This window comes from Silene latifolia, chromosome 4, assembly GCF_048544455.1.
Source record: "Silene latifolia isolate original U9 population chromosome 4, ASM4854445v1, whole genome shotgun sequence".
Classification (NCBI taxonomy): Eukaryota; Viridiplantae; Streptophyta; class Magnoliopsida; order Caryophyllales; family Caryophyllaceae; genus Silene; species Silene latifolia.
Window position 1 is genome coordinate 9,675,076 of NC_133529.1, and position 144,179 is coordinate 9,819,254.

The following is a 144,179-nucleotide window of genomic DNA, read 5'->3' on the forward strand; positions in this document are numbered from 1 at the left end:
CACGTATTATAAGATGTGTATTTATGTGCTTAAATCTTTTAAGAAGATAATGTTGCTAATTTTGATTCTTACGAACTCTTGAGTTCTAATTTTTTATACTACACCATATCGATGACAATCGAATTTGGTCCATTTTGTTCCATTTAGTCTGATCCGGTCTGGTCCATTCGTTTTTATGGTCCGACCGAATATTAATATGATCTCATCCCTGGTCCACCTTTTAACCCTTATTTGATATTCAGTTTGGAGAATTTGGTTCGGTCTGATCCTGTTCCAGACCGATGAACACCCCTTGGCCAGAAGTCGTGTGGTGGCCGATTTGTGGAGAAACATTATGATGATAAGGTGTCAGTGGCCCCATTTCCCCATCAATATTACATGCAAAATCCTAAAGTGTGCTACGTATAATTCAACCACAAATTCTCATTGATGGCAGCCATATTTGGTCTTCAGCTGAAGACGGGCCAAATGTCGCCATTTTAACTACAAAATGTTACCATTTTAATGACAAACTATTATAGCTTTAAAAATTATTTACCTTAAAATGGTTACATTTTCATCTTAAATGGGTGACATTTTGCCCGTCTTCAGCTGAAGACCAAATATGTCTGCCATCAGCAAGACTTGCTGTAATTCAACTTACCTTTAATGACTTCTATATAGTCTATATTATATTTAGTGCTTCAAAAAGATAGAACATTGTGGTCTAAATTAATATTAAAGAAAGAAAACTGAAGAAGAGGATATTGATTGATTAATGGCGCGAGATTTAGATGGAGATGAAGAGAAAAGAGTTTGTGTGACGGGTGCTTCGGGTTATATTGCATCTTGGATCGTCAAGCTCTTGCTTCATCGCGGCTATGTTGTGCATGCCACTGTTCGATCACTCAGTATGGGTTTTCTCTCTCCTCTTTTTCGCAAAATTTTGTTGGTATTTCGACTTGTATATGTTCTTGTACAAAATCTCATTGAAGACGGTACGTATCCGTCACTTTGGAGTGACGGATACCAGTTCCTCTCACAAATGACCCAAATAGAGGAGAGAGGGAAGCACATGGGGGTGCCCCATCTTGTCCCCCTATCCGTTTTGTGAGTGGCATTACCCGTCACTTGCTCCGACCCGTCTTCAGCAAGACTAACTGATGTTCTTGTTTAAGATAAACAGATCCGTCACATTAATGAGAGACCATCTCTTTAAGAATTTGTGCATAACCTAATATGGGTAGATAATCTATTTAAGTAGGCTCGCAAGGATGGAGTCAAGTGGTTAAAACTTGGGTGAAATTCCCAGGACACCCAGGTTCAAGGCTCACCAAGAGTAAAATCTTGTGGAACATTCTTGGCCAGCCTAATAGACTTCGAGCATGTCAACCCCGGGCCGGGTGGCTTACCTGGTATACGTGGTCTGCAGGCTATCACGTATACCCGAGAATTTACCCAGTGCGTACCGAAGGTAGCAGCTGAGCGTTTCCTCGTTACAAAAAAAAAATCTATTTAAGTGGGGATTGTGAGACTTGTGATGGGAATAATAACATATTAAGGGTTCGCTTGGGATGGGATAATTGTTAGTTTGTTAGAGCAAGTCCAATGATATGGCTTAGGGACTTGTTTGCAATTTTTTAAAATTGCAAGCTAATAGCCAAACCATTGGAAATGTCCATATAGATTAGCTTTGTTTAAGTAACTAGTTTCATTAAGCTAATTGCTTAAATTTGTTTAAATGGACCTAGCACAAGGAAACAACCAATAAAAAGTTAGTATCTTAAAATGTGGGTCCAATCTGGCTAGTGAAAATTTAAGCTAAACCATTGGAATGCATTGTTAGATCAAAAATTTTGTAGCTTAAAATTTAATATGGCAAAGGTAAGCTAGTAGGAAACTAGGAACTAGCTTAGAGCATCCACAATGGTAAGCAACAACCCTACTAGCTTAACTCTCCACATCACATTTTTGAGCTAGAACACTTTTAAGCTACAAACTTCCCCAATGGTTAAGCTATAAGAGTTGTTGCTTAAATTGACTTATATACATTTATTTAATTGACACATATCTCTTTGTGGGTCAATTTGAGCTACTAGCTCCATGGAGCTAGTTGCTCAAACTAAGCTAGTTCATGTAAAGCTCTCCAATGGTTGAGCAACTAGTTTGAAACTTTTAGAAATTGCAAGCAAGTCCTTTTGTTTAACCATTGGAGATGCTCTTACCATTGGACTTGCTCTTACTAGTGTAATTAATATACCAAATTACCAACTAATTCAACTATAGTTTAAATGAAACTAAAAATAGAAGAAAGTGATGGTTGTTGGAGATAGAAAAGCCTCAAGTTATAGTATTTTTTGACTAAGTGAGGTTATTTGGCAAACTAATTACCGTTTTGGGGCTGATTTCAAACTATTTAGATCAATAGGTCCATGTCAGCGTTTTTATTTTTCCTAATTTTAGATAAAATCGTTAGTTAGATTAGAGGCTTTATTCTGTTTGGACAAAAGTTGTTGCAAGTTTGTAAACTCTTTTTCATTTGAACAAGCCGCTATGAAGATAAGCGGCTTTACTTTTTCCTTTTTTGTAATTATCATTTGGACAAAAAGTTGCAAGCCTTCAAGTTTGTGGACAACATTTCATTTGGCAAGCCGCTAAGTTCATAAGCGGCTTCACCATTTTTTCCCTTTTTCTAATTATAGAAACTATAGATGTGTAAATCAGTAAATGTAGTGTAATAAGGTAAAGCCGCTAGATTAATTGGCGGTTTACATAAAATCAGTGAAGAAAATATAATCGATGACGTTGACCCATTAGTCCCAAATAGTTTGAAACCAACACCAAAACACTAAATAATTTGTCAAAGAACCTTATTTATCCAAAAAAATCCAGGTTATAATCACCCTCATTCAAAGCAAATCTTTTTAATTGCAATGACAGATTGGTACGAGTAGAGTACACTGGGCCGGGCTGGGTTGTCACTTTGTGGCCCAGGCTCAGCACTAAAAATGAGTCGATTTGTTCTGGGCCTGGCTGGGCTCCATAATGTCTTGCCCGGGCCCGGCCCACACAGTGTTTTTATAGTGTTTTGCGGGCTAAGCCGGGCTGGACCGGAAATTTGGGCCAATGGCCCGACCCGAGTAGAGGGTCGGGTTGGGCTGGAAATTTTGGGCAATGGCCCAGCCCGGGTAGAGGGTCCACTGATGCGGGCTGGGCCGCACCTTTGAACAGCTCTAGGTACGAGAATTACCAAACTTTGTGGACATTATTGAGCGATAGAGTGGAGATGCATGAACATAAATTTGTAATGTGGGTTATGCAAATTGGGCTTTGGGTATGTTGTATGCAGATGATCCGGAAAAAACGGAGCACTTGCATGGATTGGACGGAGCAAAGGAAAGGCTTCACTTGTTTGAAGCCAACCTCTTGGAAGAAGGCTCCTTTGATTCAGCTGTTGATGGATGTTGTGGTGTATTCCACACTGCTTCTCCCGTTCTCTTAGAAACGTCAAACCCGCAGGTTAATTTTCCTTACACCTTTTCTTTTCTACTGAACTACGGAATATGTTACTCTAATTTTGAAGCAGTCTTATAAGCATTTTGGTTGTTGCTTTGAAATATACGAATATTTAAACAGGCGGATTTGATTGATCCAGCTGTGAATGGAACTCTGAATGTTCTTTCCTCGTGCGCAAAAGCTCCATCTGTCAACCGAGTCATTTTCACATCATCTACCGCAGCAGTTCTGCATACTGGTAGACCTGTATCCCTTGAAACAGTTATCGATGAAACTTGGTTTTCAACTCCTGAAGCCTGCAAAGGGTTTATAGGGGTATGTATGTTTGCAAAGAATTCGACTTTTATACCAAAATGGCCTGTTAACAACTTCCTGTATAACTATGAACTACTGAATTCACACTTCGTCCTGTATTCCTGTTTTGAGCGAGCCTTTTCTCATTCGCAGGACTCGTATGTTCTCTCAAAGACCTTGGCTGAGATTGCTGCTTGTAAATTCTGCGAAGAGAATGGCATTGACATGATCACCATCAACCCCGTAGTTGTCATAGGACCAATGTTGCAGCCCGTGATCAATTGGTCAAGCGACCTTTTGTTTAACTTGGTTAACGGTAAGAGTTATATAAAAGGTCCAAGTTTTGAATTAACTCTTACATTAATAAGCACTACAGAGGACTGATAAGGTAAGAAATTTTACGACACGAGAATTTGTTGTAAATACTAAGAGCCTGTTTCCTAAGCGACTACCAATTTAACTATGCTGTTAAATTATTTACAGGACAATCAGATACCTACTTAAATGCAACATTTGGATGGGTTCATGTGAAAGATGTTGCAGAAGCACACATTAGAGCCTTTGAGATCCCATCAGCTAATGGAAGGTACATCTTAAGCGAAACAGTGGCGCATTTTTCACAAATTGTCGATATCTTGCAAGAACTCTACCCAACTCTCAAACTTCCCCACAAGTAAGTTTGTGTTCTTGCAGTTGGATGATGACCTCATTAGCATCCCATTAATTTTGTTGTTAATTAATGTAGTATTTAATTTGAGATTTCTCGTTCGCAGATGCATGGACGATCAACCGTTTCAACCAACATACCAGATTTCTAAGGACAAAGCTAGAAGCCTAGGCATTGAGTACATTCCCCTAAGAGAGACTCTCAAAGAAGCAGTGGACTTCTTGATTGAGAAGAAGCTTATTAATGTGTAACCTAATTTCGCTATTGCATGGACATGTAAGATGTTTATACACGAGGACACGATTTTTATATTTTGACATAATAGGTGCCCGATATCAAAAATTATTCATGAGGCCTGAGGGCATCAGTTTACGGTTTACCCCATCACCTGTCAGTCCATCACCACCACCTTATCGTCTCAATTTCATTTTATTTCATTTTTTCTTAAAATTTTTCACAAGTTTGTTGATTTAGGAATAACTAAACTAAAAGTCAATTGGCCAAAGCTTACCTCGTTGGACCCGTAATCAAGAATAGACAAAGGAGTGACTATGAATTACTCCATCCGTTCCAATAATTATGGAAAATGAAAGGGCGCCACCCTCTCACATGGGGTGAGTGGGGACCCCTTTAATTAAGAATGCAGAGAGGGTGACGCCTTATATTGGTTTATCTTCGATTAATTTATCCCTTAGCTTGCAAAGAGCAAATAAAAAAGGCAAACAAATGATTCGGAGGTAGGAAGTACGTAACTACGTACCATCAATCCTCCCGTGGTGTTCCAGCTGTAACTGTATCCCGCACACCATTTTACTAAATCCTGCACACTTTTCCCTTATTCTCAGGAAATCCCTCCCATTTCTCACACCAACCTAGATAAAAAAAATGAAAAACCCAAAAAATAAACGCCTTTCATTCTCCCCTTCGTCCTCTACCAATTGCTCCATCATCAATTAAATCAAAAGAGTGATATTTGCAGCAACCTGCAACGCATCAAGATTTCATTTGTGAATTAAGGTTTTGCCATTTCAATTAATCCACCTAATAACAATCCATCTAGCCGACATACTATTTAATCAAATTTGCCAAGTCAGAAGTGAATTTAGGTCAGCAACTTGCGATTCATCGTATCACGGCTCACGGCTGCCATGAATTTGATGACCGACCGTACCCTCCGATCAATCTACTCCGGCCTGTTCGACGACCCCACAGACCACAACCACCCCTTCAAGAACACTACGTAAATATTAATCCAACATCAATCCAAACCCTAATTGTAAAAAGATCTTTTTGGAAAAACATTATTTAAAAGACTGTACTAATAAAATTGTTGATAAAACGGAGAAATACGTGTGGTATTTGCGGATTACGATCTATAATTGTCGAGATGAATTGGTTAGGCTTGTGAGAAAGAAGGGGGATAATTCTTTTTAAGTCTTTTTTTATGATAAAGGGTAGTTATGGAAAATTAGGGACAAATGTGTGGGATTAAGTAAAAGGATGTGCGGCATTTAGCAATTGCGATTATAATATGAGTTTTTCAAACATAATAACCCATATATGGTAAGATTAACAACATATTCTCCGTAGAATAATTGCTTCCGTCAATAGCGTTAGACATGTCATATAAATATCCGCACATATTAATGCAAAAGAAAGACAAACAATGTTTCCCAAAAAGCTCTTCTTCCTTACTTCATGTTTCTATCCCATAACAAGCTTCAAAAAATTAGGTAATTCTGTCATGTAAGCCTCTAAGGGCTTTAGTTCACACAATTTATCTTGTGATAATAACCTACTCTACGTACCTGTTAAGCTCAAGACTAATTAGCAATTAGCATAGATTTAATGAAACATTTAACTAGTCATTAGTTATTTCTGTTAGTTCCGTCACAAATTCCTGTTCAAGACGGGAGTATCACACTATCACTTGAATGGTCAAATAGCATAAATAAGCAAAAACCAACATTCCTAAATATTAGCAAAATATTTGTCCTATATAGCATCTAACTATCTATGCAAGCATCAAGTGGAATGTTATTCGTCTTGTCTAATGTTAAGACTAGGGGTGTTAACGAGCCGAGTCGAGTTCGAGCTATATATAATTGCTAATTTTTTGAGTTGTTTTTTCTTTCGATATTTTCAATAAGAAGGCTCGAAAGTTATAAGTAAAAATATTTGGCAAATCATACAAATTCGAGCCGCTCGCGAGTTTTTCGAGTCGAGCCAGCGCTTGCTCGGCTTGACTCGTCAAACTCTCGAGCCGAGCCCGAGCCCGAGCCAAAGTCGAGCTCGCATGAGTCGAGCTTTGACCGAGCCGATCTCGAGTTGTTCGCGAGCTGTCTCGTCTCATTAGTCTGAAGAGAAACTGATTGGAGGTAGTTGGTACTAGCTAATAAGTTGACAACCATAGAAACTATTGAAATGACTTAGCAAGTTTGAACGATCAAATTTGCACCACTTAGTAAAACTAATCGTTGCTTGGTGAAAGGATATTTTTAAAACTTAGGATATTTTTAAATATCTAAGTGTTAAAATGAGACTATAAATAACGCTAGTAAGATTATGTTGATCTCACAATTAAACTAAATTAACAACAATGAGCAACTACAATAACAGTTGTTACAAAACAGTAATGTTGATATTGTTATTACTAGTCACAATGTTAGTTGCAGTTTTGTCTGAAGACGACACGGTGTTTCTTAACTGCCTCGAGAAGCAACCGACCACGTACCCGACATCAGAAACTTCATACACCAAACACAACTCTTCATTCCAATCTGTCTTCAACGAGTTGGTTAGGAACCGCAGGTTCCTAAACCCCGTTTTCCAAAAACCGTTGGTCATTGTCACGGCTAAGGACGCGTCAGATGTCCAAGCTACGCTGTTCTGCTGCAAAAAGCATAACGTACAATTGAGGGTCCGAGGTGGTGGCCATGACATGGAGGGCACATCTTACATTGCCGGGGCCGGAGTGCCCTTTGTTATTCTTGATATGCTTAATATGCGGTCTATTAAAATTAACATTGAGGAAGAGATCGCGTCTATACAAGCAGGAGCTGTCCTGGGCGAGGTCTACTATGCCCTCGCCCAGAAGAGCCGCGTGCATGCCTTTCCTGGAGGGGTGTGCCCTACGGTAGGGGTCACCGGGCACTTTAGTGGAGGCGGGTATGGTAACTTGATGAGGGAATACGGACTATCCACTGACCATGTTGTGGATGCGGTCTTAGTCGATGTTGATGGAAAGGTTCTTAATAGAACATCTATGGGGGAGGATCGTTTTTGGGCCATTAGAGGAGGCGGGGCTGCCAGCTTCGGGATTGTCCTAGCATGGAAAGTAATGCTTGTTCGCGTTCCACCTTTAGTCACCGTCTTTCGGGTGACACGTACCCTTGAGCAAGGCGCGCCCGAGACCATGTATAGGTGGCAAGAAATAGCCCCAAATCTACCTAAAAAGATTTTCATACGAGTTCGAGTTACGGTACTCCCCAAAGCCGAGTTGAAATTTTCCTTCATTGGGCTATTTCTCGGATCGACTCAGGAACTTGTCGAGTTATTAGACGAGAAGTTCCCCGAATTGGGATTATCAACCAAGGATTGCAATGAAATGCCATGGGTGAATTCGACTCTTTTTTGGGCGGATGCTCCGGTTGAAACTCCAACCCAGTTTCTGATCAGTAGGCAAGACGAAAAAGTGTCTAGGAAGGTTAAATCAGATTTTGTTGTCGAACCAATACCAAAACAAGGAATTGAGAAAATATGCAAAACAATGTTAAACATGCAAGGATTAGTGATGGAATGGAACCCTTATGGTGGGAGGATGAGCGAGATCCCAGGGAACGAGATTGCGTATCCTCACCGTGCAGGTATTTTGTTCAAGATCGAATACGACTTCAAGTGGTACGAAACCGGGATTGATGTGGATAAGTACCATGTAGAACTGTCAAGGAGTTTTTACAAGTTTATGACACCTTATGTTTCTAAATCTCCAAGGATGGCTTATTTCAACTATAGAGATTTTGACATTGGTATCAATCATGGTAATAAACAAGATACAAATATTACCACTTCTTTTGGGATGAATTACTATGGTAACAATTTCATCAGGCTGATGAAGGTGAAAACAGAAACAGATCCTGCTAATTTTTTCAGATATGAGCAGAGTATTCCTCCTACTACTAGTCTCTCATAATAACAATGAATGTACGGTGGCTATCATAGCCAGCCAATGTATTCAGGAAGTCCTGTTTCAAATGTAAAGTTAAGGCTCGATATACGAATAAGAAACAAAATAATTTAATTAAAAGTTTTCTTTAATATAAAATTCTAACTATGGTCTGGTTGAGGTTGATAAACGTATAAGTTGTAACTCATTTCGTATTGGGTTTTGAATGCCTAGGAAAGTCGGGTTTTCCTCAAATATTCTATTCTATTTTCACTAATTGATGGATAAGATTTAATTTTGAGGAAAAAAAATGACGGTCTGGGATATAAAAAAAATGAGGTGGAGATTGAAGTGTACTAAAACCTCCGTTTTGACCTCAAACGAAATCTTGCTTATGAATAGAAAATGGATAGGTAATGGAGAGAAAAGAAATGAAGAGAGTCTAAAAACAAGGTGGTTGTGAGGCGAGAAGTCAACATGGACAAGTACGACGATTGTAAAGTAGTTTTGTGTACAGATATACAATCAATGAATGAATGAATCGAAGCATCACAGCCTTTTTTGGAAACACTTCCCAGAGCTCAGTAACAAAAAGATGCCGACTTCAGGGGATACACCTTTGATACAGAAATAAAGAACTGTGTATATTTCACCGTGGCAGACTTATTGAGGTGTTGAAAGTTATTGAGACCGTATTTCGAGGTGGAATCGGTCGCATTTATTACACTACAACTTATTCGGAGATCAATTCTCATACTGAGATTTAATCCTATGTCGCTACCTAACTACACGTACAAGTCTACAATAACAGAACTCACAAGGGTGGGTTTAATGGCAATTGCAACTCATACTTACCGACTCGTTATCAGGTGCACCATAAAAATAATTCACACAATAAACTTCCCAAAAGCACCTCCATTGCAAATTAAAAGGCCACCTAAGTTACCTCTGTCTCGTTGTCTCCATACTTCCGACAGGGTATTCTCATTGCTTAGAAGATTTAGATAATGATCGATGTCGACTCGAGGTCTTCTTGGTACTCGTGATAGAAGTTGAACTTTGCAGTCGTCTACCTCTGAAGTTTGTCTTGTTTCCCCGGTTTCCATGCAAATGATGTTAACATCTCCAGGGCTCCAACTCCCACGGCTACAAGATAATAGAGAATTTACCCCCTAATCTACTTGCTTACATACAACATATGAACAAAGCATTGTGGTGATGTATTGTTTCACACTATCGAGTAATTTCATACTCAAGGCGTAAAATCATAGTTTGAAGAGGCGCCGCGAGAAGCTAAAAGGCTGAAACAACAAGGTGTAAGACGCACGGTTTTGGACGCTAGGGGCACTATTTTTGGTAATAATTGTATTTTCCAAACAAAATTTTGGAAAACTATAATTCTTCTAAAATATTTTAAGGCTGGCTGGCAATAGCATGTAAAGGAGTAAAAGTTGGGAATTTTGGGGCAAAAATATGACATAACTAAAGATCTAGAAACAGAGGGTGTAGAAAGTGCGTAGAAGCGAGCCTCGTTAGCTGAGTTTTATATAAGTATATAACAAAAAAACATTTAAAATCGTAACATTATTGATTTTATTTTTTACTTTTTTTACACGTATTATTTTTTAGTATATTATTTACACATATTATAAGATGTGTATTTACGTGCTTAAATCTTTGAAGAAGATAATGCTGCTAATTTTGATTCTTACGTACTCTTGAGTTCTAATTTTTTTTACTACACCCTATCGATGACAATCGAATTTGGTCCATTTTGTTCCAATTGGTCCGATCTGGTCTGGTCCATGCGTTTTTATGGTCCGACCCAATATTAATATGATCCCGTCCCCGACTCCCCGGTCCACCTTTTAACCCTCATTTGATATTCAGTTTGGAGAATTTGGTCCGGTCCGATTCTGTTCCGGACCGATGAACACCCCTAGGTCAGAAGTCGTGTGGAGGCCGATTAGAAACATTATGATAAGGAGTAAACAATACAAGAAGGACCTCTGTTGTAACAGAAGCAAGAAAGAACAAATAAAACAATAAAGACAAAATGCACAGATTTACGTGGTTCACTAACGGTGTGTTAGCTACGTCCACAGGGCAGAAGGGAGAGAGTTTTATTGATATGTGAGGAGTTTTCAGATTACAGATTCAGACGGTATGATAAGCATAACTGCTAGGTAGAGGCTTAGAGAGTTTATATAATACTCTCTAAGACCTAATACAGAATGACCTAATAAAGGCCCAAGACAAACCTAGCCCAACAACAGATACGGATACCGTTCAAGTTATACGAAGCGGCGGTTAACAGAATCAAGGCACAAACCCAACAACCTCAATTGTGGAAAATAATACGGACCTCACTTATATTTGTGAGGCTTTAAGGACCTGGGTGTACTTTTTCCATCATCATGGTTAACAGCCGTTAACTTACAATTCCACAACCCGCCTATTAAGAAGTTTGGTGCATTTCATCATTTCATCTTCATTCAAATATTTAGCACACTGAATTTATTAACTTTGTTGGTAGGTTCTCTTTTTAATATATTTGGCTTTGTTTGACGACTTTTATAATTAATACTCCTTTGTCTCGATCATTTCTTTACGGCAGTGGTGGAGCTAGGATTTGAACCCAACGTAAGTGAAAAAATTCTGCAGGGACGAACGGGTTATGTATAAGGGAAACTCGGAATTTTTTTCGAAAATTTCAACTAACGCTTAATGATTTTCATTGGCCAGCGTAGGGGTGTTAATGAGACAAGACAACTCGCGAGCAACTCGAGATCGGCTCGGTCAAAGCTCGGTCAAAGCTCGGCTCGTGCAAGCTCGGCTCAGGCTCGGGATCAGCTCGAAAACTTAACGAGTCAAACCGAGCAAAGGCTGGCTCGACTCGAAAAGCTCGCGAGCGGCTCGAACTTGTGTGATTGCATAAGATATTGGTCATATTTTATAAAATATTTTATCATGATTATATTTTTGTATCACACGTATCAAATGTCTCGCTGATTTGCCAAACATTTTTACATATAACTTTCGAACCTTATTATTGAAAATATCGGAACAAAAAAATAGAAAAAAAAAAACAATTTTATATAGGCTCGATTTGGGCTCGAGCTCGCGTTAAAGCTCGCAAGCTTTATAACGAGCGCATTTTTTTCAAGCTCGGGTAAGCTCGAGATCGGCTCGAACTCGAGTTTTGGTTCTTGAGCACAAGCCGAGCAAGGCCAAGCTCGGGCTTGGCTCGACTCGTTAACACCCCTAGGCCAGCGGGGCGAGCGCCCTGCTAGCCCCCTAACTCCACCACTGTCTTTACCTATTTCATTTTAGGGTGTGTCAGACAATCGTTTACCTATCCATTATTTTTGAGAATGCTTTTGATGGATAATTTGATCTTACAGTCAATTTGATTCACTTGTCATCCAATAATTAACCTTCTCCTTTTTCTTTGGTCTTTGTCCCAAAACTGAGACATAATTTATAAAATAACTTTTTTTAAATAATACATAATTTTAGGGAGTACTATTTTTCAAATCTCATAAATATTTGTTAAGATTATAGAGGGGGAGATGGGTTCATAAGAGAGAATTGTATTATTGATGTTGTTGATATCAGTATAATGATCGGTATTTATAATACCTTACAAAAAACCCTAAGCCTTACACTACAAGAATTTTGTTCTCGGGCTACCAAAGTAGGCGACGGAAAAGACTGGTCGCGTAATTGGCGTCTGAAAAAAAAATCGGGCGACTGAGTTTCGTCGCCAATTTGGCGACTGCATTGGCGACTGACAAATTAGGAATAGCGACCGATTGGCGTCGCTAATTTGGCGACCAAAGTCGTATCCGTCGCCCTCCCAAATTACTTTATACCACCAGCTTTCCTTCCTCTCTCTCTCTTACTTTACCAAATCATAAAAAAAAAAAAAGAGCCGCAGAGACCCGACGCCGCTGCACCAACATCCACCGCCTCTGCCCTCAACGCCACCACCCCGTTCAACGCCACCCCACCACCCCGAGTTCACCCCGGCGACCACTAAGACCCCACCACCGACACACTTATTTCATTTGAAGGTATGTATTTTTGTTTATAATTTCAATTTCTTAGATTAATTTTAGTTTTGTTTTGTTTAATTTGTCATTTTAATTAGTTTATTTAGTATATTAGTGTTCTTAGTATGTTAATTTTAAGGTAGTTTTAGTTTGGTTAGTATAAATTAATTATAGTTTAGTTAGTATTAGTGTTGTTAGTATATGTTAATTGTAGTTAGTTTTTGATTTGTTTGTTGAATTTGTTCTTATAGTTAGTTATTTGGATGTTGTTATGATGTTAATTAGTTAGGGTTTGTATAAATTGATAATTAGGGTGAATAGGAATTGGGGATTTTTGTGAATTTGGTAATATTATTTGAATTAGGGTTGTAATTGACAATGTATTAGTGATTTTGATGATGTTAGTATACTTAATTGACAAAAGTTAGTCTAATGTTAGTATTGGTGAATTTACCAAATTAGTATAATGTTAGTATAATTTTGTATTTAATTATGTTTGTTGAAGGTGTTAAATTAGTATATATAATGTTAGTATGATATTACTTTAGTAAATTGGTAGTCTTGTTAAAAACTAAGAAGTGTAATGTTGTATGAGTTATATTGTTAAAAATTGTTGTTTGAAATATTTTTTAGATTAAAATGAAGAGATCGGAACGCAAATGGATGTACGAAGATAGGGTAGATAAGAGGAAACGTCCCACTGGTAGATTTGTTTTTTTGGTCTAAACCATCCGGTAATCCGAACCACATTGGGCCGACTAATCCGGATTTCGGGGCGTGTCCAAGGATTACGGTATTTAAACCCCTCCCAATCGCAGTTGTGGGGGATCGATCCGCAGACCTCCCTACCAAGCGCAGCCCCATGCTACCACTGCGCCAACCAACGATTGGTTCCCACTGGTAGATTTGTAAAGGGGGTTCTTGAGTTTATTGAGTTTGCTAAACAACAAGATGGATATGATTTGGTAGAAAATAAACTTAGGTGTCCTTGTAGTAAATGCAAAAACTTGAAATATTTTCATTACATTCAAGTAGAAGAACATCTTTATACAAATGGGTTTTCTCCAAATTATTATAATTGGATTTGTCATGGAGAACCATATTCTCCAATTACCGAGCAACCTCAAACCGAACAAAATGATAACCCATATAGAAATATAGTAGTTGATGCTTTGGAGTTCAATACTTTTAATAATGACAACCACGAGCCTATCATTGAACAAGAACCAAACCCACAAGCAAAATCCTTTTTTGAAATGTTAAAGGCTTCAGAAAAACCTTTATATGAAGGGAGTAGAATGACATTGTTACAAGCCGCCTCTAAGATAGTACCCTTAAAATGTGAGTTTAATATGCCATTTAATGTCGTTGATGCTATTGCGTCTTTGCTTGAGGACGCTATCCCCGACAATAACGTCATGACCCGAAGTTTCTATAATACCAAAAAAGTAGTTAAAGGCCTTGAGCTTCCGCATCAAAAGATTGATGCATGTCCTGAAGGATGTATGCTTTTTTGGGGAGATGATGCTTTGCTTGACAAGTGTAAGAAATGTCAAAGGGGTAGATATGAGACAAGTGAGGGAGATATTGTTTTGAAGGGAAAAGGCAAGAAGGTTAATAAGACGGGTCAAAAGAGTAAGAAACCAATATCAGAAAACCAATTAATTTATTTCCCTCTTGCTCCAAGACTTCAAAGAATGTATGCAACCAAAAACATTGCTGAACAAATGAGATGGCACAAAGAAAATCCTCGTACACCGGGGAGGATGTGTCATCCGAGTGATGGAGAGGAATGGAAGCGTTTTGATAACATTTACCCTGATTTTGCCGAGGAACCTCGCAATGTTCGACTTGGCCTATGTACGGATGGCTTTGCCCCTTTCACCCAATTTGGTAAACCTTACTCCTGTTGGCCCGTGATGATCACACCATACAACTTACCACCTTGGTTATGTTTGAAAAGGCAGTTTATCTTCTTGTCGTTAATTATTCCCGGGCCTAATAACCCAAAAGCCAATTTGGATGTTTATTTACAACCATTGATAGAGGAGTTGAAACATTTGTGGGAAGTTGGTGTGGAAACATATGATGTGTCCTTGAAGCAAAATTTTCAACTAAGAGCTTCACTTTTATGGACCATAAATGATTTTCCCGCCTACGGTATGCTATCTGGATGGTCTACCGCAGGACAAAAGGCATGCCCTTGTTGCATGGATAAGAGCAAAGCATTTTGGCTTCCTAATTCCAAAAAAATAAGTTGGTTTGATTGTCATAGAACCTTCTTATCGGATAGAGATCTAAATAGAAGGAACAAAAAAGCTTTTATTAAAGGTAAGGAGGTGCTTGATGATGCTCTAAGCAGCTACCAGGGGATGAGTTATGGGAGTTGATACGTGATTTGCCATCTTGTTGATGTAATCAAGAAGAAGAGTTTAAAGAGTTGAAGAAAAAGAAGAGCGGTTGATTTAAAAGAAGCATTTTCTGGGACCTTCCGTATTGGAATATATTGTTAATCAGGCACAACTTGGATGTAATGCACATAGAGAAGAATTTCTTTGAGCAACTCATTCATACGATTATGGATGTAGAAGGTAAATCCAAAGATACTATTGCTTCAAGAAAAGAGTTGAAGAGATTTTGTGATCGTCCCAAACTACACATTCGTAAGGATGGATCTAAGCCAAAAGCTATTTTTACTCTTGATAAAGCTCAAAGGAAGGCATTGTGTCAATGGTTAGGAAAGTTGAAGTTTCCTGATCGATATGCATCCGATTTCAAATGGCGACTACAGGCATCTGTCGCCAATTTGGCGACCAAAATGGCGACTACCCCCGTCGCAAACCTCCTGACTATTTTCTCAAATTTTTACACGATAGCGACCAAATTGGCGACTGGATCAAAAGCCGTCGCCAAAATGGCGACTGAACTTGCGACTGAAACTCGTCGCTAATTGGCGACTAACATGGAAACCGTCGCTATTTTTGCGACCAATAGTAGTCGCCATTTCCGTCGCTATTTTGGCGACTACTCCCTCATCCGTCGCCATTTTAGCGACTGAAATCCGTCGCCCGAGTGATTTTAGGCGACTAACAGTTGCGACCACCACTTGGCGACTGATTGTAGTCGCCCGAGCACTTTTAGCGACTATTTTCTGTCGCGTAAGTCAGTCGCCCGAGAGCAGATTTCTTGTAGTGTTACTTAAACCTAGAGACAGCCATCGTGACGTAACCGTCACTACTAAGCCCTAATGGGCCTAATATCCTAATACCCTCCCGTAATCGTAAAGGCAGTACATAGTACGAACTTTACGATTGGAGAAATACAAAGAAAAAATATAAAAAGAAAAAAAATGAAATCTTCAATTTTCATCCTCTTCGATCTTCATTAATCTTCTTCGTCTTCAAAGGTAGGTAAGAAACGAGTATAAGACTCGTTAAAATTTTTCGAACAAGAACGTTAAGTTTTTCGGACTTGTCGAATATGAGTTAATTTGCAGGAACCCTAATCGAACCTGACAAATATCAACAAAACGGAAAATTATCCGTCAATTTCAAGATCTGGAGAACGTTAATTTTTTCGGACTCCAAATAAATCAAGTACCACCTTAAACGAAGTAAAAGACGATTAATCAAATTTCAAAGGAAAAGAAAGAAATTTTTTCATTTGTTTTTGGATTTGTTGTAGCAATTCGGGGGATCTGCTAGGCAATCATTCGGGTATCAAAACAAGTAGTCTTGGAATCATTAGAAAGCTATTACTGCCGTAGACCCTTTTGGGATGCTTTGATTTAGTATCCTACCGGTGGGTGTGTAATTTTCCGGCCACCCACCGGTAAGAATGCGGAAACGGTGAGTACTCAAGAAAGAGGCTCTGATAACATGTTAAGATTATTGAGGGGGAGATGAGTTCATAAGAGAGAACTGTATTATTGATGTTGTTGATATCAGTATAATGATCGGTATTTATAATACCTTACAAGAAACTCTAAGCCTTACTTAAACCTAGAGACAGCCATCGTGACGTAGCCGTCACTACTAAGCCCTAATGAGCCTAATATCCTAATAATATTTACAGTGAACCTAATTTTATATATATACATTATACCATGTGAAGAGGGGAGGGATATATAAATTGAGAAAAATAGGGTCAATGTGGATTATTTGAGATCATACAAGGTAAAATGGGAAAATTATCTTCAGGGCAAATTAATGTTTTAGACGACCTTTTTCGTCTGAAATAAGATAAATAAATATGTAACCATTTTACGATAAAATATAAATATTTTATGAATAAATGCTATCATTAGTTCTTTTTTTGTTAAAAAGGACAACTTTAATCATAATATTTTCATTAAATAATTATTTTTATTATAAGATGTTGGACTTTTGTCGTCTTATCACTTGCAGATCAGGTCAAACTTGGCCACATCCAACATTATCATCTTGTCCGCTTGGCTAAATATTGTTTGATACGATTAAAAGGTTGATATTTATGGGTATATCACCGCAAAAATCGGACCTAGTTGAATAATACTCAAATCATCCATTGTAGATGTACTTGTCATTCCTTCAATACTGTTGGAAATTTTATGCTCAGCGCAGAAAAGGACAAGGAGCAGTTTTTTTCAACTAGGGAATAATACACTCAGGTCTTTAAAGCTCCACAATTATAATAGAAGTCCTTAAAACTATTATTCCCCATAATTTAAGTCCTTGTTGTGTTGTTTACTCTTATGATAAGGTGCCCCATTTCCCCATCAATATAATATTTTATTACATGCAAAATCCTAAAGTGTGCTACGTATAATTCAACTTTCTTTTAATGTAACAATACTATATAGTCTATATTATATTTATTAGTGCTTCAAAAAGATAGAACATTGTGGTCTAAATTTAATAGGTACGATTTAAAACTGAAGAAGAGGATATTGATTGATTAATGGCGCGAGTTATAGACGGAGACGAAGAGAAAAGAGTTTGTGTGACCGGTGCTTCGGGTTATATCGCATCTTGGATCGTCAAGCTTTTGCTTCATCGCGGCTATGTTGTGCATGCCACTGTTTGATCACTCAGTATGGTTTTTCTCTCCTCTCTTTTTCGCAAAATTTTGTTGGTATTTCGACTTGTATATGTTCTTGTTTAAGATAAACGGATTTGTCATATTTAGTGGAAGACCGTCTCTTTAAGAATTTGTGCATAACCTAATATGGGTAGATAATCTATTTAAGTGGGGATTGTGAGACTTGTGATGGGATGGGATAATTGTTAGTTTGTTACTAGTGTAATTAATATACCAAATTACCAACTAATCCAACTATAGCTTAAATGAAACTAAAAATAGAAGAAAATGAGGTTATTTGGCAAATTAATTAGCGTTTTGGGCTGATTTCAAACTATTTAGGACCAATGGGTTCACGTGAGCGTTTTTATTTTATTTTTTCCCGATCCCCCTACTACTAAGAGAATAAAAATTCTTTTAGTTTTCCCTCTAAAAAGCATCTAGCTAAATAAGGTAATAAATAAAATTTTCTTTCATAACATTATTATCTTTTCAATGAATATATTCTTATAATTAAACTCTAATTTTTTAAATAAATTCATAATTATGATTTTTCATTAAAATAAAATAAAATTGATATTAAACTATGAAGTATAAGTTGCTAAATTTTTCAATAATGCAATAATTATTACTGTAGAGAATAACTTAACACATGCTTACTATTAGCTTCGTGACAAAAAAACATTCACTAAAAAAAATTCACAACTTAAATAATTTTTTTTATTAGTTTTCCATTTCATTTTTTTTTTGTTTCATATCAAAATACAATTGAGTGAACTGGTAAATATTAATGAGGTGCAAATTTAAAAAGTATATAAATCCGAGAAAAAGGATTGTACATCAGATGTACTACATCGTACTTATTGACTTTTTTAGTTTTTGTGTATTTTTTCGAGTATTATAGAGTTTATAAATTACATTTTAGTTTTATGATGTCAAAAATCAAACTTTTTTGAGTTTATATGTAATTTTTTTGAGTTATAATGTAACTTTTTGAGATTAAAGTTTAAGTAAATAAACTCAAAAACTTTATAATAAAATTCAAAAATTTTAGATTAAAACTCAAAAACTTTATCTTAATGCTTAAAAACTATAACATCTGATGTATTACATCAAATGTATAATCCACTTACTGATATAAATCCTCCTATATACTAAGATAATACAACTTCTCTAAAGTTTTCCTCCAAAGTGCTCAAACTTATATATGGAAACAAATTAGATTTTCATTTATTAAAACTAATTTTCCATTTAAAATAATCTATACATAAAAACTGCATCTCCTATTATTAACTTCGTGACTAAAAAAGAATTTTTTAAAAATAATTTAATGTAGTTAAAATATTTTCATAAAAAACACATTTCATGGGAATTATTCAATTCTTTTGTTTAATTTTAATATTAGTTATTTTTTATAAAAATTTGTGAGATATAAATCTAAAATCTATAACTAATACACTAAAAATTAAAAGGCCTATATTTACCGCGCATTTGCGCGGGATCTACACTAGTTTTAGATAAAACCGCTAGTTAGATTAGCGGTTTTGCTCTGTTTAGACAAGTTTGTAAACTCTTTTTCATTTGAACAAGCCGCTATGAAGATTCGGAGTTTTGCCAAACCGAACCGTATGCGAACCGAATTAAATTAGAAGTTCGGTGAACCGAACCGCGAATAAACACCCCTACCTTTGATACAGAAATAAAGAACTGTGTATATTTCAAGTACTTTGTACAACAAACAGTTTCCAAAATCATTAGTTTTTTTTGTTAAAAACGACAACTTTAATCATAATATTTTATTATTAATAGTTATTTTTATTATAAAATTTTGAACTTTTGTCGTCTTATCACTTGCGGATCAGGTCAAACTTGGCCACATCCAAGATTATCATCTTGTCCGCTTGGCTAAATATTGTTTGATACGGTTAAAAGGTTGATATTTATGGGTATATCACCGCAAAAATCGGACCAAGTTGAATAATACTCAAATCATCCATTGTAGATGTACTTGTCATTCCTTCAATACTGTTGGAAATTTTATGCTCAGCGCGAAAAAGGACAAGGAGCAGTTTTTTTCAACTAGGGAATAAATGAATAATACACTCAGGTCCTTAAAGGTCCACAATTATAATAGAGGTCCTTAAAGCTATTATTCCCCATAATTTAGGTCCTTGTTGTATTGTTTACTCTTATGATAAGGTGTCAGTCAGTCAGTGGCCCCATTTCCCCATCAATATAATATTTTATTACATGCAAAATCCTAAAGTGTGCTACGTAGTACGTATAATTCAACTTTCTTTTTAATGTAACAATACTATATAGTCTATATTATATTTATTAGTGCTTCAAAAAGATAGACATTGTGGTCTAAATTTAATAGGTACGATTTAAAACAGAAGAAGAGGATATTGATTGATTAATGGCGCGAGTTTTAGACGGAGACGAAGAGAAAAGAGTTTGTGTGACCGGTGCTTCGGGTTATATCGCATCTTGGATCGTCAAGCTTTTGCTTCATCGCGGCTATGTTGTGCATGCCACTGTTCGATCACTCAGTATGGTTTTTCTCTCCTCTCTTTTTCGCAAAATTTTGTTGGTATTTCGACTTGTATATGTTCTTGTTTAAGATAAACGGATCTGTCATATTAGCGGAAGACCGTCTCTTTAAGAATTTGTGCATAACCTAATATGGGTAGATAATCTATTTAAGTGGGGATTGTGAGACTTGTGATGGGATGGGATAATTGTTAGTTTGTTACTAGTGTAAATGAAACTAAAAATAGAAGAAAGTTAGATTAGCGGAAATATTGTTATAAATATGTGCGCTTAGGGTACATGATAATAATCTAATTAGAGTTAAAACTCATATTTACCATAATTAGTGTAATAATCTTGAAAATCTTTCCCTATTTAGCTTATTATCATGTGCCCTAAGGGCACATGTTAGAAAAACCCAATTAATATACCAAATTACCAACTAATCCGACTATAGCTTAAATGAAACTAAAAATAGAAGAAAGTTAGATTAGCGGTTTTGGGCTGATTTGTTAGTTTAATTGTTAGTTTAATTGGTAGTTTTGGGCTGATTTCAAACTATTTAGGACCAATGGGTCCACGTGAGCGTTTTTATTTTATTTTTTCCTGATTTTAGATAAAACCGCTAGTTAGATTAGCGGTTTTACTCTGTTTAGACAAGTTTGTAAACTCTTTTTCATTTGAACAAGCCGCTATGAAGATAAGTTGCTTCACTTTTTCCTTTTTTTGTAATTATCATTTGGACAAAAAGCCGCAAGCCTGCAAGTTTGTGGACAACATTTCATTTGCCAAGCCGCTAAGTTCATAAGCGGCTTCACCATTTTTTCCCTTTTTCTAATTATAGAAACTATAGATGTGTAAGTATAGTACATATAAAGTTATTTCATACGGTTGAGACGATGTTGCTCAGGTCTTTATGATTTGGTTCATATCTTCCAAACCTAGGTAAACTATATGGTGGGAATTGTGTTGAGTTTATGGATTCAAGTACCTAAGAGGGGGAGGGGGTGAATTAGGTACTATTTAAAATTTTTAACTACAACTTTATTGATTAAAGTGAGTTCCAAGAACAAAAGAGAAGAGAGAATACTTCGAGTAATATTGCAAGATTAAACGACTATTAGAATGAATGTTTGCTGAAGTATGAAAGTAACAACTGTTCTGACTGTAGCTATTTGTCTCAGTTTATGGAATACGGACTGCAGACCAAATGTGACAGTATGATGAACTGTTACTTCGAAGGTTAAGCAAAGCAAAACAAACAAACAAAATAAATTGCAGCGGAAATAAAGTAAGACAATGGAACACGATATTTTTGAATTGGTTCGGCAAGAAACTCAAGTGCCTACGTCCAATCTACTTTTTATTGCTTTCTTTTAGTGATCTACTCCGACAACTAAAAGACCCGTACAATAAAAGACACCAAGCTACTCCGGTTGTAAAGCTAGTCCAAGAACTACTCCGTTCTTATGACAAGCCAACTCGCAACCTACTCCGGTTGCCAAGAGTTAAAGACTACTCCGTCCTAAACTCTACTAACACACTTAGAATGTTATAGGATCAAGTTTCCACTAACATATTCTTAGCAAAGAATAGAGATGGACAACTTTTACAAGATCAACAATTCATAAGCAAGAGAGTTTAGTATAATAAAGTAACAGTAGCCACGACTGTAACAACTTGAAGACTCTTAAAAGATTTGCAAATGACACACGGTTTTAAAGCTTTGAAAAACAATTTTGCAAACTTGAAAATAATTTCAGAAAGAAATCTTAAGATTTTATGAGGGAGATGGCTCGCCTTTTATAGAGAGAATGGGTGAGGAGGTTGCTAGGGTTTTGAAGGGTCAAAGACCACACATGTGAAGAGCATTAGCAACCACCCAAAACTTGCACCAAAGAAGGCTCATTTGCAAAGGCAAAAATAGATAAGAGTGTTTGAAACATATCCATAAAATCTCATGCAAATTCAGAAAACAAAGAAGAAAAACAAGTCACATGATGACAAGTTTACACAAATATGGCAAAAAGCAATTCTTGTTTTCCAAAAGACCAAGGGGTTGAATTTGCACAAAGAGGAAACATTTTGAAATTAATAATTATTCAAACCACTCTTTATTGAAGACCAACTCCTAATAAAATCTGAAGTTTTATCTTTGAAAAATAAGAGACACGTGAAAAGATTTTTTGAAAGATAAAAAGGCTTCAAGTGTTACGAGTTGTGGGAACAATCCAAGCAGCTGTTTACTAATAAAAGTAACAGTCGTCTTGACTGTTTCTATTACTCTAAGATACTCTACTTTCTCACTTGTACATTAGATGACACTAAGACTCAATACAATGGGATGATTAACAACTTCAACACTTCTTAATCCATGCTTGAATTAATCATTAATCCTGAAAAGGTAAACTAAGATAACACAAATCAAATGGGCATGTCATCATCAATCATAAGGAACCCAACAAATTGCGATTGGAATTAATATAACTTTTGTAATTGGGAGACTATACTAGACAAGTTCATAAAGAGAAAAAGAAAGCTAATGCTAAAATCAGGACTTCAGATAAACTTAATGTTATGCATCGATATAAATATGTAATATGGGTTATGCAAATTGGGCATCGGGTATGCAGATGATCCTAAAAAAACGGAGCACTTGCGTGAATTGGACGGAGCAAAGGAAAGGCTTCAGTTGTTTGAAGCCAACCTCTTGGAAGAAGGCTCCTTTGATTTAGCTATTGATGGATGTTGTGGTGTATTCCATACTGCTTCTCCTGTTCTCTTAGAAACGTCAAATCCGCAGGTTAATCTTCCTTTTAAATCTTTCTTTTCTAATGAACTACGGAGTATGTCACTCTAAGTTCAACTGATACTGAAATGTACGAATAATTGAACAGGCGGATTTGATTGATCCGACTTTGAAGGGAACTCTGAATGTTCTTTCCTCGTGCGCAAAAGCTCCATCTGTCAAACGTATGATTTTCACTTCTTCTGCTGCTACAGTTTTCCATACTGGTAGACCTGTAACCTCTGAAACACTAGTTGACGAAACATGGTTTTCAACTCCTGAAGCCTGCAAAGGATTTATAGGGGTATGTATGTTTCCTGTTTATTCTGAGCGAGTGTTTTCTCTGCGTGAACTTAGAACCTAAACTTTGTCTCATTCGCAGGAGTCATATGTGCTCTCAAAGACCTTGGCTGAAATTGTTGCTTTGAAATTCTGCGAAGAGAATGGTATTGACATGATCACTATCAACCCTGTAGTTGTCATAGGACCAATGTTGCAGCCAGTGATCAATTGGTCAAGCGACGTTTTGTTTAACTTAGTTAACGGTAAGAGTTTTATTAAAGGTGCGAGTTTTGAATTAACTCTTACATTAATAAGCATAAGTGACTGCATTATATTAATTCATGTTGTTAAATTATTTACAGGACAATCAGACACTTATTTAAATGCAACAGTTGGATGGGTTCATGTCAAAGACGTTGCAGAAGCACACATTAAAGCCTTTGAGATCCCATCAGCTAACGGAAGGTACATCATGTGCGAAACAGTGGCGCATTTTTCACAAATTGTCGATATCTTGAAAGAACTCTACCCAAATCTCAAACTTCCCCACAAGTAAGTTTGTGTTCTTGCAGTTGGATGATGACCTCATTAGCATCCCATTAATTTTGTTGTTAATTAATGTAATAAATGTTGCGATTTCTCATTCGCAGATGTGCAGAGGATCAGTCTTTTCCGCCAACCTACCAGATTTCTAAGGACAAAGTTAGAAGCCTAAGTATTGAGTACATTCCCCTAAGAGAGACTCTTAAAGAAGCAGTGGACTTCTTGATTGAGAAGAAGCTTATTACTCCGTAGTGTATGATAATAAGCTTGAATTAATGTAATGCAGTCACTTATGCTTATTGCATGGACATGTAAGCAGGAGGACACGACTTTTATATTTTGACATAATAGGTGCCCGATCTCTAAAATTATTCATAAGGCCTGAGGGCATGAGTTTACGGTTTACCTCATCACCCGTCAGTCTGTCATCACCTCCTTATCGTCTCAATTTCATTTTATGTGATTTTTTCTTAAATTTTTTCTCACAGATTGTTGATCTACGAATAACTAAACTAAAAGTCAATTGGTCAAACTTAGCTCGTTGGACCCGTAATCAAGAATAGACAAAGGAGTAACTATGAATTACTCCATCCGTTCCAATTATTGGTTTATCTTCGATTAATTTATCTCTTAGCTTACAAAGCGCAAATAAAAAAGGCAAACAAATGATTCGGACGTAGGAAGTACGTGACTACGTACCATCAATCCTGCTGTGGTGTTTCAGTAATGGTATCCCGCACACCATTTTACTAAATCCCGCACATTTTTCCCTTATTCTGAGGATATCCCTCTCATTCTCACACCCACCAAGATAAAAAAAAAATAAAAAACCCAAAAAATAAACGCCTCTCATTCTCCCCTTCGTCCCCTACCAATTGCCCCATCATCAATTAAATCAAAAGAGTGATATTTGCAGCAACCTGCAACGCATCAAGATTTCATTTGTGAATTAAGGTTTTGCCATTTCAATTAATCCACCTAATAACAATCCATCTAGCCGACATACTATTTAATCAAATTTGCCAAGGCAGAAGTGAATTTAGGTCAGCAACTTGCGACTCATCGTATCACGGCTCACGGCTGCCACGAATTTGATGACCGATCATACTCTCCGATCAATCTACTCCGGCCTGTTCAACGACCCCAGCCACAACCACCCCTTCAAAAACACTACGTTAATATTAATCCAACATCAATCCAAACCCTAATTGTAAAAAGACCTTTTTTTATAATTGTCGAGTTGTTAATGAATTGGTTAGGCTTGTGAGAAAGAATGGGATAATTCTTTTTAGGTTTTTTTATGATAAAGGGTAGTTATGGAAAATTAGGGACAAATGTGTGGGATTAAGTAAAAGAATGTGCGGGATTTAGCAATTGCTTCCGTCAGGTGTCAATAGCATTAGACGGGGGCGGATCTAGCCTTTGGGCTATATGGTCTATAGCCCTATATGAATTTGGGGATAAATAAAATTTGCTTTCAAATTTTGCAAGAAATTAATGTAGCACAAATAGTTGGAGGCTTGCTATAAGGTCTACTTAATGAGTAGTAAACGACGGGGGTTCAATCCTCATTCCCAAAAACTTTTTTTAAGTTAATGATACTTTTTTAGTTTTTGGTTTTTCCAAGGTTAATCTATTAAATTCGTTAAAAAAAGGAAATATGTACGTGTGTGTTTCTTAATCAAAATTACTCCGTCTTATTCTTGTGTCCTCCAGAAGAACCGTTGTCCTTACACCCAAGTCTTTATAATATTCCATTGGTGGATTACTTTTAAGTGTAAGGAGGATGGTCCTCCTAGAGGACACAAGAATTTTTTTTTATTGAAATATTTCCGTAAAAACAAACCATTCTCGTGAAATCAAAAGGACCTATAATTATTTAAATATTCTACCTGCATACAAATTCAACATATTGTCATTTTCGACTTAGAAGTTATAAATATAGGTTCCACACGATTTTGAACCTAGAAATTTTTTTGTTTCTACAATCTCAAAATCTAACCCGGCATAACTTCAAATCCTGGCTCCGCCCCTGGTACTTAGACCTGTAATATAATGCAAAAGAAAGACAAGCAAGGTTTCCCAAAAAACTCTTCTTCGTTACTTCATGTTTCTATCCCATAACAAGCTTCAAAAAATTAGGTAATTCTGTCTTGTAAGCCCGCAAGGGCTTTAGTTCACACAATTTATCGTGTGATTAATAACCTACTCCACCTGTTAAGCTCAAGACTTAGCAATTAGCATAGATTTAGTCATTATTTATTTTATTTATTTCTGTTAGTTCGGTCACAAATACTTGTTTAAGACGGGAGTATAACTTGAATGCTCAAATAGCATAAATAAGCAAAAACCAACATGCCTAAATATTAGCAAAATATTTGTCCTATTTAGCATCTATCTATGCAACTATCAAGTGGAATGTTATTTGTCCTATTTTAATGTTAAGACTAGGGTGTTAACGAGCAGAGCTGAGCCCGAGCTATATATAATTGCTAATTTTTTGAGTTTTTTTTTTCTTTCGATATTTTCAATGAGAAGGCTCGAAAGTTATATGTAAAAATATTTGGCAAATCACACAAATTTGAGCCGCTCAGGAGCTTTCCGAGTCGAGCCAGCGCTTGCTCGACTTGACTCGTTAAACTCTCGAACCAAGCCCGAGTCGAGCTCGCATGAGCCGAGCTTTGATCGAGCCGATCTCGAGTTGTTCGCGAGCTGTCTCGTCTCATTAGTCTTCAGAGAAACTAATTGGAGCTAGTTGGTACTAGCTAATAAGTTAACAACCATAGAAACTATTGAAATGAATTGGCATGTTTGAACGATCAAATTTGCACCACTTAGTAAAACTAATCGTTGCTTGGTGAAAGGATATTTTAAAACTTAGGATATTTTTAAATATCTAAGTGTTAAAATGAGACTATAAATAACGCTAGTAAGATTATGTTGATCTCAGAATTAAACTAAATTAACAAACAATGAGCAACTACAACAGTTCTTACAAAACAGTTAGATATTTTCAGGTACAAGAAATGTTGATATTGTTATTACTAGGCACAATGTTAGTTGCAGTTGTGTCTGAAGACGACACGGTGTTTCTTAACTGCCTCGAGAAGCAACCGACCACGTACCCGACATCAGAAACTTCATACACCAAACACAACTCTTCATTCCAATCTGTCTTCAACGAGTTGGTTAGAAACCGCAGGTTCCTAAACCCCGTTTTCCAAAAACCGTTGGTCATTGTCACGGCTAAGGACGCGTCAGATGTCCAAGCTACGCTGTTCTGCTGCAAAAAGCATAACGTACAATTAAGGGTCCGAGGTGGTGGCCATGACATGGAGGGCACATCTTACATTGCCGGGGCCGGAGTGCCCTTTGTTATTCTTGACATGCTCAATATGCGGTCCATTAAAATTAACATTGAGGAAGAGACCGCGTCTATACAAGCAGGGGCTGTCCTGGGGGAGGTCTACTATGCCCTCACCCAGAAGAGCCGTGTGCATGCCTTTCCTGGAGGGGTGTGCCCTACGGTAGGGGTCACCGGGCACTTTAGTGGAGGCGGGTATGGTAACTTGATGAGGGAATACGGACTATCCACTGACCATGTTGTGGATGCGCTCTTAGTCGATGTTGATGGAAAGGTTCTTAATAGAACAACGATGGGCGAGGATCGTTTTTGGGCCATTAGAGGAGGCGGGGCAGCCAGCTTCGGGAAAGTAATGCTTGTTCGCGTTCCACCTTTAGTCACCGTCTTTCGGGTGACACGTTCCCTTGAGCAAGGTGCGTCCGAGACCATGTATAGGTGGCAAGAAATAGCCCCAAATCTACCTTAAAAGATTTTCATAAGAGTCCGAGTTACGGTACTCCCCAAAGCCGAGTTGAAATTTTCCTTCATTGGGCTATTTCTCGGATCGACTAAGGAACTTGTCGAGTTATTAGACGAGAAGTTCCCCGAATTGGGATTATCAACCAAGGATTGCAATGAAATGCCATGGGTGAATTCGACTCTATTTTGGGCGGATGCTCCGGTTGAAACTCCAACCGGGTTCCTGATCAGTAGGCAAGACGAAAAAGTGTCTAGGAAGGTTAAATCAGATTTTGTTGTCGAACCAATTCCAAAACAAGGAATCGAGAAAATATGCAAAGCAATGTTAAACATGCAAGGATTAGTGATGGAATGGAACCCTTATGGCGGGAGGATGAGCGAGATCCCAGGGAACGAGATTGCGTATCCTCACCGTGTAGGTATTTTGTTCAAGATCGAATACGACTTCAAGTGGTACGAAACCGGGATTGAAGTGGATAAGTACCATGTAGAACTGTCAAGGAGTTTTTACAAGTTTATGACACCCTATGTTTCTAAATCTCCAAGGATGGCTTATTTCAACTATAGAGATTTTGACATTGGTATCAATCATGGTAATAAACAAGATACAAATCTTACCACTTCTTTTGAGATGAATTACTACGGTAACAATTTCATCAGGCTGATGAAGGTGAAAACGGAAACAGATCCTGCTAATTTTTTCAGATATGAGCAGAGTATTCCTCCTACTACTACTCTCTCATAATAACAATGAATGTACTGTGACTATCATGGCCGGCCAATGTATTCAGGAGGCTCTGTTTCAAATGTAAAGTTGAGGCTCGATAAACGAATAAGAAACAAAATAATTTAATTAAAAAATTTCTTTAATATAAGATTCTAACTGTGACTATTGACCGAGTGGGTCTGGTTGAGGTTGATAAACGTATAAGTTATAACTCATTTCGTATTGGGTTTTGAATGCCTAGAAAAGTTGGTTTTTCCCCAAATATTCTATTTTCACTAATTGTTGGATAAGATTTAATTTTGAGAAAAAAATGACGATCTAGGATATAAAAAAAATTGAGGTGAAGATTGAAGTGTACTAAAACCTCTGTTTTGACCTCAAATGAAACCTTGCTCATGAATAGAAAATGGATAGGTAATGAAGAGAAAGAAATGGACAGTCTAAAAATAAGGTGGTGGTGAGGCGAGAATTTTTTTGGTAATAATTGTATTTTCCAAACAAAATTTTGAAAAACTATAATTCTTCTAAAATATTTTAAGGCTGGCTAGCAATAGCATGTTTTTTTCACAAAAGTAATAGTTAATCGTTGAGTCTAATAAGTTAAAATTAATAAATATAAATAATTTAATTTAATTTAACCTAAGTTCATTTATGAACCGCTAAAGGATTTATTTTTCGAAACCCTATCGCTAAACTAAGGTCCGTGGACGAGAAATCCAAAAATACAAAAAGGAAATAAAAAAATTCTCGAACTCCAGGAAATGGTTGAAGTAGTTGAATAGGAGGATCACTATGACTATAGCCGTTGGTAAATTTACCAAAGATGAAAAAGATTTGTTTGATATGAAGTTTATCTAAAACTAATCAACACAAAGTCTATATTATTTACATTCATTTGTCATTATATAAAAGTATATTAATAAAAAATTAAATAAGATATTCACAAATTATTACAAAGTTTGATATCTATTTTTGGAGGAGTATTAAAAGATAAAGAAAGTTAGTTGCTGTTAATTTGCAAATCGAAATATAATATTATGACAAATGAGTAAATGTTTTGAAAAACTTTATTGTGCGATTGTTTTACAATTTAAAGTAAAATGGTACCACGAGTAAAAAATAAATTTGAATGAGGCTTGAAGGTAAATTAGATACACTTATTATAAAAACATGTATAAGGTTAAGATTCAATTCAAGCAACGATTAACATTAAAAAAAAAGTCATAAAAAACACAAAAAAGGATAAGAGTAGTTTTTCCCCTAACATATTGAAGACCGTCTCTCTCAAGCTTTTCTTCTAACAAATTTACATGCATAAAAAATGGTACTATTCAATTATATAGAGTAAACTAATTATTGTTAATGTTATATACTCACTCCTATTCATTTTAACTCTCCCCTTTCAAAAGGGCACGCAAATTAAGGGTAAGATTATTTTATTGTAAAGTATTGTGATGGTGTAAGGTAATTGGAGAGAGGGAAGGTATTATTGTGGGGTAGATGATTAAAATAAGTATTGTTGCGGAGTAAGGTGATTAAAATAAGATACAGTATGAGTATTGTGGGGTATTGTTTTGGGTAAGATGATTAAAATAAGTATAAAACTTTAATAAATAAGGAAAGTGGGAGAGTTATACGAATAGATGAAAAAAGAAAGGGGAAGAGTTAAAATGAATAGGAGGGAGTATATTTTTTTTTTTGTGTGTAAATTGAGCACATCATCACTATAATTTAGGGAGAGATAAGAATTGGGGAAGGGTAAGACATATTTGTCATGCATAATACGATGCTTTAACCACCTTTGGGCAAAAATATAAAAATAAATGAAAAAAAAATTTAAACCTAAAAGGGGGTCAAGTACTTCCCAAATCTTCTATAGTTCTCTACCGCATTAATATTCTCATGAAGTTTATGACATTTATTTCATATTAATAAAAAAATGATTATACTGCTTCGTACAATTTGTGATTTATAACTTTTAGCTAACTTATTTGAACTTGCTTAATTTTATATATTTTAAGTGAAGAATATCTATAAAATACTATTAAAAGGCATCCTAAAAAATGTCAACTAGACAAAGCCACGTAGGATGTGGAAAAGCCACATAGACATTCACATTGCCACCTTGGTTAAGATTGACATACGCCTGCCCATCCATTCTCCACGCAGACATTTCTACTATATAGTTAAAAGGCTACTTATACCATTTAATTTTATTCCACATGTCATTTTTAGATTGGTTAATATTAATTAATTTTAATTTATATTGCTTACTTGATTAATGACAATTGACAACATAACATTAACTTATAAAATTAACATTTTAATTGAATGTTTTGTAATAAAACATGTTAATGAATTGATTATAGTTTTTCATTATTTTTTTTTTAATTTATTTTCATATGATGAAATATTGGGTTGAAAATGTTATATATTTTTTTTTTTGGTAAAAAATTAAACTTAACTTTCCTGAAATTGTACCACGTAAAATTTACACCTACATCTATTTATTTAAGATCGTTATACAAACCCTTTTAATTAAAAATAAAATAATTGTAAAGTTTAATAATATTCTTAAAAGTAAAGGTATGACATTTTATTTCAACCACTATTTAAGATCAATAATAATAATAATAATAATAGTAATTTTCATTAATATTTTTTCCTATTTGTTTTACCTCTTCAGCTCCTCGCTAATGAATTATGTTATTTAATAATACTCATAACTCAAAAATAAATGAAAAGGCAAATTAAAAGATGGGAATCAATAGTTTATAATGACTATTAAACCTACAATAGTTTCCATTCACTAATCCTCCATTTAATAACTATTACTCCTGAACTTCAAAATTACAAACTATATTTCATGGTTGAATTAAAAAATTCCAAAAAAAAAAAGATGTAACTTACCAAAATTCACATCAAAATTTCTTAATTTACAATTAAAATTCCCATTTTACAATAAAAAAAATGTTAGTGAATACATTAACGTTTTTCATAGTAATATAGCTTATAAAAGTTATTTCATTTATTTATTTATTTAAAACTACACAAACTTGAAAAGAAAAACACATGTGTAGCTTAATAATATTCTTAAACGTAAAATTATGGCATTTTATATTCAACCATTATTTAAGTTCAACCCATGATAATTTTCATATAAGTCCAATGATTTTCTTAAGGACATCGTCGAATTTTCTCACAAATCTCTTCTAATTCCCTACTATAGCCTAACAGTTACTCCATTTAACTCTCACACTAATTTTGCAATAATTCCTACCATCATAAAGATTATATAAAGAAACCCATTATATACAACCCTTTGAATGCTTTTGTTTTTTCCTAATTAATATTTATGTCATTTAAAGTTTGTGAACACTAATTTTAGTGTACATCATTTAACTTCCAAATTAGCATTATTTAGCCTCTCCTATTTAAGATCGTCTCATTTTTTTTCCTCAAAACAATCATTTGGGTGGTAAAAATTTGCAGTATTTTCTTTAACTTGAATTTGGAATGACGAATTACTAATTTGTGTATTGTTTTTTGTTGTACTTTTGTTTTGGAATGACGAATTACTCTTGATGCCATGCACACTCCACAGGTAAATTCACTTTTTATACAACTAACAACTTCAATATTTCAATTTGGTTTTAAAGTTTTCTAATTCGTACATAATCAAATTCTAAAATTTATTAATTTTTATTAGATGATGATCAAAATTAAAGAATATGAATATGTATCAATGATGAAATAAATTCCGATTTCATTTCATATTCACAAAAAAAAATCAACTATCTAAATTTTTAATTTCCTAGAGATAACCCGTGATTTTCACGGGTAATAAAACTAGTTAATTATAAATATGATAAAGATAAAGTTTGATCTTTAATTTTCTTAGAGATAAAAAAAACTCTGTTTTTATTTTCTTATAATATATTAATTAAATGTCATAATGTAAAACAGGAAATTACACCACAATCTACTATTTCAGTATGTCGATGATCAACACTCAAAATAGCACATTTGTTATTTAAATAGTGTAAAAACTCTCAAAATGCTAAAAAAAATGTTCAATCTGTCGTTATGAAACAAAACCTAAGTTTTTGCATTTTTTTCTCATGTTCAACTTAATCTTTACAGGATGTAAAAATCATGAAGTCAGAAAGTAGCGGTTAGTTTTATTCTATTAGTTAGATGGACTTTTCAAGAGAGAGATAAAAGCTTTGCATTTTAGACCGTTTTATGTGTGAAGCGAAGGGATTAAGTAGTGGGCTAAAGGTTGTTTCGAGTGGGAATGAGGTTGATTGCGACGAGTTGGTTGACTAAAGTTTTTCCTTACTAGATCTAGAAAAGGGATAATAATTATGAGATAATAAAATTTGAAGAAAAAAGGACAATAAAAATGAGATGGAGGTAGTAAGATTTATATATGCAAAATTAAATAAATAGCAAATTTCGTGTATATATATAATATTCAAACTTATTCAGTTTACAAACATAGTACCCAAACACTTTGTTTGAGTATTTGGAATGGAGGTAGGGGAGGGGATGAGAAAAAGACTAGGAAAGGAAATGAGAGAGATAAGAGGGAAGATTATTTCTTAAACTTTTCTTTGTTGAAGGATAAATAAATTGTCTTCGATAAGGGAGACGAGGATCCATATATATCATCTAGAGTAAAGATTGGTGTTTTATGGAGGTGAATGTGATTTATGACTTCTTAGATGTAAAACGTAGCAGAAAGGTAGTGATAGTGGTAGTGGATTGTAGGTTGTAGGTTGTTTCAAGTAGTAAGAACTAATCACAGTGGCTGATGTTTTATTTTGCGGGTAAATTAGTGGGGTGGAGGGAGGGTGCATTTGTGCAAGGGTGATGAGTTTCACGAGGATAATGATAATAAATAAGGTTATTTATCAGCAAAATATCACTTGCATTAAAACATATTGGTAACATGTATAATAACAAGAAACCTCAAAAGATCATACTGATAAACTTAATCTTGACCCCATTAATCCAAATTAAATTAAAATATTAATTCTAACAACATTGTCGAGAGCAAGGGTTAGTTTTCATTGGATTGTGGATTTTTCTAGAAGTTGGGGTTTTGTTTTTCACTTGGTTGGATAAATTTGAGAGAAGTTTCAAAGACAAGGATCGATCTTTCAACGGATGAGATTGTTTTAGATCATGTATGTGAATAGGGAAGAAAAATAGGGGTCTGCGTGAAGGATTTTGTCTCAAATGAGAAGATGGGGGGCAAGACTATTGTTATAGGGGGGTGTCATAAGTAGCGCCAGCCATGTTGTATTGCGTTGGAATTTGGTTCACATTCAAAGGTACGTCTATAGTTTGACCGGGAGATATAACATTTAACTACTTGTAAATGTTTTTACGTAACTACCATTTGACCCAACAATGATTATTGTTTTCCTTGACCAATTGAAAAAAAAACAGGTATTAATGAACAAAATTTAAAAACTCTCAGTCCCAAGTATCATATATATAAACTTCATATTGGTTTTATTTTCTTAAAAAAACAATATTGTCGAGAGCAAGGGTTAGTTTACATTGGATGCTGGATTTTTCTAGAAGTAGGCCGGGGTTTAGTTTTTCACTTGGTTGGATAAATTTGAGATAAGTTTCGGAGACAAGGATCGATCGTTAAGGTATGAGATTGTTTTAGATCATGTGTGTGAATAGGGAGGAAAAATAGGGGTTTGCGTGAAAGATTTTGTTTCAAATGAGAAGATGTGGGCCAAGACTATTGCTATATGGGGGCATAAGCAGCCCTAGCCATGTAGTATTGCGTCAGAATTTGGTTCACATTCAAACGTACTTCTATAGTTTGACCGGGAGATATAACATTTTAACTACCTCTAAATGTTTTTACATAATTACAATTTGATCCAGCAATGATTAAATTATGGTTGTTATTCGAAAGAAGGAGATTTGTTGCATCATTTGAGTTGATTATGCAGAGTAGATATTATTGTTTTTCTTGACCAATTGAAAAACAAACAGGTATTAATGAACAAATTCTATAAACTATCAGTCCAAGTATCATATATATAAACTTCATATTGGTTTTATTTTCCTAAAAAAAAAGTATTTTATTAATCAAACACTCTTTTATTCTTATGTCAATATTATGTTAACGAGAATTATTTGTTGGTCATGCGGCATACATAAAATCTTAGACATGAACGATGTACTATATGTTTATATTCCATTTTATTGTGACATTTATCACACATTATTTTAATATTCGTGCAACGCACGGGCAAGAAAACTAGTAGCATGTAAAGGAGTAAAAGTTGGGAATAATGGGACAAAAAAATGACATGATAACTAAAGATCTAGAAACAGAGGGTGTAGAAAGTGCGTAGAAGCGAGCCTCGTTAGCTGAGTTTTATATAAGTATATAACAAAAAAAACATTTAAAATCGTAACATTATTGATTTTATTTTTTACTTTTTTTATACGTATTATTTTTTAGTATATTATTTACACATATTATAAGATGTGTATTTATGTACTTAAATCTTTTAAGAAGATAATGTTGCTAATTTTGATTCTTACGAACTCTCGAGTTCTAATTTTTTATACTACACCCTATCGATGACAATCGAATTTGGTCCATTTTGTTCCATTTGGTCCGATCTGGTCTGGTCCATGCGTTTTTATGGTCCGACCCAATATTAATATGATCCCGTCCCCGACTCCCGGGTTCACCTTTTAACCCTCATTTGATATTCAGTTTGGAGAATTTGGTCCGGTCCGATTCTGTTCTGGACCGATGAACACCCCTAGAAGTCGTGTGGTGGCCGATTAGAAACATTATGATAAGGAGTAAACAATACAAGAAGGACCTCAATTGTGGAAAATAATACGGACCTCACTTATATTTGTGAGGCTTTAAGGACCTGGGTGTACTTTTTCCATCATGGTTAACGGCCGTTAACTTACAATTCCACAACCCGCCTATTAAGAAGTTTGGTGCATTCATCATTTCATCTTCATTCAAATATTTAGCACACTGAATTTATTAACTTTGTTGGTAGGTTCTCTTTTTAATATATTTGGCTTTGTTTGACGACTTTTATAATTAATATTCCTTTGTCTCGATCATTTCTTTACGGCAGTGGCGGAGCTAGGATTTGAACCCAACGCGAGTGAAAAAATTCTGCAGGGACGAACGGGTTATGGTATAATGGAAACTCGGAATTTTTTTCGAAAATTTCAACTAACACTTAATGATTTCCATTGGTCAGCGGGGCGAGCACCCTGCTAGCCCCCCTAGCTCCACCACTGTCTTTACCTATTTTTTTGGTCTTTGTCCCAAAACTAAGCCCTAAATTAATGTTTTAGACGACCTTTTTCGTCTGAAATAAGATAAATAAATATGTGACCATTTTACGATAAAATATAAATATTTTATGAATAAATGCTATCATTAGTTCTTTTTTGTTAAAAACGACAACTTTAATCATAATATTTTATCATTAAATAATTATTTTTATTATAAGATGTTGGACTTTTGTCGTGTTATCACTTGCGGATCAGGTCAAACTTGGCCACATCCAAGATTATCATCTTGTCCGCTTGGCTAAATATTGTTTGATACGGTTAAAAGGTTGATATTTATGGGTATATCACCGCAAAAATCGGACCAAGTTGAATAATACTCAAATCATCCATTGTAGATGTACTTGTCATTCCTTCAATACTGTTGGAAATTTTATGCTCAGCGCGAAAAAGGACAAGGAGCAGTTTTTTTCAACTAGGGAATAAATGAATAATACACTCAGGTCCTTAAAGGTCCACAATTATAATAGAGGTCCTTAAAGCTATTATTCCCCATAATTTAGGTCCTTGTTGTATTGTTTACTCTTATGATAAGGTGTCAGTCAGTCAGTGGCCCCATTTCCCCATCAATATAATATTTTATTACATGCAAAATCCTAAAGTGTGCTACGTAGTACGTATAATTCAACTTTCTTTTTAATGTAACAATACTATATAGTCTATATTATATTTATTAGTGCTTCAAAAAGATAGACATTGTGGTCTAAATTTAATAGGTACGATTTAAAACAGAAGAAGAGGATATTGATTGATTAATGGCGCGAGTTTTAGACGGAGACGAAGAGAAAAGAGTTTGCGTGACCGGTGCTTCGGGTTATATTGCATCTTGGATCGTCAAGCTTTTGCTTCATCGCGGCTATGTTGTGCATGCCACTGTTCGATCGCTCAGTATGGTTTTTCTCTCCTCTCTTTTTCGCAAAATTTTGTTGGTATTTTGACTTGTATATGTTCTTGTTTAAGATAAACGGATCTGTCATATTAGTGGAAGACCGTCTCTTTAAGAATTTGTGCATAACCTAATATGGGTAGATAATCTATTTAAGTGGGGATTGTGAGACTTGTGATGGGATGGGATAATTGTTAGTTTGTTACTAGTGTAAATGAAACTAAAAATAGAAGAAAGTTAGATTAGCGGAAATATTGTTGTAAATATGTGCCCTTAGGGGCTTAGGGCACATGATAATAATCTAATTAGGAAAATATTGTTGTAAATATTTCATGATAAATTAGAGTTGAAACTCATATTTATCATAATTAGTGTAATAATCTTGAAAATATTTCCCTATTTAGCTTATTATCATGTGCCCTAAGGGCACATGTTAGAAAAACCCAATCAATCAATCAATCAATACATATATATAAAGCAGAAACTTTTCGAGCGATATTAGAGACTCCAAATTTTTTAGAAATCCTAACAAGAGTAGATTTTGAAAAAAAAAGTTAAATAAATAAAATTATCCTAATAAAAGTAGATTTATTAGTATTTAAAACAGATTTTAATAATATTATTCTAATATAAGTAGATCAAATATATTTTAATAAAATTATCCTAATATAAATAGATTAAAATTATCAAATAGATAATACAAATTCATAATAGTTCAAGTTATCGCATTTATTTTCTCCCAGTTATGGCTTCATACATTTTTAGTTTGTATTCTCGCATCAAAATTCAAGAAGTTGGCGGATAAAAGACAAATTATTTATTAAAGTATTATGTTAAGATCATGTAGTGTAATCTTACGTAATTACACGAAGTATAAATTACGATTTCTTCAAAATGTAATCACTAAATAATCATTGGAGTGTATGGAAATCATAAGCATAAATGCCTCCATATACATTCAAGTTATCAATACATAAAACATTTTACTAATATGTATATGTTACTCTTTTTGTTTAACTAATTGACTTTCTATAAGAATGTGGAGATCATTAGATGGAGGAATGAAATTAAACCGAGAAAAACTGAAGTAGATTTTGGGGAATTAAACAACTCAAAGCTTTTGTGTAACAATGGAACAACTCATAGTGTTATTCATATGATGAATTGATGATCGGTTTTAGACTCACACATTAGTAGTATCACTTAATTTCATCATAGTATCACTTAATTTCATCAACTACAAAATTTCATATATACCACCAGCATATATCCAAGTAATCTAAACATTACGAAATAGTAGGTACTACACAAAATACACTATGTAACTAATTATATGGTATATTAATGTCAATACACCTTATTCATATACTATATCTTAGATTTCATTATAAAAATCAAACTGAAACCTAAAAAACGAGCTTAAAAGACGATAACTGAAAATTCGGAACCGGTCGGTTATTTGATTAGATAAAAACTGCCTTTTAAACTAACCGAAAGATAGCTTTTTTTGATAATATGGCATAAAAGGACATAGTAGTGATGGGGCATATTCTGCACCCGCTGACCGAGTCAACACATTGAGCAAGGTAAAGGATCAAAAGACAGCAAGTCAACATGTTAAACCGCCTAACCGACGCAGCCTGTCGGCCGATCACTTGGGTCTCGGCCAGACAGCTAGCCAGCCGGGACACACATCCGCGTACTCACATCCAAGACCCCTCGGCATGGAGTCAACAGGGCCCGTCGGCCTGCCATGGGTCCCTCGGCCGAGGGTAGATCAGTCTTTCCACCTGCTAGCCACTTGGCCACTTGGCCACTATGTGACAAAAGGTGAAAGTCTATAAATACTCCTCAACCCTCATTGAGGAAAGGATCCGAAATATAACCTAAACACCTCATAATCTGGTAATATCTTCCTTATCTCTCTGCAATATATACTTCGCCAAGTAACACTAAAACTTAATCCCTTTAAGTTTACTGACTTGAGCGTCGGAGTGAGTACGCTCGGCCAAAGCTGAGCCCTCAGTTTGTTCATTGTTTCAGAAGAGGCCAAAAGGAGGATTCAATCAAAGACGTCATTCTGCAAGCCACGAGTGGTAGCAAATAACTGCTTCGGAATTACACCCGGAACAATTGGAGCCGTCTGTGGGGAGAGATACTAGAAGCTAGTGTAACACCCCCGTACACCAGAACGCCTTACCAAGGACCATTCCAGTGTATGACGGTGTCACCATCTCGGTTTCCCGAGGAGGTAGATCAAATTAGACAATATAAGAACAATATTATATCATTAGGACATCTATTACATTACCATTCTATTCAAGGTTCCAAAGATACAATACAATTACAACACTTGTGATTCTACATCTCTAGATTAATAGCGTGATGACTCGATCCCTCCAATCCCAGCAGCAGTAATCAACAACACCTGCTAAACCAACTGCTCACCATCCCCGAATGGATCACCGCAGATACCACAAACAACACGGGGTCAGTACTGGCTAATCAAATATAAGATAAAACAGTAAAGTAAATAGCTGATCATCCACCATCCCAACACACCACCTCGTATACACACCGACTACACACGGAGTGTGTAGTCCTGCCAGATTACCCATCGCAACAGGTAATCCTCGCCGCCAGTGGGTGACCGCAGCCCATCCCCACCTAGTCCAGCTCCTCACGAGCGACTAACAATCCCTGTCCCTTAATGTGCACATCCCCTCCCGTGGCGGGTTCCACGGAGGGCGAACTAGGGTGTGAAGCCACTCCCGCAAGTGACTCCACCACAATCTCAATCACAACATCACAGCTGTCACACGACAACGTCAATATTACCACAACCACTATACTCCGATGATCAGCGGGTAGCCATGATTCACAATACAATCATAAAATTCAATTCAATTAACAGTAGACTGAGCAGGGAGACCCTACCTCATAGCAAAGCATGAAAGGACTCCATCTATAGCCACGCACGACTCCGTTAAGCACCCTAACAAAGATAACCGTATCCTATTATACGACTACACTCAAAGAAATCATACAAGAGAACACAAAGCAGAACTTACCTAACCTTGCACATCGGTGACCACCTAGACAACCACCACCCACGTCCCTCTTGTTCCGCGAATCCCGATATTCCCATGGTAGGGATTTAGGCTAGCTTCCTTAAGGTATGAAACTATGGAGTGATAGAGGAGGGAGATGGTTTAGGGTTAGAGAAGGAGAAACTGTCGAGGAAATGAGAAAATAGAAATGAATCTCGCGAACACGCATTTATAATAACACGTCATCAGCAGCCATACTCGGTCGAGTATAGGAATACTCGGCCGAGTAGACTCCACTCGGTCGAGTATTGGTGGTACTCGGCCGAGTGGCCTCCGCTAGGTCGAGTGACTGACTTATACGCCCCCTTATTACCAGTCTGAACCCTCACCCAATCATCCCTAAGGTCTGTTTGGTCAACAAGATCGGTCAACAGCGTTCCTACAATTCCCGAGTATTACAATCTTCCCCCCTTAAAAGAACTTCGTCCCCGAAGTTCAGCCCGCACGACACTCCCGCAAAAGACTTTACGTACCATGACCCTAAACAACTTCACAAAGGTACACAAATTCACACTATCCATACATTACCATGAACCACCTTACTCAACAACAATCGCTTATCACAGCTACCTTTCCCAACAATAACCCATTCTCAAAACAGTATGCACCCATATACTCACATGAGTATGCAATTGCGACACTTACACAACGTAAGGAAACCATACACAAATGTAAACTACCACATTCCGCACACTTATATTAAATATACAAATGCAACGCGATACTCCATTGTAGAGCAACACTCACATTATAGAGAGTAACTAAGTATACAATCACCACTTTCCAAACACGCGATATATAAGTACACAATCACCACCTTCCGGACACGCACACCATTGATCATCATTTGACTCGAATCTTTATATTACTTGACACCCGTGCACCATATAATTTTCATATTAATTGAATACACATAGATGCGGCTTAAAGAAACATAATTGTAATTTAGTAACTCCGAATGTGAACGCCTAACATACATAAAATTCCCAATATTTCATAAAATTAAATACTTACTCATAAATAAAATACATATTTCACAATTAAAATACTTATCATAAAACTTGAGTTGGGGCATCCATGTATAGTGTAACCTTTATATTACTCGAATACAACATAGCTATCACTTCAAGGGAACATGAACATACATACATGAAATTCCAAAATCATAGATATAACTAAACACATGTTTAATATACATGAAATACTTAATTCCGCGACATTACTCTTCCCCTCTTAAAGGAACTTCGTCCCCGAAGTTCACTATTAACCAAGGCTAACACGCACCTCTGACGGTGACATTACTCGTAGACCCTTGTAGTATACCCCAGATTATGACACTACATACTCTTGACTCCTAAGGGCCAAAACATTACAGCAACCTAACAACGTATGACACGGTCCGTATAATTAATGAGAAATGACAGTGTGACGCGAAAATCGTTGAGGTAATTATCACTGTAACCAAACATATCTCCATATAAAACTTATTACAACCACTACGCTGGTTGCGTAAGGTGTTACCTTTCACATAATTTCAATGTCGTAACACAAAACATTCTCACTCACGTATCCATGGTATAACTATCATTCACCTATGAGGATTATTATGGTATAAAATAACGTGATAAGACATGAACCACTCCCCTATACTGTTATCATATAAACTTCACCAGTGCCTTCTGTTACCTCGACATTCGGCCGAGTATGAGGGCTATTCGGTCGAGTGAGCAAAACTCGGTCGAGTATATTTGTTTACTCGGCCGAGTGAGCTCTACTCGGTCGAGTACGGCGTATACTCGGCCGAGTTTTCATATCCAGAGAGCGTTTTAAAGATTTTACATTGTGTAGTTACCGTCAACCTGCATCACACTCCTTACAGTAATATAAAACACATCCAAATCCCAACATACATACTATTTAACATGTCTCCGCACGATAATTAATTAGCTAACAGCCTTATGGCCAAATACAGTCGTCCAACGAGAAGTACCAAATACTGAAAGCAACGTCTAAAGAAGAGGCAATAAATCCGACACAACAAAACAAGTCCATCACCACTAAATAAGTCTAACATCCAAGAAATCAACTAAATCAGTCTAACATCTAAGATCCGCAACGAGGACCCTCCTCCATGTCATCACCGCCACCTGCTCCAGAGGTACCTGCACCTGAACTCCCTGCACCTGGAAAACTCGCCGCCGAGTAGTCCCCTCCCGGTGATCACGGAGTTGGCTCCCCACGGTCCCGCGAGGTAGCCGAACTCGGTCTCCTCCGGAGGTCTCGAAACTCGGGTCCACCCCGAATCGTGGAACACTCCCGTATCCACTCCCGGTCCTCTCCACCATACAAAGCCGTGCCAAATCGGTCCGATGCCCCGATTAAGGGTCATCTCATGAAGGTTGCGGAGCACCAAAGTAGAAGAGATCCGCTCAGCCAGCTCATGAGGCTGCATCCTAGGGTCATGCACCGTAGGGTACGGCGAGAACTGGTAGGATTGGTAAGGGTAAGAGTCGGGAACAGAGTAAGAGGGCTCGGACACAACTGGGTCTACCCTAGGCTGCCTAACTCCACGACGCTCCCTAGGTGGGGGAGGTGCCTGCTGCTGCCCCTCAGGCGCGGTGACAGGCTCCGGTAAGTCCAGAAGGATCCGCGGGTCAATCAGGTAAGTCTGGGGCTCAGGCCTAGGAATACCACAAGGCTCCCACTCGGCCAAATGGTCAACAACAGGGAGACGAGCTGGGTCCGGAAGCACCATCCACATAGTCCCTCTCACCCTCCAAGCATACGACCCATCATCCAACTTCCTCAACCATCGGTTCTGACGCCAATACTGGGCGTCCATGGTAGGTACAACCTCAACATACTCATTCCCCTCAGGAGGTGGGGCCTCAAAGTCGGCCAATCGTTGAGCCAGGCGGGTCACTATGGCCCCGCAAGCAAGAAATCGGGTCTCAGACTGTGCCATGCGCTCCAGACTAGAGCACACTATACCAGGGGCACTGTAGTAAAAGGGTTTCCGACGGTGGAGGTTAAGGTAGGACACAAGAAGCATGACCTCGTGAGAGTTGAGTTTACTCACGTCCTCTCTCGAGTAAAGTAGACAGGTCAACATCCTTAGAAACATACGAAGGGAGACGTGCTGAATATCATTAATCAACATGGCACTAACGGTAGGGGCGGGTCTGCCAGTCAAATAAGGTAGGTACTGAGGTGCGCCACTGTTCTTGGCCACGTCACTAAGGTAGTCATCCTCCTCAGCCTCTAAACCTAAATGGTCAGCCAACTCATCCATGGTAAGCTCATGGTCCCTATTCATGAGACGAAAAGAGACGGTCTTTCCCTTCTTATCATACACAAAAGAACTCAAAAACTCTAGGGTCAAGTGAGGGTATGATTTCTTTCTCAAGTGATACAACCCCTCCATGCCCAAAATCTTGAAAATGTGAATTATGTCCTCCTTAATCCCCAGAGTCTCAAGAATACTAGGGTTGACACAACGGGTGGGGCGAAAAGGGCGACGCATAAGAGCCACGAAAGCCTTACGCTGATCAAAGTTAGCGAAAATTACTGGTGGATGAGCCGCCACCGGCGGTACAACCGGTTCGTTGCTACCCTGCCCAACCTCGAGTTGGACCTCCGCGCGAGATCTCTTGTTGGGTAAACCTCTAGTTTTCACCATACTGCAAGAAAAACATTTTCAACAAAGGATTGACACTTGAAAGTTCTGAACACAAAAGACGGACTGTTCTACTTGTATATCGATTTTGGAATAAGCTTTGGAAGATAAACTATCAGAAATCACCATGTATTTTACAATTCACCTAGTTTTAAGTTTTCAAATTGCTTCAAAACAGGAAATATTCATCAACAATTAAGAAGAATTTCGTTTATTTTACCCTAGAATTCAGAAAGTGAATTTTACCTCATGAAATCAACCAACCAAAGATGTACACAAGTTCTATATGTGTTCACATTCGAAAATCGAATAGTTTAGGACAAGGTTCAGATTGTTTTTAGCAGGAAATCGAAATATAGCATGTTGATACACAAAATCTTTGAAAACAATAAAGGAATTGAGTTTAAATCTTACCTTAAACTGAGTTAGAGCAACTAAGGACAAGTGTAGCACCAAGATTTTACCCAAAAGCTTGAGAGAAGAGGAGTATGGAGTTTTAGAGAGAAGAAAAGATGAAGATGGGAGGCGGAAATAAGAAAGAAAGGCACGAATTTAGGGTTTTTGTATAACCCGCAATTGGCCCGCTACAGCAACACTCGGTCGAGTGTTGGGAATACTCGGCCGAGTGTTTACTACTCGGTCGAGTGCTTACGATACTCGGCCGAGTGTGCAATACTCGGTCGAGTACCATTCTTACTCGGTCGAGTTTTGAAGTCCAGAATGGATTATTATTCCAACAAAATGGGCACTTGGTTATGTAACCTGACACTCGGCCGAGTTTGGTCTACTCGGTCGAATACTCGTATCTACTCTATCTAATCTTCGAAATCAGGAAGGGGTCGTAAGTTTTCACTGTTCCTGCAAAACCAAATAACATCGTTTGGAGTTCCGGGACTCCGGCTCGTCACGATTAAAGTTGATTCCTACCACGTAAACACACAACAACACGTATATCTGCACATTCATCTCCAAACAATCATTGCTTTCACTTTATCCTTCACTATTTCAAGAAACTACTTTACTGTACTCATAAAGCACATGTCACAATCTAATTACGATAATTACCAGGTTTAGTTCTATATCACATCATTTCCACTTCTGCTAATCACCAAACATACAACTTATTCACATTTGTAGTGCAATAATGCCACACCTACACGTCCCAAATGCAACAAATTGATTAAGTTGTCATTGATCACACATTGCAATAATTCCATATTCACTTCCACTTTTCTACACATTTAACTAACACATATCACTCTAGTAATAGATACACACACAATGGATGCACACAACACGCAACACTTAGCAACTCTCGACTCACACTAGCTACCCTTTTCCCGTGTCTGGCTTAAGTCCGATGGGGCCATGATTTTGAAATGAGGGCGCCTACTCACCCAAAATCTAGCATCGGCTGGGGCTCCCAACGTACATACACCAGGTTCATTTTAAGTGACACCCTATGTTCATTATTTTGCTTAGTTCAGGTTCCAAAATCGTCGGCTCTGATACCACTTTGTAACACCCCCGTACACCAGAACGCCTTACCAAGGACCATTCCAGTGTATGACGGTGTCACCATCTCGGTTTCCCGAGGAGGTAGATCAAATTAGACAATATAAGAACAATATGATATCATTAGGACATCTATTACATTACCATTCTATTCAAGGTTCCAAAGATACAATACAATTACAACACTTGTGATTCTACATCTCTAGATTAATAGCGTGATGACTCGATCCCTCCAATCCCAGCAGCAGTAATCAACAACACCTGCTAAACCAACTGCTCACCATCCCCGAATGGATCACCGCAGATACCACAAACAACACGGGGTCAGTACTGGCTAATCAAATATAAGATAAAACAGTAAAGTAAATAGCTGATCATCCACCATCCCAACACACCACCTCGTATACACACCGACTACACACGGAGTGTGTAGTCCTGCCAGATTACCCATCGCAACAGGTAATCCTCGCCGCCAGTGGGTGACCGCAGCCCATCCCCACCTAGTCCAGCTCCTCACGAGCGACTAACAATCCCTGTCCCTTAATGTGCACATCCCCTCCCGTGGCGGGTTCCACGGAGGGCGAACTAGGGTGTGAAGCCACTCCCGCAAGTGACTCCACCACAATCTCAATCACAACATCACAGCTGTCACACGACAACGTCAATATTACCACAACCACTATACTCCGATGATCAGCGGGTAGCCATGATTCACAATACAATCATAAAATTCAATTCAATTAACAGTAGACTGAGCAGGGAGACCCTACCTCATAGCAAAGCATGAAAGGACTCCATCTATAGCCACGCACGACTCCGTTAAGCACCCTAACAAAGATAACCGTATCCTATTATACGACTACACTCAAAGAAATCATACAAGAGAACACAAAGCAGAACTTACCTAACCTTGCACATCGGTGACCACCTAGACAACCACCACCCACGTCCCTCTTGTTCCGCGAATCCCGATATTCCCATGGTAGGGATTTAGGCTAGCTTCCTTAAGGTATGAAACTATGGAGTGATAGAGGAGGGAGATGGTTTAGGGTTAGAGAAGGAGAAACTGTCGAGGAAATGAGAAAATAGAAATGAATCTCGCGAACACGCATTTATAATAACACGTCATCAGCAGCCATACTCGGTCGAGTATAGGAATACTCGGCCGAGTAGACTCCACTCGGTCGAGTATTGGTGGTACTCGGCCGAGTGGCCTCCGCTAGGTCGAGTGACTGACTTATACGCCCCCTTATTACCAGTCTGAACCCTCACCCAATCATCCCTAAGGTCTGTTTGGTCAACAAGATCGGTCAACAGCGTTCCTACAATTCCCGAGTATTACAGCTAGTCACATTCATTCCCAAACAAAAAAAAAACACAAAACAAAACCCACCCAACAAGCTAAGAAGATGTCAAAACAGCCAGAAGTAATTGTGACTGACGAAACCGAATTCCACCAAGATGATACCGTCCACAATTCTGGGATTGGGCAGTCCCCCACCGGCCGAGTAATTCAACCGGCATACGGGATGCCAATAATACCTGATACACCGCTGCCCGCCGACCAAGTCACTATCATGGGACATGTGGTTGATGCAGCTAAACTAAAGCTACTCCTGGACCTAATGGGTAGCACGTCGACTCACACTGTCACAACGACAAGAGCGGCGGCACCCCCACAGGAGACCAGGGCCCGGAAAGTGACCCCGAGAAACTTGAACGGAGCATTGGAGGAAGCTGACCATGTCAAGACGCCGGGGGAGCCCAGAGTGCCAGTGGTAGACCTGAGTCCTTCCCGCACTCGCGGGAGGACAGCGTCGCCGCAGCACCAACGAGGCCTGCCCCAGAGGAGTGAAAGAAGTCCGACTCACTAGAGTCGGAGAAGAAGTCCGACTCACCAGAGTCGGAGAAGAAGTCCGACTCACCAGAGTCGGAGAATAAGCCCTTCCCGCCACGGGGAGAGGAGCCGGACTAAGGATGCGAGAAGCAGATCGCCGCGTGTCATTCGACACGTGGTCAGACAGCCCCTCAGCGCCTATGTCCTAGAGGTCCCGGTGCCGACCAAACTAAAGTTGCCGCCCATATCATACAAAGGAGAAAGCGACCCAACCGACCATGCCGAGGCTTTCGAGTCTTACATGTCGGTATAGGAGCAGCCTGATGAGGTTTGGTGCCGAGTCTTCCCAACGACCCTGCATGGGATGGCACAAAGTTGGTACAAGGGGCTACCCAATGGGTCGATATACTGTTATGGCGACCTAAGGGACATATTTTTGGCCCAGTATTCTTGCAATAAGAGAAGGGCCGTCGAGACATCGGATCTCCTGACTATCAAAAAGGAGGGAAGCGAGTCTCTCCGAAGTTATGTGAAGAGGTTCGACGCCAAGGTTCAGCAGATTCGTGAGCCGAGCAATGAATCGCGCCTTCGCAGACCGATGAAAGACCTCCCAAGAGGGGACTTAAAAAACGAGCTCATCAAGTGCGGAGGCTTGAACCTAGACTCCGCCAGGAAGATGGCCGACCAAGCCATAAAGGTGGAGGACTATCATAAAACCTGGGTAGGCCACAGCGAGGCCGGGCACTCAGAGAGTAAGAGCCGCCGGGAGGACAACCTGGATGAAAGACGCCGTGACAATAATAGGTCACGGTCTGACAAGTCCGCCAGGAAACAGAACTCGGCGGGCGCCGGGGGGAGTTCGGGACCGTACTACCAAAAGCGGTACAATGGTCACACCCCCCTGGTCGTATCTGCTGCCGAGGTCTTCGCCCTGAGCAAGAACGAGGGTCAGAAGTGGGAAAGGCCTCCCAAGGCGAGAGGGGACGGTGACACGAGCCAGTACTGTGAGTACCACGGCCACACCGGTCAATTAATCGACAACCGCCGCATCGAAGAATGTCATTGAAGAGCGATCCGGAAGGGGAGCCTCAAGCAAATATGTTGCCGGGAGGCCAAAAGACTAATACCGGCGGCTCAAATAAAAAATCTGTCTTTGAACGGATAGGAGTAATCCATGTTGTCATCGGGGGCAACGAGAACGGTGGGTCCGCTCATGGGCACAAACGGCACCTGAACGAGCTATATCAGGCCATCAACTTTATGCCCAAAACAGCGATCCCCGCTTCCAACATCCCCGATATGACTATTGGGAAGAAGGACTACGAGGGAGTCATCGCCCGCACAATGACCCACTTGTAGTCCACTTGGACATAGCCAACCACCTGGTCAAGAGGTGCACGATTGACACAGCGCCTACACGAACATCATGTTCGGGGAGTGCTTTCTCAATCTCGATCGAAGGTTGAGGACTTGAGCCCCCGCACCAATCCGTTTGTACGATTTTTCCGGCCGCCTGGTACCCCCGGGGTCAATCGGCTGCCGGTGATGTTCGGCGAGGGGAATGCGGCTAAGAATGTCCTATATGAGTTCGTGGTCATCGACGGCTCGTCCGCCTACAACGTTCTCATAGGCCGAGTCACTCTGAGCAAGGCCGATGCAGTAATGTCCATCCGGGCCCTGACACTGATGTATGTCTCGGACCGGGGGGAAGCGCATAAGCTCGTCTCAAAGGACGAAAAAGATGAAGTAGTCAACGTCCGGATATCCGCGGAGGGTGCAACATGCAATCCCTCAAAGTGGCGAAGAAGTCGAAGAAGGGGAAAAGCCCATCCTTACAACAGGAGGGCGACCTCATGGATGCCATTGTCGGCATGGTCGAAGGAGCCGAGACCGAAGAAGTGGAAATTTGACCCGGGCGCACCGTGAATCGCGGTGTCAACCTCGGGAGCCAAAATTCGGGCCGCTCTCCTAGACCGCCGAGGAAGAACAAAGACGTCTTCGCTTACTCGAAGCCGAGATGCGGGCGTGAGCCGGAGGTAATTGTTCACAAGTGAACGTACTCTCCACCGCTCGCCTGTCAAGCGTAAGATGAGGAACTCCTCACCGAGAAAGATGAGGCCATTAAAGCCGAGGTAGATAAATTACTAGCGGCGGGCTTTATCATGCCTTGTACTTATCCTGAGTGGTTAGCTAATGTTGTAATGGTGAAGAAATCATCGGGGGCGTGGAGAATGTGTGTAGATTTTACAAATCTTAATAAAGCGTGCCCCAAAGATTGCTATCCCTTGCCTCGAATAGATAGTTTAATCGACGCCACGGCAGGCTACACTATGCTGAGCCCGCCGGACGCCTTCTCGGGTATCGCAGGTATTCATGGCCGAAGAAGACATGCCTAAATGCGCATTCATCACCGGTAACGGCACATACATGTATAAAATGATGCCGTTCGGTTTGAAGAACGCCGGCGCAACTTACACAAGACTGGTGGACAAAGTGTTCCAAAATAAAAAAGGGCGAAACATTGAGGCTTACGTCGACGATGCTATTGTAAAAAGCAAGTCTGACAGCGAGCACTTAGCCGATTTACACGAGACATTTTGTTCGCTAAGGAAATACAAGATGAAACTTAACCCAATGAAATGCAACTTCGGTGTCCGGGCAGGTAAGTTCCTCGGCGTACTTGTCGGCGCCAGGGGAATTGATGCCAATCCAGAGAAAGTCCAAGCAATATTGGACCTGCCGGAGCCGAGGAATCGAAAAGAGGTTATGATGTTGACCGGGAGGATGGCGGCACTCGCCCGTTTTATCTCTCGGTCAGCCGACAAGAGCACCCCATTCTTCAAAGTGTTAAAGGGGAATAAAGACTTCAGCTGGGGGGAGGAACAGAGCACGCCTTTCGTGCAATCGAAAGCTCATCTTCAAACTCTCCCAACCCCGTCCAGTGCCGATGTTGGGGAGACGCTATATCTATACATAGAAGCATTACCTCGGCCACGGTGGTGCCGTGATTATCGAGAAGAAGACAAACAAAGAACACCCAATCTACTTTGTCACCATACATTGTTGCCCGCCGAAAGAAATTACCCATCGATTGAAAAAGCGACTTTCTTTGTCGTCGTTGCCGCAAGGAAACTGAAACCTTACTTCGACGCACATCCCGTGACGGTCTTAACCGACCAACCATTGGAGAAAGCATTGGAAAAATTTGAGCAATCCGGCAGGCTCATCAAATGGGCGGTAGAGCAATCCGGCTTCGGCATTCAATACAAGCCGAGGCCCTCGATAAAGGGACAGGCACTTGCAGACTTCCTGGCCGAGTGCACATATCAAGAAGAACCAAACCCCGGAGTATGGGAGGTATACACCGACGGGTCCTTCACGACGAATAGCTCAGGAGCCGGCATCCTTATCATCAGCCCAAACGGGGACGAGTTCGAGTACGCCTTAAAATTTACCTTCTCGGCCTCAAACAACGAATCCGAATACGAGGCGGTGATAACTGGAGTCGAGTTAGCTAGAGCTGCCGGTGCGGAACACATCATTTTGAAAACAGATTCACTTTTAGTGGCTAATCAAATCAGAGGAGAGTACGAGACTCTAGACGACGGGATGGTAAGATACCTGGAAAGGGTAAAAGCTGACACTTCAAAATTGAAATCTTTTCAGATACAATGCATCCCCAGGTCTGAGAACAACCGGGCCGACGCTCTCTCAAAGCTTGTCAGTTCAACCATCAAGAATGTCAGCCGAACCGTGCTAGTGGATATCAGGAATGCTAAAAGCATCACTGACACACTCTGCATGGTGGGCGACATAGAGGCCGAAACGACGTGGATGACTCCAATAATGAAGTATAAACTGACAAGTGAGTTACCGGAGGATCGCAGTCTCTCGCAGAAGATAAAGAGGATCGCAGCAAGGTACTTGGTGTTTGAAGGAGAATTATACAAGAGGTCCGTGATAAGGCCACTCTTGAAATGTGTCGGCCCAGCCAACGCGGAGCTAATACTGACAGAAATTCACGAAGGCCGAGAATTTTGGAGTGACACAATAATGAACTGGTTGGAAGAACTTGGTATCAAATTTGCATACTCCTCCGTCTGCCACCCACAGAGCAACGGACGGGGCGGAGGCCAATAAAACAATCCTCAACGGTTTGAAGAAGAAAGTTGAAGACCTAAAGGGAAGATGAGCCGATGAACTACCCGGCGTCCTGTGGTCCCTTCGAACCACGGAGAAAGAAGCAACGGGGTACAGTCCATTCCACTTAGTCTACGGGTCCGAAGCGAGCCCCGCTAATTGAAGCGGTGCCATGACATTCGAACGACCACCTTTAACCCGGTTGAAAATGAGGAAGGTCCGAGAACCTCCTAGACATGGTCGAAGAAAGCCGAGATACAAAGACGCCTCAACTTGGCAAAGATATCAAAACCGAATGAGAAGAGCCTACAACCGAAGAGTCCACAAAAGGGACTTAAAAGTAGGGGATCTAGTCCTAAGAAAGTCGGCCGCCACCAACAAAGGAAACATTCATGGTAAATTGACGGCCAACTGGGAGGGTCCCTACAAAGTGGTTGAAGAAATGAGGCCGGGTACGCACGGGCGACGGACATGGAGGGTGTGCCTTTGATGAGCCATTGGAACACCGACAATCTCGTGAAATACTTTGTATAGCGGCGGAGGTGTCCAAAACAATTGTTGGCACCCCAACGCGTGTTTATATCTAATGAAGAATCATCCAAGTTTTCCATCAAAGTGTTTATCCCCTCCGTAGTCATATCGAGGTAGACGCCACGGCCCAAGCCGGGCAGTCACCCCAAGAAGTAGACGCCACGACTAGATCACTACCAACGCAGCTTGATACTCGCGAAAAACGACCAACATGCCTTAGGAACGTATAAGTACGCATTGAGACGCATTCTAGCCGCCTCGCCAACCGAAGGCCTCGGCAGAGGAAGCGATCAATATGTCTACAGATACGAACGCTGTCGAGCCGTAACCTCTAGCCGCCTCGCCAACCGAAGGCCTGGCAGGGGACACAACGGTCGATACGCTAACATGTTCTGGCGGCCGAGAAGCGCAACGGACGCCTCGGCCAGACCGAGAGTGAAAGAGGAAGCGACCAACATGCCAACATGCCAACATGTTTAAAAAAACGTTAAAAACACGGTTGAGATACGCATTCTAACCGCTCGGCCAGCCGAAGGTAAAAACGAAAAAGCGCTCAATTAATAACGTAAGAAGACAAGTGAAGGATTGTGATCAAAGCCCTGGCCAAGCCGAGGGCCAATAAACAAGCTTTATTGAAAATGATTACAAGTAAGGAGAATACGACGACTACCGTCCCCATAGGGATAAGCCAAAACACAACCTACCAAAGTTTTACAAAAACAAGGAAAAGAAGAACAAAAGGTTACAGACATATCATTTGAAGCGCCAAAAGATGGCAGGGAGGAAAGGCTTAATAATTGGCCCCGAACCGCCGAAACTATCGAGATGCGCGGTGAACCCGGTGACGACCGCCCGTCTCCCTATGCTCTGTTGCGCTCGCCATCGGCGACGTCGCAAAAGATCATCTTTGATAGGCGACCAGAAACCGTCTCGGCGGCTTCGGCCTCGGCGGCTTCAAATGCCTAGCCCTCTCAGCCTCCTCCTTGGCCGCTTTCGCCTTTTCAGCATGGGCCGCCTTCTCCGCGGCCTCCTCCTCCTCCTTCTTCACCCTTGCCTCCTCCGCAGCCTTCTCCTCCGCGGCCTTCGCCTTAGCATCGAGCTTATCATCAAACAGGTCGTCGAATTTTTGCCACGGAAAGGAGCCATCAAGAAAGAGCTCCCCTATCACTTCCCTGGCGGCTTCTTCGGCCAGGTCCCGGTATTGGGCGCACATGTTAGGAAGAATGACGCTTTGGAGCTTCTCAATGTCCAACTCCCTCTGGGCGATGATAGCCTTCATATTCCGAAGCACCTTCCCCTGTGCCTTAAACATGGACTTCCATTCGTCCCTTTTCTTACCAGTGAAGTCGACGACGGCCTGAAGCTTGTCACGCTCCTCCAGCAGCTTAGCGGCTTCAGCCCCCGCAGCCTCAGCCTTGGCTCTCTCAAAGAAGGATCGCCTTTTCAAAGATCCTCCCTAAGTTTTTGCTCAGCAAGGACCGCCTTTTCAGCCTCAGCCTTGGCCCTCTCAGCTTCCTTCTTCGCAGCAGCGACCTCAAGCTTGAGCCGCTCAAGCTTGAGCCGCTCAAGCTGTGGGGCAACTTCAGCCATGACCTTTTCCTGCTCCATAATATGAGCACCGGCCACATCAGCCCACTTCGCCAGTATCCTGGACAAACTTATGCCCTCCGACCTAATCTGGGCGGGGGTAGGCTTCGGGAAGGAAGAGACGACGGTGGCACCTTTACCACCCGTCTGCATAGGTCGCTTCTCAGCACGCCGTTCAGTAGGACCGGTAGACGGCGGCGGTTGATCTACAAAAAATTCAATCAAAGCATCCGTGTCAACATTCATGGACATACCAGAGAGCCTGTCATCAGGAACGCCTAATGAACCGGCTAAGTCTGAGCCACAGGATAGATCTGTACCAGGCTTGGCCTTCTTGGCCGGAGGACCCATTTCTTTGCCGGCCTCGGTAGCAACAGCAGCAGCAGCAGCAGCGACAGCAACAGTCTCTTTTCTCTTGCGTAAGAGAGGAGATTCCACCGCCAAGGTTACCTCCTCCTCGGTAATATCGACGATCTCCACAGTCTCCTTTTGGACTGCGGGGATTGGAGGTGGAACTGAAGTTGACGCCGTCGCCACCGAAGACATTGTTTTTCGCTTCCGGCGCGGAATGTTACCGGCAACCTTCGCCTGTGCCCCCGTGGTATCTAGGGCCTTCAACTGCTGGTCCATGAGGTCGTTTAGCGACGGTCTGCGATCACGTGTATCGACCTTCGGATGCATCTCAACAACGTTCTTATGTTTGTCAAGTCCCATCTTCTTGAGGATTTCCTCGCATGATCCGGCCAAAACGGTCAGAAAAACGAAGCAAGAGTTAAACAAAAGAAATAAAACAAAGTTCAAAAACAGAAACATCAAAAGCAGAGATGGGCCTCACACCGACCCCACTCACCCTGTTCGAGGGCCGGTATGAGGCCGACGTGGCAGAGCGGCTCATCTTGAAGAATGATCTGCGTCGGGGGTATCCATCCCTTCGGCGACCCATCCTTATCAGTCTCGAACAACGACATTGCCCGCCGTTCGTCCGCATTAAGAGGGACCTTCAAGACGTCCATCTTAAGCTTCTGCCGGGAGACATATTTCTCACGCTCCCCTTTGCTCTCGCACCGCAAATTGACTTGGTGCTGGAAGGACCGAGGCAGCGGATAATCCCCTGGAACCTCAACATACACCCACCGTGACTTCCAGCCCTTGCAGGAAGTAAGCTTGGGGACGGTGATATAACCTGGCTCGGTCTGTATACTATACCACCCCCTGCCACCTTGGACATTCAGTCGAAGGTGATGAAGCCGGTGGAATAGGTTCACCGTTGGGGCCTCCCCCTTAAACTGGCACAGCCACACAAAGCCAACAATCGTCCTGATCGCCAACGGATGCTGCGCCATGACAAAACGACGTTCATTGCTTTAATTATGGCAGCAACATATGTATTGAGAGGAAACCGGAGCCCATACTCCAGGTGTCTCATGTATACGCCGATACAACCCGGGGGAGGGCAACAGACGGCCTGACCCTCTCTAGGAATAACAATCTTATACTCCCTGCCGAAGGAGAAGTGATGTTCGAAAAAGTCAGGACCAGAGCAACTGGCGAACTTGTTGGTCCAAGCACGATCAGGGCCAATCTTACAGGCGTCGCCGTGATCCAGGAGATGCGGCCTCTCCTCATCGGAATGAGTCCTTTCCTCATCATCACCGTCATCATCACCATCATCATCATCGGAGAAATCCTCCAAATACTGATCATCCACCTCAGGGGAAGGAGACCTAGGGCCCCCAGACCTTATCGGGACGGCGGCCAGTGCCACCTCTTCATCAAGGCGCGACGGGGAACCCCCGGCGCAGGATTACTAGGTCCGGCATCAGCAGAAGACATGTTCACAACAAAAACTTAACAATTAAAAGTTGGAAAATTTGTTTGTTTACCTTGGGAAGAGTGTTACGCCGAGTAACGCTTCGAAGACTAGAGGGAAGTTTCGTCAAAGAAAACTAAGCGAGAAGAAGAAAATTTTTTGAGAAAATGAATTTGGAAGGCCAAATTCAGGGGCTAACTCTCCTATTTATAGGGCAAAGCCCACTCAAACCGACCAATCAGGGCAAAGCCCATGGAGCGTCAACCAATCAACACCGAGACACGTGTCAAGCATGCAGCCACGGAATGTTAATCGTCACAACAGTTACCAATCTTCTTTGACACGCTACTTGGCGAAATGCCAATCGACGTATCTTCTTCAACACGCTCCTTGTTATCTACTTGCCAAACGGCCAGCTGATCAACCAAGCTTGGCAGCATCGGCCGGGGGCAATCAAAACATCCGGCACTCTCAACCTTGGACCCGCCGGCCAGCGACACCTTCTTTTCCACATTTGATGTCCATTACACATCCATGTGGAGGGTTGATATGGTACGGCCTGAACAGAAGCAAGCCGAGGAAGAAGAAGCCGGAGAAGAAATTTCAACTTGCGCAGAATACGCTCAACACTCATCGAAGGTCCATACCACGGCATAGACTACGCTGGGGGCAAATTGATGGGGCATATTCTGCACCCGCTGACCGAGTCAACACATTGAGCAAGGTCAAGGATCAAAAGATAGCAAGTCAACATGTTAGACCGCCTAACCGACGCAGCCTGTCGGCCGATCACTTGGGTCTCGGCCAGGCAGCTAGCCAGCCGGGACACACATCCGCGTACTCACATCCAAGACCCCTCGGCATGGAGTCAACAGGGCCCGCCGGCCTGCCATGGGTCCCTCGGCCGAGGGTAGATCAGTCTTTCCACCTGCTAGCCACTTGGCCACTTGGCCACTACGTGACAAAAGGTGAAAGTCTATAAATACTCCTCAACCCTCATTGAGGAAAGGATCCGAAATATAACCTAAACACCTCATAATCTGGTAATATCTTCCTTATCTCTCTGCAATATATACTTCGTCAAGTAACACACAACTTAATCTCTTTAAGTTTACTGACTTGAGCGTCGGAATGAGTACGCTCGGCCAAAGCCGAGCCCTCAGTTTGTTCATTGTTTCAGGAGAGGCCAAAAGGAGGATTCAATCAAAGACGTCATTCTGCAAGCCACGAGTGGTAGCAAATAACTGCTTCGGAATTACACCCGGAACAGTAAGTACTCCATATTTAATATTATAAATTGAAGTATTAAAAAAAATAGGTAGCTTATTTCTCACATGCTTCGCTTATTTTAGTAAATAATTTATCCACCAAATAATTACAACAAAAAAGATAAATGAAATTTGGTCAGATAAATTTAAGCTTATTTTTTTTCGAAACAAAGCCTAAATATGAGATTTTTAATTTCATGATCTCTTGACCTTCATAATATAACTACAAGACTCATAAAGGTCTGTCTCCGTTATTAAGGATTCATTTTGGTGAGTTGCACTATGTTTACAGAGAGAGCGTTTTTTATTGAATTAAAAATCAGTTGTGCTTGCGACAAAGAAAAATAAAGTACATATTATAACTAAATCACTTGATATTATAAGTACTATTAAATATCAAATTTTTACGGTCACTAATAATTCATCAATCAACTATAACAACGATGAATTTTTTTTCATCAATGATTCAACATAGTTAAACTTTTTTGTTAACTTAAATTAAAAATATATTTTTACAGATAATTCCAATAGGAGCCCCGTGCAGCGCACGGGCATTCCAACTAGTTAATATACCAAATTACCAACTAATCCGACTATAGCTTAAATGAAACTAAAAATAGAAGAAAGTTAGATTAGCGGTTTTGGGCTGATTTGTTAGTTTAATTGTTAGTTTAACTAGTATAGCAACCCGTGCTACAGCACGGTAATTTTATAAAGGTTAATTTTAGAGATTTAGTGAACTAATAGTATTTTAATAAATTGAATATGAATTTAATTTAATGTAAATTTACTTTATATACAAAACGTAACCATAAGAAATATTCCATATATGGGGCATAATGATTGACGGCAATATTACTATTAATTGTGTAGAATATTGTAGTAGAAATATTCCATATATGGGTTGACTAAAATATTTTGAGTACAATGTATTAGAAGGGAATATTCCGTATGGGGGAAAAGATGAGCGGGAATAACACAGATGTGTTATTCTTTTAGTTTATAGGGGATTGTTAGTTTTGGGCTGATTTCAAACTATTTAGGACCAATGGGTCCACGTGAGCGTTTTTATTTTATTTTTTCCGCTAGTTAGATTAGCGGTTTTACTCTGTTTAGACAAGTTTGTAAACTCTTTTTCATTTGAACAAGCCGCTATGAAGATAAGCGGCTTCACTTTTTCCTTTTTTTGTAATAATCATCATATATTTCTTTAATGTAATAGCCAATCTTGGTGACATGACATCTCAAATTTGAAGTTCAGTCTGACGTGTCAGCTTATTAGAGTAACTACAAAATAATCTTTTAATTTTGTTTCAATGGAAAGGAAAAAAAAAACAATAGAATATGCCATATGAATATATGGAATATTCCATTTCCATTTCTCATATTATTTTCTAATGCTAAAATTATGGAGATTCTTTCCAAAATGCAAAACTAATCCTGGATTTTTAAGTACTTTTTTCTAGGAAATTGTTTTTTTTTTTTTTTACAAATGTTGGAATCATGGAAATAAGTGAGATTATGGCAACACAATTATCTTTTCCATTTTCATATTCGTAGTATAATAGTTTACCCTAAAATAATAAGTGAGTTTTGCGCCCTAAAATACCGCTCAATTAGTTCTCAATAAATTTGCCCAAAAAAAAACATTATATATTTCCTATGTCACTTAAAACTCCAATCAAGTCCGTCTTTTGGTTGTTTTTTTTTCTATGCATTTTGTTTTGCCTTAAGATTGATAACAAGAATTTGTGATTTATTTTCAAATTCGGGCTTCTTTTTCTTAGATTAATTATTAATTTTTTTTTTTTTACTTATTGGAATAGAAAATATTAGTTATTACTAGCTCATATATATTATGTACAGAGTATTTCTTTATATGTTTATATGTATCTCTTTAGTAAATTAAAATAAATTTAAGTTTTTAACCCAACTTTTGGACTTTTAATTGAGTAAGTCTTCCAACACACGGTAAGACCATTTTACCTATTTTAAACAATGCAACTATGTATAATTAAATATGTTCACAAATTATGAATGAAAAAATTGGTGAAACTTATTATAAAAATAATAATTAAATTAACGTGTAAGTTTGGCGGCAATCAAAATATTCTCAAAAGGACTACAAAAACGTGTAAAATGATACGAAAGAGTGGTTTCTCACTAATTTAGCGAGCCATTGCAACTTTTTCTGTACGAGATTCACGTCAAAGTCAAGTGTTTAGGTTAAACTTTTAGTATATGGAAGTACATGAGTTACAGTTTCACATAGAGCATGTTTGGCCTCAATTTTCAAAAATGAGTTTTTGTTTGCCAAGCTAAATTTTTCAAAAGTGAAATTGCTGATTCTATTTTTATAGGCAAAAAATATGGATTTTTAGCTTTTGGGAATTTTTTGTTTAACTTTTAAAAAATGATGTGTTTGGCCAAAAAGTGTTTTTGAATCCAAAAACACTTTTACAAGTTAGGCCAAACACACAGATAAACTAGATTGAAGTTAAACTAAACTCTTAATATGGAGTTGAATATTTTCACCCTGTGAAATAATATTTCATTGATTAAGTCTGGAATTCTGGATCATGCTAGCGGGCACAACATTTTATAACCAAGATTATAGTTATAATTAAAATTAAATAAAAAATTATTTTATCTTAATTATTATTAGCTATTGATTTACAATTGTAAAAATAGACCCGTGAATTTCACGGGTTTAAAACTAGTTTGGACAAAAAACTGCAAGCCTGCAAGTTTGTGGACAACATTTCATTTGACAAGCCGCTAAGTTCACGAGCGGCTTCACCATTTTTTCCCTTTTTCTAATTATAGAAACTATAGATGTGTAAATATAGTGCATATAAAGTTATTTCATACGTTTGAGACGATGTTGCTCAAGTCTTTATGATTTGGTTCATATCTTCCAAACCTAGGTAAACTATATGGTGGGAATTGCGATTGGAATTAATATAACTTTTGTAATTGGGAGCCTATACTAGACAAGTTCATAAAGAGAAAAAGAAAGCTAATGCTAAAATCAGGACTTCAGGTTAACTTAATGTTATTCATGGACAATAATATGTAATGTGGGTTATGCAAAATGGGCTTTGGGTATGCAGATGATCCGAAAAAAACGGAGCACTTGCGTGGATTGGACGGAGCAAAGGAAAGGCTTAACTTATTTGAAGCCAACCTCTTGGAAGAAGGCTCCTTTGATTCAGCTGTTGATGGATGTTGTGGTGTATTCCATACTGCTTCTCCTGTTCTCTTCGAAACTTCAAACCCGCAGGTTAATTTTCCTTACACCCCTTCTTTTCTAATGAACTACGGAATATGTCACTCTAATTTCAAAGTGGTCTTATAAGCCATTTTGGTTGTTGCTTTGAAATATACGAATATTTAAACAGGCGGATTTGATTGATCCAGCTGTGAATGGAACTCTGAATGTTCTTTCCTCGTGCGCAAAAGCTCCATCTGTCAAACGTGTGATTTTCACTTCTTCTGCTGCTACAGTTTTCCATACTGGTAGACCTGTAACCTCTGAAACACTAGTTGACGAAACATGGTTTTCAACTCCTGAAGCCTGCAAAGGATTTATAGGGGTATGTATGTTTCCTGTTTATTCTGAGCGAGCCTTTTCTCTGCGTGAACTTAGAACCTTGAACTTTACCTCATTCGCAGGACACGTATACTCTCTCAAAGACCTTGGCTGAAATTGCTGCTTGGAAATTCTGCGAAGAGAATGGTATTGACATGATCACCATCAACCCCGTAGCTGTCATAGGACCAATGTTGCAGCCAGTAATCAATTGGTCAAGCGACGTTTTGTTTAACTTAGTTAACGGTAAGAGTTTTATTAAAGGTGCGAGTTTTGAATTAACTCTTACATTAATATGCATAAGTGACTGCATTACATTAATTCATGTTGTTAAAATATTTACAGGGAAATCAGACACTTATTTAAATGCAACATTTGGATGGGTTCATGTCAAAGATGTTGCAGAAGCACACATTAAAGCCTTTGAGATCCCATCAGCTAACGGAAGGTACATCTTGTGCGAAACAGTGGCGCATTTTTCACAAATTGTCGATATCTTGCAAGAACTCTACCCAAATCTCAAACTTCCCCACAAGTAAGTTTGCGTTCTTGCAGTTGGATGACCTCATTAGCATCCCATTAATTTTGTTGTTAATTAATGTAGTAATAAATGTTGCGATTTCTCATTCGCAGATGTGCAGAGGATCAGTCTTTTCCTCCAACCTACCAGATTTCTAAGGACAAAGTTAGAAGCCTAGGCATTGAGTGCATTCCTCTAAGAGTGGCTCTCAAAGAAGCAGTGGACTTCTTGATTGAGAAGAAGCTTATTACTAGTATATAATAAGCTTTGGCCTTCGGCTGAAAGAGGCATGGAATACTTGAGTGAACGTAATAGTGTCGTGTTGATATTATCAAGATACTTCGTATGGGAGAAAATGTTATGCCATAACTGTTACACCTAATTTCGTATAGCTATTGCATGGACACGTAAGATGTTTATACATGAGGACACGACTTTTATATTTTGACATACATAAATTCTTATTTCAGACCGCCATATCCGTCTAAAATGGTCAGACGAATACCATTTTCTCTCACAAAAAACCCATTTAGGGTGTGAGTGGGAAAGCACATGGGGGTGTCCCACCACCCATGTACTTCTCACTTGTGAGACGTCTTATTACGGTCTGAAATTATCCGGTCTGAAGCACGACGGACTGTTTGACATAATAGGTGCCCGATCTCAAAAATTATTCATGAGGCCCAAGGGCATGAGTTTAGGGTTTACCCCATCACCTGTCAGTCCATCACCACCTCCTTATCGTCTCAATTTCAAATTGTTATCTATGAATAACTAAATTAAAAGTCAATTGGCCAAACTTACTCGTTGGACCCGTAATCAAGAATAGACAAATGAGTGACCCGCAAAGAGCAAATAAAAAAGGCAAACAAATGATTCGGATGTAGGAAGTACGTAACTACGTACCATCAATCCTGCTATGGTGTTCCAGTAACTGTATCCCGCACACCATTTTACTAAATCCCGCACATTTTTTCCCTTATTCTGAGGAAATCCCTCCCATTTCTCACACCCACCAAAATAAAAAATGAAAAACCCAAAAAATAAACGCCTCTCATTCTCCCCTTCGTCCCCTACCAATTGCTCCATCATCAATTAAATCAAAAGAGTTTGATATTTGCAGAAACCTGCAACGCATCAAGATTTCATTTGTGAATTAAGGTTTTGCCATTTCAATTAATCCACCTAATGACAATCCATCTAGCCTACATACTATGTAATCAAATTTACCAAGTCAGACGTGAATTTAGGTCAGCAACTTGCGACTCATCGTATCACGGCTCATGGCTGCCACGAATTTGATGACCGATCATACTCTCCGATCAATCTACTCCGGCCTGTTCAACGACCCCAGCCACAACCACCCCTTCAAGAACACTACGTTAATATTAATCCAACATTAATCCAAACCCTAATTGTAAAAAGACCTTTTTGAAAAAAACATTATTTAAAAGACTGTACTAATAAAATTGTTGATAAAACGGAAAAATACGTGTGGTATTTGCGAATTACGTTCTATAATTGTCGAGTTGTTTATGAATTGGTTAGTTTGTGAGAATGAAGGGTGATAATTCTTTTTGTTATACACGTACTGTAAAGAGAATAAGAAAAATCTTATCTGGAGAAACGGATGGTTGTGACGTGACGAGAAGCCACTGTCCTAAAGTCAAAAATGCCCCGTACTACACACGGCCTCAGTAGCACTTGACCCCCAGGATTAACACAACCGCTGCAACTTTGGTGTAGGCAAAGAGGCAGATGAGAGCAGCCAAGAACGTTGCCAATAATAACCTCAGGGAAATATTTTTTAAGATAAAGATTGAACAGTATAAGAAAGAGAGAAGAGATAATTTTTCTGATGCTCAAACTGAGAATGAAAGGCTGTTTATATAGGGGAGAAAAGTGCATAAGATTTTCCGAAATTTGTACAGAAACTATAAAACTTAAGAATTACCAAAAATCAGTCTGGTAGACTGTAGCAGTCAATTTCGTAGACTGTTCCAATCAGTCTTGGGAATTGAGCCTTTGAAAACCGAAAAAATAATGTTCCAAAAAAATTAAAAGGAGCTGATAGCTCGCACCGCAGGTGCTCTACCCAGAGCCCCGTGCCCGTGCCTGTGCCCGAGTTCGAGCCCGGCCCGGCGTGGCGAGGCGCGCGCGCGCGTGTGTGGCCCAGCCCGAACTTGTCAACCTCCACAAAAGGTCTAATCACAAGTTCAAACAAGAAGGTAGAGAAGAACATTATAAACCCATCAAACTTGTTTCATTTTTCCAATGTGGGACAAGAGAAAAAAACTTTAGCTAGTTTTTTCAAAGTAAGGCAAAGGACTTTTTGAGCCATTATTCAAACAATCCCCCACAATGGCGATAAAAAGAAAGAAGAAGAAAAAAAATAAGATTGAGGTAATACAAGCAACGGGGATTTAACGTTTAGACGTTGGTGTCTTGTGGACTTTAACCAACATCCAGTGTCATACAAATTTTCTCAGACCGCCACTTTGGTGGACTAAGCCTTTAACCAGTACATGGAGTTGGTAAGAGAATTTTTGCGCACTTGCTAATCCCAAATCAGGGCTAGAACTCGCATAATCCATGAACTCATCATGAACTTTAAGATTTTAAGAACAAATGTTACTTGAGCTTGTCAAGTGCCCCTCACATAGTTCCTGGTTATTTTGATGAATGCCTCAAAAAAGTTCAAAACCTGAAGAACCTTTTTAGGGTTAGGGCGAGAACCCCCACATTCACATAGGTGAGTTCATCAGGTTTGTCGCAAACCATCCATAAGGACTATGAACTCATTAAGAGCTAATGCTCAACCTTCCACAGTGATAATATATCCGTGAGTACAGTAAATGTACATATAAAATAATACCACATCACTTTATTAAATAGGAATGGTAGTAGTATTACATTTCGAGTTCCTTGTGACTTAGTTTGACCCGTTGAACTTAGATGAACTAAGACGGGTATCCATCACAATTCACCCCTTTACAGGTTTTAAACCCATTCCTAGTGCCGACTCCAAAGACTAATTTTTTTACAATGGCCTTTGGTGAGAGGATCCGCAATATTCCTCTCTGAACGTACGTATTCCAATGAAATCACATTGTCTCTGATCAGGTTTCTCACAATTCCATGTCTTAGACGAATATGCCTTTTCTTTCCATTGTAGGCTTGATTGTTGGCTACTCCTATAGCAGCTTGTGAATCACAGTGCATGGATATCTTGTGAGTCGGTTTCCCCCACAACGGAATATCCGCCAAAAGACTTCTTAGCCATTCAAACTTCTCTCTCCCGCCAAAGCTAAAGCAATAAATTCAGATTCCATGGTAGATTTAGCAAGACATGTTTGTTTACATGACTTCCATGATATGGCTCCAGATGCTAGAGTAAAAATATAACCGCTAGTAGAGTGAATCTCATCATTTCCCGACACCCAATTAGCATCACAATACCCTTCTAGGACACTAGGTGTCCTAGAATAGTGTAGACCCCAATCCATGGTACCTTTCAAATATCTCAATAAACGAATCAAGGCATTCCAGTGGTCCTTACCAGGATTATGAGTATATCGACTCAATCTACTAACGGTATATGCGATGTCAGGTCTAGTGCAATTCATCAAAAACATAACACTACCAATGATTTTAGCATATTCCTCTTGAGATACACTATTACCTGGATTTTTACACAAATGGACACCTGAATCGTAAGGAGTATGAAGAGGCGTGCTATCAAATTGATTGAACCTTCTTAGAATCTTCTCAACGTAATGAGACTGACTCAAACACATACCTGTAGGAGTCCTTGTGACCTTGATCCCAAGAATTATATCAGCCTCTCCCAAATCTTTCATGTCCAACCGGGAATGTAAGAAATTTTTGGTAATGTTGACAACATCCATATTTGTACCAAAAATAAGCATGTCATCCACATACAAACATATAATTACGCAATCATTCCCGTTATGCTTAGAATATACACAAGCATCGTAATCGTTAACCATAAATCCATCGATGTTATTGTTTTATGAAATTTGTCATACCATTGTTTTGGTGCTTGTTTTAAACCATACAAAGATCGAATTAGTTTACACACTTTGTCTTCCTGTCCGGGAACTACACATCCCTCAGGTTGACTCATGTAAATTTCCTCATGTAAGTCACCATTTAAAAAGGCAGTTTTAACATCCATTTGATGGACGAAAAGATTATGGATAGATGCAAGTGCAATCAAAGCTCTAATGGTAGCCACTTTTGTAACAGGTGAGTAAGTATCAAAGAAATCAATACCTTTTGTTTGACGGTTTCCACAAACTACCAACCTGGCTTTATATTTATCGATCGAACCGTCAGATTTCATTTTCTTTTTGAACACCCATTTGTTGCTCAAAGGTTTGCAACCTCTCGGCAAATCATCGTAATCCGGTATTGTTACTCATGATGGAATCAATCTCGCTATTAATGGCCTCTAACCAGAAGGTAGAATCGATAGATTTCATGGCTTCCTTGTAATTTCTGGGGTCTTCTTCGAGTACATAAGCACATACCTCGTGTTCACTCAAAGGTCCATGTTGTACGAGCCATGTAGTAGCGAAATTCGGTCCAAAACTCGTCGGAGTTCTCACGCGTTTACCTCTTCTAGGCTCAAAGCATTTTTATCCGCAATGTCGAATTACCCAAAGATACAAGAGAGGGAGATGCGATAGACACATGTGATAAATTCACTTTCATAGGAAAAATATGCTCAAAAAATTCAACATCCCTAGACTCTTTAATTGGACCAAAACCAGATGAGTCTTTTAAGACAAAACGATAACGGCGCATTTTTGCAAAGACGACCAATAAAAATTCCATCCGTGGTCTTAGGTCCGATTTTAGTCCTTTGAATATTTGGGATCCCAATTTTCCCTAAACACCCCCACACTTTGAGATAATTCAGATTAGGTACATAGCCTTTCCATAATTCATAAGGGGTCTTACCAGTTTTCTTGTGAGGCACGCGATTTAGGACATGACACGCATATAAAATAGCTTCACCCCAAAAATTATTAGGCATACCTGAAGGCGATCAAGCATGGCGTTCATCATATTTTTAAGTGATCGGTTTTCCTTTCGGCGACGCCATTTTGTTGGGATGAAAAAGGAGCGGTATACTCATGGATAATGCCGTTAAGCTCACAATATTTTTTCAGAGGATTACCTTCATATTCTCCGCCTCCGTCGATCCGACTCTTTTAATTTTCCGGTCTAACCGATTTTCAACTTGAGTTTTAAATATCACAAATTTATCCTCGGCTTCATCTTTGGAGCTTAGCAAATAAACTCTAGTATATCTAGAAAAATCATCGACAAAGGTAATATAGTAATGCTTACCTCCTCTACTCATGATGGACTTGAAATCACCCAAGTCAGAGTGAATTAGCTCAAGGAGAGAGCTAGAGCGGTCAACACATTTGTTGAAGGTTGTTTTTGCATGTTTTGCCTCAACACATACCTCACACTTGTCAAAACTGGTGCTACTGAACTGAGGAATTATATTTTGCTGTTTCAATCTTTTAATCGATGCGACATTCAAATGACCAAGTCTAGCATGCCACAAAGAAACAAACTCAGCAATATAAACAGAAGCAGAATTATTATTAATAGTTTCAAGATCTAATACAAACAAACCGCTATTACAAAAGCCTTTTCCAATAAAATTTCCATTTTTTGTAAGCACAAGTTTATCAGATTCGAAAGTCAGCTTGATCCCAGCTTTGTTGAGTAAGGCATCCGAGATCAGATTCCTCCGAATATCAGGAACATGTAAAACATTGTTTAATTCAATGGTTTTGCCTGAAGTTAATTTAAGAAAGATCTTACCCTTTCCTAGGACTTTCACGGTGCTAGAATTTCCCATAAAAACACATTCACCTGTGGATACGGCAAGGTAGTCTTTGAACATCTCTTTACTGGAGCATATGTGTCGGGTTGCTCCAGTATCAACAACCCATTCAGATATGTTGCTTACCAGATTAATCTCAGATACGACAGCGGCAATGATATCGTCAGATTCAACCAGATGTGCTTGAGATTTAACAAATTTACGCTTACCATTTGGTGAAAAACCTTGTGGACAATATTTTGATGAGTGACCTGGCTTCCCACAAGTATAACAATCGCCTTTAAATTCCCTTTTGGATTCTCTTTTAAAATTTGCGTTATTTCTTGTTCCGTGAACTTGATTAGAACCCTTTGAGAAATGCTTTGAATTTTTAGAAAAATTCTTTTTGGTTTCAACCAAGTTTGCGTTTGAAGAGGAGGGTTCGAAAACATATTTTCCTTTTGTTTGAATACGGTTTTGCTCCTCAACTTTGATATGAGAAATAAGTTCCAAAAGAGTAAAATCTTTTTGCTTATGTTTCATGCTAGAGACATAGTTTTGCCAAGAAGGAGGTAACTTGTCAAGTAAACAGTTTGCTTGAAAAATCTCACAGATATTCATACCTTCAAAGAGTGATTTCCGCGCACAAGTTTTCGTACTCATGAACTTGATCCGAACAGTGAATTGTCACCATTTTGAAACTCAACCAACGGCTACAAACATATTTTTTAGTTCCAAAATCATCCGATCCATACTTAGTTTGTAAAGCTTCCCGCATTTCTTTTTTTGTTTTATACTTACCATAAATCGTATATAAAGCGGGACTCATGTAATGCGAAGCATTCCTCTCAGGTTTTGTTGTCTTCTACATAATCCCTCCCGGAATTTTCAAGGGACATTACCATAAGTGTATAGTCTACTTTAATTTGACCAAGGAAGAATTCGATTCTATCAGACCACATTCTATAGTTTTTCCCGTTGAAAAGCTCGAATTTAGACATGTCAGGAATGATAGGTGAAGGTGCAGAAAAAGACGCAACAGAGATTGGAATTCCTCCCGTCATATTGTAGTGCGAGTAAAAAAAAAATTTTTTTTTTTTAATTTTTGACTTTAGATTGTTATACACGTACTGTAAAGAGAATAAGAAAAATCTTATCTGGAGAAACGGATGGTTGTGACGTGACGAGAAGCCACTGTCCTAAAGTCAAAAATGCCCCGTACTACACACGGCCTCAGTAGCACTTGACCCCCAGGATTAACACAACCGCTGCAACTTTGGTGTAGGCAAAGAGGCAGATGAGAGCAGCCAAGAACGTTGCCAATAATAACCTCAGGGAAATATTTTTTAAGATAAAGATAGAACAGTATAAGAAAGAGAGAAGAGATAATTTTTCTGATGCTCAAACTGAGAATGAAAGGCTGTTTATATAGGGGAGAAAAGTGCATATGATTTTCCGAAATTTGTACAGAAACTATAAAACTTAAGAATTACCAAAAATCAGTCTGGTAGACTGTAGCAGTCAATTCCGTAGACTGTTCCAATCAGTCTTGGGAATTGAGCCTTTGAAAACCAAAAAAATAATGTTCCAAAAAAATTAAAAGGAGCTGATAGCTCGCACCGCAGGTGCTCTACCCAGATGCCCGTGCCCGTGCCCGAACCCGGCCCGGCGTGGCGTGGCGAGGCGCGCGCGCGCGCGCGTGTGGCCCAGCCCGAACTTGTCAACCTCCACAAAAGGTCTAATCACAAGTTCAAACAAGAAGGTAGAGAAGAACATTATAAACCCATCAAACTTGTTTCATTTTTCCAATGTGGGACAAGAGAAAAAAACTTTAGCTAGTTTTTTCAAAGTAAGGCAAAGGACTTTTTGAGCCATTATTCCAACACTTTTTAGGTTTTTTTTTTTTATGATAAAGGGTAGTTATGAAAAATTAGGGACAAATGTGTGGGATTAAGTAAAAGGATGTGTGGGATTAAGTTATGAAAAATTGCGATTATAATATGAGTTTTTCTAACATGTGCCCTTAGGGCACACATTAATAACTCATATACGGTAAAATTAACAACATATTCTCCGTAGAATAATTGCTTCTGTCAATAGCGTTAGACCTGTAATAATGCAAAAGAAAGACAAACAATGTTTCCCAAAAAATTCTTCTTCGTTACTTTCATGTTTCTATCCCATAACAAGCTTCAAAAAATTAGGTAATTCTGTCTTGTAAGCCTCTAAGGGCTTTAGTTCACACAATTTATCGTGTGATTAATAACCTACTCTACGTACCACCTGTTAAGCTCAAGACTTAGCAATTAGCATAGATTTAATGAAACATTTAACTAGTCATTATTTATTTCTGTTAGTTCCGTCACAAATTTTTGTTTAAGACGGGAGTATCACTTGAATGCTCAAATAGCATAAATAAGCAAAAACCAACATGCCTAAATATTAGCAAAATATTTGTCCTATTTAGCATCTAACTATCTATGCAACCATCAAGTGGAATGTTATTTGTCTTGTTTAATGTTAAGACTAGGGGTGTTAACGAGTCGAGCCGAGTCCGAGCTATATATAATTGCTAATTTTTTGAGTTTTTTTTTTCTTTCGATATTTTCAATGATAAGGCTCGAAAGTTATACGTAAAAATATTTGGCAAATCATACAAATTCGAGCCGCTCGAGAGCTTTTCGAGTCGAGTCAGCGCTTCCTCGGCTTGACACGTTAAACTCTCGAGCCGAGCCCGAGCCCAAGTCAAGCTTGCATGAGCCGATCTTTGACCGAGCCGATCTCGAGTTGTTCGCGAGCTAACTCGTCTCATTAGTCTTAAGAGAAACTAATTGGAGGTAGTTGGTACTAGTTAATAAGTTGACAACCATAGAAACTATTGAAATGACTTTGCATGTTTGAACGATCAAATTTGCGCCACTTAGTAAAACTAATCGTTGCTTGGTGAAAGGATATTTTAAAATACTTAGGATATTTTTAAATATCTAAGTGTTAAAATGAGACTATAAATAACACTAGTAAGATTATATATGTTGATCTCAGAATTAAACTAAATTAACAAACAATGAGCAACTACAACAGTTCCTACAAAACAGTTAGATACTTTCAGGTACAAGAAATGTTGATATTGTTATTACTAGGCACAATCTTAGTTGGAGTTGTGTCTGAAGACGACACGGTGTTTCTTAACTGCCTCGAGAAACAACCGACCTTGTACCCGACATCAGAAACTTCATACACCAAACACAACTCTTCATTCCAATCTGTCTTCAACGAGTTGGTTAGGAACCGCAGGTTCCTAAACCCCGTTTTCCAAAAACCGTTGGTCATTGTCACGGCCAAGGACGCGTCAGATGTCCAAGCTACGCTTGTCTGCTGCAAAAGGCATAACGTACAATTGAGGGTCCGAGGTGGTGGCCATGACATGGAAGGCACATCTTACATTGCCAACGGAGTGCCTTTTGTTATTCTTGACATGCTCAATATGAGGTCTATTAAAATTAACATTGAGGAAGAGACCGCGTCTATACAAGCAGGGGCTCTTCTGGGCGAGGTCTACTATGCCCTCGCCCAGAAGAGCCGCGTGCATGCCTTTCCTGGAGGGGTGTGCCCTACGGTAGGGGTCACCGGGCACTTTAGTGGAGGCGGGTATGGTAACTTGATGAGGGAATACGGACTATCCACTGACCATGTTGTGGATGCGCTCTTAGTCGATGTTGATGGAAAGGTTCTTAATAGAACATCGATGGGGGAGGATCGTTTTTGGGCCATTAGAGGAGGCGGGGCAGCCAGCTTCGGGATTGTCCTAGCATGGAAAGTAATGCTTGTTCGCGTTCCACCTTTAGTCACCGTCTTTCGGGTGACACGTTCCCTTGAGCAAGGCGCGTCCGAGACCATGTATAGGTGGCAAGAAATAGCCCCAAATCTACCTAAAAAGATTTTCATAAGAGTCCGAGTTACGGTACTCCCCAAAGCCGAGTTGAAATTTTCCTTCATTGGGCTATTTCTGGGATCGACTCAGGAACTTGTCGAGTTATTAGACGAGAAGTTCCCCGAATTGGGATTATCAACCAAGGATTGCAATGAAATGCCATGGGTGAATTCGACTCTATTTTGGGCGGATGCTCCGGTTGAAACTCCAACCCAGTTTCTGATCAGTAGGCAAGACGAAAAAGTGTCTAGGAAGGTTAAATCAGATTTTGTTGTCGAACCAATTCCAAAACAAGGAATCGAGAAAATATGCAAAGCAATGTTAAACATGCAAGGATTAGTGATGGAATGGAACCCTTATGGCGGGAGGATGAGCGAGATCCCAGGGAACGAGATTGCGTATCCTCACCATGCAGGTATTTTGTTCAAGATCGAATACGACTTCAAGTGGTACGAAACCGGGATTGAAGTGGATAAGTACCATGTAGAACTGTCAAGGAGTTTTTACAAGTTTATGACACCCTATGTTTCCAAATCTCCAAGGATGGCTTTGTTCCGGGTGTAATTCCGGAGCAGGATTTGTTACCACGTAAGCTTGTAGAATGATGACTTTGCTTGACTCTTCCTTTCGGCCTCTCCTGAAACAATGAACAAACTGAGGGCTCGGCTTGGTACCGAGCGAACTCACTCCGACGCTCAAGTCAGTAAACTTAAATAGATTAAGTTGTGTGTTACTTGGCAAAGTATATTGTAGAGAGATAAGGGAGTTTATACCAGATTTATAGTGAGCATTAGGGTGAATTGTGGATTATTGGATAGTTTTCGGATCCTTTTCTCAATGAGGATTGAGGAGTATTTATAGACTTTCACCTTTTGTCACGTAGTGGCCAAGTGGCAGATCAGGTGGAAAGACTGTTCTACCCTCGGCCGAGGGACCCATGGCAGGCCGGCTGGCCTTGTTGACTCCATGCCGAGGGGTCTTGGATATGAGTACGCGGATATGTCTCCCGGCTGGCCGGTTGCCTAGCCGAGACCCAAGTGACAGGCCGACAGTCGTCGGTTAATTTTGTCTAATACGTTGACTTGCTGTGGATGTCTTTGACCTTGCTCAATATGTTGACTCGGTCAGCGGGTGCAGAATATGCCCCATCAATTTGCCCCCAGCGTAGTCTATGCCGTGGTATGGACCTTCGATGAGTGTTGAGCGTATTCTGCGCAAGTTGAATTTCTTCCCCGACTTCTTCTTCTCCGGCTTGGTTCTGCTCAGGCCGTATCGTATCCCCCCTCCACATGGATGTGTAATGGACATCAAATGTGGAAACGAAAATGGCGCTGGCTGAGACCGAGGTTGAGAGTGCCGTGTGCTTTTGATTGCCCCCGGCCGGTGCTGCCAAGCTTGGTTGATCAGCTGGCCGTTAGCAAGTAGATACCAAGGAGCGTGTTTGAAGAAGATACGTCGATTGGCATTCTGTCAAGGAGCGTGTTGAAGAAGATACGTCGATTGGCATTCTGTGGCTGCATGCTTGACACGTGGCTCGGCATTGATTGGTTGACGTTTCATGGGCTTTGCCCTGATTGGTCCGTTTCATGGGCTTTGCTCTATAAATAGAGCAGTTAGCCCCTGATTTTGGCCACCAAAAATTCATTTTCTCAAAAAAAATTTCCCTCTCTTAGTTTTCTTCGAAGAAACTTCTCTCTAGTCTTCAAAGCGTTACTCGGCGTAACACTTTTCCAAGGTAAACAAACAAATTTTCCAACTTTTATTTGTCAAGTTTTTGTTGTCATTATGTCTTCTGCTGATGCCGGACCCAGTACTTCTGTGCCGGGGGGCGAACCGTTGCATCCTGATGAAGAGGAGGCACTGATTGCCACCCCGATAGGGTTTGGGGGTCCTAAGTCGCCTTCTCCTGAGGTTGATCCCAAATTTTTGGAGGGTTTTGAGGATAATGATGATGATGAGGCGACCCCTTCTGCCGTAAGGAGGCCGCTTATTTCGTTTCACGGTGATGCCTGCTCGATCAGTCCTGATCGTGCCTGGACGAATAAGTTCGCTAGCTGCTCCGGTTCTGAATTTTTTGAACACCATTACTCCTTCGGCAGGGGTTATAGAATTGTTATCCCTGAGGAGGGTCAGGCCGTCTGTTGCCCTCCCGAGGGTTGTATCGGCGTATACATCAGACACCTGGAGTATGGGCTCCGGTTTCCTCTGAATGAATACGTTGCTGCCATTATTAAAGCCATGAATGTCGCCGTGGCCCAACTGCATCCGTTGGCCATCAGGACGATTGTTGGTTTTGTATGGTTGTGTCTTTTCAAAGGGGAGGCCCCAACGGTGAACCTCTTTCGCCGGCTTCACCACCTTCGACAGAACGTCCTAGGTGGCACGGGGTGGTATAGCATACAGACTGAGCCGGGTTATATCACCGTCTCTAAGCTTACTTCTTGCAAGGACTGGAAGGGGCGGTGGGTATACGTTGAGGTTCCGGAAGACTACTCGCTGCCCCGGTCCTTTCAGCACCGCGTCAATTTACGGTGTGAGAACCAAGGGGAGCATGACAAATACGTCTCCCGGAGTAAGCTTAAGATGGACGCCAGCAGGGTCTATCTTAATGAGGACGAAACGCGGGCAATGGCCCTGTTTGAGGCTGAGAAGGATGGGACGCCGAAGGGATGGATGCCCCCGACGTAGATCGTTCTTCAGGATGAGCTGCTCTGCCACGTCGGCCTCATACCGGCCCTCGAACAGGGTGAGTGGGGTCGGTGTGAGGCCCATCTTTGCTTTTTATGTTTCTGTATTTGAACCTTGTTTTATTTCTTTTGCTTAATTCCTGCTTCGTTTCTTTTGCAGACCGATTTGGCCCGGAACTGTCTGTCTCCGTCCTCGAGAGGTTGGGTCTTGACGAGAACAGGAGAGTTGTTGAGCCGCATCCTAAAGCCGGACCACGTGATCGCAGACCGGCTCCTCACGAACTTATGGAGCAGCATATGAAAGCACTGGATGTGACGGCGGCTCAGGCGCGGATTGCCGGTAACGTGCCGCGCCGGAAATCAAAGACAACGTCTACGGCGGCAACGGCATCAACCCCAGCTCAATCTGCAATCCCCGTTGTCCAAAAGGAGCAGGTGGTGGTGGTCGTCGATGTTGAAGAGGAGGACACCGTTGCGGAGGGTCCTCCTCTTTCAAATAAGAGAAAAGAGGCAGCGTCTGCTGCTGCCGCTGTTACCGAGGCCGTTAAAGAAAAGGGTCCTCCAACCAAGAAGGCCAAGGCTGGTACGGATCTAACCTATGGCTCAGATTTAGCTGGTTCATTAGGCATTCCTGATGACAGGCTTTCCGACATGTCAATGAATGTTGACATGGATGCTTTGTCCGAATTTTTTGTAGATCAACCGCTGCCGGCTATCCCTCTCACTGAACGGCAACTGGGGAAGCGGCCTGTGCAGACGGGCAATCAAAATGTCACCGTCGACTCCTCATCCCTGAAGGTTACCCCCGCTCAGATTGCGGCGGAGGGTGCAAGGTTGTCCCGGAAGCTGGCGAAGTGGACTGAAATAGCCGGCGCTCACATTATGGAGCAAGAAAAGCTCATGGCTGAGGCAGCTCCTGCGCTTGAACGGCTTAGGCTCGATCTTGCCGCTGCTGAGAAGGAGGCCGAGAGGTCGAGGGTGGATTCCCAGGCCGCCAAGAAGGATCTCCTCGCTGAGCGAAAGCTTAGGGAGGACGCTGAAAAGGCGGTCCTAGCCGTGAGAGCCAAGGTTGAGGCTGCGTTGGCTGAGGCCGCTAAGCTGCGGGAGGAGAAGGACAAGCTTGATGGCGGCTACAAGCTCATGGTTGAGCAGAGGGGAAGATGGAAGGACCTGCACGACACCGAGGTGAAGGAGCATAAGAACACAAAGGCTGTCCTTGCTCAGAGGGAGAAGGACATTGAGACGCTCCAAACCGTCATCATCCCTAACATGTGTGCTCGCACAGGGGACCAGCCGAGGATGCTACCAGGGATGTAATTAAAGAGCTCTTTCCTGAAGGCTCCTTCCCGTGGCAAAAATTTGACCAGCTGCTTGATGAGAAGGCGGTTGCTGCGGAGGCAAAGGCTACGGAGGAGGCAGAGGCGAAGAAGACCGCTGAGGAGGCTGCGGCCAAGGCGGCCCATGCCGAAAAGGTGAAGGCGGCCAGGGAGGAAGCTGAGAGGGCGAAGCTGCCAAGTCGGCTTCTGGGCCGCCCACTGGTGGTGATGCTACTACTGCTGCCGGTGGCGAGCAAAAACAGGCATAGGGAGACGGGCGGTCGTCACCAGATTCACCCGCCCTTGGATAGCTTCAGCTGTTCGGGGGCCAACTATTGAGCCTTTCCTCCCTGCCATCCTTTTGGCGCTTCAAATGATATGTCTGTAACCTTTTGTTGTACTTTTTTGTTTTTTGTAAAACTTTGGTAGGTTGTGTTAAGGCTATCCCTATGGGGACGGCCGTCATCTTCGTTTTGTATCACCTGTAAATATGTCAATAAGAGTTTGTTTATTTTGCCTCCGGCTTGGCCGAGGTCTTTATCTTATTCTCATCTGAGTTGTCTCCTTACGTTTTTAACATTTTGAGTGCTTTCTCGTTTTTTTTTCTTCGGCCTGGCCGAGGCAGTTAGAATATGCATCTCAATTGTACTTAAACGTTTTTAAACATGTTGGCATGTTGGTCGCTTCCTCCTTCACTCTCGGTCTGGCCGAGGCGTCAGATTTGCGCTTCCCAACCGCCGTTGTAAACATGCTCTTGAACATGTTGGCATGTCGGTCGCTTCCTCCTTCACTCCCGGTCTTAGCCGAGGCGTCAGATTTGCGCTTCCCAACCGCCGTTGTGAACATGTTAGCGTATCGATCGTTGTGTCCCCGTCACTCCCGGCTTTGGCCGAGGCAATCGGGGTTACGGCTCGACAGCGTTCGTATCTATAGACTATATTGATCGCTTCCTCGTTCACTCTCGGTCTGGCCGAGGCGTCAGATTTGCGTCTCAACTGTACTTATACGTTCTTAAGCATATTGGTCGCTTTCGCGAGTATCAACTGCTGTTGGCAGATCGCGTTTCCCTCGTCACTCCCGGCTTTGGCCGAGGCAGTCGAGTTTACGTTTTGACTGCTTTCCGTATCTAGACATATTGATCGCTTCCTCTGCCACTCCCGGTTTAGCCGGGGCGGTCAGATTTGCGTTTCTCAACAGTGCTCATACGCTCTTCTTCTTGGGTAGTGACTGCCCGGCTTTGGCCGCGGCGTCTACTTTGGTAGGACTATGGAGGGGGACTCTTCATTTTGATGGAAAACTTGGAACACTTTTCATTAGATATAATCATGCGTTGGGGTGCCCACAACGGTCTCGGACACCTCCGCCGCTATATGAAGTATTTTCTAAGGTTGTCTGTGTTCCAGTGGCTCATTAGAGGCACTCCCTACATGTCTATCAGCCGGTATGTCCCCGGCCTCATTTCTTCAACCACTTTGTAGGGTCCTTCCCAGTTGGCCGTCATTTTACCATGGATGTTTCCTTTGTTGGTTGCGGCTGACTTTCTTAGGACTAGATCTCCTACTCTTAAGTCTCTTTTGTGGACCCTACGGTTGTATGCTCTTCTCATTCGGTTTTGATATACTGCCAAGTTAAGCCGTGCCGTGTCTCGGCTTTCTTCGACCAGGTCTAGGGAGGCTTTCAGGCCTTTCTCATTTTCGACTGGGTTAAAGGTTTGCGTTCTGAATGTCGGCACCGTTGCCTCAATTGGCAGGACGGCCTCAGACCCATAGACTAGGTGAAATGGACTGTACCCTGTTGCTTCTTTTTCCGTGGTTCGAAGTGACCACAGGACGCCGGGTAGTTCATCAGCCCACCTCCCTTTTAGATCTTCAACCTTCTTTTTCAATCCGTTCAATGTTGTTTTATTAGCTGCCTCTGCCTGCCCGTTGCTCTGAGGGTGGCAGACGGAGGAGTATGTGAATTTGATACCGAGCTCTTCCAGCCAGTTCATCACCATGTCACTCCAAAACTCTCGGCCGTGGTCAAATACCATGACTTGGGGTAACCCAAAACGAGTTATGATGTTCTCCCAGATTACCTTTCTTACGGCCGCCGTGGTCTTGGCAGGTACCGCGACAGCTTCGACCCATTTGGTGAAGTAGTCAACGGCGACGATTAGGTACTTCCTTCCTCCGGAGGCCGTCGGAAATAGCCCTAATAAATCCATCCCCCACTGTGCAAACGGTAGGGGGCTAAGTACTGGTTGCAAGTCTCGGGAAGGTGCGTGTATCACCGGAGCATGTATCTGACAATTCTTGCACTTTTTGGTCTTAGCTCTGGAATCCTCAAGTATGGTAGGCCAGAAGTAGCCGGCTCGGAGAGCTTTGTGGGCTAGCGTTCTTGCCCCCATGTGATGTCCACAGATGCCTTCGTGAATTTCTGTCAGTATGAGCTCCGCGTCGGCTGGGCCGACACATTTTAAAAGTGGTCTTATTACGGACCTTCTATACAATTCTCCTTCAAATACCAAGTACCTTGCGGCGATCCTTTTTATCTTCTGAGAGAGACTGCGGTCCTCCGGTAACTCTTTTGTTAGTTTGTATTTCATTATCGGAGTCATCCACGTCGTCTCGGCTTCGGTGTCGCCCACCATGCCGACGGTCTCAGTGATGATTTTAGCATTCCTGATATCCACCAGCACGGTTCGGCTGACATTCTTGATGGTTGAACTCGGCAAGTTTTGAGAGAGTGTCGGCTCGGTTGTTCTCGGACACTGGGATGCATTGGATTTGGAAAGATTTCAATTTTGCGATGTCGCTTTTACCCTTTCCGGGTATCTTACCATCCCATCGTCTCGAGCCTCATACTCTCCTCTGATTTGGTTAGTCACCAATAGTGAGTCTGTCTTCAACACAATGTGTTCCGCCCCGGCAGCTCTAGCTAGCTCGACTCCAGTTATCACCGCCTCGTATTCGGATTCATTGTTTGAGGCCGAGAAGGTAAATTTCAAGGCATACTCAAACTCGTCCCCGTTTGGGCTGATGATAAGGATGCCGGCTCCTGAGCTGTTCGTCGTGGAGGACCCGTCGGTGTATACTTCCCACACTCCGGGATTTGGTTCTTCTTGATATGTGCACTCGGCCAGGAAGTCTGCAAGTGTCTGCCCCTTTATCGAGGGCCTCGGCTTGTATTGAATGCCGAAGCCGGATAACTCTACTGCCCATTTGATGAGCCTGCCGGATTTTTCGAATTTTTCCAATGCTTTCTCCAATGGCTGGTCGGTTAGGACCGTCACGGGGGGTGTGTCGAAGTAAGGTTTGATTTCCTTGCGGCAACGACGGCAAAGAAAGGTCGCTTTTTCGATCGTGGGTAATTTCTTTCGGCCAGCGATGTATGGCTGATAAAGTAGATTGGGTTTTTTGCTTGTCTTCTTCTCGACGATTAAGATCGACCGTGGCCGAGGTAATCTGCTATGTATAGATATAGCGTCTCCCCAAAGATCGGCCGACGGGAGGTCGGGAGAGTTTGAAGATGAGCTTTGGTTGCCTCGAAAGCCGTGCTCTGTTCCTCCCCAGTGAAGTCTTTATTCCCCTTCAACACTTTGAAGAATGGGGTGCTCTTGTCGGCTGACCGAGAGATGAAACGGGCAAGAACCGCCATCCTCCCGGTCAACATCATAACCTCTTTTCGGTTCCTCGGCTCCGGTAGGTCCAGTATTGCTTGGACTTTCTCTGGATTGGCATCAATTCCCCTGGCGCTGACAAGCACGCCGAGGAACTTACCTGCCCGGACACCGAAGTTGCATTTCATTGGGTTAAGTTTCATCTTGTATTTCCTTAGTGAACAAAATGTTTCGCTCAAGTCGCCAAGTGCTCATTTGTCGGACTTGCTTTTTACAATAGCATCGTCGACGTAAGCCTCGATGTTTCGCCCTTTTTGATCTTGAAACACTTTGTCCACCAGCCTAGTGTAAGTTGCGCCAGCGTTTTTCAAACCGAACGGCATCATTTTATACATGTATGTGCCGTGTATGGTGATGAATGCGCACTTAGACATGTCTTCTTCGGCCATGAATACCTGATGGTACCCTGAGAAGGCGTCTAACAGGCTTAGCATAGTGTAGCCTGCCGTTGCGTCAATTAAGCTATCTATTCGAGGCAAGGGATAGCAATCTTTAGGGCATGCTTTATTAAGATTTGTAAAATTAACACACTTCCTCCACCCCCCTGATGACTTCTTCACCATTACAACATTTGCTAGCCACTCAGGGTAAGTACAAGGCATGATAAAGCCTGCCTCTAACAATTTGTCTACCTCGGCCTTGATGGCCTCATCTTTCTCGGCCGAGGAGTTCCTTATCTTCTGCTTGACAGGGCGAGCGGTGGAGAGCACGTTCAGCTTGTGAACGATCACCTATCGGCTCACGCCTGGCATCTCGGCGGCTGAGTACGCGAAGACGTCTTTGTTCTTCCTCGCAGTCTAGGAGATCGGCTACGAATTTTGGCTCCAGGCCGACACCGACAGTTACGGTGCGTCCTGGGTCAATTTCCACTTGCTCGGTCTTGGCTCCTTCGACCATGCCGACGGTGTTCATCGGATCACCCTCTTGTTGTAAGGATGGGCTCTTCCCTTTCTCTGATTTCTTCGCCACTTTGAGGGATTGCATGTTACACCCTCTGGCAGATATTTGGACATTGACAATTTCGTCTCTCTCGTCCTTTGAGACGAGCTTTTGTGCCTCCCCCCGGTCCGAGACATACATCAATGTCAGGGCCCGGATGGACATTACAAAGATCGGCCTCGCTCAAAGTAACCGGCCTATCGAACATTGTAGGCGGACGAACCATCAATGACCACGAACTCGGATAAAACATTCTTGGCCGCATCCGCTTTGGCGAACATCACCGGCAACCTGATTGACCCCAGGGTACAAGGCCGGCCCCAGAAGTCTGTATAGTGGGTTGGTGCGGGGGCTCGGGTCCTCAATCTTGCCGAGATTGAGGAAGCATTCCCTGAACATGATGTTCGTGTAGGCGCCTGTATCAATTAGGCACCTCTTAACCAAGTGGTTGGCTATGTCCAGGTGGACCACCAGCGGGTCGCTGTGCGGGGCTACGACTCCTTCGTAGTCTTTCTTTCCGATGGTTATATCAGGGACGGCGGAAGCGGGGATCGCTTCGATGGTTACATGTCGGTATGGGAGCAGCCTGATGAGGTGTGGTGCCGCGTCTTCCCAACAACCCTGCATGGGATGGCCCAGAGTTGGTACAAGGGGCTACCTAATGGTTCGGTATACTGCTACGCCGACCTAAGGGATAACTTCGTAGCCCAGTACGCCTGCAACAAGAGAAGGGCCGTGGAGACATCGAATCTCCTCACTATCCGACAGGGGGAGGACGAGTCTCTACGGAGCTATGTGAAGAGGTTCGACGCAAAAGCTCAGCAGATCCGAGAGTCAGACACCGAATCGGCGGCCTTCGACCGATGAAAGGCCTCCCGAAAGGCGAGCTCAAAAATGAGCTGATCAAGTGCGAGGACCTCAACCTCGACTCCGCCAGAAAGATGGCCGACCGAGCCGTGAAGGTGGAGGATTACCACAAGACCTGGGTAGGCCACAGTGAAGCTGGGCACCCAGAAAGGAGGAGCCACGGAGAATGTCGATGAAGGTCGCCGTGACATGAATCGGTCACTACCGAGAGATTTAACAGAAGCGAGAACTCGGCGGGCGCCGGGGAGTTCGGGACCATACACCCGAAGCGGTACAACGGTCTCACCCCCTGGTCAAATCTCGGCCGAGGTCTTTGCCCTGAGCAAGAATGAATGGCAGAAGTGGGCAAGACCCCCCAAGACGAGGGGGGAAGGCGACGCAAGCCAATTTTGCGATTACCACGGCATAGACTACGTTGGGGGCAAATTGATGGGGCATATTCTGCACCCGCTGACCGAGTCAACATATTGAGCAAGGTCAAAGATATCCACAGCAAGTCAACGTATCAGACAGCCTAACCGAACCAGCCTATCGGCCTGTCACTTGGGTCTCGGCTAGGCAACGAACCAGCCAGGAGACATTACCGCGTACTCACATCCAAGTCCCCTCGGCATGGGGTCAACCAGGCCAGCCGGCCTGCCATGGGTCCCTCGGCCGAGGGTAGATCAGTCTTTCCACCTGCTCTGCCACTTGGCCACTACGTGACAAAAGGTGAAAGTCTATAAATACTCCTCAATCCTCATTTAGAAAAGGATCCGAAAACTTTGAAGAATGCTTCTACTTCCTCGAAGATGTTTTCCATTCTTTGTGTATCTTGCTTTATTCTTTATCTCTTGGTGCTTATCCTTCTTCTATACTCTCTTCTGTTTTGTTTGAAAGCTACTCTTGTACCCCTAACTTGTCCTTTGATCCTTGCTAATCCTCCTTTAACGCCTTTTCGATAGTTCTCTTTCTTTTGTGAGATGTTAATTTTGGTTGGATAATTTAGCTTTGTGGAGTTTGTTTGTGGTTGACCCATAACTCTTGGTTTGGAGAAGTTGTGATGTTGGAAGGACTTAGGTAGTGTGGTGAGACATACTTAGTTATTCTTATACCTAGTTCTTTGGTAAAGTGAGTATAATTGATCGATGGAATTATGTGTGTTAAGTGTGAGTTGCCTATGATACTAAGACTATGGAACTTGGCCTTGTTGTTTATACTTGGAATTTGAGGATTTGGTAACTTGAGTTTTGTTGCTTGGGTTTTGACATGGAGTAGAGTTTATGATGAGAGTTTGGAAGGAAACACCTTTAGGACGTTGTTAGACATTGATGATGAAAGTGTTACTTGGAAATTTGTGTTAAGCTCGAGGTTAGCATAGTCGGTATACTTTGTGAGTATTGCGATGGTTACATAGAAACCTTGTTAGGTGAGAGTTGCAGCTAGTTTTGAAATCACATTTGGGTATCCACTTTGCGGTAATGAGGATTAGTCACCAGAGTTTGAGATGTGATTATAAGTTGGGATCGATAGATATTGAACTGAGATGAGTTAGATGTTTTGATAGTGGTCTCGTAGATTAGAGAATGTCACCGTTTAGGCTTAGGGTTTCAAGAGTATAACAAGATCTCTTTGGGATGATAGAATGTACAAAAGAATTTTTGAATTTGGATTTCTGATTGATGGTTTACCATATTGAGAAACTCGTAGTTGACACTAGTTGGATATGAGTATAGCTTTGTTGGAAACCTTAACTTTGACCTTGTGGAAGTTGTTTGTAGATGGTCCGATATAGCTACTAAAATGTGAGGATAGAGCCTCCTTATGGCCGGTCCATCAAACCGGTCCCGTTTAGGTTATGAGAGTAATTCTCCTTACGTGGTATGTCATGTCAAAACGCACAAGTATGGTGCTCATTCCTTACCGTAGAAGTGTAGATGTGCATATTGAGACAATTTTGTTCAATAAGTAACCTCACAATAGCCATATAAGCTTTTGTTATGCCCTTGAGTCAATTGTTTCCTTTTGTTAACCCATTTTGAGCCTAAGCCATATCGTTTCTATTGCCAACAAAACAACTACATCCCATAAACAACTCACCTTGGTTGAGTAGTTCGTCATTGTGGTTCTTTTGTGGAGTATATTTGGGTTGAAATTTTGACTTATCTTGAGGTGTATGATCGAAATGCCACATGAGTGAAATGCAACTTTGGCTACTTTTGTCTAATAAGCGGTGAACAAGTCGTGAAAAATGCAAGAAAGAAAATCAAATAGAAAAGGAAAAAAATGAAGAAGAAAAACAAATAGAACAAGAGAAAAATGAAATGAAAAAAAAAAGAAAAGAAAAGAAAAGAATGTATATTTTTGTGCCAAATAAAGGGTTGATAATTTGCAAATCGAGTTTTGCTTTGAAGAGGATTGAATAGTTTTTGGAAATGACAATCTTGTCATGTTTTGTGAAGGAATTCATTTGCATGGGTTGAGTTTAGTGGATTGGTTAGATGTGACGACTACTTAACCGATAGCCTCACATGTCTTAAAACGGTGCTTGCACCAACCCCTTTTCACCTAACCCAAGCCCCATTACAACCCGGTTGTCTCATGCATGTGCATCATTTGTCATTTCTCTTGCGGATATTGGATGGAGTACCATATTAGATTGCGGGCATGCTTCGCAAGTCGAGTTAGGAGAGTGATTTTGGTTACTTTTTGTCACAAAAATCACCCCGTTCTTTTACTTGAGTGACTAGTGAACCCCGTGAGAGTCGGACTTTGGTCTCCTTTTGGTCAAAGGTTTGATATGGAGTCGAATATTGCGTGTGTCGTGTCATTCTTGGGAGTATAGCGAAGTACTTCCCCTTTCCCGCCTAGAATTTGTTTCTAAGGCACCCCGTGTTGTCAATGTTGGTTACTTGAGCTAGAATTAGGGAGCCGACAACTTGGTAAGACCCGGAGACGACATCCTCCACTAATGACTCTCTTTATTCGATTTTTGAAAGAAAAATTTGGCCGCTTAGATGAGGAAAGCGGTTTGACTTTTTGTGATGCATCTTATATGTTGATTCGTGCTTAAATGATGATTGCATCAAAATTTTCCGCAATCCCCCACTTGCCTTGCATCGGAATGCATACCTCATTGTATTTCAATGTGAGTTGAAGGGACGGAGAAGGCCCGTTAACTGCCTCTCATCGGATATTAGTAGTTTAGCTAGTCCTTTTATATTACGGGTCTTAGTTTACTTAATGAGCTTACTCGAGGACGAGTAAGGGATAAGTGTGGGGAGATTTGATCACACATTATTATACTTATTTTAATCCCACATTTTATCTTTTATTTGGTTTAATTAATAACTCGAGCTAGATTTATTCACCCGTTTTAGTATTAAAAATAATTGTTCCGGGTGTAATTCCAGAGCAAGTATAGTTACCACCCGTGGCTTGTTGAATGATGTCTTGAGTTGGATTCTCCTTTGGTCTTAATCGTTCCTCTCGGCCTCTCCTGCAACAATGAACGAACTGAGGGCTTGGCTTTGTGCCAAGCGTACTCACTCCGACGCTCAAGTCAGTAAACTTAAGGGGTAAGTTGTTACTTGGCTGAATGTATATTGTAGAGAGATAAGGAAGATATTACCAGATGAATAGTGTATTTAGGTTTAGTTGTGGATTTGTTGGATCCTTTCCTCAATGAAGGTTGAGGAGTATTTATAGGCTTTCACCTTTTGTCACGTAGTGGCCAAGTGGCCAAGTGGCTAGCAGGTGGAAAGACTGATCTACCCCTCGGCCGAGGGACCTATGGCAGGCCGGCGGGCCCTGTTGGCTCACCGCCGAGGGGTCTTGGGTGTGAGTACGCGGGTATGTGCCCCGGCTGGCAAGTTGCCATGCCGAGACCCAGGCTGACAGGCCGATGGGCTGCATCGGCTAGGCTGCATAAGGCGTTGACTTGCTGTGGATATCTTTGACCTTGCTTAATATGTTGACTTGGTCAGCGGTGCAGAATATGCCCCATCAATTTGCCCCCAGCGTAGTCTATGCCGTGGTATGGGCTCCGATGTATGCTTGAGCGTATATTCTGCGTAAGTAATTTGCGGACAATTTTCTGCATCGGCTTCTTCTGCGGCGGCTTCTTTTACCTCGGCCTGGTCTTTCTTAGGCCTTACCATATCCCCCCTCCACATGGATGTGTAAAGGGCATCCGATGTGGAAAAGGAAGTGACGCTGGCCGAGACCAGGATTGAGTGTGCCGGTTGTTTTTGATTGCCCCGGCCATCTTTTAGCTTGGTTGACCATGTGGCGGCGGAGAACAGATGCTTGGGAATTTGTTGAGGAAGGTGAATAGGCAAGGAGATATGAATAGGCGTGTTGAAGACGCTTGTTTTGTTGCATTGATTGACGTCTAATCGTTGCAACGATTGACATTCCGTGATTGCATGTCCGACACGTGTCCGCACGCCGATTGGTTGACGCTTCATGGGTCTGTTTCGATTGGTCCTTCTTTATGGGCTTTTCCCTATAAATAGGGCAGTTATCCCGTGAAATTGGCCACCAATTTCATTCTCCAAAATTTTCCTCTCTAAACTTTCAAGGGTTTCATTGTCTTCTAATTTTCAGAGTTGTTACTCCGGCGGGTGTTTTTCTTCAAGGTAAACAAACTTTCCAACTTCTTAACTCTGTAAGTTATTATTGTAAACATGTCTTCTGCTGATGCCGGGCCTAGCAAACCGACGCGGGGGGGTTCCCCGTCGCGCCTTGATGAGGAGGAGAAGTTGGACGCCCTCCTGATAAGGCCTGGGGGCCCTAGGTCTCCTTCTCCTGAAGTCGATCCTCGAATTTTGGAGGAATGGGAGGATGACTCTGATGTCGATGATGACGCAGACGATTTTGGTGATGATGCTGAAGAGGCTCGTCCCAAAGAGGTGAGGCGGTACGTTATGGATCACGGTGACGTCTGCAAGGTATGCGTTGACCGAGCTTGGACCCATAAGTTGGCCAGTTGTTCTGGTGAGAAATTTTTCGAGGGTCATTTCTTCTTTGGCAGGGGATACAAGATTGTTATCCCTGAGGAGGGCCAGGCCGTCTGTTGCCCTCCGCCGGGCCATACCGGCGTATACATGCGACACTTGGAGTACGGGCTCCGGTTTCCGCTGAATGAGTACGTCATGGCCATCATAAAAGCTATGAACGTCGCTGTGGCCCAACTGCATCCGTTGGCCATGAGGACGATAGTCGGCTTTGTGTGGCTTTGTCTCTTCAAGGGGGAGGCCCCGACGGTAAATTTATTCCGCCGGCTTCATTATCTCCAGCCGTCAATCTCTCGCCGCGTCGGTTGGTACAAAGTGCGCACACGGAGAAAGGTTATGTCTCTGTTGACAAACTTACTTCTTGCAAAGACTGGAGAAATCGGTGGGTGTATGTTAAGGTGCCGGATGACTATCCGCTGCCCCTCTCCTTTCAGCACCAAGTGAATTTGCGGTGTGAGACTAAGGTGGAGCATGACAGATGGGTCACTAGGAAGAAGCTTAAAATGGATGCAAGGTCCTTCTTAAGGAGGACGAGAAGGCTGGCGATGAGGCTTTTGAGGTGGACAAGAGTGGGCTGCCGAAAAGATGGATCCCCCCTACGCAGATCATTCTTCAGGATGAGCCGCTTTGCCATGTCGGCCTCATACCGGCCCTAGCGCAGGGTGAGTGGGGTCGGTGTGAGGCCCATCACCGTTCTCATTGTGTCTCGAACTTTGATTTATTTCTTCTACTTAACTCTTGCTTTGTCTCTTTCGCAGGCCACTTTGGACCGGACCTGTTTGAGGATATCCTCCGGAGAATGGGGCTGCACAAAGATAAAACCGTTGCTAACTTGCATCCCAAGGCTCTAGCCCATGACCGCAGGACGTCGCCGAATGATCTTATGGATCAAGAAATGGTGAAAAGCTTGAATGTGGTGGAGGCCAGGCAAGGGTTGTAAGTAACATGCCGCGCCGCACGCAAAAAACAAAGCCTTCGGCGGTGATGGCGTCGACATCGGCTCCGCCTTCCATCCCCCCTGTTCAGAAGGAGACGGTGGAGATCGTTTATATCTCCAATGGGGATGACTCCGATGAAGAGGAGGGGTCGCCCCTTGTCCGTAAAAGAAAGCAGACAGCCTTTACCGCTGTTGTTTCGCCGGGCCGACGAGAAATGCGCCCTTCGGCCAAGAAGGCCAAGCACGGTATTGATCTATCCTGTGGCTCGGACTTAGCGGTTCCTTAGGCGCCGCCGTGTGAGCTCTCCGGCGTGTCTGTGTATGTTGATACGATGCTTACTTTAAATTTTGTAGATCGGCCCATAGATCGTCCGCCGCTCTTGTTGGGCAGCAAGTGGAGGGGAATTCTGTGCGGCCGGGTGATCAAGACGTCACCGTGAGCTCTTCGTCCCAGGAAGGCTTCCCTCTCCCGGCCTACTGTGCCGGTGATCAAAATGTCACCACCTGTCTCTTCATCCTGAAGGCTTCCCTCTCCCGCCTGGTAGGTGATCAAAATGTCACACCTGTCTCTTCATCCCGTAAGGCTTCCCTCTCCCGGCCTACGGGCCGGTGATCGAAATGTCACCACTTGTTTCCTCATCCTGAAGGCTTCCGTCTCCCAACCTTATAGAGGAAGGCACGAAGGCCGATCAAGGAGCGGCGAGGTGGAACGATCTTACCGGTGCTCGTATCATAGAGCAGGAGAAAGCCGTGGCTCAATCCGCTTTTGAGCTTAATGCCACTAAGAAGGTGGCCGCGAAGCATAAGCCGGATCTTCTCAATGAGCAGAGGCTTAGGGGAGATGCTTTGAGAAGGCGCTCTTGGGCTGAAAGAAAACTCGGGCGGGGACGCTGAAAAGGAGGTCCTTGAGAGAGCCAAGGCCGAGGTCGCGGGCCTGAAGTCGCGAAGCCGCTGGAGAAGTGTAAACTTGTTCAGAGGCACGCCGACCTCTACCTCCAGCAGAGGAACGAATCCAGGGACCTATTTAAGGCCCAAAGCGGAGGTGATTCGAGCAAAGAGGCCGTCACCAGGCAAAAGGAGAAGGACATTGAGATGCTCCAAACCGTCATGCTCCCTAACATGTGTCTTTGAATTCAAGGATTTGGCCGAAGGAGCTGCTAGGAAGTGATTGGGGAGCTCTTCCCTCTTGATGGTTCCTTTCAGTGGGGGCGAGATATGACGAGCTGCTTGATGACAAGCTTGAAGCCAAGGAGAAGGCCGTGGCGGAGAAGGCCAAGGAGGCGGTGAGGGCGAAGATAGAGAAGGAGGCGGCCGCGGAGAAGGCGACTCTTTGCCGAGAAGGCTAAAGCGGCCAAGGAGGAAGCCGAGTGGGCAAGGGGCACCGAGGCCGCCGAGGCTAAGGTGGGCTCTTCAAGCCGAGGCGCTAAGGGAACTGGCGGGTTACCCATCGAAGAAAAAGGCATTGCCGCTGGCGATGGCGAGCAACAACGGACATAGGGAGATGGTATCGTAGCCTTTTGTCTTTTGGCTTATCCTTGTAATTTCTTGTAATTCGTTGAACATTTTTAATAAGAGTTCGTTTCTTCGCTCTCCGGCCTGGCCGAGGTTTTTACCTCACTTCTTTTTCTTGCGCTAGTATTTGAGTGTCTCAATTGTACTTTAGCGTCTATGTCTTCGTGCAGGTTGTCTCCTTACGTTATTAATTGAGTGTCTCTTTTGTTTCTGCCTCGGCTTGGCCGAGGCGGTCTAGAGTGCGTATCTCAATCGTGTTAACGCTTCTGAGGCATTTTGAACGCTTTTATAGTATCACCGCTGGTCGTTACCATCGAGGTGTGCGCTTCTGGTGGTGATTGCCGCTCTTGTCGGTGTGTGTGTGTGTGGTGAGCCTGCTTCTTGTTATTGATCGCCGTGGCGTCTACCACTTGGAGTGATCTGCGACGGCGTCAAACCTCTTGGGGTGACTGTCGTGGCGTCTACTACTTGGAGTGACTGCGACGGCGCCTATTTCTTCATGGAGGCGCCGTGGCGTCTACCACTTGGAGTGACTGCGACGGCGTCAAACCTCTTGGGGTGACTGCCGTGGCGTCTACTACTTGGGGTGACTACGACGGCGCCTATTTCTTCATGGAGCGCCGTGGCGTCTACCACTTGGAGTGATCTGCGACGGCGTCAAACCTCTTGGGGTGACTCGCCGTGGCGTCTACTACTTGGGGTGACTGCGACGGCGCCTATTTCTTCATGGAGGCTGCCGCTCTTGTCGGTATGACAGTGTGAGCCGACATCGCTGCCATCGATAAAGACTACCGCTCTTGTCGGTATGACAAAGTGTGAGTGGCGTCCGTCGCTTCCTAGTGACTAGGGGGAAAATGGACATTTTGATGGAAGACTCAGACGATTTTTCATTAGGTAAAAACATGCGTTGGGGTGCCCACAATGTTTTGGACACCTCCGCCGCTACATAGAGTATTCCCGAGATTACCGGCGTCCTAATGGCCTATCAAAGGCACACCGTCCTAGTCGGCCGCTAGTTACATCCATGAGGTCGCCCCTCTGTTGTAAGGATAGACTTTTCCCTTTTTCGATTTCTTCGCCACTTTGAGGATTGCATGTTGCATCCTCTCGGCGGCTATCCGGACGTTGACCACCTCGTCATTCTCGTCTTTGGAGACGAGCTTATGCGCTTCCCCCCGGTCCGAGCCATACATCGGTGTTAGGGCCGGATGGACATCACTTGCGTCGGCCTCACTCGGGTGACTCGGCCTATGAGAACGTTGTAGGCGGACGAGCCGTCGATGACCACGAACTCGGCTAGGACATTTTTAGCCGCATTCTTTTCGCCGAATGTCACCGGAGTCGATTGATCCCGGTGGTACCAGCCGGCCCCGAGAAGTCTTGTATAGTGGGTTGGTGCGGGGGCTCAAGTCCTTGACTTTCGTGCCGAGGCCGAGGAAGCACTCCCGAACATGATGTTCGTGTATGCGCTGTGTCAATCAGGCACCTCTTGACTAGGTGGTTGGATATGCCCAAATTGACTACAAGTGGGTCGCTGTGAGGAGCGATGACTCCTTCGTAGTCCTTCCTTCCAATGGTTATATCGGGGATGTTGGAAGCGGGGATCGCTGTGTTGGGCACAAAGTTGATGGCCCGATATAGCTCGTTCAGGTGCCGTTTGTGCCCATGAGCGGGCCCTCCGTTCTCGTTGCCCCCGATGACAACATGGATCACTCCTATCCGTTCAAGACGGATTTCTTACCGAACCGTCGGCGTCGTCTTTTGGCCTTTGGCGACGTACTTGCCGAGGCTCCCCTTCCGGATCAGCTCTTCAATGGCATTCTTGATGCCGGCGATCGTTGGTTAAATGGCGGTGTGGCCGTGGTACTCACAAGATCGGCTCGTGTCACCGTCACTTTTTGGCTTGGGGGTCTCTCCCCCCGGCCCTCGTTTTTGCTCGGGCGAAGACTTCGGCGGGCCGATACGACGAGAGGGGTTTTATCACTATACCGCCTCTGGTGGTACGTTCCCGAACTCCACCGGCGCTGCCGAGTCCTGTTTCCTGACAGACTTGTCCGACCGTGACCTATTATTCTCACGGCGTCTGTCATCGGACCGTGACCCGTTGTGGTCACGGCGTCTTTCATCCGGGTTGTCCTCCTGGCGGCTCTTCTTTTCTGAGTGCTCGGCCTCGCTTGGGCCTACCCAGGTCTTGTGATAGTCTTCTACCTTGATGGCCTGGTTGGCCATCCTCCTGGCGGCATCCAAGCTCAGGCCTCCGCACTTGATGAGCTCATTTTTTAAGTCTCCCCTCGGGAGGCCCTTCATCGCCAAGGCCGCCGATTCGGGATTAATTTCTCGAATCTGCTGGACCTTTCCATCGAACCTCTTCACATAGCTTCGTAGAGACTCGCCCCCTCCTGTTTGATAGTTAGGAGGTCCGATGTCTCCACGGCCCTTCTCTTGTTGCAAGAGTCTTTGGGCTAGAAAGGCGTCTCTTAGGTCGGCGTAATAGTATACCGAGCCGTCGGGAAGCCCTTTGTACCAACTTTGAGCCATCCCATGCAAAATTGTTGGGAAAACTCGGCACCAGACCTCATCGGGCTGCTCCCATACCGACATGTAAGACTCGAAAGCCTCAGCGTGGTCGGCTGGATCACTATCTCCTTTGTATGATAGGGGTGGCAACTTGAGCTTAGTCGGCACCTGGACTTCTAGGACGTAGGCGTTGAGGGGCTGTCTGACCACGTGTCGAACGACACGCGGCGATCGGCTCCTCGCATTCCTAATCTGGCTCCTCTCCTCGTAGCGGGAAGGACTCCTTCTTCGACTCGGACTTCTTCTCCAACTCTGCTGAGTCGGACTCCTCTGGTTCCTTTGGGGTAAGCCTCGTTCGTGTTTGGGACGCCTTTGTCCTCCCATCAGTGCGGGAAGGACTTAGGTCTACCACGCCCACTTTGGGCTCCCCGCGACTTGGTCGGGTCGGCTTCTCCCGGTGCTCGTTCAAATTTCTCGGAGTCACGTTTTGGGCCCTGGTCTCTGGGACGGTTTCGCCGCTCTTGTCGGCGTGACGAGTGTGGCGGGCGTATTACTAATTAAGTCAGGACCATTTTCGATTTTGCTACGTCAACCACATGTCCCATGATGGTGACCTGGTTGTGATTAGCGGCGTGTCTGGTATTATTGGCATCCCGAACTCCGGTTGGATTACTCACGGTGGAGGGCCGCACGACCTCGAGAATTGTTTAAAGTATCATCTTGGTAGAATGCGGTTTCGTCGGTCACGACTGCGTCTTGTTGTTTTGACATCTTCTTAGCTTTTTGGGTGGGTTTTGTTTTTTTTTTTTTTTGTTTGGGAATGAATGTGACTAGCTTCTAGTATCTTTCCCCACGAGGACGGCGCCAATTGTTCGGGTGTAATTCGAGCAAGTATAGTTACCACCCATGGCTTGTTGAATGATGTCTTGAGTTGGATTCTCCTTTGGTCTTAATCGTTCTCTCGGCCTCTCCGCAACAATGAACGAAGGCGAGGGCTTGGCTTTGTGCCAGCGTACTCACTCCGACGCTCAAGTCGGTAAACTTAAGGGGTAAGTTGTTACTTGGTGAATGTATATTGTAGAGAGATAAGGAAGATATTGCAGGATGAATAGTGTATTTAGGTTTAGTTGTGGATTTGTTGGATCCTTTCCTCAATGAAGGTTGAGGAGTATTTTATGCGCCACCTTTTGTCGCGTAGTGGCAAGTGGCCAAGTGGCTAGCGGTGGAAAGGCGATCTACCCCTCGAGGGACCTATGGCGGGCGGGCCCTGTTGGCTCACCGCCGAGGGGTCTTGGGTGTGAGTACGCGGGTATGTGCCCATTGCAAGTTGCCATGCCGAGACCAGTCGACAGAGCCGATGGGCATTTTTGACGGCCAGGCTGCATAAGGCGTTGACTTCTTTGTGGATATCTTTCCTTCGCTTAATATGTTGACAGTGTGGTGCGAATATGCCCCATCAATAATATTAGTCGTCTAGTTTTATATAATGCAATACACATTAGTTTTTGGAATATTAGTATTGTGATTCGATATTTTATTGTGTAGGTACGAAAAAAAGAAGAAGCGGGTTGAATAAAATGAGTCAAGACGGATCAAGTTTGACCGTAACCAAATGAATAAGGGCCTAAAACAAAAGAAAAGAATTGGAAAAGTCAAAGTTGGCTATCAACTCTTGTTTATTCCCAAAATCACACTCTTTTTGTTCTGGTATTTCGTTGGATTCAATCACCAACAACCATATTATTTAATTTCATCATCATGACCACATGACCATATCATCATCATCTTCACTAACCAAATCCCACCGTTAACCAACATTCAACCTCACCATTACACAGCACCTCACACTTTCATCACCAAACACCATTGCTGTTTATCATTAACCCCGTCCCCTGCGTTTCATCTCCAATCACCAGCAGCAACAACCTCGACATCCACGACTCCAGTCCACCATTTCCTTCATTCAACCCGTCAACACCTTGCACCATCACTGAATCATTCAAAGTCGAATTCGAACTCGGGATCGAAACTAAGCTTTTATGAAGCTTTGTGTTCCATGCCGGTGCCCCGGCAGCCGACTCCTCAACCGGCAGAACACACCAATTTGCTCTCTTTTTGAGAAGGCCTCGCTACCGGTATAGGGACCGGCAGCCGGCCAGCCGGCACAACGCACCAAATCAACAATCTCGCATCAATCTTTGTCTATTCTACCGGTGCCCCGGCAGCCGTCATACCGGCACAACACACTTCACATTAATTTCAGTCCCTTGCTTCATTGCCCTCGCTGCCGGCATCAAGACCGGCCGCCGGCGGGCCGGCAGGACACCCCCTTGCTGCGTTTTATCCTTAATCGTGTTTCCCCTTCCCCTTTTTCCTTTTTCTTTGTTTTTCAATTGTTTTGTTTGTGTAAACTTTGTGTCGACACAAGTTAGATTATTAGGGTTATTATTATTATTATTATTATTAGAATTATTAGAATTATTATTAGGATTAGATTATTATCCCCTATTTACTAAATGAATAAGTGAACTCACAAATTTTCCCTCCAAAAAGCATCTTTTTAAATAAGGAAGCTATTGATAATTTAGGTGTATTCACTAAATAAGGAAATTAATAATTATAATGTATTTCACCATACAATTCTTTTCATTAAAATTAATCTTTTCATCAAATTATATAATTTTCACTAAAAACTAAACGATTATATTTTAATTAAATTATAAAATAATAAGACTATAAACTATTAAATTTTTTATTGATATTATTATTTGATAATGACTTGACTCATACTATTCATACTATGTATAAACAAAACTATAACTGGTTTTGATTACTTTCATAACACACACAAAAGTTGAGAGAATTTATAAATTGGAATCATTAGCGTTCTGGTATAAAAAATACTTTTTAAAAAAAATGTATTTCAGCACATTACTCAATCCTCTTGGATTAATTTTCAGTTTTAATTTATTTTTTGCTCGAAACAAAATATAATAACGATAAAAATGAACAATTAAAGAGATACCACTATTATTTTACAGTTCAATTTTACTTAGTTTTTTTGAATAATTTTACAGTTCAATTTTTTTCCTCAAAATATAATAACGTGAAATATGAAAAATTAATAAACTGTTAGTTTAGCAAGATTAAGTAATACAAAAATAAAAAGTTTATAAATACCGCGCATTCCTTGCGCGGGATCTAAACTAGTTATTAGTCTAATTAGATTTGTTATTAGAAGGTGCTATATAAGGCTCCTCTCTCATTTGTATACTCACTTACCCTCATTACACTACCTTAGAATTAGATTAGAAATTAGTCTCTCTTACTCTCTCAATATTTGTAGAACCCTAAATATTTCCCTTTCAATATTTCTTCAATAAAATTTGTAATCATTCCTTAATTAGTTTAATCAATCTCTTGTTTATCCAAGTTCTTCATTCCATCAATTCAAGTTCCCATGTTATTGGTATAATTCTTTACTCTTATTTCTCTCTTTAATTTCAATAGTTTACATTTGCCTTCTTTTAAGTTTTGTTTAATTGTTTATGTTTGAATTCTCCTCTTTTGTTGTTTAATTGATGCTAATCTCTTTCTTGTTCATCTTTTCTTTGTTTTCCATTGTTGTTGCTCTCAAAGATTGAGTCTTTAACTTTCTTGTGTCAAAGATTGAATCTTTGAGTTGCTTGTGTTAAAGTTTGAGTCTTTTTGTCTTAATCCTTGCTCTTCTTAGTTAAATTAGCATTTCCTCTTAGATTTGTTGGGTAATTGCATGATTAGTTGTAGAATCCATTTTCACATCATGTTCATGATTAAAGAATCCATCTTTATTCATTGTCTTGCCTTAAAAACCATGATTAGTGAGTAGTATTCTTACTAGGGTGCGATTAGACCCTAACATGAGTAATTTATCTAATTGAATTTCATTAAATTAGTTGTTGAGGAGGGGTTTTTGGGTTTAACCAAAGGAATTGAATTGTTGTGTCTATTTGGGAGTAATTGTCGGTTTTGACCCTTGTCCACCAACGGGAGTTTGTTAGGTTGGGATTGATTACATTACCCCTTTTTGGTCGTGTGCCGACTTGGGTTGAGCCCGGGAGGGAGAACCCAAGTGGGGTGCCTTTATTTTTTCAGTTTGAAGTTCACCTTCGGGAGAAGGGTAGGGATGACCGGGAGTTTATCGCGGGCTTAAGCCCTTGATCTTGATGAGAGGTGAGCGGAGTGGGCCCACTTTGGTGAGCCTTGAGTCTTGAGTCGGGGGAAATCGAGTCTCGAGCCCGGGAGGGAGTTGATTCGGTATCACTAGTGTCCCACCATGAGCCCGGGAGGGAGTTGGTGGGCGAATTAGAGGCGTCTCCACCCAATACACTTCCCCTTTAACAACTAGTTGAAGGAACTCATGATTTATTACGAATGTCGGTGGTTTAGTCGCGCCCTAGGCCTTAATTAACTTGAGTAAATCGTATTTAATAGCTTGCTTTCTCGTTCTATAGTTTAATTAGTTTAATTTATTTCTTGTTATTTAGTTTAGTCCTTTAGATAATCATTCATCCTTGTTTTATCCGACTTAGCTAAGCATAAGAATTTAGACAATTAATAATCACCCTTGCTCCTTGTGGTTCGACCTCGACTACCCTACTACATTAGTTGAGTTATTTGTTTGATCGGGGGAGTGCGACAAACCCCGCTATCAATTATTTTAGAAGCAAGAAAAATCAAGGAAAAATGGAGTCATGAGATTCGAACCCATGACCTCAAAAACAAAAATAATCATACTTTAGCACTACACCACTTTCCCAATAATGATATAATACTACACTAAATTGTTCTTATCTTTTTTCAATAGGGGTTCAATGGAACCCCATGAACCCCCATTGAAAACGCCCCTGGTTGTACGCCGCACTCGAGAATAGACAAAGGAAGGATTATAAATGACTCATTTCGTCCCAATCATTTGTTTAACTTTAATTAAAATATTTCTCAAAAATAAAATAAAAAAACAAATAAATGATTGAGACGAAATGAGTATGTATCGTCGATACTCGATCATGGTGTCATAGTAACTAGTTGATTTCTCATATTTATGGGCCAAAATAGGGGTGTTCACTTAGTGGTTAGGACCAAAGATCAAACCGGAGTGGATTATTTGGTCTGGATCAAACCGGAGCATATTTTATTTGGTCCGGTCTATGGTCCACCTATTTACTCTACTTTGGTCTTCGATCCAGTCCTGAACCAAACCAACTGGACCGCGGACCGGATTATGGAACGAACTTATATATATAACAAAAAAATATTTAAAATCGTAACATTATTGATTTTATTTTCTACTTTGTTTAAACGTATTATTTTTTAGTATATTGTTTACACGTATTATAAGATGTGTATTTATGTGCTTAAATCTTTTAAGAAGATAATGTTGCTAATTTTAATTCTTATGTTGTCTTGAGTTCTAATTTTTTATACAGCACCATATCGACGACAATCGAATTTGGTCCATTTTGTTCCATTTGGTGTGATCCGGTCTGGTTCATGCGTTTTTATGGTCCGACCAAATATTAATATGATCCCGTCCCCGATCCACCTTTTAACCCTTATTTGATATTCAGTTTGGAGAATTTGGTCCGGTCCGATCCTGTCCCAGACCAATGAAAAACCCTAGGCTAGAAGTCGTGTGGTGGCCGATTAGAAACATTATGATAAGGTGTCAGTGGCCCCATTTCCCCATCAATATTACATGCAAAATCCTAAAGTGTGCTACGTATAATTCAACTTTCCTTTAATGTTACAAACTTACAATACTATATAGTCTATATTATACTCCCTCCTATTCACTATATTTTTCCCCTTTTCTTTTTGCACAAGGTATAAGAAATCGATTTTGGACCACATAAAACACACTATTCCACGTGTAATTTAATTTGGACCACACAAATCAACCCAAAAAAGGAAATGGGGAAGAAAACCCGAATAATCCGAATAAAGAAATAGGGAAGAAAATGGTGAATACGAGGGAATATTTATTAGTGCTTCAAAAAATAGAACATTGTGGTCTAAATTAATATTAAAGAGAGAAAACTGAAGAAGAGGATATTGATTAATGGCGCGAGATTTAGATGGAGATGAAGAGAAAAGAGTTTGTGTGACGAGTGCTTCGGGTTATATTGCATCTTGGATCGTCAGGCTCTTGCTTCATCGCGGCTATGTTGTGCATGCCACTGTTCGATCACTCCGTATGGTTTTTCTCTCTTCTCTTTTTCGCAAAATTTTGTTGGTATTTCGACTTGTATATGTTCTTGTTTAAGATAAACGGATTCGTGATCCGTCACATTAATGGGAGACCGCCTCTTTAAAAATTTGTGCATAAGCTAATATGGGTAGATAATCTATTTATAGTGGGGATTGTGAGACTTGAGATGGGAATAATAGCATACTAGTTGGAAAGCACGGAGCTCCCATTAGGATTTTCTGTAAAAAGATATTCTTAAGTAGATTGCAAAGTTAACGAGTAACTAATTCCTAATTTAGTGGAGTGGAATATGACTAACAACAGAATGAATAAAAATAAGGAAGGAAATAAATAAATAAATATTACTAAGTAATGCTAATGCTAATTTAGTTGAGTGGACTAAGGAATGAGATCAGTCAACATCATTCAACCATGTAGGTTTCTATTGGATATATATTATCTTTTTCCATTTGGTTTGACCTATGTCAATCTTGGGAGGGTAACTAAGTCAGATATATACTCCCCAAAATATAGCTAATTAGTTCTCAAAATACCCTATCTAAATCACTATAAATTCAACCATGTGGGTTTCTATTGGATATATATTATCTTTTTCCATTTGGTTTGACCTATGTCAATCTTGGGAGGGTAACTAAGTCAGATATATACTCCCCAAAATATAGCTAATTAGTTCTCAAAATACCCTATCTAAATCACTATAAATTCACATTCAACCCAATCATCTCCATCCATCTCTATCGTTCATAATTTTCAAAAAAACAAGAAAAAATTTAAGAACTTCAATATGGCCATCAACTGCACTCCCGTCGCCATAAGCCATTTGAAAGCAGATATGATCACCGCTGAAATTGCCGTGCGTGTTGTGCACCTATGGGAAAGAAAAAGCTTCTACAACAAAGAAGAAACTTTAGCGTTAGAGATGCTATTATTAGATGCAGAGGTATTACATGTTTTAGCATTAACTGTCACTTTTTGGTTTAACATTATACCGTAAAATTCTTTAATTACTATAATTTACAGGACAATCTAATTCAAGCAACTATTCGCAAGCGCATCATTTTCAAATTCAAGGATAGGATCAGCGAGGGACATCTATACAAACTGTCAAGATTCACCGTGGAGGCAAATAAAGGTATTTGAAATGGCAACTTCTGAAGAATTACGCATCTACTTTGCATATCCTACAATTGTTAGAGAGGTGCACAATCTACCCATCCCAAGATATGGATTCAGGTTTGTGGACTTTGGTGATATTCTATCTGAACGAGTATCTGATGAACATTTTATAGGTACGTCCATGAAACTCATACTTAATCAACAAATCAATCACTATTTGAAAATATTTACTTATTATATAATTTTGTAACATCTATTGGACATATTCACCCAGATGTCATTGGTAAGTTTTCTGGAGTCGGAGAAGTCAAACCAACAAAGAATGGAAATAGTTGGATGACAATATACATTGAGAATATTCGGTAACAATACTACTACTTTTAATATTCAACGTTATATCCCATAACTATCCATTTACAACAATCATTTTAATAACCTACTAATTAATAAACATATACCCAGGAAGGAGAAATTAACATGCTCAATATGGAACGACTATATTGGTTTAGTTCAGGTTTTTGCTGATGCATGTAAATCGTCCACTGAACTTGCTATCATTGTCATCCGCTGTGTTCAACGGTGTAAATGGGAAGGTATACAACTATTTGAGTATGCAAAATTTAATTGTATTAATCATTTACCTGACGGCATATGAAATTCGATGAACTATCTAGGTGAACCTAGGGTGACAACTACAAGACACGCCACCCATTTCTACTTCAACCACGCAATCCCAGAGGTGGAAGCGTTCCTCGGAGAGTAAGCTTATACAACTACTATTGTTAAAATTCTTAGGACTTTGATAATTTCAATCAAATAATACTAATGTTATATTCTAATGCAACAAAGACTATATGCCGGTCAAGAAACAAGTAACTCCAATGTTATATCCTATATTTCGAGTGAGTCGGAAGATATGCTCTCAGGAGATAACTTGAGTACAATTACGGAGATTAAGAAATGTCAAAGGTAAAATTGTACTTTTTTTTTGTTTCATCCTGAACTATGGACTACCAGCTTTACAATATTTTTGAATATATTGTGAATATTACTGAAAATGTATGTTGTCATGCAAATACAGACTGGGAGATATGTGACACTTGCAACTATATATGATGTTGATTTGACTGTCAAATGGTACTATGATAGTTGCAAGCATTGTACAAGTAAAGTTGTGAAGAATGATTCAGGTAGGTGGGTTTGCAAGAAAGAAAAATGCATTGGTAGTACGGAAGGGTCTGAAATTAGCATACCAAGGTATTAGACAGACTCCTAAATGAATTATTTTAAAGCGCATTTTTCAGAATAGCATACCTCACTACTCTCCTTTTGCATTCAGGTATCAGGTAAAGTTTCGTGTCATTGGTGCAGATAATGAAGTCTCCGAATCTGTCATCTTTGAGACTCAAATCACAAGCTTCATCAACGTCTCCGCAGCAGACATGCTTGCTGCCCTTGAAGAGGTAATCCTTCTGTGGTAAATGATTACAGAAGTTATAATCAGTTATTAAACATTGACACGAATATAGGTTAAATATCTACGACTAATTTCTTATCACCCTGCAGAATGGACGAAAGAATGATATGCCATATTTCGACATTTTCATTGACAAGCAATTTATCTTCAAAGTGGAAATTCACCCAAAGTACAACTTGGAGCAGAAATCAAAATCATATACAGTACTTAGTATGAGTGATGATCAGGATATGGTGGACCGATGGAATGCCAAGTACTTGGCCTTGAAGGTGTGCCAAAATATAACTCCTTTATGAATATACATCATTGACAATTCTGGGACATGGTCTCATATTACCTTATTTTAACATTAATGCAGAAATCTGAAGTTGGCCGTGTGTACCATGATGTGAAACCCAAAGGGTATGTTGCATTGGCTGAAAATAAGGTATATTTTATTTCAACCCTTTGATATTCGAATACAGTAATTTCATACTCAGTGTTAATTTCAATGTGTGAAAAACTTAATAACATTAATTTCAAATGCAGGCATGTGTATCCGAAACTGAGGCCAGTGACAATTTGATCACTCCACCCTTAAAGCGATCATTGTCAAAAATGTTAGATGCGACCAATGATGACGATTGTGAGGTTCGTATCATAGGGGATGGATTCTCAGCCACCAAAAAATTGCTAGCAGTCAAGATGGAAAAGGAATGACCGTGGTGACAATTGTGACCATAATCATCATATTAGACTTCGGTTTTTAGAACCCCAAATAATTAGGCCAAGGGTACTACGCCCCAATGATATTATGCTATTTTAGACTACGGTTTTTAGAACCCAAAATAATAAGGCTAAGGGTATTAGACCCCAATCATGTAATGCTATTTTAGACTACGGTTTTTAGAACCCAAAATAATTAGGCTAAGGGCATTAAACCCGAATCATAGAATATTATGCTATTGCAATTAATGTATGCGAATAAATCATGAACGTGTGTTCAAAAATCACAAGTATGCATCAAATCAATTACGAATATAACAATTGTTAGCAATTTAGCATTACATAATAATACTCCAGTAAAGAAATTGATAATCAAGGTACGAAAATTGACCTTAATTGAACAATCGAACATCCAAATAATCAGCAAGATCTGAGTTGATCACTCCGCTCTTAAAACGATTATTACGCCATATATTCTAAGATTTATAGTTGTGATTCTTTCCCCTAAATTACAGATCTGCTTCCTTCATAACATAAAAAATCACAAATAAGATCAAATTAAAATACCAACACAGCAATCATTAGCATTATATAATCAAAATATCTGATACGAAGGTAATAATTAAGGTACGATAACTCACCGAGGAAGACTAATCGAGCATGCGAGATCATCATATACTTCTCTAATAACTGAGAGACGACGGGTATGGCGAGGCAGGAGACCAAAACTATGAATAGTGTCTGCCTTCGATTGAAGTGTGAAGTTTCGAATTTGGGGTTGGAGATCGAAGGGCATTTGAGTTTGGTACCATTCATGGGGGAAATAGAGCTCACCATTCATGGAGGATATATGATGATGATGATGATGATGATGATGATAATAATGATGATGATGGAGGTAGTCGATGGTGGGATGTGACAATTGAGGAGACAATCCGATGAACTGCGACGGAGTTAAGTGTACGAAGTAGGTGAGGAGTTAGGTGAGGAGTTACGGAGTTAGTGAGGAGTTAGGTAGGTGAGGAGTTAGAGGACAGTGAGACGGATTTAGCAATGAGGAGTTATTACATCGGGTTTTTGTTTTCGGATTTGTTATTTCTCGGGTAATGAAATGAGTAATGAAGACATTAATTCGATTAAAATGTTTTAAATGGACTCGATTTTTGACCCGTAAATTTTTATACAATACTTATATTTTATTAATAATAATTGAAATGTTTAATCATATAAGAGTTTAATTGAGTGCGGCTATAATAATTGATGTAGATGATAACCGATTAATTATTAGTGTCTTTAGCATAAAAGTTTAGTCATCAATTAGTATAACATTAAGTGACACAGTTATAGTATATATAGCTAGCTATTTCATTGTTATTGGTACAACCGATTTGTAATTAAATACAAAACGCTCTATCTATAAACATGGTGGTCGGTGGAGCTCACCAATAATATGAATCCTTAATAAGGAGACATGTCTTTATGAGTTTTGCAAATTATCTTATAATTACGTAAAACTAAATTATGTTACAAAAAAAAACAACAGGTATCATAATTATAAACATCAAAGACCTTATTTTTAAACAAATAATTCATTTTAATTTGAACGCATATAAAGTTATTTCATACGTTTGAGACGATGTTGCTCAGGTTACATTAAGATCTACAGTAATAATATAAACTATATGGTGGGAATTGCGATTAAATAACCATGGAATTAATATAACTTTGTAATTGGGAGACTATATTAGACAAGTTCAAAAAGAGAAAAAGAAAGCTAATGCTAAAATCAGGACTTCAGGTTAACTTAATGTTATGCATGGATATAAATATGTAATGCCGGTTATGCAAAATGGGCTTTGGGTATGCAGATGATCCGAAAAAAACGGAGCACTTGCGTGGATTGGACGGAGCAAAGGAAAGGCTTCACTTGTTTGAAGCCAACCTCTTGGAAGAAGGCTCCTTTGATTCAGCTGTTGATGGATGCTGTGGTGTATTCCATACTGCTTCTCCTGTTCTCTTCGAAACTTCAAACCCGCAGGTTAATTTTCTTTACACCCCTTCTTTTCTAATGAACTACGGAATATGTCACTCTAATTTTGAAGCGGTCTTATCAGCATTTTGGTTGTTGCTTTGATCGCGTGGTGTCAAACTATTTTCATCATTTTAAATTACAGTTGCATCTTTATGCATGGACATTTCTTCTCAGAATGCTAGCTCATGGAATTAAGCTTAACTGATATTGAAATATTTTTACATATAACTTTCGAGCCTTCTTATTGAAAATATCGAAAAAAAAAACTCAAAAAATTAGCAATTATATATAGCTCGGGCTCGGCTCGTTAACACCCCTAGTCTTAACATTAAAACAGGATAAATAACATTCCATTTGATGCTTGCATAGATAGTTAGATGCTAAATAGGACAAATATTTTGCTAATATTTAGGCATGTTGGTTTTTGCTTATTTATGCTATTTGGGCTTTCAAGTAATACTCCCGTCTTAAACAAGAATTTGTGACGGAATTAACAAAAATAAATAATGACTAGTTAAATGTTTCATTAAGTCTATGCTAATTGAGAAGTCTTGAGCTTAACAGGTGGTACGTAGAGTAGGTTATTATCACACGATAAATTGTGTGAACTAATGCCCTTAGAGGCTTACAAGACAGAATTACCTAATTTTTGAAAGCTTGTTATGGGATAGAAACATGAAGTAACGAAGAAGAGCTTTTTGGGAAACATTGTTTGTCTTTCTTTTGCATTAATATGTGCGGATATTTATATGACATGTCTAACGCTATTGACGGAAACAATTATTCTGCGGAGAATATGTTGTTAATCTTATCATATATGAGTTATTAATGTGTGCCCTAATGGCTCATATTAGAAAAACCCATATTATAATACTCTGTATTACATAATGGTAACTTGCCATGAATATGGCTGCCATCATATCCCCTCAAGTTGGAGCATGGGGAGCGAAAATGCCCAACTTGGACAAGACATCGACAAAGGTAGTGCGGCCGAGGACTTTGGTGAGGATGTCGGCAAGTGATTACCGAAAATCGGGACCAGCCTATAAGACCTTCCCAAAACGATTCGTGGTACACAAATTGTAATAAGACTGTATCATAGTATAAGACCAGCTCATATAAATTAAAGCCCAAAATAAACAAAACACTTAATACGGAGTTCTAATTTCTGAATGATGCTCTCATCTTCCAAAAAATAGGAAACCAACATCCAGTCCCCGCGGTGTTTTGCGGAATCGAATCAGGCAGGTAAAATTACTGATGTCTCACTTGTTCATTTTCCTATGTGGGGGGGAGATCGTGTCCAACGAATGCCCGGTGACTTGGAGATTGCTTGGGGATTTTCATTAGTGTTGAGTACGGACCGAATGTTGAGCTTGATAGCGTTATCCGTATTCGTGTTCTTTATGATATTATGAACCCTCTGAAAGCGAAGATACCAATTCGGATGAAGGGGGAAGAACAGTTAGTTTTAATGTCAAATACGAGCGCCTTCCTACGTACTGCTATGGGTGTGGGCTTATAGGGCATGGCGAGAAAGATTGTGAAGACGGACCATACGAGGAAGTAGACCTCGAGTTTGGTGATTGGCTCCGAGCATCACCTTGGAAGGTTGTCAAAACAGGCAAGGATGGTCCTGGTAAGGCAGCAAAAGACCTTAGCTAGGGCGAGCTTCGATGCAGCGAAATATGATGATTCTAATGAAGTTATTTCGAATATGATTGAAAAGTTACAAGCTATTACTATTGATCTTCGCACTAAAAAGGATGGGATTAACGAGGGGAAGGAGAGTTAGCGGGGCAGAGATGAGGGGATTAAGAAAGGTCGTGGGAGGGTGGAGATGATGGGAGAGGAGAGTGGTGGGGATGGGGATGGGGATGGACATGCTCTGTTGTGCTGAAAGAGAGGAGTCAGTAACAAGAGGTGGGCTCGATGATTGAGCGGGCAGGGGAGAAGCATGTGGGTACTGGGTAGTATAACGAAGGCAGTGGTATATTCAGGAGTTCGTGTTATAACAGAAGCAAGAAAGATAAATAAAAACAATAAAGAAAGCAATGGACAGATTTACATGGTTTACTAACGGTGTGTTAGCTACGTCCACAGGGCAGAAGGGAGAGACTTTTATTGATATGTGAGGAGTTTTCATATTACAGATTCAGACGGTATGATAAGCATGACAACTAAGGAGAGGCTTAAAGAGTTTATATAATATTCTCTAAGACCTAATACAGACTTACCTAATAAGGCCCTAGACAAATCCTAGCCCACTAACAGATACGGATACCCTCGCATAGTCGTTCGAACCTGCAATTAACAGATTCAAGGCACAAACCCAACAGTTCGCAACATGGAGGTGGAGCTAAATGAGGGAAGGGGGTGGGGAATGTCGCTCGAAGTGCTGGGATGCATGGAGATGGTGATACTGTAGTGGGGGTGAAGGGGAGCAAGTGGACACGGGTGATGCGACAGGATGCTAAGGGTGTGCCAAAAATCGATAACCCGAAAATGATTGTAAATGATTCGGGCGCAGAGATGAGAATACCAGTGGTGGAATGCAGAAGAGGTCGAAGCTAGTTTCAAATGGGGGCGTCTTAGTACCTGAGGCGGAGGTTGACGTAGTTCAACCCCGCCGGGTCCAATAAATATTTTAAGCATCAATTGTCGGGGCTTATGCAACCCCGACACGGTGAGTGCTGATAAGGCTAAAGTCGTATCACCTCAATCAAAATAATCTCAAACGGACACTAAAAATGCAGATAGTGAAGTCAGGGGTCGAACCACAAGGAAATGTGATAAACTGCTTATTACCTATGAGTAGATTTTAGACTATTGGGCCACAAAGTTGATTTATTTGGTTTATAGTAACTAAACGATTGTAAATTAAGACGATATCAAATATATAAAACAAATCTAAGGATTCCGGTTCACAATGAATATCAATTAGGGTATTTAGGGTCAATTAACTAACATGGAATGACTATCTAAAGCAATATGTCTTGTAGGTGTTATATATCCTTTAGATCTGCACTTAGCACGCGGTCGCTATGACTAAGTCTATAGTCCACTTTGGTCTTCGATCCGGTCCTGGACCAAACCAACTGGACCGCGGACCGGATTATAGACCGAACTTTTAAAATCGTAACATTATTGATTTTATTTTCTACTTTGTTTACACTGTTATTTTTTAATATATTGTTTACACGTATTATATCGATGACAATCGAATTTGGTCCATTTTGTTCCATTTGGTCTGATCCGGTCTGGTCCATGCGTTTTTATGGTCCGACCGAATATTAATATGATCCTTCCCGGTCCATCTTTTAACCCTTATTTGATATTTAGTTTGGAGAATTTGGTCCGGTCTGATCTTGTCCCAGACCAATGAACAACCCTAGGCTAGAAGTCGTGTGGTGGCCGATTAGAAACATCCCCCTTAAACTAAAAGAATAAGAGATTCTCAAGTTTTTCCGCCTAAATAAGTTGCTCTATATTGGGCTTTGGGCTTCATTATATCCTATCTTTGATTAGGCCATATTGATTTATTTCATACAATAAATAATTCTATGACATTTAAAAAGGGGATAATATTTTTTCAACTTGCATTCCCCTTTATTTTTACTACTAAAAGAATAAAAAATTTCAATAGTTTTCCCTCCAAAAAGAAGTTGGCTAAATAAAGAAGCAAAACTCTATTTTTATTAAATTATTATCTTTTAGTTAAGATATAATCTTTAATCATTATAAAAAATTTTAATTAAATTATAATCTTTTAATTTAAAAATAAAACAAAAATGGTATAAATCTAAAATTCGTATATGAAAAACCGAAAAATTTGATATTATTAGTTTCGCATAATTTTTTTTACCAAGTACGAGTATTTAGTTCGTATAAAAAAATTATGAACTTATATTATTAATTTCTTGACAAAAAAAAACTTTAAAATTATTTGAGATAATTTATAAATTGAAATCATTAGTTTTGTGATGAAAAATTTCATTAAAATATACATTTCATGAATTTACTTAATTCTTTTAATTAATTTTCCATTTCAATTTTTTATCTTCATATTAAAATATGAAAAATTAATAATACATCAATTTTAAATCTTAAATAATACATTATAAAGTAAGTAAAAGATCTATGAATACCGCGCATGTATGCGCGGGATCCATACTAGTTAGGATATGATAAGGTGTCAGTGGCCCCATTTCCCCATCAATATTACATGCAAAATCCTAAAGTGTGCTACGTATAATTCACTTTCCTTTAATGTTACAATATAGTCTATATTATATTTATTAGTGCTTCAAAAAATAGAACATTGTGGTCTAAATTAATATTAAAAAGAGAAAAGTAGAAAACTGAAGAAGAGGATATTGATTAATGGCGCGAGATTTAGATGGAGATGAAGAGAAAAGAGTTTGTGTGACGGGTGCTTCGGGTTATATTGCATCTTGGATCGTCAAGCTCTTGCTTGATCGAGGCTATGTTGTGCATGCCACTGTTCGATCTCTAGGTATGGTCTTTCTCTCTTCTCTATATCGCAAAATTTTGTTGGTATTTCGACTTGTATATGTTCTTGTTTAAGATAAACGGATCCGTGATCCGTCACATTAATGGGAGACCGCCTCTTTAAAAATTTGTGCATAAGCTAATATGGGTAGATAATCTACTTATAGTGGGGATTGTGAGACTTGTGATGGGAATAATAGCATACTAGTTGGAAAGCACGGGGCTCCCATTAGGATTCTCCGTAAAAAGATATTCTTAACTTGATAAAAAAATTGTAGTTGGTGTAGATGATAACCGATTAATTATTAGTGTCTTTAGCATAAAAGTTTAGTCATCAATCAATCAATCAATCAATACTATATATTAAATCCAGAAACCAAGGGACTTCAACGTAATTAAAGAAAGTTATACAAATTAATTATACTATATAGTTTTAAATCAATAGCCCCGTGTGATGGACCCGATTAAGGGATCTCAATGCAAATATTATATAGTTTGGGTTAAAATTAAATTATGTAGAAGCTTGGTAATTTTCCTAAACATTTGTAAGAGACTAAAACATGGCCAATTTCCTTAAAATAAAATAATTAATTAAGATGATCAATTTCCTTAAAATAAAATAATCAATTAAGATGGTCAATTTTAAGGAGACTAAAATAAATAAGATGCTTGGTAATTTTCTTAAATATTTATAGAATACTAGAAGATGGTCAATTTCCTTAAAATAAAATAATTATTTAGTATAAACATGCACACTTATGGTATTAGTTATTATCATCATAAAATTATATATTAAATTTGAAATCTATGCAATTTTATTAAACTTTATAGTTTATTATGCATAGAGATGATAATTATTTAACATACAAAAATATAATAAGTAGGTTATAAATAATTCAAATTAGATTCCATAATATATAATATTGCATAATTCTTTCGAAGTGATTTAATGCATATATGTAATATATTTATATAAATACATAATCCTCTTAAAATTGCATGCCTAAGTAGTAAAAGTAATTTCGTTAGTAAAGAAAAGAATTGTAGAAACATTGGATATGGTTATATGATAGTAATCACTCATTTGAATAGTAAAAGTAACAATATTATCAGCGAGATTAGTGAAAGTGGTAGAAACAACAACGGGAGTACTGAAATACGAGTAATCAATATTAATGCGCCAATAGTGAAAGTAACAATAATTACGGTGGGAGTAGTGAAATTATCAACATTAATGCGGCAGTAGTGACAGTAACAATAATTACGACGGGAGTAGTGAAAATAACAATGATTACGGGCAAGTAGTGAAATGTTATTACTATTGTTTCATTAATAAGAGTAAAATATTAATAGCGGGAGTAGTGAATATGTCTCAAAATTTATTTCATCGTAATTTTAGGATATGTCATAGAAAAATATATTAATGATAAATTTATGGGTTATGTAACTTTAAGTATTTTATTTAGTGAAAAAAAAAATTAATGGTAAGTAGAGGTAGCCCGGGCGAAGCCGGGCACCAATACTAGTACTATATATTAAATCCAGAAACCAAGAGACTTCAATGTAATTAAAGAAAGTTATGCAAATTAATTATACTATATAGTTTTAAATCACTAGCACTGTGTGATGGACCCGATTAAGGGATCTCAATGCAAATTTTATATAGTTTGGGTTAAAATTAAATTATAGAGAAGCTTGGTAATTTTCCTAAACATTTGTAAGATACTAAAACATGGTCAATTTCCATAAAATAAAATAATTAATTAAGATGGTCAATTTCAAGGAGACTAAAAGAAAGAAGATGCTTGGTAATTTTCCTAAATATTTATAGAAGACTAGAAGATGGTCAATTTCCTTAAAATAAAATAATTAATTAATATAAACATGCACACTTATGGTATTAATTATTATCATCATAAAATTATATATTAAATTTAAAATATATGCAATTTTATTAAACTTTATAGTTTACAAGATGTATAGAGATGTTAATTATTTAACATACAATACAAAAATATAATATAAGTAGGTTATAAGTAATTCAAGTTAGTTTCCATACTATATAATATTTCATAATTCTTTCGATTTGATTTAATGCATATGTAATATATTTATATAAATATATAATACTCTTAAAATTGCATGCCTAAGTAGTAAAAGTAATTTCGTCGGTAAAGAAAAGAATTGTAGTAACATTGGATATAGTTATATACTTATAAGATAGTAATCACTCATTTGAATAGTAAAAATAACAATATTATCAGTGAGATTAGTGAAAGTGGTAGAAACAACAACGGGAGTAGTGAAATAATCAATATTAATGCGGCAATAGTGAAAGTAACAATAATTACGGCGGGAATAGTGAAATTATCAATATTAATGCGGCAACAGTGACAGTAACAATAATTACGGCGGGAGTAGTGAAAGTAACAATGATTACGGGCAAATAGTGAAATGTGTTTACTATTGTTTCATTAATAAGAGTAAAATATTAATAGCGGGAGTAGTGAATTTGTCTCAAAATTTATTTCATCGTAACTTTAGCAGGATATGTCATAGAAAAATATATTAATGCTAAATTTATGAATTATGCAACTTTAAGTAATTTTATTTAATGAAAAAAAAAATGAATGGTAAGTAGAGGTAACCCGAGCGAAGCCGGGCACCAATACTAGTTAGTATAACATTAAGTGACACAGTTATAGTATATATAGCTAGCTATTTCATTGTTATTGGTACAACCGATTTGTAATTAAATACAAAACGCTCTATCTATAAACATGGTGGTCGGTGGAGCTCACCAATAATATGAATCCTTAATAAGGAGACATGTCTTTATGAGTTTTGCAAATTATCTTATAATTACGTAAAACTAAATGATGTTACAAAAAAAACAATAGGTATCATAATTATAAACATCAAAGACCTTATTTTTAGGGACGTGCTAAATCCCGCACATCATTTTACTCAATCCCGCACTTAATTTCGCCTTATTCCAAGACTACCCCTCTCATTTCTCCTCCTCATCAAAGGAGAAACAAGAGAGAGAAACAAGAGAGATTAAAAAGCCCCAAATATTTTTCTACCGGTATCCTCCCTCACCGCCCGTCCCTTCGCCGCCGACCACCCCACCACACCCACATCCACTCGACGACCATCCGTTCACACCCCTGTCCTCGCGCCGACAACACTTTCCCCGCAGCCGACCATCCCGATTTGACAGCCCATCCCCGCAGCCGATGATCCCGGAGTCGACAGCCCCCTCCCCGCCTTTCTATCCCGTTTGTCTACCTAACTTGAAAACCTTGCTATTGCGTACTGTTTGTGGGATCAATTTGATCTCCTGGACATTTCTTCTCGTTCTCTTAAGAAAATGGTACTAATTATTTAGAACGACGATGAAGAGAATAACAGTGACCTTACGCATATTGATACCCCTAATTTACAGTATTTTCAGTACAGCAACAATTTAGCTACTCAATACTGTGATACAAATATGAATGCTATCACATTTCTGTTGAAGCTCCTTTGCGGCATACGTGTTGTGAGGACTCTCTTCTAACCCAGCTTAAACTCTTCCGAATGCTGTCTAATGTGGAGCATTTATCTGTTGAAGACAAGAGCTGTTTGTACTTTTATGTTCTTGTTTGTTTTACTAAACATTAATTTTGGTTAATGTAATTGATGAAATGTAATCATATGGTTTTCACTTGTTGAAGACAATAGTGTGTTGCAAAACTAGAGTATAATATAGCTAAAACTAGTTGAAGACAAGAGTCATAAACAAATAGCTAAACAGTTCGACAACCCCCGCCTCAAAGCAAAGAGCTTGTGTACTGCCATGGAGAAAGAAGGGTTAGTAACACTATACCCACCATCAACCATCAAGTTAAGCCCATTCACAAACTTCGCCTCATCACTTGCCAAATACAACTCCACGTTAGCCACATCCTCCGCTTCAGGGGTCACTCCTTTTAAGCACTGCACTTTCACATAGCAACCCATCTATCACACCCTTATCAATCATACCCACCCCGTTCTGTAATTTATAACCGATGTTACAACCTACAACCACCGCCTATCGACCACCCTTCACTGGACGCCGACTTCTCCAACCACCATACTTCGGCCCGACGTCCCCACAACCACCCTTCAACAACCAATTAATCCAAACCCTAATTGCTAGAAAAACCCTAATTTTTAATAGCAAATACATCGACTAAAAGACGGGGTGTTAATAAAAATTATTGATAAAAACGATCCATAATAGTCTAACGATGAGGGATAGATTAGGTTACGAGAGAGAAGTCTTTTTTATTCTTTAGTAGTCTTTTGAATTCTGTTTTTTTACCAAAGGGCGAATATGGAAAATTAGGGTAAAATGTGTAGGATTTAGAAAACAAGTGTGCGGGATTTAGCATATACGTATTTTTAAACAAATAATTCATTTTAATTTGAACGCATATAAAGTTATTTCATACGTTTGAGACGATGTTGCTCAGGTTACATTAAGATCTACAGTAATAATATAAACTATATGGTGGGAATTGCGATTAAATAACCATGGAATTAATATAACTTTGTAATTGGGAGACTATATAATGCTAAAATCAGGACTTCAGGTTAACTTAATGTTATGCATGGATATAAATCTGTAATGTGGGTTATGCAAATTGGGGCATCGGGTATGCAGATGATCCGGAAAAAACGGAGCACTTGCGTGGATTGGACGGAGCAAAGGAAAGGCTTCACTTGTTTGAAGCCAACCTCTTGGAAGAAGGCTCCTTTGATTCAGCTGTTGATGGATGCTGTGGTGTATTCCATACTGCTTCTCCTGTTCTCATAGAAACGCCAAACCCGCAGGTTAATTTTCCTTACACCCTTTCTTTTCCAATGAACTACGGAATATTTCACTCTAATTTCAAAGCGGCCTTATATAAACATTTTTGTTGTTGCTTTGAAATATACGAATATTTAAACAGGCGGATTTGGTTGATCCAGCTGTGAAGGGAACTCTGAATGTTCTTTCCTCGTGCGCAAAAGCTCCATCATCAAACGTGTGATTTTCACTTCTTCTCTTGAAACAGTTTTCCATCTTGGTAGACCTATAACCTACGAAACACTATTTGACGAAACTTGGTTTTCAACTCCTGAAGCCTGCAAAGGGTTTATAGGGGTATGTATGTTTGCAAAGAATTCGACTTTTATACCAAAATGGCCTGTTAACAACTTCATGTATAACTATGAACTACTGAATTCACACTTCGTCCTGTATTCCTGTTTTGAGCGAGCCTTTTCTCATTCGCAGGAGTCGTATGTTCTCTCAAAGACCTTGGCTGAGATTGCTGCTTGGAAATTCTGCGAAGAGAATGGCATTGACATGATCACCATCAACCCCGTAGTTGTCATAGGACCAATGTTGCAGCCAGTGATCAATTGGTCAAGCGACCTTTTGTTTAACTTAGTTAACGGTAAGAGTTATATTATAAAAGGTGCGAGTTTTGAATTAACTCTAACTCTTACATTAATAAGCATAAGTGACTGCATTACATTAATTCATGTTGTTAAAATATTTACAGGGAAATCAGAGACTTACCTAAATGCAACATTTGGATGGGTTCATGTCAAAGATGTTGCAGAAGCACACATTAAAGCCTTTGAGATCCCATCAGCTAATGGAAGGTACATTTTGTGCGAAACAGTGGCACATTTTTCACAAATTGTCGATATCTTGAAAGAACTCTACCCAAATCTCAAACTCCCTCACAAGTAAGTTTGTGTTCTTGGAGTTTAATTACCCAACCTTAGCTAAACCTCGTTTAACGTCCCATTAATTTCTCGTTTGCAGATGCATGGATGATCAACCGTTTCAACCAACATACCAGATTTCTAAGGACAAAGCTAGAAGCCTAGGCATTGAGTGCATTCCCCTAAGAGAGACTCTCAAAGAAGCAGTGGACTTCTTGATTGAGAAGAAGCTTATTACTCCGTAGTATATAATAAGCTTTGGCCTTCGGCTAAAACAGACATGGAATACTTGAGTGAACTGTTATATAATAAGCTTTGGCCTTCGTATAGCTATTGCATGGACATGTAAGCACGAGGACACGACTTTTATATTTTGACATAATAGGTGCCCGATCTCTAAAAGTATTCATAAGGCCTGAGGGCATGAGTTTACGGTTTACCTCATCACCCGTCAGTCCGTCATCACCTCCTTATCGTCTCAATTTCATTTTATGTGATTTTTTCTTAAATTTTTTCTCACAGATTGTTGATCTACGAATAACTAAACTAAAAGTCAATTGGCCAAACTTAGCTCGTTGGACCCGTAATCAAGAATAGACAAAGGAGTAACTATGAATTACTCCATCCGTTCCAATTATTGGTTTATCTTCGATTAATTTATCTCTTAGCTTACAAAGCGCAAATAAAAAAGGCAAACAAATGATTCGGACGTAGGAAGTACGTGACTACGTACCATCAATCCTGCTGTGGTGTTCCAGTAACGGTATCCCGCACACCATTTTACTAAATCCCGCACATTTTTCCCTTATTCTGAGGATATCCCTCTCATTTCTCACACCCACCAAGATAAAAAAAAATGAAAACCCCAAAAAATAAACGCCTCTCATTCTACCCTTCGTCCCCTACCAATTGCTCCATCATCAATTAAATCAAAAGAGTGATATTTGCAGCAACCTGCAACGCATCAAGATTTCATTTGTGAATTAAGGTTTTGCCATTTATATTAATCCACCTAATAACAATCCATCTGCCGACATACTATTTAATCAAATTTGCCAAGGCAAGAGTGAATTTAGGTCAGCAACTTGCGACTCATCGTATCACGGCTCACGGCTGCCACAAATTTGATGACCGATCATACTCTACGATCAATCTACTCCGGCCTGTTCAACGACCCCAGCCACAACCACCACTTCAAAAACACTACGTTAATATTAATCCAACATCAATCCAAACCCTAATTGTAAAAAGACCTTTTTGAAAAAACATTATTTAAAAGATTGTACTAATAAAATTGTTGATAAAACGGAGAAATACGTGTGGTATTTGCGGATTAGAATTTACGATTTATAATTGTCGAGTTGTTAATGAATTGGTTAGGCTTGTGAGAAAGAATGGGATAATTCTTTTTAGGTTTTTTTTATGATAAAGGGTAGTTATGGAAAATTAGGGACAAATGTGTGGGATTAAGTAAAAGAATATGCGGGATTTAGCAATTGCTTCCGTCAGGCGTCAATAGCATTAGACGGGGGCGGATCTAGCCTTTGGGCTATATGGCCTATAGCCCTATATGAATTTGGGGATAAATAAAATTTGCTTTCAAATTTTGCAAAAAATTAATGTAGCACAGGTAGTTGGAGACTTGCTATAAGGTCTACTCAATTCGTAGTAAACAACGGGGGTTCAATCCTTATTCCCATACTCCTTTAGGAAATATGTATGTGTGTGTTTCTTAATCAAAATTACTCCGTCTTATTCTTGTGTCCTCCAGAAGAACCGTTGTCCTTACACCCAAGTTTTTATTGAAATATTTCCGTAAAAACAAACCATTCTCGTGAAATCGAAAGGCACCTATAATTATTTAAATTATTTACCTGCATACAAATTCAACATATTATCATTTTCGGCTTAGAAGTTATAAATATAGGTTCCACACGATTTTGAACCTAGAAATTTTTTTGTTTCTACAATCTCAAAATCTAACCCGGCATAACTTCAAATCCTGGCTCCGCCCCTGGTACTTAGACCTGTAATATAATGCAAAAGAAAGACAAGCAATGTTTCCCAAAAAAACTCTTCTTCGTTACTTCATGTTTCTATCCCATAACAAGCTTCAAAAAATTAGGTAATTCTGTCTTGTAAGCCTCTAAGGGCTTTAGTTCACACAATTTATCGTGTGATTAATAACCTACTCCACCTGTTAAGCTCAAGACTTAGCAATTAGCATAGATTTAATGAAACATTTAACTAGTCATTATTTATTTTATTTATTGCTGTTAGTTCGGTCACAAATACTTGTTTAAGACGGGAGTATAACTTGAATGCTCAAATAGCATAAATAAGCAAAAACCAACATGCCTAAATATTAGCAAAATATTTGTCCTATTTAGCATCTAACTATGTATGCAACCATAAAGTGGAATGTTATTTGTCTGGTTTAATGTTAAGACTAGGGATGTTAACGAGCCGAGCTGAGCCCGAGCTATATATAATTGCTAATTTTTTGAGTTTTTTTTTCTTTCGATATTTTCAATGAGAAGGCTCGAAAGTTATATGTAAAATATTTGGCAAATCACACAAATTCGAGCCGCTCAGGAGCTTTCCGAGTCGAGCCAGCGCTTGCTCGACTTGACTCGTTAAACTCTCGAACCAAGCCCGAGTCGAGCTCGCATGAGCCGAGCTTTGATCGAGCCGATCTCGAGTTATTCGCGAGCTGTCTCGTCTCATTAGTCTTCAGAAAAACTAATTGGAGCTAGTTGGTACTAGCTAATAAGTTAACAACCATAGAAACTATTGAAATGACTTGGCTTGCCTGAACGATCAAATTTGCACCACTTAGTAAAACTAATCGTTGCTTGGTGAAAGGATATTTTAAAACTTAGGATATTTTTAAATATCTAAGTGTTAAAATGAGACTATAAATAACGCTAGTAAGATTATGTTGATCTCAGAATTAAACAAAATTAACAACAATGAGCAACTACAATAACAGTTGATATTGTTATTACTAGTCACAATGTTAGTTGCAGTTGTGTCTGAAGACGACACGGTGTTTCTTAACTGCCTCGAGAAGCAACCGACCACGTACCCGACATCAGAAACTTCATACACCAAACACAACTCTTCATTCCAATCTGTCTTCAACGAGTTGGTTAGGAACCGCAGGTTCCTAAACCCCGTTTTCCAAAAACCGTTGGTCATTGTCACGGCTAAGGACGCGTCAGATGTCCAAGCTACGCTGTTCTGCTGTAAAAGGCATAACGTACAATTAAGGGTCCGAGGTGGTGGCCATGACATGGAGGGCACATCCTACATTGCCGGCGTAGGAGTGCCCTTCGTTATTCTTGATATGCTTAATATGCGGTCTATTAAAATTAACATTGAGGAAGAGACCGCGTCTATACAAGCAGGGGCTGTCCTGGGCGAGGTCTACTATGCCCTCGCCCAGAAGAGCCGCGTGCATGCCTTTCCTGGAGGGGTGTGCCCTACGGTAGGGGTCACCGGGCACTTTAGTGGAGGCGGGTATGGTAACTTGATGAGGGAATACGGACTATCCACTGACCATGTTGTGGATGCGCTCTTAGTCGATGTTGATGGAAAGGTTCTTAATAGAACATCTATGGGGGAGGATCGTTTTTGGGCCATTAGAGGAGGCGGGGCAGCCAGCTTCGGGATTGTCCTAGCATGGAAAGTAATGCTTGTTCGTGTTCCACCTTTAGTGACCGTCTTTCGGGTGACACGTACCCTTGAGCAAGGCGCGCCCGAGACCATGTATAGGTGGCAAGAAATAGCCCCAAATCTACCCAAAAAGATTTTCATAAGAGTCCGAGTTACGGTACTCCCCAAAGCCGAGTTGAAATTTTCCTTCATTGGGCTATTTCTCGGATCGACTCAGGAACTTGTCGAGTTATTAGACGAGAAGTTCCCCGAATTGGGATTATCAACCAAGGAATGCAATGAAATGCCATGGGTGAATTCGACTCTATTTTGGGCGGATGCTCCGGTTGAAACTCCAACCCAGTTTCTGATCAGTAGGCAAGACGAAAAAGTTTCTAGGAAGGTTAAATCAGATTTTGTTGTCGAACCAATACCAAAACAAGGAATCGAGAAAATATGCAAAACAATGTTAAACATGCAAGGATTAGTGATGGAATGGAACCCTTATGGTGGGAGGATGAGCGAGATCCCAGGGAACGAGATTGCGTATCCTCACCGTGCAGGTATTTTGTTCAAGATCGAATACGACTTCAAGTGGTACGAAACCGGGATTGATGTGGATAAGTACCATGTAGAACTGTCAAGGAGTTTTTACAAGTTTATGACACCCTATGTTTCTAAATCTCCAAGGATGGCTTATTTCAACTATAGAGATTTTGACATTGGTATCAATCATGGTAATAAACAAGATACAAATCTTACCACTTCTTTTGGGATGAATTACTATGGTAACAATTTCATCAGGCTAATGAAGGTGAAAACAGAAACAGATCCTGCTAATTTTTTCAGATATGAGCAGAGTATTCCTCCTACTACTAGTCTCTCATAATAACAATGAATGTACGGTGACTATCATTGTCGGCCAATGTATTCAGGAGGCCTTGTTTCAAATGTAAAGTTGAGGCTCGATATACGAATAAGAAACAAAATATTTTAATTAAAAGTTTTCTTTAATATAAAATTCTAACTATGGTCTAGTTGAGGTTGATAAACGTATAAGTTGTAACTCATTTCGTATTGGGTTTTGAATGCCTAGGAAAGTCGGTTTTTCCCCAAATATTCTATTTTCACTAATTGTTGGATAAGATTTAATTTTGAGGAAAAAAAAATGACGATCTAGATTTGACTGGGATATAAAAAAATTGAGGTGGAGATTGAAGTGTACTAAAACCTTTGTTTTGACCTCAAATGAAATCTTGGTCATGAATAGGAAATGGATAGGTAATGGAGAGAAAAGAAATGGAGAGAGTCTAAAAACATGGTGGTGGTGGTGGTAAGGCGAGAAGCCGACATGGACAAGTACGACGATCGAAGAGTAGTTTTGTGTACAGATATACGATCAATGAATCGAAGCATCGCAGCCTTTTTTGGATACACTTCCCAGGGGATATACCTTGGATACACACAAAAAAAAAAAAAAAAAAAAAAAAAAAAGAATTCTATGAATATATTCAAGTACGACGATCGAAGAGTAGTTTGTCTTGTTTCCCCGGTTTCCTTGCAAATGATGTTAACATCTCCAGGGTTCCAACTACCACGGCTACTCTTTCCCCAGTCATTTCCTAGACAATGATCAGGATATACGGTGTTACCACAAGTTGGCATCGGTAATTAAGATTGTATTGTATATTGTTGAATATGACCAGAGAACAAGCAATTTACTTACAAGATAATAGAGAATTTACCCCCTAATCTGTTTGCTTACATACAACATATGAACAAAGCATTGTGGTGATGTATTGTTTCACACTATCGAGTAATTTCATACTCAAGGCGTAAAATCATAGTTTGAAGAGGCGCCGCGAGAAGCTAAAAGGCTGAAACAACAAGGTGTAAGACGCACGGCTTTTGGACACTAGGGGCACTATTTTTGGTAATAATTGTATTTTCCAAACAAAATTTTGAAAAACTATAATTCTTCTAAAATATTTTAAGGCTGACTAGCAATAGCATGTAAAGGAGTAAAAGTTGGGAATAATGGGGCAAAAAATGACATGATAACTAAAGATCTAGAAACATAGGGTGTAGAAAGTGCGTAGAAGCGAGCTTCGTTAGCTGAGTTTTATCTAAAAGGCGCACCTCAAATGCCCTAGAGGCGTTTCACCTAGTGTCTAATCCAAGGCGCACCTTAAGCATATTGAGGAATGAGGAGCGCTTTTTAAACTAAGCATAAAATATTGTATAACCCCTAAACACTGGAAAAGATGGAAGAGAAATTGCTTAAGGCGCTGTTGTTTAGTAAACAGCATATTGAAACAGCATATTTGGGGTCAATATGCTGCTTACCAATTATTTCCAACTTTTTCGCAATTTCCTTAGGTCAGTTATGTTTTACTATAAATACCCAATTCGAACCCTATGTTTATTTACGTCTTATTTTTACCTAGGTTCGCTTAGTTACTCTAAAAACTCTCTCAAATACTCTTAGTTTAGTTTTATTATTATTGTTCGGATCTTCTAGCTTGTTCTTCATTATTATTACGATATTGTTTCTAATCTTTCCTAAATTATTAATAATTCAATTGCTTGTTCATCTTTTATGCTTTTAATTATGTTTTCCTTTATAATTATTATTGTTGTTCCCTCTATTATGTGTAGCTAAACCTCTTATCTAGGGAGAATGAGGATCTAGGTTGTTAGAAAGGGATTATATTCATGAATTGATAGTTAAATTGCTCTTTGTTGTTGTTCAGTTTGTTGGTTTGAATCTAGTTGATTAGCTTCTGCAGGGTTAATTAATTAGTATTGCATAAACTAGGATTTTCAATAGGGTTAAGACTAGTAAAGGCTACAATAATGAATATAATTAACTTAATAATAGCGATTGCATGTTAAGTTAGATCTAAAGAACATATTAGAATCGACCGATCATATGACCTTAAACGACATAAGTTGCTCTATCAATGAATTAAATCACACCCCGAATAACTACCTAGTGAACCTAATCCCTAGACCTTTTAATATTATTAAATTCGTCATATTTACTTTTATTGCATTTAGTCATTAGAAATCAAACAAACAAAATCCCCTTGAAATTGTTACTTTAAGACAAATCTAAATATTAGCAAATAGATTATTACCGCCTCCCTGTGGATTCGATACCTGACTTACCACTAGCTATTTTTTTAGTACTAAGCTAGGATTTATTTTGATTAAGGCCAAACGACTGAAAATAACCTTATCAATATGTGAGGAGTTTTTCATCAAATTACAGATTTAGATGGTATGATAAGCATGACAACTAGGGAGATGCTTAGAGAGTTTATATAATATTTTCTAAGACCTAATACAGACTTAACTAATAAGGCTCAAGACTGATCCTAGCCCAATAACAGATAGGGATACCTCCGCATAGTCATTCGAAGCGGCGATTAACAGATTCAAGGCACAAACCCAACAGTTCGCAACATGGAGGTTGAGCTAAATGAGGGAAGGGGGTGGGGAATGTCGCTCGGAGTGTTGGGATGCATGGAGATGGTGATGCTGTAATGGGGGTGAAGGGGAGCAAGTGGACACGGGTGATGCGACAGGATGTACCAAAAATCGATAACCCAAAAATGATTGTAAATGATTCGGGTAAGAGGGGCAGAGATGAGAATACCGGTGGTGGAATGCAGAAGAGGTCGAAGCTAGTTTCAAACGGGGGCGTCTTAATACCAGGGGAGGAGGTTGACGTAGTTAAACCCCGCCGGGTCCAATAAATATCTTAAGCATCAACTGTCGGGGCTTAGGCAACCCCGACACAGTGAGTGCGCTTCGTGCTCTAGTACGAAGGGTGTTGGAATATGTGTCCTCCGACAATAATGCGATCACGACTGTTGATCATGATGATCACATGTTTAAATCTCATTATAAAGAATACAATTGGGAAGTAATATTGTTACTGTCAATTGGTCAACATATATCGGTAATGATTGGCTGACTAGAGTTTGACATTACTGTCGTGCGACGGTGGTGATCAGTTGACCCCCTAGGTCATACCTATAGGGCAACACTCTTAATTGATTATTTAATTAATCGTATAACGTTACGAGTTAATTAAATTATTTGAAAATTGACGGACAATTTTGGAAGTAAAATTTACGTATCATATTGAAATGTGATTAAATGAGATACGGTCTGAGTAATCGAATTGTATCATTACTCGGATGAAATTATTGTTTAAAGAAACAATCGGAATTGAATGAATTATTATAAATACAATCTGTTGTGATTTATAAATAGTAAAATATTTTGGTACAAGTAATTATGAAATTACTAAGTCGATTTTTGTATGTGACGTATTTTTAATAATATGTTGATTTTTAATATGTTAAAAATTGCATGACAAATTTATGTGACATATGACATGTGACATATTGACAATTGACAAAAATAAAATGGATTACTTGTTATCCATGTGTGCCGAAATTAGGGGAAGAAATAGGCTAATATTGTGTTTGATTAAGATAATGGAAACACAATGATTACCTACTATTTAGCCATGCAAACCTAATGTTTATTGTTAAGAGCAACAATTGCATGCATTGGCTCCCCTAAAAGCCCCCCTTCCACCCGGTTTTGAGAAGGCAAAAACCATCATGGTTTTTTTTTTTCATATTTTTACCTAATAATATACAAAATGTTGTGTAACACATTTTTCATTCATCACTCATCCAAAAATTAGTATTCTAGAGAGAAAAATAAATCCCTTTTTCTTCTCTCTATAAACCGAAAATATTAAGTGTATTATAATATTTTTGGGTCAATTTTTACTAGATTAATATTGTACTAGTTCTCATAATTTTAATCTTAATTAAGAGAAAGCTTTGGGTATTAATCCTAAGGAGAGATCCTACACTTGGATCTTGGTTCTTCCATCTTAGGAAAGCACAAGAACAAAAGAAAAGGAGATTTCTTTTGTGCCCATAAAACCGAAATCACCAATGTAAGAACATGATTTCTCCTCTATTTTATCATTTGTTTGCATGCATAAAATCCATATTTAATTTTATGACAAATTAATTTTAACATATATGAGTATGTTAGTATGTATATAGATCTACATTTCCTTCAATCGGTATCAAGAGCCACGGTTGTTTGCATGCAAATCGGTTAAAAGTTTTTCCGAGTTATAAGAATAACATATAAAACTTGTAAAATTTGGGTTATTATGATATATCACGAAATTAATTCATGCATGTTTATATTTCTGGTCCTAAAATGTTTTAGGATATTTTGGTTAATTTTACGGATTTTTATTGTTCATATTTTACAATAATGGCATTTAAATATGATTTCATGAGTAAAAATGTCATTTTTGGTCTAAAATTAGCTATACTTCGAATTTTCCAGTGATTTTTGGATATGTTGTCACATATATTATTTTGAGATAACCTGTAAATTTTCATAATTTTTGGACTTGTTATGCTCGAAAAATGGATTTTTCATTATTAAATTCGGATTTAGGTGAAAAATAGGTTAATATGAGTTAAATTTCGAATCTGGTCATAGAAATTTAATATGTTTTCACATGCAATTTTACAAGATGTGTGTAAAATAATTGGCTATAAAGAAGTCTTTTTGCATGATTTATGGATTTTTGAAGAAAAATAGCATAAATAGTGACATTATTAGTGAAAAATTAATAAAACATAATCTATGACTTAGGAAAAACGTCTAATGTTGCTTTTTATTATCATTTTTAGATCTAAAATTGAAAAGTTAATGAATATAATTTTTCCATGTTTTTATGATTATTTTAGTTAAAACCGATAAACCGCAACATTATTTTTCCGGAAAAATTTTGAAATTTTTAACCTAAGATTTTGAACATTATGAGTGTCATGGTATTTTTCCAGAATGTTCATGAGTTTAAATTTCAAATTTTGAATTTATTTGAAATTTTGTGATTTATTTGAAGTTTAATAGCTTATTTTTGTAATTTTGGACCATTGATGAACAATTTTGTAAATATGAGTTAATTATGGTCAAATTATTAGTGAAGACTATATTTTGAGTCCTAAGAGGTTAGGGTAATTAACTTATGCATAAATATGAATTTATGTAATTTTTGTGATTGTAAAATGTTGAAATCACGCAAATCCGTAAAAACCGAGTAATATACGATATTGGCTAATTAAAGGCGATTTAGCATAAAATTGAGCATGTTCATACATATTATAATGCTGCATTTTCTTTATGATTGTCATAATTTTAATTTATGTAATTTTGAATTATGTAATTTTACTTAGTATGGCCTTAGATTTTAATTGCTATTTCCCGAAATGTATGGGAATATCGATTCGGTTGTAATTTTATTGTGATCTCGTATCACCGTTTTGTAATTTAATAGATTTATTTTATTTTAGTTACAAATGTATAATAGGAAATTATGTAATTTATTATGTAATTTTATTCATTCCGGAGTTCCCAAAGACGGATTTCTTCAAGAATGGCGATACATAAAGACGGTGTTACCTCGAGATGCGTGCCACAACCGAAGTTCAAGGGACCAATGGAGTTGGTTTCCGAATATGTAATAGTTAAATAGTTTTTCTATTTTAGGAAAAGGCCATACTAGGATTTATTTATCTTTATGCTTGCATTTTATTTTATGTCACATGCATCGCTAAATCGCCATAACTAAAACATGCATCCTTATTTTATCGAGTTTATCGACCGTGTCAATTAGAATTATCGTAGTTCACCGCTTTAGTTCACTTAAAACGTGATAGATAATAAATTGACATGACCTCTCGCTAAAACAATTAATTGAAACATAGCCTTACCAAATAGTAGAAACCATGAAAACCTATTTCGCGAGGGAGTGCACTCGGCCCTACCGGGGTACAAACCTTGTTACGTAGGGGAAGTGGGTGATGAGTGTTAATCCACCGAGTTCATGTTAATAAGGGTTTCATCGGCCATACCGTGCCTAAGTTGATGTGGATTTGGATCATGGAGACATTTATTCGAAATTTGGATTGAGCTCAACGGAAGTATTCGCGACCGTAGTTGCATGTGTTCCGGGCTATAGATAAATATTAGAGTAATTTTATCGACCAAGAGTTCTAAAAGTAGAATCGATTAAAACGTTAATCCATCGAGTTATATTGACAAAGGTTTCATCGGCCATACCGTGCCTAAGTCGATATGAATTTGGGTCTTGGAATCATTTATCTAGTTGGGTAGAGGTCACTAGAAAAATGCATAAAACTTGTTTAAATCATACATTTTACGAGTATTATTATTAAAACGACATTTGTTTTACTCCTTATATTTTGTTTTGTAGACCACTTCTTTTTCTCATAACAAATGGCAACACCAACTCCTAACGCCACACCTCTCGCTAGTTCGTCATGGCTCCGATCCTTTATGGATCGATGTAAACTTGAAAAGAATGGGTCAAATTTCTCCGATTGGGATGCCCAACTCAAATTAGCCGCCGAAGGTGACGACAAGCTTCGTTACCTTACCGAGGCCTCTCCACCCGAACCTTCCACTAGGTCCACCGCGGCCACTAGGGAAGCATATGAGGCTTACCAAAAGGAGTCCGCCGCAATGAAAAATGTCTTGATATTTGCGATGGAGGCGGACCTCCAAAGGAGAGCCTTTAAAATGGGCAATGCTAATGAGATTTACTCCAAACTTGTGACCATGTTTTCACAAACTCCGCGGATCGTCCAATATGAGGCGGTCGCGGCATTCTTTGATCTCGACTTCAAAGAGGGCCAAAAGGTTAGCCCTCATGTGCTCAAACTATTGGAGCTTGTCGAGACCTTGAAAATTCAAAAGGTTGAAATCCCCAAAGAACTCATCGTAGATAGGATTCTACACTCCTTGTCCAAAGTCAAGGCATATGTGCAATTCCGGGTGAATTTCAACATGCAAGACAAGGATGTGTGTCTCGAAGAATTGCATAAGTTACTTGTGCAAGCCGAGAGGGACATGGGGTTAAATGTGAACCCTCCCAAGGATGTGCTTAACATAAGCACTAAGAGTAAGGGGAAGTTCAAGAAGAATGGGAAAAAGGGCAAGAAGCAAGCTCCCACATTCACCAAAGCTAAGACTTGTGAAGCTAGCACCTCAAAGATCAAGAAGGGTCCTCTTGATAAATGCCATTATTGTAATGGTATGGGACATTGGAAAAGAAATTGTTCCAAATACCTTGGTGATATCAAAGCTGGAAAGATCACTCCAGTAGGTAAATGACTATCCTTCTTTTATGTTTCTAATTCAACTATGGTAATATGATGCAAAGTTGTGATAATGTATCTCCCTTTTATTGTAAATAGGGCCTCCACCAAGCAAAGACAAGGGAAAGGAAAAGCAAGCATGAGTAACCATGGAGAAGCTATGAATAGCTTTTATGGAGCTTTGCTTTTCATTGTCTTATTTTAAGTTATATTTTGGATTTTAGAACTTTAAGTTTCCGTGTTCGACATGGAAAGGTATTTTGGATAATGGTTTGTATTTTGGATGATAGTGACTTGGTTTGCAACCCAAGTCACCCGTTTTATCATTTATCCTTTTATGTTCTAAAATTCATCTTTTAATGCTTGCACTTTGAAACATAAGATTATTCACTTAAAGTGATCTAATAGACAAATATAATGACGGGTTTCATTATATGTCCACATGCTTAAGGCTTGTGTATGATCATTTATAAAGCGATTTTGAGTCTATGAACTCTCTTAAAGGAATGTCAATCACCAAGTACACATATGAAATCAATATCCATTAGTCTATCTATGAGATAGTTCTCCTTATACTTCAACATCATTAACTTGTGTCTCATATGCTATCTTTGAATCTATAGTGTATTTATTCTAAAGATAGAGTGGGAGAAAAATGAGGACACAACACACAAGGCAAGATAAAATTGTGTACTTGTGTAAATGAAGATCTACGCAAGAGAGAATGATTTGAATGAAGGTATATCTATTTACATAGATATGCCGAATAGATGAGATCTATGGTCTCAAGTTAGTTCTATATGACTAAAGAGACCAAGTGAAGTAATCATAAGAGTATATTCTCAAGATAACTACACGAGGAGACCAAAAGAAAGTTTTGGAAGAAAAATGACTAATGTAAAGTCTTAACAAGTTTTTGACTAAGTTTATGAAATATTTGACCAATAGTTTCAACCTTGAGATTTACTTAAGAGCCTAAATGAATCATAGTAACATACTAGTTATGATCGAGTTGCAAAGATTGATATACCGATATCTTCCATGGCCAAAGTTTTAACCACGCAAATGTCATTGCTTAACCTCATTATGAAATGGTTAAACCTCCTTCCAAAAGGGTATTTTCGAAGGACGTATTCTAGATATTATTTATATTTGAATAATGACATTGCTACACATCATCATGACATGAGTGTGTTGGAGATTTAAAATCTCTTTCCGTAAGGTTAAGATGAGACCACTTCAAAATAGGTATTTTGAAAGGATATGATGAGAACATATATGGTTTTATCCTAATAACTTGGCAATGCAATTTATATTTCAATTCTTGATAAATTTCGATTGAGAAGTCAATTTCGAAATGTGTAGAATTGAGTGGGAGTTAGGAAATTCTCATGTGAAGACATGGAATTTAGTGGGAGCTATCATCCTTTGAATGTTTACAACTCATCACTCATTAAAGAATGACAAGCTAATACCTTCTTTCATAAAGAAGCTTTTTGAGTTTTCAATTCTGGATGAAAATGGACTATGATGAATCCAATTACATCAAGGGATGTTGGATTAGTATTAAGAGATACACGTCGTATCAACATTCACAAAGGTTATTCATGTAGATGAAAATGGAATTACCATTAGCAGTCATGGTCGTTCATTGAACCTATGAACGGTTGATCTCATGATTATTAGTAACTAATGTTTCCGCCATTAGAATTATCATGTACATGTCCAATTATGAATCATATGCATAAGAGCATGATGATGGATAGTAAGCCATAATAGAAACGTCATGAATTCTCAAGTAGAATCCGATGAGCGATTTCAGTGTTTGACGGAATATTCCATTGTGTGTCAAGAGGTTGCACATATTATAGAAATTCCGAGCACATATGAGAATTTATGAGAATCCAAATTCTTTCAAGCCTAGAAAGAGAAATGAGAAGTTTTGGAAAGATGCTTGGTTGAATAAGAGGTTATTCAAAAATAATCCTTCCTAGTTAAGCTAGGACTTGTGAGAAGTGCTAAGCTAATAATCTTGTCAATTGTTACAAGATTCTACAAAACATATACCTAGTGCATTGTGTGTGGATGGAATACTTGATCAGTACAAGTTATGTCATTCATCACAAATTCGTTCGTTATATGATAGTCGATAAGAAAGTTCTTTCAAGTTAAAGAACCGAAACCAAGGTCGGGAACCTTGATGTGTACTTGGTAAGATTCATGCTATGAGAGAAAACATGAATGTAAAGGAAATTGCAAGTGTAAGAAGTTTGAACACATGGACACATGGCATGTTAAACTTCTATTGCAATCAATAAGTGTTTACACTTACGATATACATCACAAGGTTGTAATATGATATTGACTACCCGAGTGTGATGTCGACATTTATCGTTTGAGTTGTTATTAACTCACCTTGTACATTGTTATATCCAAACGGGTTGTAGAGACAATTGAACCCCGTTAAAGTGAACATGGATTAACATTGTATTTGCCCATAGTTACTTATATGAGGTGACGTCTCGAAGTGACTAGAGTGTGATGCGATTGATGGCAAGTTCAAGTGCCATAGAGTCATGTGAGATGACTAGTCGATCACATAGGCAGACTGTTAGGAACATTTTGTCGGGCCTAATGACCGCTTATAGAGTTCTGGCAAATTTATATTGTAACACCCCGATTTATGAAGGAGCCTTTAGCAAGACATTCCCTAATAAACCGAACTATTACCATCTCGGTTTCCCGAGGTAGTGAATAACAAATTAAACTCCAAGGCGAATTATATAATTTCTTTAACTTAATTTTTACAAAACCTCTTTTACATCAAATTACAAAGAACTAACATAAATGAAAGTGAAAGTCTTCTAAATGATGATCTAGCTACTAAGTCTTCTGATCCAGTGTCTCACGCCCATCAAGCTCCCATCCCATCTCATAAACCTGTCAAGTCTGCTCCCCAATATTTGGATCATCACAGGTGTTCACGAATACACAGGGTCAACCACGAGGTTGAGTAGGGAATACAATGAAACAATAAAATATGATATGCATGCTCCTCCGTCACCTCCACCTCCATCTCAACTCATATCTCATAACCCGTACAACCCAGCCATACCGATCCCCGGTAGACTATATATCGACCGTAGCCGATCGCTCCTTGTTGAGGACACCAGGGCAAGTCTGCGCAGAACCCGCCTGGGCCTTATCACAACATCATCATCACCACACCACATCACCACAACATCCTCCATCTCCAATGCATATGAATGCTCAAGAAATTAATGCAACACAATATGTATATCATTGAACTGGTAAATCATAGAATCATGCCGGTTACCGAATGTTGTGATAATATACTCAATACGATCAATTCAGTCAAGCACATTCCAGGATATGAATCATAACATGAATCAACAACCACGAATCAAGTCAACGTTCACATTTTGGTCATATGAAACACAAACAAGTCAACACAATTCAACAACAACGATAATAAGTCAAGTGTATTTCCCTACCTTTTCGCAATCCAAGCACACAAGCAATCAATTATGATCCTTCACATACCCATCACCTACATAACATAATTATGTATAATTACCACCTAATCAATCAAATAATCATGCACATAACCTAGACTCATCATAACTTAATAGGAATATCAACTTAAATAACAAACACAATTTTTCCTGATTTTCCAGCACATGACAGACTCGGAATAAAATACATAACTTATTCCAGAAAAATCAAATTGATACAAGGCCAATTGGATTGGAACCCCATGAGTCTTAGCTACAAATTATATGTAACGTGTTTTTCTCAAATTCCAAACTTATCAAGGGTTTTCAGACTGATTTCCAAAAACTGACAGAAACCGTCGCATAAAAAGTATTGATTCATAAAACGAGTTTAAAACATTATTTTGCAGAAATTCCAAATCCTATTATCATCTAGACTATACAAAGATGATGTATGAAGAAGCCTCATAACTGAATCGACATAAAAATTAGGGTTTCAAATCATTTTCCACAACCAAATCAGATTCGCGGACTTTTCAGCGACATGTTCATAAATAAATCACCTAGGACAAACCATAAAGAATTTGACTACGAGATTTTATATGCATAAACTAGACATCAAATAAACAGGACTCTCTTTTCAAACTTTTTGAAGACGAACACTTTAAAAAAGTATAAACAATGGAATGAAATCGACTTACAAACAGGGAAATCGAATTAGGTTGGAATCGATGAGAAATCTTCAATCAAATGAAAAGCTCGACAATTCTTCTTCCTCTCCCTTTCTCTAGGTTTAGAAATGGTTTTATGAATGATAAAATGAAAAGAGGGGAGAGGGAGAGCGGCTCTTAGATTAGGTTTAGGGTAAATGGTGGTTACATGTTCCGGGTAAGGCAAATGGGTTAAACGGGTATGGTCATTGGGTAAATGTAGATGGGTAAATGGGTGATACGATTCTTGACCCAAAAGACAAAATGTAATGTAGCCCGACTCAACATATACGATATAAACCCGACTTAATAACATTCACGATATTACGATGCAACCAATATAAAATGTATAATAACTAGTATATAATAATATCCGTTTAATCGATTATATAAAATACGGGGTATTACAGTCTTCCCCCCTTAAAATGAACTTCGTCCCGAAGTTCGCCACCCCGTAATGATAACCAAACATCCACAAGCATAAGACAAACACAAGTAGTACATATACATAAGCTCTAAAACGCGAAGTGTTATATTCTATCCCCCTTAAGAAACTTTGTCCCCAAAGTTGAACATACGCTGAAGTATGTGGCACTTAAAGAATCACAACATTGACCGAATAATAACAAATTAAACAAGAGACTCCATGCATGGTCAATTCTCGGTCGCCAATCATAACATCTTGCTTAGCGGATCGTAAACCATCAAGATTTTACAATCTTATCCTCCTTAAAACATGGTTACGTCCCCGTAACCCCATTATAAAATTCCACGTCCAATGTTTAAGAAGATTACTGAAACAATAGACACAAATCATCTGATAAGCTAATTACTCTATCAAGGCAACTAGCATCCGACCTTTCAAGCAACAAAACACACTTGTCCATTTCATGCTACGCATTACACAAAATCAAGGTAACAAATACTTGGATGCTTTGAAACCAATTTAACACGTTTACATCAATGTAGACAATCAACTAACTCATAGTTCATACTTGACGAATTAAAATATTTCATATCAGTAATCATATCATAGAAGTAAAATCCATATTTCTGTAAATCAGGTTTAGAGAAAGACACTAGGCAAAATTCAAGCAGTGTAATAGCGTTTGTATAATTGAGACTACTTTACATAAAACCCACCGAAACAAATAAGATTATATTATCATATAACAAGGTTCATACTCATATCATATGCATACCGTTCATGCTACAGAATTCATATCAGAGTATTACATGGTTACATCACATAATTCATATTTGATTAAACTTTTACATGAAACTCACATAACTTACAATTTCAACAATCAAACATCATGCAACAACTTTCAAAATTCATAATTAAATAACCGCTTAGCTATTTTGCGAGCTATTATCGTTTTTAAGAAATATAATGAATTAACTAATCATAGGAAAGAGAATCAATTGCAAAGCTTAAGGAATTTATTTATAACAAATTTTACAACTCAGTTGGTTGGAACAAAACTTTACAGCAATTAGACAGAAAATGGGGCAACTTGCAAAATTACTATTAAATAACGACTCGTTAAGATTTTACGTGGCTTATCATTTTGAAAACGCGAATGAATCTTCTAAACAGCGGAGTTGGAATTATGCATAAACAATAAACACGTTTTTTTTTCTTTTTTTCTTTTTTTTTTCTTTTTTGCTTTTTTTTTTCTTTTCTTTTTTTTTTTTTTGGAGACATGGGTCGAAACAGAACCGTGTAGTAACAATCTGACCACTGTCAACTAAAATATTTATTTCTCTCAAAATATAATTCATATTAGCATGAAACTAAAAGCATTGAAAAGCTAAATCAGAATGTTATCACACATAAAATTTTCACCATCATATAGAAGGGTAAAAAAAATAACAAGACGATTTAAGAAACTTCTCACATTTGTAAACATATCACGGAAAATAGATCTACCACTACTATCCACCACAATCACAGGATCTTATTGACATGTCCATACAACCATTTACTCACTCACTGGTTTAGGTCCCGAATTAGGCCGATGAATTTAAACAATCAACAACATACTCATAATTCATATATTTTAAATTATCAAAATTGTTTGTACGATATCAATTCTGAAAACATATTTCCCAATAAAAGTACAACATATGATCCATGACAACAACAACATTACTCCCATATCACACATGTGTTTAACATTTTAGCAACCATATCATTCAATTGTGTCCAAAGAACTTAGTATAACTCATTTTAAAAAAAACAAAAGATATCGCATAAATAGCTTAAACATATACATTTGCCATCATATACTTTGTAGAACATTATTTATGATAAAAGATTAGCAACTCGAACAACTTCTCTGATTTGCGCGATTTGAATAATTAGGCAACTCGTAGGCTCAATTAAACGTAACTATAACGACTATCATTTAAACCAACGCATATCATGTGAATCATCAAAGGGTTATCCCATTATAATTGCCAACATAGTTATCATAAGCAATCTTCATTAGAATATAATTGATAGCAACGACTCGAGAATATAGCTATGTCAAATGTCGTGTTACATCAAACAGTTTCCTTCATATCACGCCCATACAATTGCAAGAATCACTTTAGCATTTTATGACAATATAATAACGAACATATCCAATAAGGAATAACAACATTGTTTATTATCATGTCATAGGTTTAGGTTCAACTGAAATAATTTAATGCGATGAAGGTAATAAATATAACTATGGGCACACAAACTCACATAAAAGACATTAGAACTCAGATGGCATACTACATGTGTGGACAGTTAAACATAAATCATTACTACCATACGTGTGTAAACATTTAAACATGATTAATATTATCATAAAACATTCATACGGAAACAACAATAAATTGGCAACATCCAACTATCAGGTGCGATTCCAGCTTTCCACCAACATCCGTAGCATATATTATCTATGCAAGAGAAAATAACGATGGTAACAATCAAGAAACATATATTAGAATATCTGGATTTAATGCTTACCTGCCACTAACCTTAATAAGATAAGACAACATAGGTATTTATGTACATATTCCGGCCATTACAGAGATTAGGAACAACAAGAGACATTACGACATCACAACATCTAAGGTACGCAAACAACTGAACTCGTATAAAACATGTCACCTTTGATTAAGAATCATATTCAGCTATTCAATTTCACACATACTATCATGCCAACAATGTTATAAACTAAACTTTAATTTTTTATCACTTGTTAAGATACATAACCAATGAATATGCGTGCGACTATCATCATATAAGAACATTATAAATTCACATTAATAAGGCTCATGAAATAATCAAACATCTGTATGAAAACTCAACATAGAACTCACATTTTAAAAGTTATGATTCACGTTGTAACTTCCAAAAATCACGAATAAATAACCGTTCAACGAAAACTTGAGTTATATTACTTTTTATAACATACAGAGAGTTAATAATACATGAGAAAAAGAATGAGGTCCAAAGCTAAAGAATTCAATTTTTAAAGGATTTTGCAACTCAGTTGGTCCAAACAAGTATGTGACAGCAATTGGTCCGAAACTTGGGTCAGTTTGCAAAACTTACCATTTAATATAGAGACGTCAAGAATTTTCGTGGATTATCAATATGAAAACACGTGCGAGTATTCTAATCACTCCAATTAGAATTATGCTGAAATTATTAATACAATTTAAATGAGGATTTTTACAAAATCGTTGGTCAAACACTACTACAAAACTCGTTATGCACATCAGTCGATGGACATCAGATTATCTGGAAAACCGATGTACATAACATGCACATCGGTTGTTTGCAAAAAACTGATGTGCATATAATTATATGTACATCGGTTGCGTTAAAAAACACATGTCCATTATTTCTGATTTTAAAGGACATGTGATATTTAATAAAACCCATGTCTATATAAAAGTCATGGACATGGAACATTGCATTTAACCGATGTGCATCTAAAGTGAAAATTATAGGCGGCAAAAATATTTACCTCAGCGCCATCACTTACAATTTCGACTAGATACATTCTTCCCCAAATCCTCTCTCTCACTCTCACTCCCAACCCCCAAAACCCCGTACTCACCCTCCCTCCCTCCGGCTACCAAACCTGTCCTCAACCTCGTACTCCCTTCTCGTCCACTACAAGAAATAACCGTTTTTGAGATCGTTATTTTGAGACCGCTGCAAAAAGCGGTCGCAAATACACTAGTAGAAAAATCCCCTATTGCGTCAACTGAATTATGTCGGTTCTAACAAACACGACGCAAAAAGTACTCACTTTTGGCGGGAGTGCAATTTCGCCCTATAGTTAAGCTTAATGTGTCAGTTATTTGAAAAAAGTAACGTATAAAATGCGTCGGTTATGAGATAAACTGATGCATTTGATTAAATACATTAGTTATGTTCCTAAACCGACTTATTTGATTTTTTTTTTTTTTTTGAGGAAAGACTTATTTGATATTTTGTTTTTACATTGTATCTGAAACCGATACAAATGATATTAATTAAAAAAAAAAAAACTAACACTTATACACTCACGGACTTCCTTATTTCCCAAAAAAAAAAAAAAAAAGACATCCCTATTTACTTGTCAAATTAAACAAAACCCCTTCATTCCCAATTATTCCACCTATTAACAAACTGTTGCTCTTCCTCCACTGATCACCACCACCACCACCACCACCACCACCGTGCTCCTGTCATGCCACCACCACCCCCATCGTTTCTTGCATTATCATGTCCCTGCTCAACAAATAAACCCTAATATCTACTGCATCGTGGACGCTGCCCCCTCCCGTCGTCGTTGCTACTATGAGGCCAGGCCACCAACATCGTGCTGCCCTCCTGCCGTCGACCCCCATCGTTCCCTCATATTGCTCAAGTCATCGTACAACCATGCTCTACTGTTGTACTGCTAATAATAATCAAGTATGTTTATCTCGATTGTGCTGGTGCTTCAAAATCGCTCTATTGTGCTGTGATTAATTGGTTGATTTCGTTCGTCGTGCTTTAAATTTGTTTGTCATTTAATTGCAGACTGAAAATCTAGAATTTTAACCTTAAGTTAACTCGATTAGGTTGTTGATGACAGTGTTTGGAAATATCTAGGGTTTGCATATCAGGTTCGAATTTGGGGATTTTTGTATGTTAGGTTCGATTTGCGCTCATAAGTACTCAAACTTACTTGTTTCTTTGAAAATTTCAGGTTGGCATCGCTATTTTGAGGTGCTTACCTCAACAAACCCTAGAATTTCGGAATTTTACACCAAAGAGGCAAATCACATAAATTGAGTAAGTGAAAATTGTCTCATTCTTTCACACCTCTTGCATTCAATTTTATTTGTACTCCATATACTCTCGTCACTACTCTTATGATCTGGTGTGTTGGGAAGCTTGTATATCTTTCGTTATTGTGGCGACCTTGGTTAATATATCTTTAGAACCATATACTATACATGTTCACAACTTGTGTACTTTGCGTCTTATCATACATGAGTACATGTCAAGTTAGAGACACTTAATTGTTGAAGCCATTTTGCGTTCTTTCCCAATGATATGGTTTGCGTCAGTCAGTTAGTCATCTCATTTTTCAGGCCGTGTTCATTAAGGTTTTCGTTGCAAAAATAGTCATTTCAGATCTGGGCGTCTCAGATACATAGTGAGCTGTTTTATGTCCTGAAATCTACTTATATTTAGAAAACATCTATGTTATCATCTCATGAAGCATGGGGGTTTTTGACTGCAGGCCGAGAAAAATGAACACCGTGAGGAGAAACTCAAAATGAAAGAGGAAAAAGTGAAGATGGAGCAAGAGTCCATGTAGCGGCGATGGGGTACTCCTTATACGAAGCCTGCCATGGAGGGGCAAACAAGATGGGACTATACCCGAGTTATGGTATGTATCCTATGTAGCATTATTTACCACCTTTGATTTGAGACACATCTCGTGATCATATGCTTAGGCCTTCTGCTACTTAAAGAGCGTGCTCTCACACATCTATCCCAAATTTTGTCTGCCTTTTTTTTTTCGGTGAAATGTTAATTCATATATTAAGATATCAAAGTTGAAGTACATCACCACTATTTTACGACACCATATTCAATTAGGATAACATACAATCATTCTAACCATATTGCAAGGCTAACCTGAAGTACTAAAGTTGATGCCTATCCTTTTACACCATGTATCATTCACTCGATGTTGAGTAGTCCAAAGCTTCCTGCTGCCTGCACTTCGAATGTACTGCTGAACTTGAGCAACAACTACCTGAGGTTGACTAACCATCATATCCACCCTGCACTTATTGCATCTCATATATGACTCGTTCAGACCCGACGAAAGCTATCGATGAGGTCAGATTACCCGAAATTTTAAAACTCTTGTATAATGTTTTCAAGTAATGTTTACCCCCTTGCCTGATCAACAGTAACTATGATAGCCTATGATGGCCTGCTTGTTGTCGCCTTGCCAAGTTTTACTACCATAAAATCCCATTATTGAGCTTCAGCTGTTTTAGTATTTGTGGTATTATATAAGACGTCGTCATGTGCATGATTTTCAGGTTTTTCAAGACAAAATGGCATATTCACAAGATGAAATCGATGAAGTTCGGGACTTGTGGGCGAACTATTTTTACGAATGCCTAGTTGTAGTAGTAATCTATTAGTTTGATTCTCAAAACTCGTTTGTCTCGGGATCTTGAAGGCCATGTTTTGTTGTCGTAAGAAACGTATTACGAAACCTTTGTTGGATTGTTTAAATTAGCTGCTTGAATTCAAACAATGTATGACGAACAACGTTTGTCAAAATTTGGTATGAATTTGATATGTTTGGTTGAATGGCCTCCAATTTGGGTAAGCCATCTATGAATGGAATATGGTTTGCCATTTATGAATGGCCTCTGTTTTGGATTAACAGTTCATTTGCATTAGAAGTACCATTTCCAATTTTTTTTTTTAAAAAATTGACAAAATAATGGACATCGGTTCAAAGGAAATTGGATGTAAACGTTTCTAAAACACATGAAGTTTTGGAAAAACTCTGATGTGTATGGGTACTAAAGGACATCGGATTTGGAAAGTAACTGATGTACTAGATTGTAAAGGACATGGGATTATGAGTAAAATCTGATGTGTATCAATAATAATGGACATGGGATATATAAGAAATCCGATGTCCATCCAAGTAAAGGACATGGGATTATGAGTAAAATCTGATGTGTATCAACAATAATGGACATGGGATATATAAGAAATCCGATGTCCATCCAAAAATGGACATCGGTTGTAAATCCGATGTGCATTACTACCATAAGGACATGACCGAACTCTACATCGGAGCACTATCCCATGTCCATGACCCTAAAACTCCGATGTAGTAAAGGGTTCTTGTAGTAGTGAAAACATCACTGCACAGGAACTTCCTGACCACAGCCTACTAAAACATTTATTACTCCTAATCCGTATATCCTATAAGCATGAAACCAACGCCAAATGAACAATAACTCACGAGGCTATCTCTCATAAAATTTCATCTATAGGCAATAAATAGAAAAGAAATGGCAGTAAGATCAATTAAAGAGTAAAATCAAACAAAACGAGTTTCAGCACTAGGTCATTCTTTACTATGTTACAAGCTCTTATGAACATACTATGTATACTAACCCATCCCAACTTAAATCTCACACTTTGTGCTTACGTAAACATTTATCCCTTAGAATCCCTTCGCATCTCGATCTACTCCTGACATCTAAATCACGATTATTATGACTAGAAACATGCAATTCAATAGTGTTTCAGATTACTATCACAATACTATACTAGCATGGCTTCGGGGTCACATAACCGCATGTCGCTAGACATATTAGCTCTATCAACACGTCATTCAACATCCATCCAAATAAATATCATCAATTCGCAATTATTTCACGCTCACGATTACCACAATCCAACACTTCATTGATTATCAACCAGAACACGAAAATTTATTTCTCATCTCCACAACATCATATGATCACGCCATCATTCATACAAAATACTTACCGTAACGTCGTCCTGCCGAATGGTTAGAATATATGGGTCTCAAGGTATACATCAACTCGATTATATCCAAGGTTTTCCTTCTAACTACCCCATTCACTCAATTTATCTCGGGTTACCTGGTTCAAAACTGAGAGGGCAAAAGAGCACGCATTAAGGGCGCCTTCTTAACCGCACTGTGAGCTCCTAACAGTTTATTCCCAGGGGTTCATTTTATTTAGACACATCCTACGTTCATTGGGTTCATTGGTTTAGGCCTGAGGATCGTTCGCTCTGATACCACTTTGTAACACCCCGATTTATGAAGGAGCCTTTAGCAAGACATTCCCTAATAAACCGAACTGTTACCATCTCGGTTTCCCGAGGTAGTGAATAACAAATTAAACTCCAAAGCGAATTATATAATTTCTTTAACTTAATTTTTACAAAACCTCTTTTACATCAAATTACAAAGAACTAACATAAATGAAAGTGAAAGTCTTCTAAATGATGATCTAGCTACTAAGTCTTCTGATCCAGTGTCTCACGCCCATCAAGCTCCCATCCCATCTCATAAACTTGTCAAGTCTGCTCCCCAATATTTGGATCATCACAGGTGTTCACGAATACGGGGTGGTCAACCACGAGGTTGAGTAGGGAATACAATGAAACAATAAAATATGATATGCATGCTCCTCCGTCACCTCCACCTCCATCTCAACTCATATCTCATAACCCGTACAACCCAGCCATACCGATCCCCGGTAGACTATATATCGACCGTAGCCGATCTCGCCGACTCGCGGTGAGGACACCAGGGCAAGTCCTACGAGAACCCGCCCTGGGCCTTATCACAACATCATCATCACCACACCACATCACCACAACATCCTCCATCTCCAATGCATATGAATGCTCAAGAAATTAATGCAACACAATATGTATATCATTGAACTGGTAAATCATAGAATCATGCGGTTCCAAGAATGTTGTGATAATATACTCAATACGATCAATTGGTCAAGCACATTCCAGGATATGAATCATAACATGAATCAACAACCACGAATCAAGTCAACGTTCACATTTTGGTCATATGAAACACAAACAAGTCAACACAATTCAACAACAACGATAATAAGTCAAGTGTATTTCCCTACCTTTTCGCAATCCAAGCACACAAGCAATCAATTATGATCCTTCACATACCCATCACCTACATAACATAATTATGTATAATTACCACCTAATCAATCAAATAATCATGCACATAACCTAGACTCATCATAACTTAATAGGAATATCAACTTAAATAACAAACACAATTTTCCCGATTTTCCAGCACATGACAGACTCGGAATAAAATACATAACTTATTCCAGAAAAATCAAATTGATACAAGGCCAATTGGATTGGAACCCCATGAGTCTTAGCTACAAATTATATGTAACGTGTTTTTCTCAAATTCCAAACTTATCAAGGGTTTTCAGGCTGATTTCCAAAAACTGACAGAAACCGTCGCATAAAAAGTATTGATTCATAAAACGAGTTTAAAACATTATTTTGCAGAAATTCCAAATCCTATTATCATCTAGACTATACAAAGATGATGTATGAAGAAGCCTCATAACTGAATCGACATAAAAATTAGGGTTTCAAATCATTTTCCACAACCAAATCAGATTCGCGGACTTTTCAGCGACATGTTCATAAATAAATCACCTAGGACAAACCATAAAGAATTTGACTACGAGATTTTATATGCATAAACTAGACATCAAATAAACAGGACTCTCTTTTCAAACTTTTTGAAGACGAACACTTTAAAAAAGTATAAACAATGGAATGAAATCGACTTACAAACAGGGAAATCGAATTAGGTTGGAATCGATGAGAAATCTTCAATCAAATGAAAGGCTCGACAATTCTTCTTCCTCTCCCTTTCTCTAGGTTTAGAAATGGTTTTATGAATGATAAAATGAAAAGAGGGGAGAGGGAGAGCGGCTCTTAGATTAGGTTTAGGGTAAATGGTGGTTACATGTTCCGGGTAAGGCAAATGGGTTAAACGGGTATGGTCATTGGGTAAATGTAGATGGGTAAATGGGTGATACGATTCTTGACCCAAAAGACAAAATGTAATGTAGCCCGACTCAACATATACGATATAAACCCGACTTAATAACATTCACGATATTACGATGCAACCAATATAAAATGTATAATAACTAGTATATAATAATATCCGCTTAATCGATTATATAAAATACGGGGTATTACATATATAGCCTGGTCGTGGCGAGAGCTACTATAGTATTCGAATGAGTCGATTCTTTTGACTAAAGACTATTCGCCTAAGATGGCACAGTTTTAGATTGACTTTGATTTGTGTTACTATGACCTTCGTAAATGGGGTCAAATGGGCATATTTTGGGTTATGATGGCTGTGGCTAGTCGAAGGGAATGAGTGCGATAGGAATTGTCCACCCCTAGTCAGGGTTATAACAATATCTCAGGGCCACTCGAGGAGTAATGAACTGGAAATGCGTGGCCACGCTCGGAAAGTATCTGTGATAGATAAATCCGGTCAATCAGTTATTCTCCAGATCGAGGAAACCACTCTCGATATGATCACTTGCAAGTACGACCTGAAAGACACCTTGCATTGAGTGGGAGATAGTAATAGGACAAGAGAATTGGTGACGCACACTTGTCGAGGACAAGTGGGAGATTGTTGGAATATGTGTCCTCCGCAATAATGCGATCACATTTGTTGATCATGATGATCATATGTTTAAATCTCATTATAAAGAATACAATTGGGAAGTAATATTGTTACTGTCAACTGGTCAACATATATCGGTAATGATTGGTTGACTAGAGTTTGACATTGTCGTCGTGCGACGGTGGTGATCGATTGACCCCTAGGTCATACCTATAGGGCAACACTCTTAATTGATTATTCAATTAATCGTATAATGTTACGAGTTAATTAAATTATTTGAAAATTGACGGACAATTTTGGAAGTAAAATTTACGTATCATATTGAAATGTGATTAAATGAGATACGGTCTGAGTAATCGAATTGTATCATTACTCGGATGAAATTATTGTTTAAAGAAACAATCGGAATTGAATGAATTATTATAAATACAATCTGTTGTGATTTATAAATAGTAAAATATTTTGGTACAAGTAATTATGAAATTACTAAGTCGATTTTTGTATGTGACGTATTTTTAATAATACGTTGATTTTTAATATGTTAAAAATTGCATGACAAATTTATGTGACATATGACATGTGACATATTGACAATTGACAAAAATAAAATGGATTACTTGTTATCCATGTGTGCCGAAATTAGGGGAAGAAATAGGCTAATATTGTGTTTGATTAAGATAATGGAAACACAATGATTACCTACTATTTAGCCATGCAAACCTAATGTTTATTGTTAAGAGCAACAATTGCATGCATTAGCTCCCCTAAAAGCCCCCCTTCCACCCGGTTTTGAGAAGGCAAAAACCATCATGGTTTTTTTTTCATATTTTTACCTAATAATATACAAAATGTTGTGTAACACATTTTTCATTCATCACTCATCCAAAAATTAGTATTCTAGAGAGAAAAATAAATCTCTTCTTCTTCTCTCTATAAACCGAAAATATTAAGTGTATTATAATATTTTTGGGTCAATTTTTACTAGATTAATATTGTACTAGTTCTCATAATTTTAATCTTAATTAAGAGAAAGCTTTGGGTATTAATCCTAAGGAGGGATCCTACACTTGGATCTTGGTTCTTCCATCTTAGGAAAGCACAAGAACAAAAGAAAAGGAGATTTCTTTTGTGCCCATAAAACCGAAATCACCAATGTAAGAACATGATTTCTCCTCTATTTTATCATTTGTTTGCATGCATAAAATCCATATTTAATTTTATGACAAATTAATTTTAACATATATGAGTATGTTAGTATGTATATAGATCTACATTTCCTTCAAAGGGAAGCCCTGACCATATTGTTTTTATGTGAAACCAAACTTTGTGGTCGTGAAATGAGCAGGGTGAAGGAGAGAATGAAGGGGTGTTTTGGGATAGAAGTGCATAGTGTTGGGAGATCGGGTGGTTTAGCTCTCTTGTGGAAGAAAGACATTGACGACGTCTTTACGTCCACTGTTGTTCATCATATGTATTATTTTAGAAGCAAGAAAAATCAAGGAAAATGGAGTTATGAGATTCGAACCCATGACCTCAAAAACAAAAATAATCATACTTTACCACTACACCACTTTCCCAATAATGATACAATACTACACTAAATTGTTCTTATCTTTTTTCAATAGGGGTTCAATGGAACCCCATGAACCCCCATTGAAAACGCCTCTGGTTGTACGCCGTACTCGAGAATAGTTAAAGGAGGGATTATAAATGGCTCGTTTCGTCCCAATCATTTGTTTAACTTTAATTAAAATATTTCTCAAAAATAAAATAAAAAACAAACAAATGATTGAGACGAAGTGAGTATGTATCGTCGATACTCGATCATGGTGTCATAGTAACTAGTTGATTTCTCATATTTATGGGCCAGAATAGGGGTGTTCTCTTAGTGGTTAGGACCAAAGATCAGACCGGAGTGGATCATTTGGTCTGGATCAAATCGGAGCATATTTTGTTTGGTCCAGTCTATGGTCCACTTATTTACTTTACTTTGGTCTTCGATCTGGTCCTGGACCAAACCAACTGGACCACGGACCAGATTATGGACCGAACTTATATATATAACAAAAAAATATTTAAAATTGTAAACATTATTGATTTTATTTTCTACTTTGTTTAAACGTATTATTTTTTAGTATATTGTTTACACATATTATAAGATGTGTATTTATGTGCTTAAATCTTTTAAGAAGATAATGTTGCTAATTTTGATTCTTACGTTGTCTTGAGTTCTAATTTTTTACATAGTTGCTCTTTCATGGACAAACATTACTTTTTTCATGGACATTTTGCCATTAATTTTCCATCCTTTACCCTTCCCAAAAAACAAAATAAACAATCTCTCTCTAATTCTCTTCCTCACAAATTAATCAATTCCGTTAAATTACCCAATTATGAACGCTAATTCTCATGTCGATCAAGTAATAATCCTAATTTATTAACATATTAATTATTAAATACGCTAATTTATTAACATATTAAGAAGATTAAATTAATTTATACTAATGAAATTAGGGTTTGAGGAAAGCGCAAAAGTAGTGATTTAACCCCCATAACTTTAGCCAATTGTGAGATTAGGCCCCATAACTTACAAATGTAGTAATTAGGCCCCATAACTTTGGCAAAAAGTGAAATCTAACTCAATTTCTCTTTTCAACTTAAATCATATCACTAAATCATTTTATATATAAGTTCATTATACACTAAATAATTATTAACATTTTAAAAGTATTTATTTAATTTATTAACATAATTTTTAGAATATTTTTAATATTTTTTTACTAATTTTATTATAATTCACGTACATATAAGAGCATGTTTACAAGTTTTCAATTTTATTTAATTCATTCAATATTTGTTTCCAACATTATGTAATACTCTCTCCTATTTCCTATGTTGTTCCATTTTCTTTTTTCCTAAAGAATTAAGACAATCAATTTGGACCACACATTACACATGACCCCACATATAGTTGATTTTTTACCACACAAACTTATCCAAAAAAGGAAAGAGGGAACAACAATGAAATTGGATGTAAAGGGAAAGGGGAACAACATAGGAAATTGGAGGGAGTAATAAATTGCATACACAATTTTAGAGATTTTTAATAAGTTTTAGTATATACTTATAAATTGTAGTATTGATGAATAAAATTGAATTTTTTGGTGCAATTTTGGTTGAAAACAAAAAAATGGGTTGAATTTCACTTTTTATCAAAGTTATGGGGCCTAATTACTACATTTATAAATTATGGGGCTTAATCTCACAATTGGCTAAAGTTATGGGGGCTAATCACCACTTTCGCGGAAAGCGTCAATAAAAAGTAATTGTGTCGGAGTCTAATTGGCCAAATATGTTGCATCATACATGGACACTGTTTGGCAACACTTCTTCAACACGTAGTGCTTGTGTTATGGCAAATTTATTGAGCTCTCTGAAAAATTGGATGCTCAAGGTTCATACGAAGCCACACGCATAAATTTCCTTGGTTCAATACACGACGCTTATTCAACCGGACTGCAAGCAGGATGACTGCAGAATGCGGGTATTGGAGCGATATGGCGAGTTGGCTTACTGGTGAGGGCAGGGCCGGCCCAGGGCCTGTGCAAGAGGTGCGCCCGCACAGGGCCCCCAACTTGAGGGGGCCCAATTACAAAGATTTGTTGCGTTGATTGATAATAAATTTAGGTCATTATAATAACATAATTCCTACTATGACTTGGTGGTAACTGATAAGTGGTGTGGTATTTATTATCAATGGTCTTAGGTTCGATTCTTGCTAAAGGCTTTATTTTGTTATATTTTTACAAGGTTTATTTGTTTATTAAATTTTCAGCAAAACAAGGCTATGAAGGAGTCGAACCCAGGTTGTGTTGCTTCTTTAGTGAGCGACTAACCACTGTGCCACTTTACTATTGTTAAAAAATGGAAAGAAATTTATATTTGTATCCGCATTTCGTCTAGGATTGAAAAATACACTAGTCATGGAAAACTCTCATATATAATAGTTAAGATACGATTTTCCCATTTTTCTTACTTTTAATAAAAATGGTATGGGGCCTCTCTCGAAGAGTTCGCACATGGCCCCCAAAACTACCGGGACGGCCCCGGGTGAGGGGGTGGTCCGATCGTTTGGGTGGTGCGGCTGGTGATTTGTTGGTAGGAGATTGGGTTAATCATTTTGAGAGGATTTATTGTTATGGAACAGAATGGTAGAAGGTGTAGAAATGACAAGGGTATAATAGTCATTTATGTCCATGATTGAGTAAATCATGTCCATGAATGAGCATAACCCATTTTTTATACTGCACCATATCGATGACAATCGAATTTGGTCCATTTTTTCCATTTGGTCTGATCCGGTCTGGTTCATTCGTTTTTATGGACCGATCGAATATTAATATGATTCCGTCCCCGATCCACCTTTTAACCCTTATTTGATATTCAGTTTGGAGAATTTGGTCCGGTTCGATCCTGCCCCAGACCAATGAACAACCCTAGGCTAGAAGTCGTGTGGTGGCCGATTAGAAACATTATGATAAGGTGTCAGTGGCCCCATTTCCCCATCAATATTACATGCAAAATCCTAAAGTGTGCTACGTATAATTCAACTTTCCTTTAACGTTACAAACTTACAAGTTACAATACTATATAGTCTATATTATACTCCCTCCACTTTCCTATTTTCACCCCATTTCCCCTTTTTGGCAAATTATCTATTTTCACCTCATTTCTCTTCTTTCCTTATTTGGACTACCTTTTTTCATTCTTTAATCATTCTTTTCACTCCACTTACATTTCTATTATTACTTTTTCATTTTTTAATCATTCTTTTCACCCACCTACAACTCTTTTCTTACTTTTTCATTCATTAATAATTTTTCTTAATATGCGCTACAAAGAAATGGGGTGAACAAAAAAAAGTGGAGGGAGTACTTATTAGTGCTTCAAAAAATAGAACATTGTGGTCTAAATTAATATTAAAGAGAGAAAACTGAAGAAGAGGATATTGATTAATTAATGGCGCGAGATTTAGATAGAGATGAAGAGAAAAGAGCTTGTGTGACGGGTGCTTCGGGTTATATTGCATCTTGGATCGTCAAGCTCTTGCTTCATCGCGGCTATGTTGTGCATGCCACTGTTCGATCACTCAGTATGTTTTTTTTCTCTCTACTCTTTTTTCGCAAAATTTTGTTGGTATTTCGACTTGTATATGTTCTTCTTTAAGATATAATTAATAAATGGATCCGTGATCCGTCACATTAATGGGAGACCGCCTCTTTAAAAATTTGTATAACGTTAAGTGACATAGTTATAGTATATAGCTAGCTATTTCATTGTTATAGGCACAACCAATTTGTAATTAAATACAAAACACTTTATCTATAAACATGGTGGAGCTACCAATCGTTGGTTGGCGCAGTGGTAGTATGGGGCTGCGCTTGGTAGGGAGGTCTGCGGATCGATCCCCCACAACTGCGATTGGGAGGGGTTTAAATACCGTAATCCTTGGACACGCCCCAAAATCCGGATTAGTCGGCCCAATGTGGTTCGGATTACCGGATGGTTTAGACCAAAAAAAAAAAACATGGTGGAGCTCACCACTATGAACCCTTAATAAGGAAACATGTCTTTATGAGTTTTGCAAATTATCTTACAATTACGTAAGACTGAATGATGTTAAAAAAAAACGATGTTGCTCAGGTTACAATAAGATCTACAGTAATAGTAGTAATATAAACTATATGGTGGGAATTGCGATTAAATAACCATGGAATTAATATAACTTTGTAATTGGGAGACTATATTAGACAAGATCAAAAAGAGAAAAAGAAAGCTAATGCTAAAATCAGGACTTCAGGTTAACTTAATGTTATGCATGGATATAAATATGTAATGTGGGTTATGCAAATTGGGGCATCGGGTATACAGTGATAGATGAACCATCTCAAC

General features: G+C 39.2%; 9 protein-coding genes and 2 pseudogenes across 9 annotated transcripts in view; 10 read left to right on the forward strand and 1 right to left on the reverse strand.

Moving 5' to 3' along the window:
* The first annotated feature begins 681 nt into the window (after window positions 1–681).
* LOC141651026 (phenylacetaldehyde reductase-like) lies at window positions 682–4,794 on the forward strand. Its single transcript, XM_074458754.1, has 6 exons — window positions 682–890; window positions 3,329–3,498; window positions 3,616–3,810; window positions 3,943–4,111; window positions 4,282–4,462; window positions 4,563–4,794. Exons 1-6 carry the CDS (start codon window positions 758–760, stop codon window positions 4,705–4,707), a joined length of 993 nt encoding a protein of 330 aa, XP_074314855.1. The 5' UTR covers window positions 682–757; the 3' UTR covers window positions 4,708–4,794.
* A 2,324-nt stretch (window positions 4,795–7,118) lies between these two features.
* Window positions 7,119–8,648, forward strand: LOC141651027 (berberine bridge enzyme-like 7). The gene has a single exon (XM_074458755.1). It carries the CDS (start codon window positions 7,119–7,121, stop codon window positions 8,646–8,648), a length of 1,530 nt encoding a protein of 509 aa, XP_074314856.1.
* A 14,494-nt stretch (window positions 8,649–23,142) lies between these two features.
* On the forward strand, window positions 23,143–24,131 carry LOC141651028 (phenylacetaldehyde reductase-like; annotated as a pseudogene).
* A 2,720-nt stretch (window positions 24,132–26,851) lies between these two features.
* Window positions 26,852–27,709, forward strand: LOC141651029 (berberine bridge enzyme-like 8). Its single transcript, XM_074458756.1, has one exon. It carries the CDS (start codon window positions 26,852–26,854, stop codon window positions 27,707–27,709), a length of 858 nt encoding a protein of 285 aa, XP_074314857.1.
* Window positions 27,710–27,862: 153 nt separating this feature from the next.
* On the forward strand, window positions 27,863–28,447 carry LOC141651030 (berberine bridge enzyme-like 3). Its single transcript, XM_074458757.1, has one exon. It carries the CDS (start codon window positions 27,863–27,865, stop codon window positions 28,445–28,447), a length of 585 nt encoding a protein of 194 aa, XP_074314858.1.
* Window positions 28,448–36,484: 8,037 nt separating this feature from the next.
* LOC141652847 (phenylacetaldehyde reductase-like) lies at window positions 36,485–60,713 on the forward strand. Its single transcript, XM_074460453.1, has 6 exons — window positions 36,485–36,685; window positions 59,271–59,440; window positions 59,559–59,753; window positions 59,833–59,995; window positions 60,095–60,284; window positions 60,383–60,713. The coding sequence occupies exons 1-6, from the start codon at window positions 36,553–36,555 to the stop codon at window positions 60,528–60,530; spliced, it is 999 nt and encodes a 332-aa protein (XP_074316554.1). The 5' UTR covers window positions 36,485–36,552; the 3' UTR covers window positions 60,531–60,713.
* A 2,831-nt stretch (window positions 60,714–63,544) lies between these two features.
* Window positions 63,545–65,363, reverse strand: LOC141651031 (secreted RxLR effector protein 161-like). Its single transcript, XM_074458758.1, has 3 exons — window positions 65,334–65,363; window positions 64,069–64,243; window positions 63,545–63,951 (listed from the first exon to the last, which is right to left on the reverse strand). Exons 1-3 carry the CDS (start codon window positions 65,361–65,363, stop codon window positions 63,545–63,547), a joined length of 612 nt encoding a protein of 203 aa, XP_074314859.1.
* Window positions 65,364–69,202: 3,839 nt separating this feature from the next.
* Window positions 69,203–70,633, forward strand: LOC141651032 (berberine bridge enzyme-like 5). Its single transcript, XM_074458760.1, has one exon. It carries the CDS (start codon window positions 69,203–69,205, stop codon window positions 70,631–70,633), a length of 1,431 nt encoding a protein of 476 aa, XP_074314861.1.
* Window positions 70,634–105,465: 34,832 nt separating this feature from the next.
* LOC141652849 (phenylacetaldehyde reductase-like) lies at window positions 105,466–111,807 on the forward strand (annotated as a pseudogene).
* A 2,551-nt stretch (window positions 111,808–114,358) lies between these two features.
* On the forward strand, window positions 114,359–115,888 carry LOC141651033 (berberine bridge enzyme-like 7). The gene has a single exon (XM_074458761.1). The coding sequence runs from the start codon at window positions 114,359–114,361 to the stop codon at window positions 115,886–115,888; it is 1,530 nt and encodes a 509-aa protein (XP_074314862.1).
* Window positions 115,889–143,204: 27,316 nt separating this feature from the next.
* The window catches only part of LOC141652845 (phenylacetaldehyde reductase-like), a 2,786-nt gene continuing 1,811 nt past the window's right edge, over window positions 143,205–144,179 (forward strand). The window contains exon 1 of the mRNA XM_074460451.1: window positions 143,205–143,379. Within this exon, the coding sequence (XP_074316552.1) occupies window positions 143,247–143,379 (133 nt within the window). The 5' untranslated portion in view covers window positions 143,205–143,246. The remainder of the gene's footprint in view (window positions 143,380–144,179) is intronic.

What these genes read in the sequence shown, in the direction of transcription:
- LOC141651030 (XM_074458757.1), top strand. Translation starts at nt 27,863, where the DNA reads ATGCCATGGGTGAATTCGACTCTATTTTGGGCGGATGCTCCGGTTGAA.
- LOC141652847 (XM_074460453.1), top strand. Translation starts at nt 36,553, where the DNA reads ATGGCGCGAGTTTTAGACGGAGACGAAGAGAAAAGAGTTTGCGTGACC. An exon ending in CCTGCAAAGGATTTATAGGG is followed by an intron (nt 59,754 to 59,832) that starts GTATGTATGTTT and finishes CCTCATTCGCAG; the next exon opens with GACACGTATACTCTCTCAAA. An exon ending in TTTGTTTAACTTAGTTAACG is followed by an intron (nt 59,996 to 60,094) that starts GTAAGAGTTTTA and finishes AAATATTTACAG; the next exon opens with GGAAATCAGACACTTATTTA.
- LOC141651027 (XM_074458755.1), top strand. Translation starts at nt 7,119, where the DNA reads ATGTTAGTTGCAGTTTTGTCTGAAGACGACACGGTGTTTCTTAACTGC.
- LOC141651029 (XM_074458756.1), top strand. Translation starts at nt 26,852, where the DNA reads ATGAGCAACTACAACAGTTCTTACAAAACAGTTAGATATTTTCAGGTA.
- LOC141651032 (XM_074458760.1), top strand. Translation starts at nt 69,203, where the DNA reads ATGAGCAACTACAACAGTTCCTACAAAACAGTTAGATACTTTCAGGTA.
- LOC141651031 (XM_074458758.1), bottom strand. Translation starts at nt 65,363, where the DNA reads ATGATGAACGCCATGCTTGATCGCCTTCAG. An exon ending in CCATGCTTGATCGCCTTCAG is followed by an intron (nt 64,244 to 65,333) that starts GTATGCCTAATA and finishes GTATATTCTAAG; the next exon opens with CATAACGGGAATGATTGCGT. An exon ending in GGTCACAAGGACTCCTACAG is followed by an intron (nt 63,952 to 64,068) that starts GTATGTGTTTGA and finishes GTAAAAATCCAG; the next exon opens with GTAATAGTGTATCTCAAGAG.
- LOC141651033 (XM_074458761.1), top strand. Translation starts at nt 114,359, where the DNA reads ATGTTAGTTGCAGTTGTGTCTGAAGACGACACGGTGTTTCTTAACTGC.
- LOC141651026 (XM_074458754.1), top strand. Translation starts at nt 758, where the DNA reads ATGGCGCGAGATTTAGATGGAGATGAAGAGAAAAGAGTTTGTGTGACG. An exon ending in CCTGCAAAGGGTTTATAGGG is followed by an intron (nt 3,811 to 3,942) that starts GTATGTATGTTT and finishes TCTCATTCGCAG; the next exon opens with GACTCGTATGTTCTCTCAAA. An exon ending in TAACTTGGTTAACGGTAAGA is followed by an intron (nt 4,112 to 4,281) that starts GTTATATAAAAG and finishes CAGGACAATCAG; the next exon opens with ATACCTACTTAAATGCAACA.